This window comes from Triturus cristatus, chromosome 7, assembly GCF_964204655.1.
Source record: "Triturus cristatus chromosome 7, aTriCri1.1, whole genome shotgun sequence".
Classification (NCBI taxonomy): Eukaryota; Metazoa; Chordata; class Amphibia; order Caudata; family Salamandridae; genus Triturus; species Triturus cristatus.
In genome coordinates this window covers 78253270-78397448 of record NC_140590.1, presented here as the reverse complement: position 1 = coordinate 78397448, position 144179 = coordinate 78253270, and the positions used below count along the sequence as shown (strand labels likewise).

The following is a 144179-nucleotide window of genomic DNA, read 5'->3' as shown; positions in this document are numbered from 1 at the left end:
CATTCACTTCGCACCGTGACCCAGATCTCACGACTCCGCCATCTGATGCTGTCATGAGCTACTGCTCGCACCGCGACCTGAGGGCACTGCACGCCGCACCAATGCACTTCACACCACAGCACCAGACGCCTGCCGATGCCACCGCTACTGACTTCAACAGAGAGGAGTTCGATCTGCAACGAGTGTGACTTCGAGGGCCCCAACGACTCCTACAATGACCTCCGGAACCAACACCTGCAGAAGCCATGCTTTCGGAAGCTCAACAAGAGGTCGCTAACGACCTGCATTTCTAAAAGGGACTGTTTGCGGGTCTTTCCGACACCGTAGCTGGCCGGCGACCCTGCTGTCAGCCAGAACTGTTTGGATTTGTTTTCTCACGACGCTGTAATAGCCCCGGACGGAGCTATCGACATCAAGGAACTATTGTTCAAGCAAATTCTGCTAATTGAATATTTTTAAGTACATTATTGTGGATTTTTATCATTTTTAGTCTTGTCTTAAATATATATAAATATTGGATATTTTTCCAAACTGGTGTGGTATCCTTTTGTAGTGCTTACACTGTATTACTGTTAGTTATGTGCAAATGCTTTACACACTGCCTCTGAGATAAGTCTGACTGCTCATGCCAAGCTACCAAGGGGGTGAGCAGGGGTTATTTTTAGGAGTGTATCACATGCTGAATCGAGTGGTGGTTTCTGCCTGACTTTGGCACATGCCCTAGCCGACCAAATATCCCATTTCTAACAGCCCTCAACAATAGTCCATCCTGGGAGGAGAAGAAGGCAAAGAGGTGATCACTTCTTGGGACTGGCCACACTCGCAGTTCCCTCCAGAGGCTCAGTCCCAGCCTCAACCATGTGCCACTATCCTTACTATTGTTCTCACTGCAGTCTACTGATACAAGGAGGGTGAGGCTGCCCGGTGACTCTGAAGCCAGTGGCCGTAGCCAGGTGCAGCCAGCAGAGGAGAGGGAGCAACGCTTCAGAATGAACAGGTGTGCCACGATGATCCGGTGTCTCCCAGGCTAGCTCCCAAACCTCGGAGCTTGCCTTTGCCTGTGCTTCAGGTTGGGCCCCTGCAGTCTCCAGCACTGGTACATCCCAGGAAGAGAAGGCAAAGGAGCGATCAGTTCTTGGCCCAGCCATGTTCGTAGTCCCCTCCAGAGGGCCCAGTCCCAGCCTTACCTATGCGCCTCAATCCCTGCTGTTGATCTTGCTGTGATCTGCTGGTCTGATGAGGGTGAGGCTGCCTGGTGATGCCGAAGCCGCTGGCTGTACCCGGGTGCCTCTGGCAGGAGAAGGGGAGGAGCACTCTTGAAGGAACAGGTGTGCTGCAATGATGCAGGGTCTCCCAGGCTCGCTCCTATACCTCAGAGGTCTGGGTTGCCTTCTTGCAAGGGTGCTGCTCTAATTCTTGAGGACCGGCTCAATGTATTCTGGTCAGACTAGGACCCAGATCCTTGCCCCATCAATGCCCAAGGGAGCACCAGGTTAGGGTGAAGGGCTCAGACCCTGACGAAACAGCTCAAGGCAGTAAGGTCCTGCGGTGAGGGATGGAGAGACTGGAGAACACATCTCAACTATACACCATCTTGGCCACGCCCAAGAGAAACATTTACATTGGGGAAGCCCCACTGGGAATTATGGGGCACTCCAGCCAGGAGCATTGAATATCATAATAGTGGAGCACCCACTGTACTGGGAGCATGTGTGTATTTTCTTTTTGTTGTTATTTTTATCCTGGTGGTGCCTGTTCCCACCGAGCACCCTCAGCGGCCTTCTTAGTTGAGGCTAGCTCAGGGATCCCACCCCTTGCTGCACTGCTGGCTCACGAGCGGCCCACACCTTTGTTTGCGATCGCAGGAGCCGACAGTTTCTCTCACCCTGCCAGCTCCTGTGGGCAGGATCTCCTTTCTTGCAGTGGCTGCCTGCTCCCCCAGACAGAGGTGGGTGGGTTGGGAAATAGCATTTACATTGAATGCGATTACAACACAGTTGTTACAAGGACCGCGTTGTTACAACTTGAACCATAACATCGCAAGTTGTTTCAACACCTTGCTGTAGGGGGCGCGAAAAACTTAAGGAATAGTATAATTTACTATTCCAACACCTTTGCTACTGTTGCACACACTGGAGTTGAAATGACTTGCGATATAATGGTTTGCGTTGTAACAACACAATTGTTTTAAAAACCGTGTGGTAATCGCATGCGATGTATTGCATGCGATGTAACGTCATATATTCTGGACTATTGGGGCAGGTCCATCACTACTGGGGGATGGGACGCCCTCCTTCACGATTTGGCCTTTAGGGGCTGGGTATGGGGTCCTGGCCCCCTCTGTGAGAAATACACCTGGGGAATGGGGTCCCCAGGCAATAGATAGAGTCTGGAGAGGGGGCCCCTACGCATGACCACTCCTTGGGTAAAAGTTAAGTATTAAATCCTGCTCTGTTCCCAGGCCCTGGCCACCAGGGGGGTAAGTTATGAAACAACGGTTGAGCCCCATGCATTTCACTGGCCAAAAGTTTGCCAAACTTGAAACTGTCGATTTTGATTATTGTGGCCTCATTTTACTCCTGGTGGTGAGCCCTAGCCAACAAGGGCAAATGCAGCAGACCTCCTCACCTGCACAGAAGTGCAGTGCTCAGGGAGCTGGTTCTCCTGGCTCCCTGCACAAGCCTTCTTCCTGGTCTTGGTTCCTGGACACAGAAGTCGAGGGCTTTCCCCTAACTGGTCCTTAGGAGATGTAAGAGGGGTAGCCTCACTGGACCTCTGGAAGACCCACTGGCTGTGGGGTAAAAGGAACAGAGCCCTCTGTGTGCATCAGGGGTTCTTCCTTCCAGTTCTCCATTGTGGTCACACGGTCCAGCTGTGACATGTTGAACAATCATCTGGCAAGAGAAAGTCTCCCTCAAGTGCAAGAGTTTTTAAAAGGGAGTGGAAGGTTCCAAAAGTCAGTCCCCGCTGCCCAATCCCAGGGTACCATTTCTCCTCTCCACACCTGTCCCAACCTTCCTGCACAGCATGCTGGGACAGTTCAAAATTGCATAATCCAGGAGTCACTAATCACATTTCCTCTGGAGACCTCAACTTTGCCCTTCACTAACATCACTTCCAGGGCCTTTCTCACAAGAATTTCAAAGGGAAGCACCTTTCTGTGTTGACTCCAGAGGACTGGGCTCCCTCCTTTGTTCAGTGGGCTTGGGCAGGCCCATCCGTGGTACAGTGTGAAAGCTGATTGACTGATGCAGATTATTCTGCCTTATCCCTCTCCTCCTCAGGAGCCTGGAGAAGCATTGTTAATTGTTCCCTTTGTGTGGGGAAGCCTTTGTTTCTGCTCCTGGAGAGAAACATAATTAAATTGGCGCAGCAGGCTGACAAAGGTCTGGGTTCTGAACTTGAGCTGAGACAGAGAAATATGACTATTCTGAATGACCCATAAGTTGTACTGATATCATTGTGAAACTTTTGATTTCTTGCACAGGTTAGACCCCAATTCGATACCTCACTGTCTCAGTAGCCCAAAGGAAAGCGAAAGTGTACTCTAAGGCAGTTCTTTCCCTATATGAGCAATAAAGTATCACTACAGACAAAACAGTAAATCACACTGACTTTTCCTATTAGTGAACACCAACATTATAAAGCCTACCCCAGGTCAATATCTAATCCTGCAGTTCCCTCTTCACCAAGCAATCGGGCTGCGCATGACAGGAATCTCACACCTGCAGTCCTCCCATGAGTGCACAGGTTGGTGCACACATGTTCACGTGTAACCAGCCAAGTGCCCCTTACCCTTGCTATGTCATAGCGGTCCTATTTTAAAGGGCAGACAATGGTGGTAAATATGTGCAGTCCATTTTCCATACATGTAGTGAGACTCACCCACAGTAAAAAGTCCAAAACCGGGTGGTCCGTAAAGCTAACAAATCCAGGTGTACTGAATGGGCGTGACCCAATTGCAACAGACAGCTACATCTACACTTATATCTATATGTGCACAGATATTTACTTTGAGAATGAAACAATTATTAATTTCCAAAATAGTTTATCATGAAAGCAAATTTAAATGAATGAGAGTACAAGAGTCATTGCTGAAGAGCATTGTGTCTTTATGACAAGGTGTGAGAAATACCAACAGAGCAACCTTCCTAAAAAAGCCTAATGTACTAAACTATATCAAATAACATACATTGGCTCTCAATTACGAGTTACATCATGCCATATCTGCAGTTTAGCAAAATGTCTACTTTATGCCCCATCACCAAAACATAATGGAAACAGAAATGGGCTATTGTAACCAGCCACAAAAAGCTATGGGGCATATTATCAAGAACGGCGTTAAAATTATCGCCGGTTTAGCGGCAGAAAACTGACGCTAAAGCAGCAATAATGGGCTTGATAATATGCCCTGGAGCGGTCTCGGTACTATAGTTAGCACGGAACCCTGATTGAGACGGGTCCAGGTAACCAGTTGTCTCGATATGGTTAGAAAGATGTTTATTCACGTGTTTCTCTAAGACCTTGCTCAGATAAGGGAGGAGGGAGATAGGGCGCAGATTGGAGAGGTCGTCCATGGGGAGTTTATTATTTTTTCGCAAAGGGATGACCTGTGCTGCTTTCCAAGCAAGGGGAACCTGCCCCTTACTTAAGGAGGCGTTAAGAAGTGAGCTGACGGAGTCTGCAAGTACGAGTGCGACAGATGCCGTGATTTTTGCGGGCATAGCATCTAGAGGGGAGCCGGATTTAACATTGCACAGTAGTGCGATGGTCTCGTCCCGTGAGAGGGGTGGAAAGGCAAACAGAGTTGTATATTTGGCAGCGGGGGAATCGCCAGTGTCATCAGGCCGTATAGTGAGGGGGGTTTTGGAAAATGTATCATAAATATTGTTGATTTTTTGAATAAAAAAGGAACTGATTTTATTGCAAAGAGGCTGGGAGTAGTTATTATCCAAATCACAAGCTTTAGGGCAAATAAAATCTTGCAGAATTTGGTGAAGAATTTTTGGGGCATTGCCTGCCTGACTTAGCTGAGAGGCTATATATGATTTGCGGGCTTGTTTTATTTCATTATGGTAACGGGTGCGGGCAGCTCTATAGTTCAGTTTATCAGTGTCAAGATGCGTGCGACGCCACCTTCTTTCCAAGTTCTTGCAGCGGCTTTTAGTTGTACGTAATTCGGGAGTAAACCAGGCAGCCAAATAGCTCCTAGGAGCTTTAGTACAAATCTTAACTGGGGCAATAGAATTAATGGTCGCTAAAACAGAAGTGTTAAAAAGGGTAAGGTTGTCTTCCATATTATTTGCCTGGGGGTACCTCGGGGGCATGAAAGCAGTTGAGAAGGATTCAGGATGTATTTTGTACCATTGTCTATAGGAAAGCTGGGTGTGTGCTACCGATAAGGTGGACTTGGGCGGGCATTGCACATAAAAGTCAATAAATGCATGATCTGTCCAACACATAGGGCGGGGAGCCTTACAGATAAGCCGATCAGTGTTGGAAAAAATTATGTCAATGGTATGTCCTGCCGAGTGTGTAGGGCCATCATTCTTTTTAGTAAGGTGCAATGTAGATAGATCAGAGATAAAGGCTGATATTTCTGGGAGTGAAGGGTTTTCGCTATGTATGTTAAAATCTCCCAGTAAAAGGAAATTCTTGGAGGCAATCGCGTGAGGGGCTATTATTTCCATTAGTTGTAAGGAAAAGTCCTTTACAGGGCCAGGGGGACGATAGACCAATGCCCCTTTCCATGAGTCAAGAGTGGCCATTTCCATTTTAAAAATCAAAATTTCAATTTGGGCGTTAGCCCGTTGGTCTAAGATGGTAATTTTGGCACGCTCATTATGGATTATGGCAACTCCCCCACCTGTTTTCAACTGTCTATCAAGTCGCAGGATCTTATAACCATTAGGAATAGCGATCTTGATATCAGGGCCGCTAGAGGGCTTCAACCAGGTCTCAGTTAAAAAACCCACATCAGGTAAGTCAGTATTTAGTAGGTCCCAAATCTCCAAGGCATGTTTAGGGAGAGATCTCACGTTACCTAAAAAACCCTTCCAGGAATTACACTGGGTAGTCTTAGTTTTAGAAGTTGGGCTATGACTGATGGTTTTAGTATCTGAAGAGATGGAGCGCACAGTATCAGAATTTTGTGAGTTTTCAGCTTCCAAGAGACTATGAAATCTACATAGTATACAGGATATAGGCCATTCCAAGGAGTGTAGACCCACAATGGGGCATAACAGGCTAGCCAAGGGGCTTTTAGTTCGTATAAGCCTGAGAGCAGCCTCACTGTAAGAGAGTTTAGACTTACAAGAAGAGGGACTGAAGCCTGCATAGTCCCTGGCGCCTGGCGGTGTCCTGGCGCGGACGGGCGCAGACGGGCTTGCCTTTGGCGTGCCCGCTGCGCGTGCGCGCTGCGCGCTTGCGCCATGGCCCTCTAAGTAGCGTGTGGGAGGCAGACGCTAGACTGCTCCCCACGTTACCTCCAAGATGGCGGGCAAGGATCGTAGAACACAGTGCAGGAAGCGCAAGCAGCAAAGTCAGCCTTCGTAAGTCAAAAGATTTATTTTAAAAAGATATCAGAATGTCGGGATTGTTAAAACCAATCAGGGGGAAAGCAGTTTTAAAAATACACAGTAAAAACGAAGGTAAAAGCCACAGATAAAAGTGACAGCACTCAGCAACCTCGCACAGCGCCGCAGCCTCGATCTCCCGGCTCAAGCCTCAGGAGATGTCGGCCTGGATATATCTGGATGCAAACACAGAAACAGCAAAATACCAGTCGGGCAGCACACTATGCTAAGCACAGATTTTTAGCTTACGTGTTTTTAAGCCACGCCCTTAATTACATTGGCCACGTCCCCTTGAGAGACCCCCCAGTTTTTTCATCCCACTTTAAGCCCTGGGCACTTGAAAGAGTGTGAGGATCTGGGGTGAAAGGAGAAAAAATAGAGAACATGTTGAAAGTGAGAAGGAAGGATAGTGAACATGGTAAGAGTAAAGATGGCAGCAGATAAACAGAGGGCAGAGGTTTTATCAAAATACCTTCAGAGTGTGGAATCAGAGAGAGTGATATGGTGGGGTGAGGAAAGGTAGGTTTAATATTAAGGGTTCACCATCTCCTAAGTACCCCCATAGTGAGGCAGGGCCTTGAAGGAGCGTGCAGGCCTGGCAGAGCCACCTTAAGACAGAAACCGGCAGTATATTCAACCTATTACTGCTGGTGTGTGCAGGCACCCCCTTACTTCGTCTTCTCCCCATCCATCCTTTTCCTGCAGGGAGGACTGGCGGGCCAAGGAAGAGGAGGGAGAGGGTCTCCTCCACGCCCTCAGTTCCCGAAGTGTCCTGGCTTGTGGCAGGGTGGCATCCTCAGGGTTCCATGAAGCATGCCAAGGGGCAGGCCCTGGCACTATCCAAGCCAGAGGGGGCCCGGCCTGTCCCTGGAGGTCTTCATCCTGACCTGGTTGTGTTTTTTTGTGTGGCTGCTCAGGGGCCCCGGAACTCTGTGTCAGAGCTGTGGCCCATCTCAGGCGCCTTGCAGTACCCATGCAATAGAAGTGTGCCCATTTCAGTGCAGGTTTGGGAGGGCACGGTTGGCAGCGGCAACAAGTTGCCAACTGACAAAGCCTGGACCCGGAATGAAAGTGGGTGGCAGCAAAGACAGTTGCGGAGACACGGGTTCAAGAATTCATATGTGTGCAGGCAAACGCACTTTCGCTGACTAGACACGTAGGGCACCCTTCCCTATAAATATATTTTAAAAAACGAGGCCATGCCCCCAGGGATGGGGTCCTCTGGGCCGAAATCGGCCTCGGGAGGGGGGCTCGCGCCCCCTTCCCATTTTTTATCTTTTTTTTTACTAAGTGTCAGGCCCTGGGGGATGGGGTCCCAAGGGCCCCAAAAATACTAAAAGAAGGGGGGGCACACAGCCCCCCTTCTAAAAGTATATAAACAAAAAAAATGCATCTCGCCGGGGGCCCCGCCCCCTCCCTTCCGCACTCTGCAAACGCGCCTCCTGGTGCTTTCTAAGTTGGGGAATTAATTCCCCTTGAATACTAAGGGCCCCCAGGTACCCTCAGGAGGAAAGGGGACTTCATTCCCCAACCAAGAGCTCGCCAGGAGCACGTTGGCAGAGTGGTGGAGAAAGGGGGGCATGTCCTGTGTCCACCTCTCAGCAATCCCACTGTGTGGGGCTTACTGGAGGTAAGAAGTAGACTAGTTGGCCCCTAAAGGACCCCCAGCAGCAAATGGGACTTCAATCCCCATCCAAGAGCGTGCCAGGGAGCGCACTTGCAGAGTGGTGGGCAATGAGAATTTAGCTATCCTGCTGTGTGGGACTTACTGGAGGAAATAGGAGGGGTGGTTGGCCCCCAAAGATGTCCTTTGGGGCCAACTATTCCTCTTGTTAACTCCAGTAGTCCCACACAGTGTGATTGCTAAAACGTCTTCGGAGGCCATTCCCCCCTTTCTCCACCACTCTGCAAACGCACCTCCTGGCAGTCTACGGGATGGGGAATGAAGTCCAATTTACTCCTGGGGGACTTTGGGGGCCAAGAAGCCCTCCTGGTACCTCCTGTAAGCCCTACGCAGGAGAATTCCTGAGCGCTGGTCGGAGGCCCAGCACCCTTTCTCCACCACTCTGCAAATGTGACTACTAGTTAAAGAAGTGTTTGCAATGTCATAGGTTTTGCAATTGGGAGAATTAGAGCTTTTGGTGTTGTACATGTAAACTTTTTAACTAATGTTTTTTGGAGTGGAGTGGATGTACGTTATGTGTAGTGAAATTATGTGGTATGTTGTGCAGTGAAATTATGTAGATAGAAAGTATGTGGTATGTAGTGTATAGGAATTATGTAGAGTGGGATTATGTGTTATGGAGAGTAATTATGTGGTATTGTAGTCTGTATTGTGGAGTGGTAACCTCAGGTTTAGTCTTCCTCGTTTCCATAGAAATTCAACTATGAACTCAGTGAGACAAAAAAAGAAGGAATCACTGAGGAGCACTTTTGGACCTAGTCAGAGGTATGAGCAGGGCCACTGGAATTATGCGACTGTTTGACTGCACCGACTTTAGCACAATTATAGATTTTCTGCATTAGCCACATAATTCACCATCTGCTCCCTAATCTTCCGATTTGAACGAAAAAAAAGCCTTGTTCCTTGCTCAAACCTTACCAAAAATGCAGCGACAAGTGTTACAGAGTGGTGGAAGGCCCTTTGAAAACCTAGAATGGTCACCTGTTACTTATTGCTAAGTGAGGGTGTTAAATTGATACTAATGGTGTGCAAGCCACTCTTGCTTCCTTCTGCGCCCTTCTTGCCTCTTTCTGCATTTCTGTTGCTTCTTTCTGCACATTTCTTTCTTTTTCTATACTTCTCTTGCCTCTTTCTGCAAATCTCTTCTACTTTCTGCACCTCTCTTCTCTCTTTCTGCATGCCTGTTTCCTCTTTCTGCACCTCATTTGCTTCTTTCTGTAACCCTCTTGCCTTTTTCTGCACCCTTCTTCCCTATTTCTGCACTTCTCTTGCCTTTTTTTGTACCCCCTTACATCTTTATGCACACTTTTTGCCTCTCTCTCCATCCCCCTTCCCTCTTTCTGCACTTCTGTTGCTTCTTTCTGCACTAGTCCTGCTTCTTTCTGCACCACACTTGCCTCTTTCTTCACCTCTCTTGCCTCTTTCTGCACCTCACTTGCTTCTTTCTGCACTCCTTTTGCCTGTTTCTGCACCCTTCTTCCCTCTTTGTGCAACTCTCTTGCCTCTTTCTACACCTCTCTCCAGTCTTTCTGCACCCCTCCTGCCTCTTTCTGTACCCCTCTTGCCTCTTTGTGCACCTCTCCTACCCCTTACTGCACCCCTCTTGTCACTTTTTCCACCCCTGTTGGTTCTTTCTGCACTGCTCAGGCTTCTTCCTGCACCTCTGTTCCAAATTTCTGCATCCCTCTTGCCTTTTTCTGCACCCCTCTTCCCTCTTTCTACACCTCTTTTGCCTCAGTCTGCTCACCTGTTCCCTCTTTCTGCACCCCTTTTGCCTGTTTCTGTAACTCTCTTTCCTCTTTCTGCAGTTCTCTTGCCTCCTTCTGCACCTCACTTGCCTCTTTTTGCACCTCTGTTGGTTCTTATGTACTGCTCTTGCTTCTTTCTGCACCTCTCTTGTAAATTTCTGTACCACTCTTGCCTCTTTCTGCACTTCTTTTACCTGTTTCTGCACATCTCTTGCCTCTGTCTGCACCTCTGTTCCCTCTTTCTGCACTTCTCTTGCCTGTTTCTGCACCTCTCTTGCTTCTTTCTGCACTTCTCTTGCCTCTTTCTGCACATCTGTTGCTTCATTCTGTACTTTCCATGCTTCTTTCTTCACCTGTCTTGCTTCTTTCTGCACTCCTCTTGTCTCTTTATGTACCTATTTTTCCTGTTTCTGAAACTCTCTTGCCTCTTTCTGCAGTTCTCTTGCCACCTTCTACACCTCTGCTGCTTCTTTCTGCACTTCTCTTGCCTCGTTCTACACCCCTGTTGCTTCATTCTGCACCTGTCTTGCTTCTTTCTGCACCTCTGTTGTCTCTTTCTGCACTTGTATTCCCTCTTTCTGCACCTTTCTTGCCTGTTTCTGCATCTCACTTGCCATTTTTCTGCACTTTTCTTGCTTCTTTCTACACCTCTGTTGCTTCTTTCAGGAATTCGCTTGCCTCTTTCTGCACTTCTCTTGCCTTTTTCTGCACTCCTCTTGCCTCTTTCTGCACCCATCATCCCTCTTTGTGCAACTCTCTTGCCTCTTTATACACCTCTTGTAGTGTAGTTCCTATATCCCTGATAGGCTCTGCACATTGGAATACTATACACTATAGTTTTGACATAGGACTGAGGTCAGTATGTCTCTATCGAGAGCACATTAAACTTAATTACTTATGTGTGCCAGCTAACTCAGAGGTCACTAGAAACCTCTTGAATATACAAGAAGGGATTAGTTTCTGACAACCGCATAAACATGACATCTTTGTTTCCCTTAGAGTCGGAACAATCTCAGAACCGTGGAAACAATAGATAACAGTTTAACTCAGTCAATCGTGCATGCTTCATTTCTACAGAGTTGCAGAGAAATAGAGAGATGGGCGTTTCAATAAAAAGGGGTTTATTGAACAGTCTTATTTCTCATGCAAGAGATATGAACTGCTACAATCGACAGGATGCGAAGCACAATACGTACAAAGTTAGCAGTAGGATAAAATAATACTGCAATAGCATGGTTTGTAGCTATGACATATATTCATAAAATACATACATAAATAGCACAGGCTAAAATGTGGATACTCATCTGATGCTTCTACATAGTTCTACCCCAGTGTACCTAACCTAAGTGTAGTTCGAGGTAAGAAGTAGATGCTGTTTTCTAAAGTATAGCTAGTTATAGTTTTAGTTTTGCCAAGAGTTGCCAAAAGTTTCTTTAAGTTCTAGTCTGCTCCATACCTTAGAATGTGTGAGGTTGGAATCTCTTTCCAGGACTCGATGTCTAACACCCCGCAACAGGAATCAGAAACACTAGAGCTGGATTCTCTGTGAGGAGGATGACAGCGTCTGGTCAGTGCATCAGGTGGGAACTCGATCTCCTTCCAAACTTGCTGTGGCGAACCGCAAGTAGTCAGTCGAACTGGACCGTACCAGAACCGTGGTTTGCCAAGGCAAGTGCAGGTATATTTATACCTTGAAGGTGTTTAGGAATGCCTGTATTGATGTAAAGTCAGGCATCGGAACGTCATGAATGAACCCCTAAGGAACAGATGTTCATGCATACTAAATGAGTTCTTGGAGAAATCAATATCCAAGCAAGGGAAATTCCTAAAGGCTTAAGAGTCTGGTTTACTAAGTACTCGTTGTGACGTGGATTGACAGATGTAGGAGACAATGTCTGTATTTGGTTAGCATGCCCCAGATACATCCACATCTCCCCAGTGCTCAATGTGGAGGCGCTAGTACACTGAGTTGAATGTTATTGGCTGAATATGTAATTTATCCCCTCTTGTGAGAACGTTCTGGCACCTTTCTCATCCACTATCTCGGCTATCATTGAGCTACATCTATCTGGGTCGGCCAGCCAGGCCAGGAAAGAGCCAGACTTATCTTGCTTGCATGTGTTCTATCAGTGTATTGTTGGTAGTCAAAGCATCTGAGCCATTGTAACTGTACCGCTACAGCCTACGCAGCCACTAAAAGTTCAGTTTACAGCTCAAGATGGCCCGGTTGTCAAATCTCCACCTCCCTTAAGTGCTCCACAGTAGATATATTATCGTCCACCAGTGTTTGTCTAATACCTTCTGACTCGGATAAACAATGCCCTTGCATCACTGCCTTGAAGGCATCCCATTCTACCTGGACGGAAGAAGCTGTATCTGCATTATCAGCAAAATAGTGAAGTATCTTGGTCCTAATCGTTTCGCAAAAACCTGGTTCTCCAAGGACTCTGATGTAGTCTTGGGGCTTCAAGGCACCATGTGTCATTCCCCGTGAGAATATAAGGATCACTGTGGTGTGTTTGAGGGCAATATGTTTCACTGTTTGGTTCAATCTTGTCACTGTCTACCAATTCTAAACCCGTACGTGGGACAGAATAAATGTCAGATGCTTCGGTGCAATTTCACTCGAAGCTTATTTGCGTAGAAAGTGAAGCCCATAAATCAAAATGCCACGTAGAAATCCGGGCCATAGCGGGCCATCTCCGTATCAAGCGGGTGCTGATATCTTGTCTTCTGTGCAGGCTTTCACCTCCTGCGTCACATCCGCAATATCATTGCAGCTGTCTTGGGGCAACTCACACCAATGCCCTTGTATTAGGGCAATGTGTACTGTATAAGTGGGGTTCTAAAAATGGCCTTAGGGCATTTATTTATTTATTTTATTTATTTGAAAGGTTTTATATAGCGCTGGCTAGACCCGGAGGTATCAGAGCGCTTTACATGAGTATCAGACCATAGGTGCAGGTTACATCGTTACAAGGTTAAACAGTATCAGAGCATAGCTACAGAGTTACATGATAGGTCAAGAAAAACAATAAGTACACATTCGTAAGGGAAAAAGCAGGCAAGGGGAGAGATTCAGGGGAGAGGGGGTAGGATCAGGGCAAGTGGACAAAGAATGAAGAAGGGAAAGAGGAGGGGGAGGGTGAGAGACAAAGCATGATAGAGGAGGGGGAGGGTGACGGGGGCACATACTGGTAGACGAGTGAAAACTGCGTCCAAAGTCCTGCAAGCTGTGATCCCAGGGGAAGTAGTATCATTCCCAAATCTCCATTGCGAGAGGCTCCCTTTACGCAGTGGACTCTCTCAGAGGGGTTTCTGAGACTCCATGGGCTACCTACTGGATCCTTCCCCAACAAGGGGAAGGATCCACCAAGGGAGCCACTCACACCATACCTCAACTGTGAGTGGCTCCCTTGGTGCTGTGGACTCTCTCAGAGGGGTCACTGAGACTCCAGAGTATAGATATTGGGCCTCTCCCCAACAAGAGGAGAAGGAGTGCTTATTCAAAGGGCACAAGGGACGGGGGACTAGGCGGCGTAGTTATATGTTATGTCGAGAAAATTTTTTTAAAAAAGACATATACGTAAGGGAAAAAAAAAGCAGGCAAGGTGAGAGATTCAGGGGAGAGGGGATAGGAGCAGGGGAAGTAGACAAAGAATGAAAGAGGGAAAGAGGTGGCGGAGGGTAAGAGACAAAGCATGAAAGAGGAGGGGGAGTGTGAAGGGGGCACAAACCGGTAGATGAGTAAAAGCCGCATCCAGTGTCCGGAAGCTGTGATCCCAGGGCAAGTGGTATCATTCCCACATCTTCATTGTGTGAGGCTCCCTTTATGCAGTTGACTCTCTCAGAGGGGTCTCTGAGACTCCAAGGCCTACCTGCTGGATCCTTCCCCAACAAGGGGAGAGAGAGTGCTTTGGCAAGGGGCGCCATATCATACCTGAACTGTGAGTGGCTCACTTAGCGCTGTGGACTCTCTCAGCAGGGTCACTGAGACTCCAGGGAATAATTATTGGATCTTTCCCAAACAAGGGGGGAAGGAGTGCTTAGTCAAAGGGCACAAGGGACACGGGGCTAGGAGATGGGTAGGAACTGGCAAGTAACAGAGGGGGAATATATGACAAAAAAGATCACATTAATTACAGAAAGATTACACACTCAATACCAGAGTAAGTTAGCGATCCAGTCAAAAACAGGATCCACAAAAGGGAGAATAGGGAGACCAAGGCAAGGAGTCAGCGAGTTGTAGAGTCCCACAAGGAAGAGATACAGATAGAAGAAAAGGAACTGTATAAGTTGTAGAGTCAATCAGGGGAGAGATGCAAACTGGTAAGCTCAAAATCACAAAATAGTGATAGACAGTACAAAGAACTAATACATATACTAGTGGTTAGAGTTGTATCAAGGCAAATAGTAAAATTCACTCAGGATTCCATATTCACAACGATTAGGCTAATAACGATTATATATTTTTTATCTACAGAGTGAACGGAGAAATAAGACCTCCAAGGGGGTAGAGAGGGGGGTAGATTAGATAGGTGATTATTATTATTATTATTATTATTATTTATTTTTATAAAGCGCATAGTCACCCGGAGGTATCCCAGCGCTGAAGAACCCTAAAACAGTAAAACTGAGGACCGAGGCTGAATGAAAACGGGGGCCTGTGGGGGGGGAAGAGATCAGGCAGTCCAGCCGAGGAGCAATGTCTGAGAGTCAAAGGACTGCCATGATAGGAAAATCGAACGAGCATCAAGCTCTTCGCATGTAGAGCAATCCCATTAGCACAAGGTCTGGTCATGCTTGAGATTCAGTACTCGACTCTTCCAACAGAAATAGCCGATTTTCGATGTCCTTGCATGGCCGCCATACCAAGGTCAGGCACTGAACAACTTTTTTTTTATATGTTTCACAGCTGCTAGGAAAGTCATACAAAGATAAAGAAACTGGGTTGATTTGAAGCGTTCTTTTTGAAGAATGCTATTCCTCTCTCTTTACACTAAAGAAAGCATGATCATGTTACCAGAGCCAGACAGAAGCTATTCTGGCTGTTGGGTTAAAGTAAGAAGTCATTAAGTGGCTTGGAAACGAATCTTGGTTTTTTTAACATATTTTTGTTACAGGTGTTGCTCGACCGCATACATTTTGTGATCGGCCACTTAACATCAGGATGGCATTGGATTCCGGGCAGAAGCAAGGAGCTCTTAGGAACGCTGCTCACTTCTTCGGCATCATGTCATGCCCCCTTCCACTGCTAAGGGCATCATGACCTACAGGTGCTGTTCCTGAGGACATGGAACTTTTGGCTGTGTTTAACTGCATTTTTCCAACCAACCTTGAAAAACTGGACCTCCTGGGGAACTGGAAAAACAATCCCAGCCTATCTGAGCAAGGTGCAATGACACAAGGCTAAGAAAGCAGGTTTCTTCTGCTCAGCGCATTGTGGAACTCAGCATTGGATGACACATTAGCCTTTCCCTACTGAAGGATTCCAAGATCCAAAATAGAGTCTAAGGGCCAGAATTAGATCTTGGCGGACGGGTTACACCATCACAACAGTGACGGAAATCCAGCCCATCGAAATATAAATCCCATTATATCCTACGGAATTTATATTTCAGTGGATGGGATATCTGTCACTGTTGTAACAAAGTAGCCCATCTCTCAAGATCTAATTCAGGCGCTAAGTCATATGGTAAAATCTTAATTGGGACGAGGTGCCCAAAGTATATGAGTGGTAAGAAGACTGCCCTGGGTGCGAAATTCTAAATTCTCACACTCTTATCTTTTCCCGGCAAAAGAAACAGCCTATCCTACTTCATGAAGATTTTTTGGATACAGCCTGCAGCCTTGCCCTACTAAATTTTTTTGACTATTAGAAGAAAAAGACTAAGTCCCTAGGTAAAACCTATGACTCGGCCAAAACTGGTTGTTTCATCCAAACAGGGCTTAATTGCAGTCGGCTTAGAATTGCACATTCCTCCCTTACTACTATGATGATCGACTGTCATTGAAGCTTTTCACTTTTTGGTGCAATTTTTACTTATCATTTTAAACATTCATATCTTACTATTATGTACTTTCTGTATTTCATCTAGATGGACTTTCCAGGTGCACTTACAACTTAATGATCAATTTTGTACCCATCTAATACTTAGTTTTAAAGAGAGTTATCAAAATGTATCATCTTGAGTTTCAAAAATATCACATCACATAAAGCTTCAGTTTGTACATAGTATGTAGTGGAAGAACTATATTTTGAGAGGTTCAAAAAAGGAGAAAACACAGGAAATAGGGATACCCCTGTGAAATTCAAAATTATTTTAGCAAGGGTACCCCTTATACAAAGTACTAAGGACCCTCATGAGCTGGGTTGGAAAACCAAATGCTTCAAAATTGTAATTAGATTTTTCACTCGTACGATATGAATTAGTATTCTCAGTGTAACCCAGTTTTAAAAAAACTGACAACTTATCACCTACTTTAATGTGGTTTGCTAGTTTGGTCAAATGATTGTTTAAAATCTTTTTGAAAGTTTTATGAATTCTTTGAGGCATCAATCAATACCATTCACTTTTACATTGGCCATACCCTGAAATACCTCCAACACGCCATGTTTAAAACGAGTACTAAATCGAGATGCTACCTGAGGAGGGAATCTTGAAATAGATCAAGATTCATGAGATAAGACTCTAGTGGGTCCAAATCAACAAACTGGTAGGTATTAGAATTTTGTTTTTGTAAAAAAGTTGGAAAGTGGATTATTAGTATTTATAAGTATTGACCGAGCATTAGTAATAAGGCCACAAAAACAACACAAGGGCCAGTCAAGGTCTCAATAAATTATTCCCTTACTCAACCCTTGGTAGCTGGCAATGAGCAGGCAGGCGTAACTTAGGTGTCAGATGAGTAATGCATCTAAAAACAGCACTACATTAAATTAGTAAGACACAGCACAAAATAAAAATCCAACTCCAATTTATACAAATAGCTTAGATTTTTATGAACAAATAGACAACAAAACAACAAGAATTTCATGCAGAGAACCAGAGATATGAATTTATCAAGAATAAACACTTTTTAGTGCTTAAAAATATATAGCACCATTTTGGGACATCTGCTCGTGCTTGTCCGGCACAAAGTCAAAGTTTGAGGCCAACTGCGATGGAACCTTGGATGGACACACTAAATGGGATACCTCAGTCCAAATGTTACCTTTGCACTTAGTCATTTTACTGGATCTTTTTCTCTCGACGTTGAGCAGGGCTCCTCTTCAGGACGAATTTGCATCAACATTGTTGGCTTCGTTTTATGTGAGAGCCCGGTCAAATCCTGGAAGTCTGGAGCTTCTGAGCTTGCAGTAGGACAAACCTTAAATCCAGGTGGGTGTTGTGGTTGAAGATAGCCGGCTTGACTTTTGACGTTGAATAGATCACCTTATTGAGCTTTTTCCAAAACGTTCGATAAACTTCTCCAAACTTCTAGATCTTCTTTCAGAAGGTCTCCATGATGGTTCAAAATGTCCATAACACCAATTTAGTGGTATGGAATCTCTGAGATTGCCCTGGGGATGTTGGGACTGCAATTCTCACAATACACCTGTCCAAATCATTAAAAGTCCACTGGACACATTCCAGGGTGGTGACTTCTTGAGGGAGATGATGCAGGTGGGCTCTGTTAACCTGCATGCTGGGTGTCCACTACCTAATCCTGCTTCAAGGAATGAAATGTCCTTAGGGCTGTAGATACCAGTGTGCAGCAGGTACAGTAATTCAGAGTGTAATGCTTTGGGGTGAAGGCCAGGGCTCTAGCAGGCCAGTCCTTCTTCTCCTTCAAGTTTTAGGAAGCAGAAGTGAGGAACTATGGAGCTCTCTCATATTTATTGACATTTTCTGGTTGTCAAGCAGGGGGCTGCCCTGAAAATGTGTTTCAGGGTGCCACTCAGGTGTATGACCACTTCCTTCAAAGGTTTGCATATTCTTGGCCCAGAAAGCACCATTCTCTCAAAGTCAAACATGGAGAAAATCTCTCCTTTGGGGTTAGATGTTGCTAAGCCAACACGCTGACATTGCTAAGTTTCACTAACACACCCCTTTCAACCCCCTGACTAATCTAAATTCTGAGGCTCCTATGTGGCTGGGGGTGCAGGATGTGGTGATCAGCATGTGCTGGTCCCACACTATCATTCTCTCTTCGAAGACCAGTTTGGCTCCCCCACCCTCTCCCTACGTTTTGCTCTGCAGCTTAAGTTCGCCATTACAGGAGAGGACAGCTGGACGCTGGGTTTTGGCTCACAGAAAAGAAAGTTTAATAACTTATTTCTAACAATAGCAAGTTGTTGAATTTATCTTAACTGTAAATTTGATATCTTGAAGTGTATTTTTAGGTGGTTCCTGTCAATATTTATACTTAAATAAAATATCTCAATGTTAGCCTGAAGAGCCATTCACTACAAAAGGGAAAACTGGAATTTGCAGTTTTTCCTTCACCAGGGCTTATGAAATATATTTTATAATGTCCCTGCATATAGTTACAAGGCACCCTACCACTAGGCCACCTAGGGGAGACCTTAGAGGTGACTTATATGTAACAATAGGATAGTTTGATAATTTATAAGAACCTTTAAATCCAAAGTCGAATTTGCATCTAAATATAAGGTAAAGGCACCCCGAAAGACAGTGTTGCCTTTAAAATGACAGCAGGTACCAAAGTAGTGCACATTTAAGTCTACTGGACCTCTACACGTATATGCCTTATTATATACTAGGGACTTACAGCTAGGCTGTCAGTAGTAAATTGTAATAATTCTAATAAAATTAGGACTCTGTGAGGGTTCTTTGGGATGTTAACATCTACCAGGAAGGTAACCTCCCTCTTCTTCTCTAGGATTGGATAGCACACAGTCCACTTGTCTTGGAGGGCCCTAAGAGCTACAGGCTCCAACACCCATACCAACTGTCCTGAAGTATACTTAGGCATAGCAGCCTTCTGATTAAGCCTGGGCAAAGCACTATGCTACACTCGCATAGTGCGCGAAGTTTGCGCTACTTCGCACTACGCGAATTGCACGTAGCACAGTGCAAACAAGCATAGCGTTGCGTAGTGCAGCAGTAATTTTTTGCTTGCTCGGGGTCCTCAACGTCAAGTTGGCGACCGCGAGCAAGCAAAATGACATCCCGGCGAGACCTTTTCCTCGTTCGCGATCAGCAACATCAAGTAGGCGATCGCGAGTGTGGAAAATAAACCTCCTGGCGAGATTCTCAACACGGGGAGGTCAGGTTTCTCATTGCGAGTGGTCGCGTATGCTCGCGACTGCTCGCGATGAGAAACTACCAGTTCGCATTGAGAAAGCTGCCGGTCGAGTAAAAATCCACTCGAGCGTCAGAAAACTACAGCTCGCACTGTGAAAGATGCCGTTTTCAATGATTGCACAGTGCCGGATGCTTGTCCGCACTGTGCAATCATTGAAAACGGCATCTGGCACAGTGCGAACAGGGTACTACGCAGTTCGCGAAGTGCTACGCGTAGCTCGCGTAGTGCGAAGGGCACTTTGCGTAGCTACGCGTAGCGCTACTTCGTGAACTACGCCCAGGGTTACTTCTGATCATATCAGTGCCTCATGAGCTCCTTGCTAGCCTCCAGTTTCCTGCTTGTATTGTACAGGTACTCTCTCATGCATGATTTCAGGCCTAGTAAATTGTCAAGCACATTGTCCTTAGCTTCCTTGAAAGGCTTTTCTCAACACTCTCTCACCAAGTGTGATGGCCCTCTCACTGGATGCACAAACAGCAACTCACAGAGGCTAAAGCCAACCTCTTTTTGTGGTACCTCCCTGTAGGCAAACAGTAGGCATGGGAGGAGAACATTCCATCTCCTCCTTAGTTTGTCAAACAAGTCATTGATCATGCCATTCAGGGTCTTATTGAACCTCTCCACCAGACAAATAATCTGGGGATGATATGGGGTGTTGAACCTGTAGGTAACACTAAATTCATCTCATATTGCCTTCAGATAGCTGGACGTAAAATGTGTGCCTCTATCTGAAACCACCTTCTTTTGGAAACCCACTCTGGTGAACACACCACGTAGGGCCTTAGGCACTGAAGGAGCAGTGACTGTCCTGGGGGGTATTGTTTCTGGGTATTTTGTGGCATGGTCTACTACTACAAAGATATACTAGTTCCCTGATGCAGTTGGTGGTTTTAGGGGACCAACAATATCTATCCTCGCCCTCTCAAAGGGAGTCACAACCACTGGCTGTGGTGTCAAGGGAGCCTTTGGCTTGCCCCCTGTCTTGCCACTGGCCTGACATGTGGGATATGAGCTTCAGACCTACTTTACCTTTTCAGACATATGGGGCCAGTAGAAATGATTCACCAACTGTTTTCAAGTCTTATTCTACCCCCAAATTACCTGCTAAGAGGATATTATGACTTAATGTAAGGAGGAATTCTCTGTGCATCAGGGGAACCACCAGCCATCTGGTGGCCCCTTCCTTGAGGTTTCTGGCCTCAGTATAGAGAAATCCATCCTCTCAGTAGACTCTCTGGAATCCACTGTGATTCCCTTACTGTTGCTTTGAGGCAGTCTGCCTCAAGCTCTCAAGGGAGGGACACTCTCTCTTTCCCTGACAAAACTCCTCACTGGAGGGTCTACCGGTTCATGTCAATTCTGTCAGATCAGACAGACCTTGCAGGGATGGAACCCCTTACTTAGAGGTCAACTGTGTTTAATTAGTAAAAAAATAATGTACAGGGCTCTAGTAGCAGGCCAGTTCTGCTTGTCCTGGCAATTGCTGTCAATTACAGTAACACTATAACTTATAAGTCATACTCCTAAAACTGTTACAATTCAGAAATTTTCAGGACCCCAAAGATTAAAGAACAGCTTTGGCAGCAAGTATTATTTATTCTTAATGTACATTGAATTAATAAACAACAGCTGTTGTGCTATATTTCTGAATTAAAAAAATTTCATCACTATGTTGCAGGCTGTCATAGGTACCAGTACTGACAATTAAGTATGGGTGCCAACCACCGGAAATCACCAGCCCAAATTAAGCACAGGAGATCCAATCCTCCCCCTCATGGTCAGATTCCTGCGGAATCTTTGGAGTTATCTGGGATAGCTCACCAGACCCATTGCCCTTCCCTTGCCATTGAATGCTTGGCCCATTGTTCCAAGGTCCAGCATTTCCCTTCTGGATAGTCTGTGACCTGGTCTTAGCACATACCCACTCAAGGAGGTCAAGCATCCTTGCATGGACCATTCTCTTCTCCCCGGACCAGTCAGACGATTCAAGATCATTTCCCAATAGACACTCTACTGGGAGTGTAGGAGATCTTCTTAGGATCTGTCACACCTCCCCATTCCAAACTTGCCATTGCCATGGGATGGAGTTTGGCTCTGCTGTCTGCATAGATTACCTGGTGATATATACCAGGTATGATCTGCCCTAGAGAAACCAGCTTTTCTGTGACTATAGTCACACTGGCTCTATCGCTCAGAGCCACTACCTCAGTTTAATTTATTTTGTGCCTCTGCCTGTACCTTTTCATGCTGGGAGGCATGACAGCCATGTTTGCAATATACACCCCATCCAATGGCCCTTCCCCATCTCTGGGACAATCTCCACCCCCACACCTACACTAGTAATCCCCTGCGACTGCCCACCAGTGGGGGACTTCTTTGTGCAGACAGCTTCTTCTCTCTTGTGCCCTGGCTGATTACAGTCAAAGCACTTCCCCACCTTTGAGGGATCAAAAAACCTAATAGGTTTTCCCTGATCCCCCGCCCCCCACCTTGAAGTTGGATTGGCTCAGGCTCCCCTCCTTGCACAGACTTTTGTGGGTCTTTTGAGGACTCTTTCTGTTTTTGACCTTCTTTCCCCTGGGGGGGACCTGTTCTCCCTTCTTGGTGCTGATTGGAAACACAGGTTCTCAACTACTCATCAGCTAACTCCTTCAGCTCTCTGTGGCTAGTCAGCTTGGAGTCTACTAGGTACTAGCTTAACTTCTCTAGTATAAAATGGATGAGGATGTGCTATTTGAGAATTACATTTTACAACCCCTCATAAGTGCTCACTTTGTTATCTTCCCTCCAGCACTCTAGTGACTTCACTGAGATGTCTGCAAAGTCCACCGAGGACTGTGTGTTAACTTTCTAGGTGTCCCTGAACTTCTACCTTTCCTGCTCTGGAGTCAGACCAAATTTCTTGACTAATCATTTCCTCATGTGGGAGTAAGATTTTGCCCCATCCACCTGTAGGGTCAAGAGTCTATCCCTCTCAGCTACTGGGATCATATCCAGTAAGAGTGAACCCCAATACTTGAAGTGAACCCCTCTGATCTCAAGGGCGCATTCAAATGCAGTCAGCCATTTGTAAATGTCATCCCCCTCTTTGTACATGGGAACTATTCCATTGGGAAGCCTGGAGATAAGGCCCCAGCCCCTGGGCATCTCAGTACCTTCTTCTTCATTGTTGCTGCCAGAATTTCTTCTTGCTTTTGCATCCTCCCACTTCTCTCTGACTAGTTCTTACTTCTTCTCTTCCAGCGCTATGGAGTCTAACTGAGCCTCAGGGACTTGCCTTCTGTGGGCTCTATCGGGGTGCACTGTGGAGACGCCCCCCTCCATTAGCTGGAAATATGAACCCGGTAGAAGATGAATGAATGAGGTGTCATCATCCACCTCCCTGAGGTGGTTGGAGGGGCCATCTTCACCCTCCTCGTGATCCCTTGGAGTTGCCTGTGACAAGGCCTTAAGGGTCCTAATCAAATCCACTTTCCCGATTTTATTATTATTAGGTAGCCACCTGAGCTTGCACTGTACCCTGAGCTCAGCCACGGTGAGTTTAGACAGGTTAGCCAGATACAGCTCCATGGTATTCCTAGTTGTGTGTCACAAACACTTCACAAATCATAAATAGAAGAGATTTAGAAAAATAAAAAATATGGATTAAAAATCAGTTTATACCAAATTTCAATTTTTTAAAATCAAATGTTTTGTTATAAGTGAATTTAGAGTACCCAGAGCCAAGGGCGCAGTCAGAGTCAGTTACCACCAGTAGTAAGCAAAAAAAGGGGGTGATCATGGTAAAAGGATGCCTTTCTCATACGTATATAATAATATTTTGTTTATTTCATTAATATTCGTACTTCTTGTCTTGGAATGAGAGCATCATTGCTTTCATTTCGTCTCGCTTGACTTTCTCACAAATAATTTGCCAGAAGATTCATCCTCTTCACACCATTTTTGCAAGATATGCTTCATCATTTAAATATAATTCATTATAATAATATTCATATACAGCTGTCTTTTCTTTTCTCAAACCGCCATATTTTATTGAATATTATGGGAAACAAATGGCAACAAAGAGAGAGTAAGGAATGTGGGGTACGTCCGTCTCCCTGAAAATGGTCAATATACAACAACGTGGACGAATCCAGTTAGGGATCCAAAGTAGAAAAATGACACTGTGAGTCGCAGGAATCTTAAGAAACCATTTATTTATTTAAAGAATCCTCACCCACCAACCTAGTTGGTTGCATGGTTCATCATAGGGTTCCCAGCTGGGCTGCCAAGTGCAACCAAGCTGTGCTGCACCTGCGACGCCTGAACTACAGCGGAGAGGGTTTCTTGTGGGTGAGTATGTGAGAGGGACAAGTGCAAATTAAAAGTACCTCCACACTTTAAGGTGTGCTGTGATACAGTGAAAATACTGTACTTACGGTTACCACAGTGCAGTAAGTTAATCTGAAACAATAAAACACAACATAAAATAAAACAAACGGTTCTCATATACAGATTTAGATACTGACAATGGGTGTGCTGGTGTGACTGCAGGCACCCACAATGAAGGGTGAGGTTGAAATTATGGTTTAACGTTCATGTGAGGTCATGTAAAATAAGTGACAGAATCCACATTACACCCATACACACGAGCATCCAATTGTACACAGTGTATGCTATATTACGCAAGAAGTCGTGTACTGAGACATGCCAGCGAGTGGAGTGAGGTGTACACGTGAAGTGAGCTGGGGCCTGGAATAGGCCTATCTAATTCATAAATGCGAGATGGTTGAGTCCTGCAGATAGCGTAGTTTTGTTTCAATTGGTAGGGAACGTTATGCCAAGATATTTAAAGCAAATTACGTTGTGCCAAAATACTATCAAGTGCCGGTTTGTAGCAAACGTGAAACAAATGGCAGATAAGAAGAGAGGTAAGGCTTACAAGAACTGCATTATTTTAAGTAGCTTAAATGATCCCAGAGGGGGACGGACTCCTGTGCTTACACGACGGGACAAAAAAATGGAAGTCGGTCAGCCCTCAGGACAATAGCAGAAAGGAGCAAAGATGGGAAGTCGGAGGCAAGACTCACTTTGTCAAGGATGTCCACCCTGATACCTACAGGGGTCCTCAATGGGATCCCGGTGATATCCAGGCTGGCGACACTTGCCTGTTTGTAATGAGAGTGCAGGAAGCCGGAAGGGGTAGCCACCCCATCTCGTATGGTCACGTCAGCAGCATGACGGCAAAAAGCGCTTGCTAGAGCTGGAACGCTGAACTAATTCTCTAAGTGGCCAGCAGAAGTGAGGGAGTATTGCCTTGCTTTGTGGTAATTTAAAATATGACTATGTTGCACAATCAAAGATCATTTACCACAGAGAGGCTTAATGTGGAATTAGCGAAAATTGCATGAACAAAATCTTTTGCTGAAGCGGAAGAAGAAAATAAATCAAAATTTGAGGAAGCAATAGTAGGCTATTATTGGAGAGAACCCGTGCTGGCACAGATATTATTCTAAAACACAGGGTCAGAAATACAAGTGGTGATGTTTTGTGTAAATACGGTTGAGCCGTTGACTTACATACTAGACCAGAGGAATGGTTTAGAAGGTATGGGGCAATATCAATATTTATGAGGTCACGGCATAGTGGGGTTTGCGACGGTTGGCTTATGGGCACTAGAAGGTCAACTAGTTCATGCCCACGGGTGATGAAGATGGGAATGCGCTATGAGCATAGGACGGTGTAGGAATGTACAGTTGTCATAAGGGTTTTATTAAGTCCTGTTTAGAGATTATTAATTGCATCCCAGGGTATACTGTCATTGAAGCCTAACCTGTTAGTGGCCAGGAAATATACCCAACATTGTTCCTTTTCGAACAGGCAAATTGGAAGATTCGGGGTGTTGGTATCCAGTTGTTCAATGATCATCCACCTGAGATTGTTGGGGGTGTGTCCAGTTTCAAGGAAATGGTCTGTCATCCTGGTGGTACTCCACTTACATCTGATGTTACTGCGATGTTCTCAAATGCAAGTTTTGATCTTACGTGTCTTCATGCTGACATATCGGAGACCACAGGGGCAGGTTATCAAGTAGATCATGTTACGGCAATTACAATTGGTATGTTTGGTTATCTGCCACGTATTTCCAGGTTCCAAGTTTAGAGTTCTGACTGTATGAGTGAGGTGACACACGTTGCAGTTCCTGCAGAGAAAATGGCCCGTCACATTGGGAAGTCCTCTCATATTCAGAACTGTGAGAGTGGGAGGTGCCTGTATATGAGGAAGGGTTGACACTAAGCTGTCCCTGAGGATGTGTGCTTTCTTGTATGAAAACAAAGGCTTTTCCCAATTGAGTTTCCCTGTTCCTAGGATCCGCCAATGTCTTTGTATGATTTTCGACACCTGGTTGGAGATGATATAGTACGTCATTACACATGTGAGGGGTGTAGGTGTGGGAGCCTGTGCTATTTTTTCCAGCAGACCTTCTCTGTTCTGATTTCTGGCACTTTTTTTGCCGTGCGGAAAGAGAATTGGCTAGTTGTTTGTAATCCATGATGTCACTGCAGTTCCTGTGGATCATTTAAGCTACTTAATATATGCAGCTCCCGTAAGTCTTACCTCTCTTCTTTTTTGCCATTTGTTTCACGTTTTCTACAAACCGCTGCTAGCATAACGTATTAAACCGGCACTTGGTAGTATTTTGACACAACGTAATTTGCTTTCAATATATTCAATATCTTGGCATAACGTTCCCTACCATTTAAAAACAAAACTACACTATCTGCAGGACTCAACCATCTCGCATTTACAAATTAGCTAGGCCTACTCCAGGCTCCAGCTCACTTCAAGTGTACGCCCCACTCCACTCACCTGCATGTCTCAGTACACTACTTCTTGCGTAATATAGCATTCACTGTGTACAATTGCCTGCCCGTGTGTATGGGTGTAATGTGGATCCTGTCACTTGTTTTACATGACCTCACACAAACATTAAACCATAAGCACACCCTCACCCTTGATAGTGGGTGCCTGCATTCCCACCAGCACACCCCTTCCCATTTTCAGTATCTAAATCTGTATATGAGAACTGTTTGTTTTATTTTATGTTGTGTTTTATTTTTTCAGATTAACCCACTCCACAGTGTTAACCGTAATTACGGTATTGTCACTGTATCACAGCACACCTTAAAGTGTGTGCTCACTTTTGTATCTTGCACTTTGATTCGGTCCTGACGAAAGCCTCAGTACTTTTTTGTTGAGGCTGAAACATGTAGACCATTTAATTGAGATAAGGAAGACCAATTTTATCTTCATACATATCCCGACTTTATTTTTATACATGCCCCAAAGATTCAGGAATAAAAATCAACGATTAGATATTCTGAAGGTACTTTTAATTTGCACTTGTCCCTCTCACATACTCATCCACAATAAACCCGCTCTGCTGTAGTTCAGGCATCGCAGCACAGCTGGGTTGCTCTCGGCAGCCCAGCTTCGAACCCTATGATGAAGCATGCCAACAACCAGGTTGGTGAGTGAGGGTTATTTAAGAAAAACAAATGGTTTCAAAACATTCCTGTGAATCACAATATGTCATTTTTCAGCTTTGGATCCCTTACTGGGTTTGTCCACGCTGTTGTAAATTATGGGAAACATACATGGCATACTAATGGTGAACATTTTTGCAATCTCAAATTTTTTTCTGACCTGCCTTATCAGTTTCTTCACTTCTGAAAAAATACTCTTTGATGAAACTAATTGTCTTTTGAGGCAGTTTTTGTCTTCCAACAAAAACAAATTAAAGATCTACCTTTTAAGCAGTCAAGGTTTCTTTGTAATGCTATGGCAGAATGGTACGAAAGCCATGGAAATTAAACTTTTATTGTTGAAGGTCTGGAGAGGTTTTAACCTTACATGTGACTAACTCATGACATCCCAGTTCTTCTGTTGGAAACCCAAGTCCAAGACCTACTGCCTCTTAGAAGGAAAGGGCAGACGTATGTCTGATTAATTTTAAACTCTATCAATCTATGTGAAGTACATGCCAAAAATGTACCTTTCTCGTATTATTCCCACCTGGCCTTTCAAAAATTGTACAAGTGACATTAGGGACATAATTTAAAAACATGTTTTATAGGTCTCAAACACTCAGATTTGGTCAAGCAGAGGGTTTGTGACATCTAAAACGTGTATTATAATTTACAAAATCCAATTAAAAATTCAGAAAAGGTTTTCCAAATCCTTGAGTGGGTCAAGTAAACATTAACAAATCATTGATTGGAAGGGGCGTGTTAAGATTTTTCCTCCCAAATACGGATTCCTGATGTGATATATTAAGATTTTGCAACCGAAATTCATTTGCATAACATTAGTATTTTTACCACCAAATCCAAATTGGCGGTGACTCATTTGCAAACATGTAAGGGTACCCAGGGAACGTCCTGGGGCTCCTGGGAACTCCTTTCACATTGGGAATGGGACACAAAAGATTAGGAGTAGGCACTGGTCCCTGGAAACACTTACTTTGCCTAAAAAAGGTGTGTTTAACTTTTTTATTTTTTACAAGTATTCCGCTTGCATTAAAAAAGGTTGCTTTATTTAAAAGCATTCACAGGCGTGGTGGTCAGCTGACCACCAAGCCTGTGACTCTTTCATAGTGGGTTGCAATTTTCCACCTGCCAATTTTCCACCTGCCTAATGCATAATAAAGAGGTTGGCTAAATTGCAACTCACTATGAATCAGAATTGTGTGACCTGACCTATTAGTACATAGGTGAGTTTGCAAAATTCCTTCCCATTTTCAAAAATAAATTTTTTTTATGATAGAAAATTTGTATCTCAGGCGATTGAATCAAAGCCTGGCAAGTAACTGATCCAGCGCTTTACCTGGCTCTGCATCAGTATTTCTAGAATGTTAACCGTCGAATGTCACAACTTGATATAAGATTGACTCATTAACAGTACCTATTACATTTTCGGAGTGTTGACTCATATAACACCCTTATGCCTATCCCAAACACCTGTTCAGCATCTGATGGATGATAGGTGATGGATTCTGCTATAGAGTACCGGTTTTCCGAGGCTTTATGAGAAGATGTGACATACTCTGGTGTAGCTCATCTGGACCTTCAGAGACACAACACTGACATACAACTCACCCAATCCCACACCTACAACTATTGTAGGGCTCAACCAAAGTCTATCATGTGATCAATTTGACCCCAGCCTTCCTGGCCTTACAGACACATAATCCTCACACATCTGGTCCTCAAAGAGAAGTGTTTGTTACTTCCTCCCATAATATGGTTAACATCCTTGATTTGTATATAATTACTTACTAATGAGGTGTTTTTGTAAATTTCTTGGTGTCTTGTTGCAATAACTTCAGAGCTAAGAGGAACAAATGAAAACATGGGGGCTAGAGTAGAGTAGAATGAGGTGAGAACACCTATCCCACATTCTACTATGACTGGCCAAGGGGACCTTCTTCAGTCAAATGATTTCCTGACTAGTTCAGTTTTAGGAAGTTTAGCAAAACATACATTATTTGGTTCTTTTCTGCAGCTGCGATCCTGGCCATGTAGACATTAAGGCTCATACAAATCACACAGAATGGCTGCCATTTTTCTTCACAATGAAGGTGCTTTGAATATACAATGAGTACATGACAGTAAATGAACATAAGACCTTTACTTCCAGTAGCTATTGTGCCTTGAAATTGTTATTGTTTCAATTAGTATGCACTAAATCTGCAATTGTGGATTCATTCAATGCAATATATATCTTGTTCAATAGCTTGTTTGGATGAGGTGAACATATTGCCCCATAGCATGAACCTCTCTCTTCAAGAAGCAGATATCACACTAGTTTTACCATAGAAACACAGTGCACATGTCTCACAGTTTAGTAGAGTGTCTTTTTCTCACCTCTCAAAGTGCAGCACAGGGCACAACCACCCTCCCAAGCACCACACTGTGAATGTCTCATTGCCCATTGCAAAGCTGATAACAATCACCTATAAGAGTGAAAGGGCCAGGGGGCGTGGCTAGGCGCCCGTAGGAGATGGCGGCGTTCGGGTGACGGCTCCGTCCGAACCGGAGGATACCGGCGGTTCGCGCACCTGTTTCCAGTAACGGAGGGAAGCCCCTTACATCGGAAGATGCCAGGCTCACTTTCATTCCCCTTTCGTTCCTAAGGCACAGCTATTTTGGACTTTACAGCCCATTTTACCTCCGGTCGCGGCTTGTCATCGGCCGCGACCGCCATTTTGTTTACTTTTGCCCGCGAACGCCTCAGCAGCGCGTCCTAGCGCGCATGGGATTCCTGGATGCCTCGTTCGCACTCAAATGACCCCAGCATCCTCTGAGGCACAAATGTGGCGGATCAATATTCTAAGGTGACTTTTCTTTATTTTTCTTCTGTAAGGGTGGCCTTTTTCATGGTTCTGACTGGAATTTTTGGTTCTCCTCATGCACGGCGGCCATTTTATGACTTTAGTCTTTGATACTTACGTCTACAGTTTTTTGTCTGGCACGCCTCTACATTAATTTGTCCTTTGGAGCTTTTTTAGTCGAACGTTGAGATCATCTTGCATGTTTTGACTGGAATTTTCACCTCTCCTCATGAAGGGCGGCCATCTTTAGGACTCCACTCTCCAACACCTATGAGTCCAATCTTTCGGCCTGGCATGTTTCTGTATTAATCTGCTTTCTGATCCTTTTTGAGTCGGGCAATAGGATATCTTAAGTCCTCACGCTCCATAGGCGTGCTGATGGCGGATTGCTCCAGCAGAGTTCAAAAGCGTAATTTCATTAAAAATTCCAAGTTATTCACGGCACTAGCCCATTTGGAAGCTTCAACTGAGATGGCGTCGACTCCGGACACCCCCTCACAACCGTCAGCAAAAGCGAACTCTAAGAGGTTAAAAAAGGACCCCCCTTCGCCTCCTAAGTCCTCTTCGCCCATCTCTATGGAGTTACTTCTCGAAGAGATACGGGCCTTGCGCCCTTACATGGAAGAGACTAATGCTAAGTTGCAGATTCTCACTGACAATTGGGCTTCGATGGATGAAAGAGTATCGTCGGTGGAGCGTGATGTCTCCTCTCTTCAGGACTCTGCGACCAAGGTCTCCCACATGCACACGCAGATTTCCTCTCTTCAGAAGCAGGTGGAGGACCTTGAAAATCGCAACAGGTGCAACAATCTCCGTATTTACGGCTTGGTGGAGGGTTGTGAGGGAAATGATCCCATCAGCTTTTTCAAGTCCTTTCTCCCGAAGCTTCTTCACCTACCTGAAGACACCTCACTAAATATCCAACGTGCCCACAGGCTTGGTCGAGCTTCCTCCTCTCCTTCCACGTCAACGAAGCCTAGAGGTGTAATAATGTACTTTCTAGAGTACACAGACTTGTTGAAAGTCCTCTTAGCCGCCAAAGCCTCCCCTCGCCTCACATGGTCAGGCTCCACTTTGTTTTTTGCGCAGGATTATGCCAGGACCACTGCAAATCGCCGTAAGGCCTTCCTTGATATGAGACCTGACCTTCGCTCCATTGGTGCCAGATATGGGCTTTTTCATCCTTGTCTATTTAAGGTCACTCACAATAACAAGACTACGACATATGAGGATCCAGCGCGCCTTCGAAGCTTCCTGAACTCTTGTGGTCAACATGACATGGAGACAGCCGGTCCCTCTTCCCACCCACCATGACTTGTTTTTGTAGTTGCAATTTGATCCTTTAATTTGTTCTGCTTTAATGCCTTCATTTTTGCAGGTTCTTCAGATTGTATGACTTCTAGTTAAGATTATATTTCTCATTTTATCGTCTGATAATGTTGTTTTAGTTCCTCAGTTGGTCACATGTTTCTTTCTTATCTTCGTTGTGTTCGAGTTTCTAACCATGTTCTTTTTCTTCCTCCACAGATCATTGTTTTGCGTTCCGTTGTGTTATCTCTGGTTGGACGTCTCCCTCATCCCGATTGCCCTGCCTCTCCCAGTTGGCCCTACCTCCCTCCCCTCATCTCCACATGTGTTTCCGTTTGTTCCCAGTTCCTGATTGTATTTTTCCCATGCTACCCCTCGTAAGTACTCTTCATTCCTTATTTATCATGTTTTTTTACGTTCTATGTTTTCTTATCTCACCTTTCCCCTCATTGTTTTCAGATTTATTGGTGTCATTACCTCTTCCATGGTTCTTCTCCACTTCTCTTTCGCCATTCTTTCTTCTTCCCATTGCATATTGGCTCTCTTGCTTGTATTCATCTCCCTTTACCTATTTGATTCTCCCTCGGACCTTACTCATCATTATCTTTAAGAATTACTGTATCTTCTTATCATTCTTTCTATTTTCTTGGCTCTTTCCTATCTCTATGGCTTCCCCGGTTCCTCTCTCACTTTTTTTTTCTACCCCTGTTCCATCACGTTAGTTCTCACCTTACTCTCTTTTTCTCTTGTGCCCTTACTCGCTGCGAGACATTTCCTTGCTGTCCTACCTTCCAATTGATCCACTTTTTGATTAATCCTTAATGTCAGTTCGAATTGTTTCCTGGAATGTTAAAGGTCTGCATTCTCCTATCAAGAGACAAAAAATCCTCTCTCATTTAGCCAAATTGAATGTAGACATTGCCTTTTTACAAGAAACCCATTTGTCTGACGTTGAGGCTGCTAAACTTAAGAGAGGCTGGGTGGGTGCTGTATTCTCATCTCCGGGTGATGGTAAGAGAAACGGTGTGGCTGTATTAGTTCGTAAATCTTTTGCTCATTTGCTCCTGACTTCTGAATCAGATCCTGAAGGTAGATGGTTGTACGTCAAACTCTCCTCAAAGGACGCCCCTCTCTCCCTTCTTAATATCTACGCCCCTACTGGTGGTGATCAGATTTTTTGGCGTGCAATAGCCTCCCGTATCACTGAATATATTGATGATAATTTTATTTTAGCTGGTGATTGTAACCTTCCCTTTGACCCTTTTTTAGACAGAAACTCCAAGGTACCTTTTGTCCCTAATAAATCTCACAAGCTTTTCGCTCAAGCGATATCCCAACATAAACTCATTGATGCTTGGCGTCTCTGCAATCCTACCTCTAAAGAATTCACCTTCTACTCCCCGACTCACCATTCCCAGTCGCGTATTGACTATATTTTCCTTTCCCACCATATGTCCCAATCCCTAACCCACGCTGATATAGGCCCCATCTTATTTTCTGACCATGCCCCCGTTTTGATAAACATTGACATCTTACCCAAATCCACTGGACCAAAGAGATGGCGCTTTAACAACACTTTACTCCTCGACCCCAAATTCTCCGCCTCCTTTGCAGATTTCACCACAGAATTTTTCACCATTAATGACACACCCACTGTGCCTAACCACGTTGTTTGGGACGCCTATAAAGCAGCAGCTAGAGGTTTTATTATCAGCTTTGTGGCTACCAAACGCAAGATTGCTCGTAAACGCACCAGTGACCTCCTTTGTACGATTAAAAAGTTAGAGCATTCTTTCTACACATCCCATTCGCAAGAAAATCTGACCGCCCTCATTGCTGCTAAGATGCAGTTTAACAAACAATCCACTGAGGATGCTTCATTGTATTTGTTGAAATCCAGTTCAAAATTCTATGGTGGTAAAAATAAGGCGGGGAAGATCTTAGCCAACTATTTAAAAGTTAAACAAAACAAACTGAATATTGAATCTATCTATGATGCTAATTCTGTTTTAAAGCATACAGATGTTGACATTTTAGAGCAATTCTCCCAGTTTTATTCCAAACTCTATTCTTCTGAGACGCACCCCACTGCTCATTCTCTTGCTACTTTCTTTGCCACCATCCAACCACCTTCCAATTTCCCTGTTGATTTATCTGCCCTTGAATCACCAATATCCGGTGATGAATTACTCAAAGCACTTCAGTCACTCAAGAAGGATAAGGCCCCTGGGCCAGACGGATTCACAGTTGAATTTTATCTGCATTTCTCCAAATTGTTGTTACCCAGACTCCACTCCCTTATTGATTCCTTCATATTAAATGGTTCTTCCTCAGGTACATTCTCAGACGCCCACATTTGTATTATACCCAAAGAAGGCAAAGACACCCAGCATTGTAAAAATTACAGACCAATTTCTTTGGTCAACATTGATTATAAACTGTATGCCAAATCTCTCGCCATTCGATTAGACCCTTATCTTCCTGAACTGCTAGGCCCTGAACAATCTGGCTTCGTTAAAGGTCGCTTCATCACAGATAACACCAGACTTTTGTTTAATGTCCTCTCCAAATCCCCACAGTTCCAACACCCACTAGCAGCCATTGCCCTAGACGCAGAAAAAGCGTTCGATAGAGTGGAGTGGACTTTCCTATTCTCCGCCCTTAAATGGTTTGGATTTGGCCCACATTTCATCTCCTTTATCTCCTTCCTTTATTCCAGTCCTAGAGCGGCGGTTTGCGCCAATGGTCTAGTTTCCTCTTTTTTCAATCTAGGTAGGGGTGTTCGTCAGGGATGCCCTCTTTCCCCTTTTCTTTTTAATTTGGCCCTGGAACCTTTTCTTTCAAAGCTTCGTCAGAATCCCAACTTACATGGTTTCCAAATCTCCCACACTAATATTAAACTTGCTGCCTACGCAGACGATATTCTATTATTCATGTCTAACCCCGCAACTTCTATTCCCGCATTCCTAGCTGAAGTTCATGACTATTCCCAGATTTCAGGTTATAAGCTAAACAATGACAAGTGTGAGATTTTACCCCTTACTAAATTCACTTTTAAACCGGACTTTATGGCATCCAATTTTACTTGGAGCCCCTCACACATCAAATATCTAGGTCTACACATTACTCCCTCCCTCTCCGACACTGTCTCGCTGTGCCTCAATAAAAGTACCCAGAAATTATCCGACCTCACTTCCAGATGGCACCCATTATACCTTTCCTGGTGGGGTCGTCTTGATACGATTAAAATGATGCTCTCCCCGTTAGTCCTTTACACCATCTCCAACATCCCAATTCCTATCCCTGCTAAGTTCTTTAAGAAAATCAACACTATTCTCTCTTCCTTTCTTTGGTCAGGCAAAAAAGCACGTATGTCCCTGCTTAGATTGCAACTCCCCAAATCCGAAGGTGGAGTTAATTTCCCGAATTTTCCCGCTTACCACAAAGCATTCCTTCTGCGGCAAGCTTCCCATTGGCTGCAAGACCCTGCTGAGCCGTCCCCCTTATGGGTTGCCATTGAGCGACTTTCTTTATCCCCTTTCACTTTTGCTGAATACCTCTCATTCTCTCGTAAGCCTCACTTTTCCTCCATTCCTATCCACAAGTTTACCGCCAAGTTGCTTCTTTCCACCTCTCCAAGCCCCCCTTCCTCTACAGCAGAGTTTCTCAATTCCACTATCTGGCACAACAATAGTATAACCATCAATCGCAAGTCCTTTTATTGGAAAACTTGGAGACAGAGAGGTTTAATCTGGGTATCTCAACTCTTCTCTAATTCTGATTTCTTATCCTTCTCCGTTCTCAGCCAACACTTTCATCTCCCCCGTTCTTTTGCCTGCAAATATCTTATGCTTAAAAATGCAGTCATGTCCACTTATGCTCTTCTCTCTAACCCCCTCATGCATACCCATCCTCCAAATCATACCTCACAGCTTCATTCCTTCTTGCGCACTCACCCTACAGCCTCTTCAATATACCACTCATTTCATACGACTCTCACACCTAGGCCGAAGTCCAAAGTTGAGGAACAGTGGGAATCTGACCTTGCCATTTCTTGGCCCACCTCCCTTTGGGATAAATTATGGACCAAACTTCGCAAGACATCTAGAGCTGCTTCTCTTACACAAACTCTCTTTTTCGCATACAACAGGCTTCTCTTTTCTCCCCAGGTGTTGAATAAGAGATTCTCTTCTACACCGGATCTTTGTTGGTCCTGTTCTGCTCCTAAGGCCACTCTCTTCCACATGCTTTTCTCTTGCACTTTCACGCAAAATTTCTGGACACTAGTTTGGGCCCAAATCAATGCCATATTCCGCACTACATCTCCCTTCTCTTTTGTCAATATTTTTTTAGGTAGCCTTTCTCCTTGTTGGGATGACACTGATCTTAATACGCAAATTGTTGACTTGTTGTTAGCTGTTGCTTTCCAGCAAATCACCGTCAACTGGAAAAACTTTACGAATATTTCTTTTAAAGCATGGTGGTACAATGTTTGTTACAATCACAGGCTAGATACTGCTTTTGTGCACCCCCTCAGTTTGGCTGCTAAAAGACATGATTTATGGCTTCCTGTAACCTTGTATCTAGATACCTGTGCTAAACGTTCCTCTCATGTTTCACCCATTCAGCAAGAGGTCTCTAAGCCTCCCTGAGTGACATTGCTTTTCATTTGTACTGCTCTTTTCATATAAGCTACTTTATCGTGCATTATTACCAGCGTTGCTTTTTGTTACTTAGCCTTAAACTTCTGTTATCCTCTGATTAATTGTATATTTGCATTGCCATGTTTTACTTTTCTCCTCTAATTGAAGATATGTTTGTATTCTTTCTCATGTATTGACACCTTTACTTATCCAATAAAAACCTTTTGAACTTAAAAAAGAGTGAAAGGGCCAGGTAACTGACACATCTAACAAATTGATGTATAGCGGATAGCTTCCACTGCTCACTGACCAAAGATCACCCAATCTGCACCAGTGTTAATGCACAGATGACTCGCACTTTCATAGTCCAAAACATACATTGTACATTTTATATATCAATGTACAGTCTCTAAACTCCATCACTCACAGCACTCCCACTAGGCACTGTCTAAAGAGCATACAACCTGCATCTACTAGACCAATGCCTGGATAACTCCCACAGCCCAAACATACTCTGATGTCTGATAAATCAACACACAACTGATGACCTTCATCATTCACAGCTCAAATACCTGATAATCAACACTTCTAAGAGATCAATTTATAGCAGTAGTCCTACCTTCCACTCATCATAGTCCAAAGATCAGGTACCCCATACCTCTAACAAATGAATTCATAGCAGATATCCGCCTGCCTGTTAGAGTCTAATTAACAGCAGATATATCCTCCCACATGTGCTACAGGTCATCATTAACCAGTTACAACTAACAACTCCAATCCTACCTAATAGAATTTGGTTGCCTATAGTATGACATAGAGTATATAACCTCTTCTCTCAAAATCAGATACATCCCCTCTTAGACCAATTAACTTTGAACAGATGATAACATCATGCCAGGACCATGAACAGGCCTCAGCGATGCCATCACTGACTTCATCACCCCACTGGCCACCGAATCTGAATTTCCTGAGGGACCTTAACTTAAGGCTGGACAACATCAGACTCAAGCATCTACTCATGGACCCCACGCACAAAGCAGGACACATGCTGGACCCAATATTCATGACCGGGAACAGAATCAAATTCCACCACTACTCGAAATTCACCTGGTCAGACCACTCCATCGTGCACTTCACCATCACCGGACCTGCCCTCACACTCCTGAAAGGACAGAGTGCCCACTTTTGCAAGTGACCAAGGGTTGCCCAGCAGCAATGGATCAACATTCTCAGCACCACACAGGCCAAATACACGATCAACATTACAGAACTTCAACAACTGGATCACCTGCGCCGCCAACCAACTCACCCCCACCAGACCAGTCAAAACACACAGACCCTCCAAACAGGCCAGATGGTACACCCCAGATCTCCACACGTCAAATCTCAGGTGCAAAGAACTTGAAAAAAGATTTTTTTTTTTTTTTTATTAGCATTTTCCAAAATAGACAATTTCAATCATAACCTTAACAATTCAGCCTCAGTACAACAACATCCTTCGTCCATTTCCATATCTATGCAGTGTCACCCAATACCCCCCGTTCTCCAGTGCAATTATGACAGACAATCAATCCACTTGATGGATTTGTAAATATTGAGTCAGGTATTTCCAATAGTCTCTTGGTTTTGACCTAGTTGGAAGTTCTTCTTCATATGTTTGCAGATTATCTTTACAATACTCTAAGTCACAGATCCATTGTTTGATCTTGGGAGCCTGTCTACTATTCCAGCACAGTGATATTCTCCGTTTGGCCAAGAGCAGCGAAATCACACAGAACGTGCGCTTCTGAGCCTGCACCCCCGGAATCAGACCCAGCAGACATGTGCATACATTACATTCAACATTATTGCCCACCATTGCACCCAATATCTGCGTTACTTTTAACCAGTATTCTGCAACCGCACCACAAGTCCATGCCAGATGCACAAAATCTGCCCCTTCTGCATTACAGCGGCAGCATCTAGAATCGGTACGTAGCCCATAGCTATTCAGCCGGGCAGGCGTATAGTAAGTCTGGTGAAGGTACTTGTAGTGCAGTATGCGCAAATTGCTATTGGGTGTTAACATACCAGTCAGTGAGCAAGCCACATCCCATTCTTCCCCCGTCAAGGGATCATCCAGGGAGCTATTCCACTTCTCCATCGCTTTATGTGTAGTTGCCGCTATGTCTTTTTGCAATTTAGTATAGAGCATGGATTCCAAATGCTTAGCCGTAGGATTGGTTATGAACCACTGAAAAGGCGGACAATACTGGTGGCTCCGCCGGGTAAGTTGGATAGAGCTTTTTTATGGCACCTTGCAGTCCGTGGTAGTTAAATTGAAACAATAATGTCTGATTACTAATGAATGACAGTTCATCTAGTGTTCGAAAAACCCCATTTGTGTATAGGTCCCCCAGAGTATCTAGGCCCACTTGCCTTAGCAATCCCATTCCTACTTCTTCTTGAGTGACAGAAATCTCTGGATGCCAGTGTAGCCGCAGCACAGGGGCATATAGCGGCAATTTGTTTGCCTTTCTACCCATGATGTGCCATGCCTTATTTGTCGTGTCTATCGTGTTTATATCGCGCTTATGCAGCGGTGGCCTATGATGGGTTATGACAGCGTCCAGTGGAACTGGCTGGGCATCTCCTTCCTCAATTGCAACATGTGTGAGGTAAGGGACCTTGTGATACCAGAAATGTGCATATTGTGCTTGCGCACAAAGGTAATAAAGCATAAAATCAGGGACGCCGAACCCTCCCCGGCAGTAGGGCAATGTAAGTGCCCTTAGTTCAATCCTGGCCTGTTTACCCACCCAGATTAGCTGGAGGACCATGGAGGTGATCCAACGAAAAACCTCGGTTGGGGGCTGTATTGGTATGTTATTAAAAAGATACAATAACTTAGGTAAAACTACCATTTTCACAATAGCTATGCGGTCAGCCAATGATAACGGCAGCTGAATACAGCGCCTTATTTTCCCTTCCAGTGCGTCTATTGCCCTCCCATAATTAGTACGAATGACGACTTCGGGGTCTCGATGGTACCAATTGCCCAGATATTTTACCGGTTCAGACTTCCACTCCAATGGGTAATCCATGAGGTGCGGTTGGGTGCTGTCCGTTAAGGGTATAATCAATGATTTGGACTAGTTTATATTGATACCTGAGTGTTGCGCAAACTTAATATATTCCCTCAGTAGAGGATTCAAATTGTCCCCAGGGTCCCGCACATATAGCAACATATCATCCGCATACAGCGATATGTGTAGCGGTCTCTGTGGAAATTGTATCACAAACAACAGCGGGGATAGGGGACATCCCTGTCTAGTTCCCCTTTGAATATCAATAGGCTCCGAAATATATTCATTCACTCTTATACGCGCCACTGGTGCAGCATATAACAATTGTATCCACTGGAGGAACACAGGAGGAAATCCCATTCTCCTTAATACTGTGTTAAGATATGACCATTCAAGAGAGTCAAATGCTTTAGCTGCATCTAGGAATACCGCCGCTGCTTTGGTCGTAGGTGTCAAATAATGTGATAGTGCAAACAGTGTCTGTGTGTTGTGAGCCGTAGATCGTGAGGGGATGAATCCGGACTGATCTGGCAAAATCAATTTGGTCATTAATGGTTGCAGCCGAGCGGTGAGCAGTTTGGCCAGTATCCTATTATCCACATTTATTAGGGACAAAGGTCGGTAGGACTCGCAGCATTCAGGTTCTTTATTTTTGAGTAGTGCCAGTAAGAGCGCTTCTCGTAGTGTTGGAGGTAGTATCTGCTGTTCATGGGCATACATCTCAACCAAATGGGGCGCTAATTGGTCAATAAAAGTTTTGTAAAATTCGCACATGCTTTCCCATTTGGTAGTGACTTAACAGCTTCCGTTACCTCTTCCACCGTGATGGGCGATGACAGATATTCCCGGTGCGTGTCCAATAGCCATGCTATTGCCACGTCATCCAGATACTCCATTATGTCAGCCGAAGATGCCGTGGGCTGCGAAGCATATAGTGCTCCATATGTAGTCATGATCTTGTGTAGAATTTCTTGCACCCCGTATTGCAGATCTCCGTTGCCATTTCGGATCGCCTGGATAGTCTGTGGTGCATGGCCTTCGCAGATTTTAGCCGCTAAATGTCTACCAGATCTACCACCCTCTCCATAGGCCCTCGCCACCTGTCTCTTTGCTATATATTTAAGTTCATCATTGGCATAAGTTTGATATTCAGATAAAGTATCTCTAATTTCACCCAATATTTTGGCGTTTTGTGTTCGCTCGTATTCACCCTCCAGAGTTCGCAATTTATCTTCACGCATTGTCAGTTGCTGCCGTATGTCCCTAAGAATGCCAGCGTTCGTACTTGTGCAGATGCCACGAATCATAGCCTTAAAAGCTTCCCAAAGCATGCCAGGGTCTTCCATTGTATGCCTGTTTTGATCAAAATACTCCTGGATCGCCTGACCTATAGCAGTTACATATATGGGATCTAGCAAGGCTTTTGCGTTAAACCTCCAACTGAAAGGGGGCGGTACATAAAGTGGCATTTCCAGGGAGAGGAGCACCGGATTGTGATCAGACAACATTCTGGGCAAGTGCCTCACAGCTCGTGTCCATAGTGCTATGTCCTCAGAGACTAACCAATAATCTATGCGGGACCAACCACTATGTGCAACTGATGCATGCGTGGCCTCTCTTCCCTCTGGGTTCCTTATTCTCCAAATGTCAGTAAGTCTCCTATCCACCATTATGTCTTTCAATTTACTCAACGCCCGCCTGTGTGTCTCAACCGTTACCCCAGACCTGTCAGGATCGCCACATAGTGCGATGTTAAAATCTCCTCCCCATATCAAATGAGTGTCCTGTTGGTCCCTTAGTGTACCCCATAAAGTATGATAAAATTGTGGATCGTCAACATTTGGACCATATGTGTTCAGAATAGCCAGTCTCTGTTCCCGCAGCCTACCTGTGATAAGAAAAAAGCGCCCCAGGTCATCCGCAATAGTAGTATCAATGGCAAACTGTAGTCCCTTTTTAACCAGTATGAGAACCCCTCTGGAATATAATGAATATGAGGATTGATGTATTGTCTCAGCCCATCTACGCCCGACACTATTGTGAGCTGTCGGTGCACAATGCGTCTCCTGCAGGAGAGCAATGTCTATGTGCAATCTATCCAGATAAGCAAGAGTTTGCCTGATTTTTTGGGGGTTATTAAGCCCCCGTACGTTCCACGTTAGCAAGTTTAGATGCCTAGCACTTAATTGCACATCTGTCATCCCCAATTTGTGATATCAATGTAAACAGCTGAAAAAGGTATACCTTCTGCATTCCAAAGTTCCAAGTATAAAGTGACCTCAATAGGCGTCTTAACATAGATGTGGAGTTCAGCGATGTTTCTCATGTACCGTGGCCAACAAAACGATTCCCCATCCCAACTCGTCCCCCCGCCTCCCACTTCAGCATCCCAACCATTCCAAAGACATATCCCACAGAAAAAAAATAACATAAACTAACTGAGTTTGGAGAGTACCCGCGTCGGGGGTCCACCAAGAACACACATCTTCATCCAACTAAATGGATGTGGACAGATATACTTTAAGATTTTGAGCTGAAGAATTCCTGCAACATTACTTTTGGCCTGCTAGCTTACAGCTTATCCCTACTTATCTACATATTCCATTATATCAATCAGCCCTGTGTTACCCCATAACTGCCTGCCAGCGTGCAGTGACTCCCACTCCTAGGCAACGATCCAGCATTTAATTCCTGTGATGCTACATCAGGGTGTAAATCTCAGTTTAAGCGCAGCCCCCTGCCCCACTACCCCATCCGCCCCCGTCATTCTGTATACAAATCAGCTCATTACTGCCAGGCAGAGTTCGGCAGTGGTAGTCCATAAAGTGGCCTTGTAGTTCAATGCATCACTGCCCCTGCCATGAATCATCAGCGTTCCCGGCCCCACCCGGCCCGTCCGCAGTGTGAATTGAGACGCATCCACCAGTCTGTGCGCAGTGACATCACAGTTCATATCTCTTATACTTACAATCTCCGCCAGTCCTGCCTAGCCCCCAGCCAGTGTGGATTACTGGGGTTCACCCCCATAGCCAAAGGAGCTAGTTCGCTGTCTTTACCGCAGCATGTTCAACAGCCACATCAATCCCTCACGCCCAGTACTCAAGGTGATGGTCACTCTTCATCTTCTCTTAATCCGAGTCTCGGTTCTGCTCCATTTGTTTTTGTTCCTTGTGTTTGGTGCCAAACCTTTTAATGAATTCCAGTGCCACTTTGGGCATCTGAAGAATTGTTGCACGACCCTCATGTGTCACTCGTAGCCGTGCAGGATATAGCATGGCATAGTCAATGCCAAGTTCTCGCAACTTCTTTTTCGCCGGATTAAATTCTTTCCGTGCCAGCTGGGCTGTTACTGTGAAATCTGGGTAAAATTCCAACGTATTACCCTGGTGGGTTATCAGCCGCTTTTCTCGCGCCAGTCGCAATATAGCGTCCCGATCCCTATAGTTAAGGACTCTGGCAACTATAGGTCGGGGGGCGCGCCTGGTTTTGGCCGCGGAGCCAGAGATCTATGCGCACGCTCAATCAACTACATCGAGGAAAGATGTTCAGTGCCGAATATACTTCGGATCAGTTCCTCCACATACGTTTCCATCTGCCCCGTATTAGTGGATTCCGGAACTCCCGTGATTCTGACGTTATTGCTCCGAGATCTCGCTTCCAAATCGTCCGCCTTATTTTTAATTACTTCCAATAGCTTTTCCACTTCCGCACATTTTTGGGCCGTGACCTGCGACACATCCTCCACCGCTGCAATACGATTTTCCGCCTCCACCAATCTTTCCCTGTGTCCATCCAACATGGCTGCCATATTGTCGACACGCAGCGTGATAGTATCCAATTTACCGTTTATGTCCTACAGACTCTGTTGTATAGCCTGCAGCACCCCTTCCATTCCCGTGGATACCATCTCTTCTGTGTCAGGAGCAGCGTCCGAGGTGGACGCAGCGCCTTTTGCTTGCCGCTTAGCTTCAAATGGGAGCTTTGATTGGTGTTTGTCTGGTTTCCCCCTTTTTCGCCCTCCGACTCCTAGGTGCCAATAGAGCCGGGACCGTGGAGCACCCCAGTTCAGATGACCCAGCCCGCTGCTTGTAAGTCCAGTAGTCTCAGGCGGCCCAGCGCACGAGCTTCCCCACCCGTCTAGCACTTCAGGCATCGATTATCTCACCTCCGCTTCGTCTGCATTTCTCTGTTTTTGGTCCCCCTCCACCATATGATATGCGAGGCGGTCAGCAGATCCCAGCACACGATCTTTGTTGATGTGGCTTATGAGTCCTCCCACCAGACTCGCAGTGAAGCCCGCACCAGCCTTTATTCCAGTCAGTCTCCAGCCGCCATCTGCCACATACTTCAGGGAGCCAGCAACAGGCATGAGAGTCAACCCGATCAGCCTATATCTTATTGCATTGTTGAGTGGGGTCGAGGTACTCTGGATCGCCGCCCGCCACCTCCTCCTTTACATCAGCGCTATCGGGGGCCACACTTCGAAATGCCACCCTCTCAGTATCCGGCTCGCCCTGCAACTACGTTAATTATATGCCAGTCTCCACCAAGCCAGGCGGTCAATTTCTCCCTCCGGGGCAGTCAGGCACTGGTCTTATCCACATGGAGCCTGCACACTCTTCTCGCATACCTGGGCAATGCGTGGGGTCAATTCATACTTCGGCGCCACTATATCAGGTGCGCACCATGCCGCCCTCGTCACCGCGCGCTCTCCGGCAACGGTTCCCTTCGCTGATAACAGCTGCCATTTCGAGCCATACCGTCCGACCCAGCTGCTTCACGCACACAGCCTCCCAGGATTTATGCGCGTTTACAGCGCAAAGGGTCTCAGCTGGCACTTTCGACTCCTGGGCAGCACAGCGTCTCGCTTAGATGGCACACTTCTCCGCTCGCCACTTCCCGCTGTCTCCGAGGTCCCTGGTCCTCAGGGCAGCGCCATCTTGTCCCCAGCCGGCCGCGTCTTCTCCGGATCGTCTGGGCGCGAGTTGAGGCTTCTAGAGACACATTACATGTCCCTCTCCGCTATCTGGGCGTGGGCGCTGGGTTCCGATCTCTAAATCAGCCATTCTCCGCTGCTTTTCAGCCCGCAGCACAGTGTTTATTGCCACATACTGAACCTGCCCGGCGGAGCTCTCTTAGAAGGCAGCCATTCCGCTGTGCGATCTCTAGCGCCCCCCACCAGGAACTTGAAAAAAGATGGCACACCAGCAGAAATCTCACAGAAAAAGCCACCTTCAAATCAGCCCTCAACGACTACCACCAACAGATCAAAGTTGTGAGTCTACCTTAGTCATAGAGTTCACCTGCCCATCAGCCACTGAAAACATTTTCCCCATATCATAGGAGCTCTGTGACACCCTCGCTGACCACTTCCACAACAAGATAGCAGCCATCTATAAAAACTTTGACCCACAACATTCTAGCCTCCTCAGTCACTGATCAACCACCACCACTGACCACCCACTCACCACATTGAAACAGCTCACCACATCAAACACTACCACTCTGATAAACACCATCCACTCGGGAACACCCACTGACCATTGCACCTACTGACTCTTCAACTTCAGAAAAGATTAAATCAGCCGCCAATTCACCACCATCCTCAATGCCTCGATAACACCGGGACCTTCCCCAATGAGTCAAAACATGAAGCGGTCAGACGACTCCTCAAGAACCCTTAGCAGACCCCAATGAGCTCTTGAACTACCACCACATCTCGCTACTTTTGTTCCCCGTCAAAGTCATGGAGAAGGCCATCAAACTCCAACTCACCTTACACCTGGAGAAGTACAACCTACCGGACCCCTCGTAAACAGGCTTCAGAACCAACCACAGCACCAATACAACTCTGATCGCCGCAACAGATGACATCCACACCCTACTGGACAGAGGGGAATCAGCCGTCTTGATTCTACTTGACCTCTCTGTAGCTTTTGACACTGTCTCCCTCCACACACTCATTGAACAATTTCACCAGGATGGTATCACAGGTGACACGCTCAGATGGATGGCATCCTTCCTTGCGGATGCACCCAGAAAGTCTGACTACCTACCTTGTCATCGCAAGCCAAGCACAACATTGCAACATTCCCCAATGCTCATTCCAAGGCTCATTCCTCAGCCCAACAGCCCAACACTCTTTAATATCTACAAGGCACCACTCACAGACATCGTCAGATTGCACAACATCAACATCATCTCCTACGCTGACAGCACCCAGTTCATCTTATCGCGTTCAGCTAACCCCACCACGATGAAGACTAACTTCCACACCTGTAGGAAAAGAGTATCAGCCTGGATGAGGGAAAACTGCCTCAAACTCAACACAGACAAGACAGAAGTCCTCATCTTTGGAGACACACTGCCCTCTGGGATGAATTCTGGTGGCCTTCGGAACTCAGACCTACTCCGACGCCAAAAGACCATGTCCGTATCCTCGGCATCATCCTCGACAGGGAACTATCTATGAAACACCAAGTCATCTCCGACTCCTCAGCCTGTTTCCAAATGATCCACAAGATTTTCAACGGATACCCATCAGCACCAGGACGACGTTAACACTGGCCCTCATCACCAGCTGACTAGACTACAGCAATACACTCTATGCAGGCATCGACTCCAACCTCATGCATAGACTTCAATCGATCCAGAAAACAGCAGCCAGACTGATCCTCAACCTAACCTGCCCAAGAGAACCCATATCACCCAGGACCTGAAGGACGTCCACTGGCTTCCCGTTCAGAAGAGATGCCACTTCAAGCTACTAACCCATGCCTACGAATCTCTCCACGACCAAAGACCCACCTACATAAGCGACCGTTTGCACTTCCACTGACCACCCAGGAATCTCCATTTTGCACACCTCAACCTGGCACCATTGCTCATTGATTCCAGAAAGGAGCTCAAGACCTGACTTTTTGAAAGAGCCTTGCAGCAAGCTCCTGGATACCCTGTGGGTGACAAGCAGCGCTATACAAATACTACTTGATTGATTGAACTTTCTGTTACTCTTACAATCCAGTACAGAGGAAACCACTCCTATTTGTCACTTCACAGCATATAGTAGGAGACATACTGCCTGTCGCATTCGAAAACCGCCTGCGCCATTCAGTGGAGGAGCATGACATCTCCACAAATACGGTTTTTACCACTAGTCAGCAACTTTACTGCTATTATTGTGATCGCTCAAGTCTTGGAACTCATGGTCCCACCCACTCACACATTGCAGATTATCTCAGATGTAGAGGCCAGGGTGCCTGACTCTGGACTACGGAGTCCACGGTTCGATCCCCGGCGGCAGGTTAGCCCAGCACCATGTGACTCTGGGCAATAGCTCGCCTAATCTTCCTGATGGTCATCAGTGCCGGGACACCACTTTGGAGGTAGCTGTGTGCTTTAAAAATACTGGTATTTCATTTCATTTTAAATAAGAGAAAACCTAACTGTCCCAAATTGTAATGAACTGTGAGTTCGAATCACATCCTCATAATTACCCCTGGGTGGAGCTGAATGCTTGTCCGCACTGTGTGATCATAGCGAACGGCACCATGCACAGCGCAGGCTTTCCTGTTCTGCCGCTCCAGTAGATTTTTGCTCGAGCGGCAGCTTTCTTAACCCAAACGGGCAGTTTCTCAACGCGAGCGGTCGCGAGTATACGCGACCACTCGCAATGAGAAACCTTACCACCCGACGTTGAGAAATCTCACCAGGAGGTTTAATTTCCACGCTCGCCAACTTCATGTTGATGATTTTCCTCACTCGAGCGTTGGTGAACGTGAGTGTGGACAAAAAAAACTCTGCTCCGCTGAACGGAGTTTTTGGGAACTCCGCGATCTCGGTGTAACGCTGAGTGCAGAAAATTCCGCAACCTCCGCGAGCGGAGTTCAGTTTACCACCCAGGCCTACTCTTAATAAATCACCCTTCCTTTGTTTTCTTATTTTTCACTCTTCTGATGAGTGGGAGAATGGGAGGCATTCATCCACCTTGCACACCCTAGGGGTGATTACAATGTAGGGCAGACTTACATTTGCCTAACACAGAAACAGGACTGACCGGCCTTAGGTTTTTGGTCCTGGCCACCTAATCACGATGCGACTGAACACTGTTCGGCCGCATACTCCCATTCTCCTATGGGAGCTAGTGTTACGGCCATAAACAGGCCATGACACAACCTCCCATAAAGGCATGGGAGTCTGTGTTCATCCCTGCACCATGTGAAAGGCACTTCAGCCCCAGTCAAGAGATCTGGGTTAAATCCATTGTTCTTTTGCTCACCATGCCACCCCAGTTTAGACCAAGCCATATGCAAATCAGTCTTCACCCTGTGCCTCATGAGAACAATCCAAGCCAAACTGCCAAGCCAGGTCCACCCAGGACCAGAAACAAGCATCCTGGGACCAGCTTTGGTGCATCACTCCTCATCAGCCAGGCTAGCTTGAGTTCAGTGGCACATTGAGCCCGGGACCCGTATCTGGGCATTCCCGGCGCACTTAGTGCGTGAAAGCAAAAGACACACAGATGATGGACAGACTATAGAGCAAATCAAACAATCACCCCCAGCCAAGAGATCTGGGTTAAATCCATTGTTCATTTGCTCACCATGCCACCCCAGTTTAGACCAAGCCATATGCAAATCAGTCTTGACCCTGTGCCTCATGGGAACAGTTCAGCCTGAACTGTCAAGCCAGGTCCTCCTAGGATCAGAAACAAGCATCCTGGGACCGGTTTTGGGGCATCACTGCTCATCCCCCGGGCTTGCTGATATCCAGGGGCACAGTGAGCCTGGGAAACATGTCTGGGCATACCAGGCGCAATACCGCAATTAGGGTGAGAAAGCAAAAGACACACAAATAATGGATGGAATGCAGAGCAAATCAAACACTCTCCCCCATTCAAGAGATCTGGGTTAAATTCATCATTGTTTTGATCACCATGCCACCCCAGTTGAACAGGGAAGGCACAATAGGTGCCCCCTCGGTCTCCAACCGGAGTCCCCAGAGGCAAGGGGCCACCAACTTGCTCTCCGACAAGCTTTCCATGTCAGAAAGCCCGACATGGAAATCCTGCCGGAGACCGAGTATCGTAAATCCAAGGGCGGAAAGGCAGCCCTTTGGGATTATACGCAGGCCTCCGACTGGCCAACGGTCTCCTTGAGCCGGTCAGAAGCCAGCTGTAATGACCGGCCAGTTTAATTTCCGAACCCCAGCATTGGAATGCGGCAGTAGGAAATTAAATGGAGATGCGGTCGGAGCCTTTCCGGGCCTCATCATAATAAAGCCCTCTATGTATTGCTGTAACTCTATCTGCTAATGAGGACAACTAGAAGCAATCAAATGTAGATTGGGACTTTTAAAGAAGATTTATTTATTTTTTCCTCAAGAATACCTCTAGGACTCTTCCTGTGGCATCTTCTAAACGTGACCATCTTCTAAATGACTGTTGCCACTGAATGGCTTACAAAAGTTTCAGAAATGTTGATTTTTCATACACAAAGTCTCTACCAAAATAATTAATGCAGATAACCCAACCTTTCATGATAAGACATACAGCAAATAAATAGAAGTTTCACAAACAAATATAGAGTGAATACATTTACTTTATATTTTGGGATGGATAAACAGATAAACAATGATTGTGGGACAGTTAGACAAGATAAGATGAAGATAAACTATTTGGTTCCCATGGGTCAAATGTTGTTAATAATCATTCTGTAGAGAAGCTGTTTCCTGATTTAAACATGGATGGGTGCAGTGAGCTTTGCCAGGATTCGGTGCAAAAGGGATCCTTGCTTCAGAGTCTTGTTTCCAAAATGTCTTTAAACGCCTTTGCTGATTTCCAGGGTCTCAAGGCTTTGCAGCCTGTATGAAGCGTCCTGCGGGTAGTCGCTCATGGACTTTGCACTGGTGCAGCCACGGTAGGCAGCTGGCTCGGTAGGAGGGGGCTCTGTGGAGAACAGACACAGAGTAAATATTGCAATTATATAGTACTTACTACCCCAGACGAGGCGCTGAAGCATGTGCCGAGTTTGAGCACTGAGTTGGACATGAGACACCCTTAAACAGACTCCACGGGTCCTCGTTTCCCAAATGTTACTGCAGTGATGGCTGGCATTGCAGGAAGGTGGGATAGCTTTTGGAATTCTGATCCACAGCAATTAGTGGGTAATGCAGACAAGATGACCACTAGAACTAACAGGGAGAAGGAAACAACAGAACCATAGGCAGTGGCACCGCCTTCTCCACACCCAACACACAGCCACTTACAGAGACATATCCTTCCCTTCAGGGAGTTATATGCTTACCATCTCCAGCTGGGAGGGAAGAGCTGCCTCTGACCTGTTGGGGGGAAGGGGGGTTGTATCTTGATGATGCAGGACCTCAGATTCTCTCTATGGCAATGTATGTATGTGAGGGAGAGTTGTGTATCACTAAAGTCACCAAAGTGTCTGTTGTTCACCTCCTCACATGGCTTTAGCATTGGTAATCCTATTTATTGGTATCCTTGTCCACTCCTGTAGTCAGTCACACTCTCTGTATTAGGGAGATGTATTATTAAGGGCAGTAAGTGTTGGAAATTACCATCTTCTGCATGTTGTACTCCCAGATGTTTGCCTGAGCTGTTTTTCTTGACCATAGAACTCTAGTCAATTTACTCCTGCTACTAGTTGCAAACTGCTTATGCTCCCCCTCTTCACATGGTGACATTAGTATATACCGGATTCACATATTTATCTTATCTATAAGTCCCTAGCATATGGTACAGAGTGTACCTCAGGCCTGTGAGTTCAATGCAACCAGTGGTCCTGCAGCAGCAATTGTGCCAAGACCTAGCAACCCCGTCTCCTGGCCTTCCATTGTAGCCTGGCTGTGCAGGTTTAAACTGCAAATTCTGCCGCGAACAATAAAACCTTTTGACAACTCAAACATGTCCTTTTCATATATAAATAGGTCACTCCTAAGTAGGCCTTAATGCCCATAACACAGGGTGCATTTTATTTAAGGTAGGACATGTAACTGTTGAATGTGCCACGCGCCCTTACGGCAAAATAAGGCCTAAAAGCTATTTTCACTCTATCATGTTTGGCTGCTCCATTGGAAAATAGTGTGGTTTTTTTTGTTACAGATATACTAAATCTAATATAGGTTGAAAGCAGCTAAGAAATAAATTCAAGAATTATTTTTAAAAGTCTGTTTTATCATGTGTTTAACTTGTTTACTATTTACGTGTGCACAGACTAAACATTGTGAAACAAACATTTACCAAGTAATCACCCTTATTTCCACCAGATTTCTCGTTTTTTGAGCCAAGAGATCATTTTAGGTCGAACAGAGAGCTCGGCAAAAGATAACTGAAACGTGTGCTTTACGTAACAAATTAAGGGGCATATCAACAACAACCGGCGATAATTATCGCTAAGCGCTCTTAGCGTGAGGATAATTATCGCCGGCTAGCGTTGATTTTTATCGCTGAGATAGCGTGCTATTAGCAACACTTATCTCAATAGCGATAAAAATCCTCACGCTAAGTGGCTAACGTGAGATTATCGCTGGAAACCCAGCGATAATCTCACGTTACCTTGTTGATAGGGACAGATAAACTTAGCCATGATACCCTCCTTCCATAGGATATCATGGCTAAGTCAGAAAAATACCAGACGTAAAAAGGCAGCGTTAACCGTGGTTAGCGCTGCTTTTTTTGTCTCTAACAGGGTTAGCGATATTCTTGATAATAGAAATATCGCTTAGCGACATTTCTCCTATTATTTTACTCTGGAACGCCCCCTTTGCATCTCATTAGAGATGCAAGGGGAAGCGAAGAGTAAAAGGGTGCTAACATGCGAATTTGCATGTTAGCACCCTGTTGTTGATAGGGCGCTAGTTTTATCTCTGTTTTTTGGGGTTTTAAAGCCAAAAAAGCAGAGATAAAGCCCTTGTTGATATGTCCCTAAGAGTGGTAAGAGTTAGAGGAAAAGAGGGTGACATCATCAATATCAGAGGGTTCGAACAGACGTCCTTGTAATATCGCGTTAGATGCCTGCCAGATGCCAGCCAGTGATGCCCATCTCAGTATGGTCATTGATTTGCGTGTATTCCCCTAACACTTGGGAACCGCTTGTAGTGCAGATGCGATGCGCCGGGAACCACAGGGCCCTGCCGGCCCGCCCTGAACTCAAAACCAACTTTTAAAGGGAAGTGAATGCGACCTCTCCACATTGGAAATCCATGGCAGGCTCTTTCAATTCTCGTAAAAACACGCGAGGTTTAAGATGGAAAGCGCTGCCCCTCTTTAATGCCAGATGGATATTTTTGTCTGGTTAGATGTCAGTGCCAAATATAGCTTAAACTGGTCGTTCAGTTTGCACGATGGCGACAAGCAGCGTTTAATAATCGTAATAAAATTAATTAATTTAAAAAAACCACTGTTAAAAACTATTTAGGAGGAGTCCGTGTGTTCAGCTATTTCTTCCGGTAAAGGATATCTACAGAGCAAAGCATCCAATCAGTTCTGGCGTCGCAAGTAGTTGTTTTATTCATAATTAAAAAAAAACATTTTACTCCAGCGCGAAGACTCCCCCGGGGGCCCGGGCATTCGAGCGCTCCAGAAGTGTATTTTTTTTAACATAATATGACATACTGCTTTAGGGATAATGGCTTCGGGGCAGGGCACAGACAAGGGATCGTGCCAGCTGCTTGATCTCTGGTGCAGGCGGGACTCACCTTCTGCAATGTCTGCTGCAGCACATTCTGCTCCACGGTCATGGCCCGGCCCTGCGGCGGCCACGGCGGGCAGGTGGTGCAAAGGAGGTGTGAGGCCCGTGTGCTGCAGCGGCGCAGAAGGAGACCGGGCCAATGGGCGAGAGAGCGCGGGATTACCGGAGAGCGGCTGGGCCAATGAGAGCCAACGTCTGACCGCGCATGCTTTTGCACAGACACTCTACATGTGTCAGCTCCCTACTCCTCCTCAGTGCGGCCGGACGATAGGAACTACTTTAAAAACAAGCATTGAAAATGCAATAGGACTCGTATTTACGCAAGACCTATTGCATTTTCAACAGAATTGCGAGCGTGAAAGAAGGCATGGACGGTAGGGGGTGGTGTGGGTGGTGATGATCCAAGAAGTCACTGACTATGGGAGGGAACGGGGAGAGACAGGGGATCAAAACTGTTTTGGAAGTAAAGGGGCCGATAGCCTCGGAAGGAGGAAAATGACGACATGGCCATCAGGAGGTGGGATTCAATTCCCGAAAACCAATCAAAATGCAGCATTTAGAATTGCGGCCAATCAAAATGATAGGTGAAAAGTGGGCGGAGCAATACTTTATACAGCATCTCTCGACGAGACAGCGCATGCGCTACCTAGCCAAGACCTAAAAACTATTTCGTGGTGAAATCGACTTTTGTATAATTATTAAGGAAAATGTACTTAAAGAAAAGTTCCTTTTTCCCTGTCTACAGTCAATGGAAGGGAATCTAGATTTTGCTCTTCCACGCTTGCCAGCCAGTAATAAGCATTACTTAGGTGGGAGCTTGCTCTCAGGGCAGGGATAGAAGGCCTTGGGTGTGGACGTGTGTTGTTGTGCCTTTGACAAGATGGTTTGTGGGCTGCATCCAGGAACTTGATAAACTTCAAAGAGGCCTACCCTGTCACAAGCAGATATAGCTAACTCCTAGGCCTTCACCCTTCTTTTGTCCCCCAGCCAGGTCGGTTCCAATCACATTGGGCTTCTAGTTGACATCACGGTGTCAAATCCTGCTGGAGTGTCAAGACCTGCTTGAGAGGTTTTCTGGGGTTTTTTAAATCACTCTCGGGGGTGCACTTAAAAGGGCTAGAGCCCGATGAGAAAATACTTCTTGTGTATTCACTGCCTGGCTGATGTTGAGCCCTGCTTTGTTCTACTTGACTTCTGTCTTTTGGTTTCATGAGGGTACATGGACTGTCTAAAATTGCTTTTGGTGTTAGATGTGGGAGGAAATTAGAATTACCATGGTACACTCCACACACATTCCATCCCTCAGAACCCAAATTAAGTTTGCTGCCATCTTGCAAATGTTTAAGGTTAAAAAGCATAGTTCTAGGCACCTTTACCCCATTGGTTAGAGATGCCCCAGGGTCATTTGTACCCACTAGCTCATGCCAGGCATACATTTAGCATCTCCAAGCAGCCTCTTCAGAACACTCCTGGACCTGAGGAAGATCACAAGATGACTGAATCTGCTGTCTGCATACAGAGAGGAACCTGGAAGACTGGAGGACCTCTTATCTCTCTCTTACCCAGGACAAAGTGGACTCCAAGGTGCCGATCACGATCCGGTAAAAAATTCCCCCGTGCGACTCGTATCGGGTCTTTTTACCGTACGAATCGTACAAGTGCCGTACGAACTGGCAATCACGATTCGCATGGTAAAAAGTCCATACGACCCGCACCGGGAATCATTCCCCACACGTCCTCGGGTCGGAAAATGTGTCCGACACGTCCTCGGACGATTTACCTTACAAACGTAAAAATCCAAGTCCGACCGAGGAATCACGATCCATCCCGTGCGTCCGAGCCTACAACCGTATGGAAAAAACACCGTCCGCACCGAACACCAATAGCAACCATGGAGACATGTGCCCGCATACGCGCCCAACACTCCCCCCAGCCCCCGTACGTCCGACACGTACCCCCCGTATATGTATACCCCCACCCGTCTATGTACACCCCACTACGTTCCAGTCGTACCCCCACCCCAGTACGTGTCGTACCACCGTCAATGTACACCCCCCCACCCCTGTACGTGTCGTACCACCATCTATGTACACCCCCCCACCCCTGTACGTGTCGTACCACCGTCTATGTACACCCCAGTACGTTCCAGTCGTACCCCCACCCCAGTACGTGTCGTACCACCGTCAATGTACACCCCCCCACCCCTGTACGTGTCGTACCACCGTCAATGTACACCCCCCCACCCCTGTACGTGTCGTACCACCGTCAATGTACACCCCCCCACCCCTGTACGTGTCGTACCACCGTCTATGTACACCCCAGTACGTTCCAGTCGTACCCCCACCCCAGTACGTGTCGTACCACCGTCAATGTACACCCCCCCACCCCTGTACGTGTCGTACCACCGTCAATGTACACCCCCCACCCCTGTACGTGTCGTACCACCGTCAATGTACACCCCCCCACCCCTGTACGTGTCGTACCACCGTCTATGTACACCCCAGTACGTTCCAGTCGTACCCCCACCCCAGTACGTGTCGTACCACCGTCAATGTACACCCCCCCACCCCTGTACGTGTCGTACCACCGTCAATGTACACCCCCCACCCCTGTACGTGTCGTACCACCGTCTATGTACACCCCCCCACCCCTGTACGTGTCGTACCACCGTCTATGTACACCCCAGTACGTTCCAGTCGTACCCCCACCCCAGTACGTGTCGTACCACCGTCAATGTACACCCCCCCACCCCTGTACGTGTCGTACCACCGTCAATGTACACCCCCCACCCCTGTACGTGTCGTACCACCGTCTATGTACACCCCCCCACCCCTGTACGTGTCGTACCCCCCGTGTACCTACACCCCAGTACGTTCGAGCCACACCCCCACCCCAGTACGTGTCACAGCCCCGTCTACCTACACCCCAGTACGTTCCAGTCGTACCCCCACCCCAGTACGTGTCGTACCACCGTCAATGTACACCCCCCCACCCCTGTACGTGTCGTACCACCGTCAATGTACACCCCCCCACCCCAGTACGTGTCGTACCACCGTCAATGTACACCCCCCCACCCCTGTACGTGTCGTACCACCGTCTATGTACACCCCAGTACGTTCCAGTCGTACCCCCACCCCAGTACGTGTCGTACCACCGTCAATGTACACCCCCCCACCCCTGTACGTGTCGTACCACCGTCAATGTACACCCCCCCACCCCAGTACGTGTCGTACCACCGTCAATGTACACCCCCCCACCCCTGTACGTGTCGTACCACCGTCAATGTACACCCCCCCACCCCTGTACGTGTCGTACCACCGTCTATGTACACCCCAGTACGTTCCAGTCGTACCCCCACCCCAGTACGTGTCGTACCACCGTCAATGTACACCCCCCCACCCCTGTACGTGTCGTACCACCGTCAATGTACACCCCCCACCCCTGTACGTGTCGTACCACCGTCTATGTACACCCCAGTACGTTCCAGTCGTACCCCCACCCCAGTACGTTCCTGGCGCACCCCCAACACAACCTCCTAAGTACGGAGCGCACTCCATGCCCCAACATCACAACCGCATGTACGAGTCGTACAAAGCCACACACAAGGACCAAATCGTACAACCAAATGGCCCATGTACACACCGTACACACGCTCAAAACGCACGTACACAACAAGGACAAAACAAAACAACTCAACAATACACCATTCGAAAGGCACACAGCCACTAAACATGGCCAACAACCACTAAAATAACACAATCACTGACCTGCAACTGTCAAAAACAAACAGAGGCCCAATACACCACCACTCCTTATAACACACCCACCCAAAATTCAAACACTGCCACACCCACCCATGGACCAATAAAAAGGGCCCACACACACAAACCATGAGCCTTTGCAACAGACCCACTGCTGCCAGACACCACAGAACCAGACTACAAGCGACACCACATCTAACACTTGCACACCTTCACACGACCACCCTCACAAACACCCTCTCATCACATTCACACACACACACAACCATCCACACCCCCCCCCAACATCCACACACCCCCCACACCCACACCATCCCCACCCACACCCCTCACCATGCCCACTACCAAGAATCCAAAGTTCAGTCACCGAGAGTTGGAGGTCCTTGTTGATCAAATCCTCAGAGTCGAGCCACAGATCTTTGGAACATTGGTCAGAAGCACCAGCCAGGCAGCCAAAACAGCCATGTGGCAGACCATCGTCGATGCTGTGAATGCTGTTGCGGACACCAGGAGGACCAAGCAGGATTGCCAGAACAGGTGGTACGATCTGCGGAGGAGGGTCAGAGCCAAGAGACAGGAGGAACACGACCAGACCAACGCCACCGGAGGAGGGCCCTCCCGCAGACCCGTACAGTACCATCCCTGGGAGGAGAGGGTGATGGCCATACTGCCGGTGGAGGCAGTTGAAGGAGTAGAAGGACTCCGAGACCCGGGTGAGTACACAAACAACGCACCTCACATGGGGGGAACTGCAACCACAACCAAAATTAATAACAGGCACGCAAACACCACAAGCCATCGCATTACTCAACCACACTCCATGAGCAGGCACATGCCACTGCTGCCACCATGCCCCATGCACCCAGCTGGACAATGTCAAGTCACAGGCCACAGAAGACAACAACACATAACACGGTAACCCGGATGGCGGGAGGGTGGGCACCAAGAATCACATAGTGCGACTCCAAAGCAGACAACAATGCCCTCTGCCCATATGGCCTAGGTCACAGCCAGACAAACACTGTGTCCCAACACAGGAATGACTTGCCAGCAAATGGCGGATGCCTTGCATCAACACATGGGGGTGAAGGCACTGTTTTGCACATGCCAGCAGCTAATGAACAGCCAACAGTGTGAAAGAGTGGCAGCACACACCACCACAGCAGCAGCGCACAGACACACAGCAGACAAAATGGGTGCCTGGAGATCAGAAACAAACTCACATCAACAGGCCAAGGGCCACTCAAAGATCTGCTAACAGTGTGTGCCCAGGAAGCTGGGCCAAGGTGACAGAGGGTGACACACGGAGAAAGGGAGAGGGGGACACAGAGGGAGGGAGAGGGGGACTGAGAGGGAGGGAGACACAGGAAGATGGACAGAGGGAGGAGGCTGACACACAGAGGGAGGGAGAGGGGGACAGAGAGGGAGGGAGAGGGGGACAGAGAGGGAGGGAGACACAGGAAGATGGACAGAGGGAGGAGGCTGACACACAGAGGGAGGGAGAGGGGGACACAGAGGGAGGGAGACACAGGAAGATGGACAGAGGGAGGAGGCTGACACACAGAGGGAGGGAGAGGGGGACACAGAGGGAGGGAGAGGGGGACAGAGAGGGAGGGAGACACAGGAAGATGGACAGAGGGAGGAGGCTGACACACAGAGGGAGGGAGAGGGGGACACAGAGGGAGGGAGACACAGGAAGATGGACAGAGGGAGGAGGCTGACACACAGAGGGAGGGAGAGGGGGACAGAGAGGGAGGGAGAGGGGGACAGAGAGGGAGGGAGACACAGGAAGATGGACAGAGGGAGGAGGCTGACACACAGAGGGAGGGAGAGGGGGACAGAGAGGGAGGGAGACACAGGAAGATGGACAGAGGGAGGAGGCTGACACACAGAGGGAGGGAGAGGGGGACACAGAGGGAGGGAGACACAGGAAGATGGACAGAGGGAGGAGGCTGACACACAGAGGGAGGGAGAGGGGGACAGAGAGGGAGGGAGAGGGGGACAGAGAGGGAGGGAGACACAGGAAGATGGACAGAGGGAGGAGGCTGACACACAGAGGGAGGGAGAGGGGGACACAGAGGGAGGGAGAGGGGGACAGAGAGGGAGGGAGAGGGGGACAGAGAAGGAGGGAGACACAGGGAGAGCAAATCAGTCCTTTGGTGTGTGGGAATGTCTGCTCGTCAGCAGGTGGACTGCGTGCATGTAGACAAGGGTGCCCAGTGCCAGAACCCCCCCTCTTCATCATGGCAAAACGCAGGGCCATGTTACAACCTGTACACGAGCACAAGGACAGCCACCTGCATCATATGAGTGTGTGGATCCACTCCATGTGCACATGTACAGTGCTACAAGGAAGGCGCAAACGCATAGCTCGGCACACATGCACACTCCACTGCTGACTGCAGTCACACTTGACGCAGCAAGTAAGACTGTGCCACACATAGTTAAAGGGGCCAAATTGGTGCCCAAGGGACACACACATGCACAAGTGCACTGTGAGTGGAATGCAAGACAGATCCTAATTCCAAGAGGAAATGTGCCAACTTTGTAACGGATGAAACATGGATGTTGCATGGATCAAAAGTAACATTGTCTCTCTCACACACAGGTCAACGTCGTGCTGCACCCCCCAACACTGGGGGGGAACACTCACAGGACCCGGATCTGCAGGAGACCGATCCCACCGGCAGCGACCACTCTCACCACTCTGCGGACGACCCCGACCGACCTGGCCCCTCTGGTGTCCAACCACCTGCAGCACCTGCGTCAGGTACAACCGTGCCAACCACCACCCCCACTCCTGCCACATCCCAGGAGACACCCAGGATCCCTGCCCCAACACCACAATGCAGCCAGGCTCGCCAGGAGGGACACGGTGTCCCGGGCACCCAGGAGGAGGCAGGCGACAACGCCAATGCCACCCCTCAGGGGTCCCGGAGACCCCATGTGCCCACAAGTGCAGGCCAGACGCAAGTGGGCAGGGGTGGTGGGAGTGGAGAGCGGCGGAGGCGCGAGCCTGACCAGTTGGCTGGGGATCCGGTATTTTCCCATGTCCGTAACATCCTGGACTCATACCGGCAGGACACCACGGGCATGGCCCAGGTTGTGTCCGTCCTCGAGGGGATCAAGGTCCAGCAGGCCCAGCAACATGCGGAGCTAATAGCCTGTCTACAGCTACACCAACGGAGGATGGAGGACAGACAGGCTGAGCAAGTGACGGCGTCCCAGGGGATTCACGCTGAACTCCGTCGGATGGCCGACACCATGGCCGACCCTCCCTGTGCCAGAAGGCGGAGAACATCACCACCCACAGGGAGGGATCATGAGGAGGAGGAGGAAACATCCGACGGAGCATCCCAGACGTCGTCACGGCCTGCTGCTGAGGTTCCCCGCAGGAAGCCGGGTCGTCCACGGAAAGGACCGTGAGGGTGGCTGCTACATCACCATCTCCCAGGACACCTGGCCTGGCACCTGGCCCACTGGAGCAACAGCATCACAGCATCAAGAGACATTCTCTGCCACATGGCCCTGCTGGTCACTGGCTGACCAATGTTGACAAAGACTGTGGCATGGACTCTGAGGATTTCCAATGGCAAGGACACCAACTCCCCTACTGAACTTTGGATTCCCTAATCCCGGAAAGCCCCTCACTTGGCCCCCCCCCCCCAATAATAAATCACACTATTAAGAGTAGATGCCTGCTGGTAGCATTATTACCTAACATGTGTCTTGTACAGTCTAAACATGCCTGAGTCATCTGTTCACTTCAACCATCCACACCCTGGGGCCTGAGTCTGGCACAGGACACATGGGTCACAGTTTTCTAGGCAAGACAGACATGGAGCACCATACACACCCGTGATGGTCAGAACCAGCTGAGGGGGTGGCCGAACAACCGTGCTGACAGACACATTGAGTACAGCAACAGTCATGCGCAGAGGTCAGGGATCCTGGCCCGTGTCCTGGGGGGCACCCAGGTACGTGTAGACAGGTGGCAGAACCATGTCCTGCAAGCTTGAGTCAGGTGGATGCAGAGAATGGGGTCATGGACAACGTTGGATGCATGGGGATGGCACATGTCACAATACCCACACAGTCATGGACATCATGCCCATTACACAGTCTCAGCACACACACACAGCTTGCATCTTGCCACTCGACACATTGACACATAGCCACAATCAGGGAATACCATGCCAGACATGCAGGATGCACCGTGCCAACACACCAGCATTGACTGAGAAGAGGCACCTTGGAGGCATAGGGACACCTTTAATAGTCATGTGTTTGGGATTGCAGAGGCAACTTGAAGTACACATGAACACATCATGTGGAGTAACATGTGGCTCCAACACTGGCACCCCCCTTCTGCAGCACAAATGCGTGATAGCCATGGAACTGGCACACAAGTGTCGGATAATAGCTAAATACCCACAGCTGCTCACGGAGAGCCTGCCATACACCATACATCCGCTGATGTGGAAGTCCCACGCAATGTCAAGACAATGTTAACCGTATGTGTCCGAGGGCAGTGTCACACACATTGATGCCTTCATCACAATCCACCATCCCATCACTGATGACTGACAACCAGGCAGCCCATCTATTCAGGTGTACCCAGCTGCATGTCGTGTCCCATGGGGATGCCACATGTCTGCAGAGGACCCAAACCCCGACCGGGGCAGTGTGCACACATCGTGAACAACTGCCACACCCAATACACCCCAGATGCATCCCTTACCCCATGGAGACTTCCAAACGTGTCCGTGCCTGTAACGCTGAGTCAGCCCACGATGCCATGTCCATGAGGAATAGCAGTGCCACAACAATGCAACCAGCAAACGGCATGCGCAGGTACCTGGGGAAGAGAGACACACAAGAAGTCAGCCACAAGAAGCACAGCCACTTGCATGTGCATGTACTCGACACATGTATGTATGACAACATGCTAGGTCACAATTATGTCTGGGGAAATACTACCATCACTGCCACCATCACTCCAGTGACACACCCACACACACCTCTGACCCACGTGCCATACATGCAGGTGGAGACACACATCACAACGCATGCCACACGGGGACCAATGCGTGCACACTCAGACCCTGGTACTCACCACTAAGCAAAGAAGTCGCGTATGAGCCGAGTCCGGATGTCCTCTTGCGGCCGGAATCGGCTCTTCAGCATGCCAAACGTCCTCTCTATCACTCGCCTTGTCCGGCCATGGGCGGTGTTGTAGCGGAGCTGGGCCGGCGTGATGGGGTTGCGGAGAGGTGTCAGCAGCCAAGGCATGTTGGGATAGCCAGCGTCCCCTAAATGGAAAGCACATGGATATCGTTAGAACAGGCGAAGCGGTAGTGCTGCTCGGCCAAACAGAATACAGGACAGACAGACTGTACCCACCAACAACACATGCACGTTCGTTGCGCAGCTGCATCATCATATCAGGCATCCCGCTACGCCTCATGATGTAGGCATCGTGTGCTGATCCTGGAAAACGAGCACAGACATGTGAAATCACCATGTTGGACAGACACACCACAAGGGCATTGATGGAGTGGTAGTGCTTCCGATTGCGGTACGCCACCTCCCGTGCGTGTGGTGGTACCAAACCTACATGTGTCCCATCTATGGACCCAATGACATGGGGCATCCCTCCCAGGGCATAGAAACCACGTTTGACCTCAGTCATCTGTTCAGGGGTTGGGAACTTGATGAAGTCATCCAGGTGAATCAACATGGCCTCCAAGAAATCATGCAGCACACCGCTGAACATGCTCTGGGACATGCCACCAACATGAGCTATGGTATATTGGAAGGTACCCGTGGCAAGGAAATGTAGGGCAGCCATTACCTTCAGCTGGGGTGTCAGTGCCGTAGGATACCTGTGCTGCGGTTGCAGGTGTGGTGCCAGTCTCGCCGTCAGCTCCAGAATCAACGGTTGGGTGAAGCGGTAGAGCCGGATCCTGTCATTCTCCTGCATGGTGGCCAAGTCTGGAATTCTTCGGGCAACAGGAGGCGCTCTGCAGTAATTTGGAAGTGACAAGGAAGAGTGAGTGCACTACGAGAACAACTCATGTCTACTGAGCACATGTAAATCTGCCAATACACACATGCCACATAGGGAGTCAGGCATGTGCTACATGCCCAGGACACGTATGGATGCAAGGTGACACTCCTTCCAAGACCCAGCTACACACGGTGATTGAGAACCTCCCCATGCCACGCCATGGGAATAGCTGTGTCCCAGTGCAAGTGAACAGCCCGACGCAAGACAGAAGTGACATACACCCACACATCAGCAGAAGTAGGATGCCGATTGTAGAGACTGGTAGCGGAACACCGGAGCCACAGGTCACATGACATTACACTAGGCCTGCCCACACACCTTGCCATGAAGGTGCACATGTCATGACTCACCACACATTCCTTGTGAGGATGCTGACATGGCCTTGTCACGCTACTCCGTGTCCCATGCATACATGTGCACCTCACATCAGATACCACATGTGGCATGGTGTGCGGAACAGTGTGCAATGACAATCTACACACAGACACATGTTGGTTGCTGCAACGGCTGCAGCTTTTGAGGGTGCTACAACATCAACCTGATGTAAATCCCGGACACATAAATGACATAGTCACATTGTGCACTGTGGGTAGTGACAAGTCAGGTGTCATGACCCCTGTACCGGGCATCATGGGACACTTCCGTGTGTTGGTGTCCGTGCCATGCCAGTGACGCTCACCCCAAGTGCGCAGTACGACATGCACACATGTCAAAGGAGTCAAGGGCATGCCTGGCACACATTGCACCCTCACACAGTACACCTGTACACATCTCATCATACATCTGGTGCCTCCTCCACTCAGGAGGCATGTTCCACATCACAGCCTGTCACACCTGTGCCCCACATGTAGTAATGCACAGACGATGCCTTGATGTCCATTCCTGGACAAGTATGTCCATCCATGGACAAGTATGTCCGCCCTATTCCTACCTGTGTGTCGACTATCACCACAGTGATGTGTACAAACCGGCGTACTGCTGCTAAGAGGGCCTGTGTATGTTCCCCAATCACTGTGGGAGTGCTGCCGTATGTGTACCCATCGTGATGGCGAGCGTACAGGCATTTGTACGGTCCGTACCACAACGAGTACGCATACGCGTGCAGACCCATAGTGAGAGGGCCGTACACTCGCATGTACGCTCACTATCACTATGGGTCTGCACGCGTATGCGTACACGTAGTGGTACGGACCGTACACTCGCATCTACGCTCACTATCACTATGGTTCTGCACGCGTATGCGTACACGTAGTGGTACGGACCGTACACTCGCATGTACGCTCACTATCACTACGGGTACACAGACCCATAGTGATAGTGAGCGTACAGGCATTTGTACGGTCCGTACCACTACGTGTACGCATACGCGTGCAGACCCATAGTGATAGTGAGCGTACATGCGAGTGTACGGCCCTCTCACTATGGGTCTGCACGCGTATGCGTACTCGTTGTGGTACGGACCGTACAAATGCCTGTACGCTCACTATCACTATGGTTCTGCACGCGTATGCGTACTCGTTGTGGTACGGACCGTACAAATGCCTGTACGCTCACTATCACTATGGTTCTGCACGCGTATGCGTACACGTAGTGGTACGGACCGTACACTCGCATCTACGCTCACTATCACTATGGTTCTGCACGCGTATGCGTACACGTAGTGGTACGGACCGTACACTCGCATGTACGCTCACTATCACTACGGGTACACAGACCCATAGTGATAGTGAGCGTACAGGCATTTGTACGGTCCGTACCACTACGTGTACGCATACGCGTGCAGACCCATAGTGATAGTGAGCGTACATGCGAGTGTACGGCCCTCTCACTATGGGTCTGCACGCGTATGCGTACTCGTTGTGGTACGGACCGTACAAATGCCTGTACGCTCACTATCACTATGGTTCTGCACGCGTATGCGTACACGTAGTGGTACGGACCGTACACTCGCATCTACGCTCACTATCACTATGGTTCTGCACGCGTATGCGTACACGTAGTGGTACGGACCGTACACTCGCATCTACGCTCACTATCACTATGGTTCTGCACGCGTATGCGTACACGTAGTGGTACGGACCGTACACTCGCATGTACGCTCACTATCACTACGGGTACACAGACCCATAGTGATAGTGAGCGTACAGGCATTTGTACGGTCCGTACCACTACGTGTACGCATACGCGTGCAGACCCATAGTGATAGTGAGCGTACATGCGTGTGTACGGTCCGTACCACTACGTGTACGCATACGCGTGCAGACCCATATTGATTTTGAACGTAGGCATGCATGTACGGGCCGTTGCCATGCATTTGGGGTGCCCTAGGGCCCGGAAACGCACCGTACCTGTGTGTGATTCTCCTAATTACATAGGGGACAAGTATTAAGGCCTACATGCATGCTGGTTGTCATGGCGACCAGGTTCAAATTTCGATTTTGTTCTGGAAGGTGCACAGCAGAAGTCAGTTGGAATTCTTCTACTTTGTTGCAATGTGTTTGTGGGGCTGACATCATGCAGGAGAATGAAACCGATAGAGAACCCACAGACTGCTAGGTTTGAAGGGATTGGTGGAAACATAGGATGCAAATGTGAGTGACCAATCACTCTGTACTCCTGTGCATGAGACTGGGCAGAAGGCCACATATAAGGCAGCCAGGTCCCATGAGGGATTACTTGCCTGCACATCTTTGCATTTGTCGACCAAGCTGCTGCTACTGATTCCCTGGAACCATGTCAAGGGCTGTGGAGAGGACACAGCCATTCACCCTGGAGGAGAACATGGCTCTGCTGGATGTGATCCTCCCACAGTACCCCATGCTGTATGGGCGACCAGGGTATCAGGTGAGTGCATAGGCCACTGCCACAGACTGTCCCTATGTTGTGACTGTGTCTTCAGGCATTGTGACCCGGTGTGACACACATGCCATGTACTGTCGGGGGGGTACCAGGGGGGGGGTGCCTGATGTCTCCCAGCAGTGCCCTGAGACAGGAGGGGTGTGTGCAGAGTCCTCCCAGCAGTGCCCTGAGACAGGAGGTGTGTGTGCAGAGTCCTCCCAGCAGTGCCCTGAGACAGGAGGTGTGGGTGTGATGCACAGTGTGAGCCTTGATCATTGATTGTGACATTGCCATCATTCCACCTGAGTACCCACTATGGCACGTGCTGCCTTTTCCCTCACCAGAGGATGATGTCCCTATGACAGAGGTGCAATGCGTTGGCTGCATTACATGCCATGTTGTAACCAGCTATTATGTTCACATATGTCTCTCTGTGACATGTGGCTTGTGTATTGATGTGGTGTCACTTGTACTTCCTCACAGGTAGGCGCCACTGCCAAGGAGCAGATCTGGCTGACCGCCGTCAGTGCCGTGAGGCGTGTGGATGGTCGGAGGCGGAGCCTGTCCCAGGTGAGGAAACGCTGGCAGGATATCCGGTGCTGGACGCGGAGGATTGCACGGCTCCTGCTGGGGGACTCACCTGAGAGCCACAAGAACCGCGGCCGCCGCCGTCTGACCCACCTCCACAGGCGTGTGCTGCCGGTGGTCTTTCCAGACCTGGAGAGGCGCTTACAGGCGATGCAGCAGGCGGAAGGGGGTAGGTACATGTGCGTTTGTTGTGTGTCACCGGCATTTGTAAGGGCACAGTGGCATTGATTCACTGGCAGGGTTTAAAGGTGCTGTGCCCATCCAGTTTGCCCAAGTGTAGCGCTGCGCCCCTGCCACCCTTCCCCTCCTTGCAATGTGTTCCCTGGTCTGTGTGTAGTCACTCCTTCACAAGGTAATGTAGGCTGGCGCTTTGTCCACGAGAACAATGACTGTAGCATCATGGGTGGTGGTGGTGGGTAACAGGTTGTGGGACCTTGCCTGTGAACTGTCAAGTTCACTGCATGTGGGTTCCATGTCAGTTGGCACTGATGCTGGCTCCAGACATGGGAGTTGGTCTCTCATGTGTCATGCCTTACAGCGCGCATGTCCTATGTAGTGGCCTGTGACATGATGTGCATGAGTGTGCGCTACGCATAGTGCAGGGATGGTGACGTGTGTAGCAGTCATTCCCATTCAGTAGCATGTAGTTGCGTGCCCAATACTGTCCCCTGGGGCACCTTATCCTCAGTGTTGTTTGTGTCATCATCAACGTGGACACTCTCACTGTCTACAGCGTAGGTTGTGCTCTGTGCCATTGTCCCCTGTCACCATGTATATAGACGTGCTATTATGTACAGGTGTCCACTGTGCAGCCTGACCTGATTGTCCCTCTTCATACTCACAGTTGCCAGTGCCTGTGTGTCTTGTTATACTCATCTGAGGATGGGCACTGGTACCTCATTATTTGTACAGGCGCACCTTTGCTGTTTTGCGTCCAATCTTGCCTTTTGCCTGCCACTGTGTTTATCACCCAGACTATGAGATGTTGGTGCCACCTGTGTCTCAGCAATTAGCATCGTGTGGGGGTTGCTTGGGGCGGGCAATGCCTATGTGTCAAATCCTGATTCCTAATTGCTGGGTCTGGACAGTGTGTGATGTTACTGGACACACACGCAAGGTGCAGTGACCGAGTTATGTTGGGCATGTTTGCAGCATTACCTATGCAGCATGTGTCTCAAGTTCATGGATATTGTCCCTGGTCATAGGTATTTTCACAAACGCTGTGTGGTGCAGAGGCAGTGCAGGATTGTCCCCAGGGCCTGGGTGCTATGTCAGACTCCGTTTCCTGTCATCAGCTATTGTCTCATGCTCTCCATGGTATTTCAGTGGCATGGTGGCTCAACCAACTGTGTTTCATGCCCTACATCGGTACCTTGTTTTGCAGATGTTAGGGATCTGCCTCTTCAGGCTATGCAATGTTGACTATGTAGATTGGACTCATGTGACAGATGTGTACAGGTGTCTGATTAATTTCTGTCTCTCCACCCTGCCCACAGCATCGTCGGGGGACACAGAGGGAGACATGGACACGGACCAGGCGGAGGGACCGAGCACCAGTGGCAGCCGTGACATCGGGGCTGGCACATCGAGTGGGACAGAGGCGGAGGATAGTGTGGCCGAGGACCTGTCGACTGGCACATCAGACTACGAAGCTGACAGGTCCGAGGAGGATGTCTCAGAGTTGGCGGAGGCTGCACCAGCAGCTGACAGTGGAACAACACCTGCCACCGCCCCCTCAGTTCCCACCAACCGCCTCCCACTTGCTCGTGTCCCTTCCCAGCGTGCCCGGTCACCGCATGTCTCCTTCCTGCCAGGCACCGCACCCCCTGCCCCTGTCTCCACTGCTGCCGCCAATGCTGAGTCTATGGACATCCAGCGGCAAATGCAGGTTGGTCAGGCTGCGATCCTGAATGTCCTCCATTCCCACGGGAAAACCCTCACCAACATCGAGGCATTCTTGGAGGGCATTCATTCTTTGCAGGCTGACCAACGCAACTTGCTGAGGTCCCTAGACTCCACACTGACTGCAGCAGTGGGTCTCCTGCAGCGCGACCTCCCCCCACCTACCCCTGCCCCATCCACACTTCCCACTTCCATGCCTGTCCCACGTACACCCAGACGTCGGCATGCACCCACCACAACAGACACAGGCACCACACCAGCAGGGAAGGTCCACCGCACTCCTCCTGACACGCACACACAGGGTGAGATAGGCACACCCACTGGGTCGGGGGGCAAACGTGTGACACGCAGCCAGAGTGGGAGTCCGCATTCCACACAATCCACTCCCTCCAAATCCCCTCCCCTCAGCTCTCCTGGCCACATCTCCCCCAAGGACTCCTTCATGGCCGCTCTGTCCCTGAGCCCCACAGTTACGCCACCACGCAAGCGGTCAAGGAAGTCCTCGGTCAGGGTGGTTGAGTCTCCCCCCCTGTCTCCACCCTCCCCCGGTGGCGCTGCAACCCATCCCTCTGAACCCCCCCCCTCCTTGGGGCCTGAGGTCACTTCGGGTGCAGGGGACTCCCTGGAGGACCTTGCTAAGGTGTGTAGTGCCATCCTGGCCTCCGCCTTTGGCCATGACACACCCCCTGTGGTTGAGTCCTCCATCCCTGCACCCACAACGCCGCCCCTTTGCCCTGATGTCCCTGCGGTGCCTGTTGCTTCCCCCCCCCCTGATGCCCTCACCAGTATGGAAGACGATGTCATTTGACTGTGCAGGCAAGGTAGGGGACACACATCCCACTGTGTCCCCCATGCAGCTGGGAATCATTGACTGCCCTATGGCCTTTGTTGACTTTGAACTGCCTTTGATCCACGGACATTGTGCTCATGCTGAATAAAGCTTATTTTTTTTTTCATTATCACACTCCTGCTATGGTGGTATTGGTGTTGGTGGGGCTGCTACATTGTTTTGGGTGGTGTTTAAGGCTTTGGGTGTGTGGGATTTGTAGTAGTGTTCTGCTCTTTGGGGCCACCCTAGGATCTGTGTGCCATCACAAGGTGTTGGCTAACTTCCTTAGGTCATGTCAGCAGTTACTGCATGGTTCAATTGTCCCAGGGTGTAATCCTTCCTCTGTGTACCCAGTTTCTTCCCTGCAGGGTGTTCCCAATGTTTAGCGCAGAGCTGTGTGTACATGAGCTGTGTGTGTGACGGAGCCCTTCTACTTTGGCCATGCATGCATGGCCATGTCTCCACCTGCAACAATCGTGGCATCCTTGGTGATCACTGTACTTGTGTGTGGAGTCAGTTGACATGAGTTCATGGGGACATGTTCCCTTGTAGGCAGTATGGATGTGGGTAATTGTGGCATCACACACATGTGTTACACCCCTCCTGGGTGTGGACACTGCTGGGAGGACTCTGCACACACCCCTCCTGTCTCAGGGCACTGCTGGGAGGTCTCTGCACCCACCCCTCCTGTCTCTGGGCACTGCTGGGAGGACTCACCACCCACCCCTCCTGTCTCAGGGCACTGCTGGGAGGTCTCTGCACCCACCCCTCCTGTCTCTGGGCACTGCTGGGAGGACTCTGCACACACCCCTCCTGTCTCTGGGCACTGCTGGGAGGACTCACCACCCACCCCTCCTGGGTCTGGACACTGCTGGGAGGACTCTGCACCCACCCCTCCTGTCTCTGGGCACTGCTGGGAGGACTCACCACCCACCCCTCCTGTCTCAGAGCACTGCTGGGAGTGATGGGCACCCACCCCTCCTGTCTCAGGGCACTGCTGGGAGTGATGGGCACCCACCCCTCCTGTCTCAGGGCACTGCTGGGAGGACTCCACACCCACCCCTCCTGTCTCAGGGCACTGCTGGGTGGACTCTGCACACACACCTCCGATTTCTGGATATGTGCGCTTGGCACATACACGGTGGGGTTACGCACACTGCATTAGAGGTGAGGGTACGAGTCTACTGACACTGGTGTGGTGGGGGTACGCTCCGTACGTCCGCGGGTGGGGGTATGGGTCGTACTTACACTGTTGGGCTGGGGGTACGCTCCGTACGTCCGCGGGTGGGGGTACGGGTCGTACTTACACTGTTGGGCAGGGGGGTACGCTCCTTGCATTCGCGGGTGGGGGTACGGGTCGTACTTACACTGTTGGGCTGGGGGTACGCTCCGTACGTCCGCGGGTGGGGGTACGGGTCGTACTTACACTGTTGGGCAGGGGGGTACGCTCCTTGCATTCGTGGGTGGGGGTTCGAGTCGTACTTACACTGTTGGGCTGGGGGTACGCTCCGTACGTCCGCGGGTGGGGGTACGGGTCGTACTTACACTGTTGGGCTGGGGGTACGCTCCGTGCGTCCGCGGGTGGGGGTACGGGTCGTACTTACACTGTTGGCATGGGGGGTACGCTCCATGCATACGCGGGTGGGGGTACGGGTCGTACTTACACTGTTGGGCAGGGGGGTACGCTCCTTGCATTCGCGGGTGGGGGTACGGGTCGTACTTACACTGTTGGGCTGGGGGTACGCTCCGTACGTCCGCGGGTGGGGGTACGGGTCGTACTTACACTGTTGGGCTGGGGGTACGCTCCGTACGTCCGCGGGTGGGGGTACGGGTCGTACTTACACTGTTGGGCTGGGGGTACGCTCCGTGCGTCCGCGGGTGGGGGTACGGGTCGTACTTACACTGTTGGGCTGGGGGTACGCTCCGTACGTCCGCGGGTGGGGGTACGGGTCGTACTTACACTGTTGGGCTGGGGGTACGCTCCGTACGTCCGCGGGTGGGGGTACGGGTCGGACTTACACTGTTGGGCTGGGGGTACGCTCCGTACGTCCGCGGGTGGGGGTACGGGTCGTACTTGCACTGTTGGGCTGGGGGTTACGCTCCTTGCATACGGGGTGGGGGTAGGGTCCGTACATATCCGTCCCCACGCTATGTGATGTTTGTGCGGCCCGTACCCAGGCCTTTGCCACGTGGGTGCGATCCGTCCCGCCATTGTTGGGGTGACGTGTGTGGGCGTGGTCCGACTCGTACCCACGCTCTTCAGGCGTGGGTACGGGACGTACCTGTCTGGTTGTGTTGCCGGTTCGCGTGGTGACGGACTTCCGTTGTGGCGGTCGCTGGATTATCAGGACACGCCCCCACCCCCTCGTGGTGACCAGGGCATGGGAGTCAGGTATGTCCAGGCCATGTGTAGTGTGTCACTCATGTGGTTGTTTTGTGGCCTGCCCTGGTCGTGCCACCCCCACCCCACCCCACTTTCCCCCCTCCCTTAGTTATTCTGACCTTCTGCGGCGTCTGCGTCGTAACCTGTAGAGGAGGTGTACTGCTATGAGGGCAGGGATGACTCGTAGGTTCGGGTCCATGTCTGTCCGTCGCGTACTGGTACTCCTTGCTCGCGTCGTCCTGTCGCGTACGGGTCCTCCTTGATCGCGTCGTCCTGTCGCGTACGGGTCCTCCTTGGTGGCGTCGTCCTGTGTGTCCGTCACGTACTGGTCCTCCTTGTTCGCGTCGCCGTCTGTCCGTCGCGTACTGGTGGTCCTTGTTCGCGTCGTCCTGATTTCCCGGCAGTTTTTGGCTGCCGCAAAATATTCACCGTGCGGGGTGACGTCGGTGCGAATCGTGATTCCTGGGTCGTGAATGGCTGGCTGCGTGCGTCCCGACGTCAGGTCGGCGCTTTCCCGGATCGCATTGGTAGGTGTTTTTTGTTCGGTCGGTCTTTTTTACGATTCGTACGGTAATGGTGTACCCGTGCGAATCGTAATTCCATGTTTGTATATTTTGACGACCGGGTACGCGTCGGACGGAGAATATGCTCCGTCCGACGGTTCGTACCCGGTTTTTACCGGATTGTGATCGGCACCCAAGTGTCCAAAGGGCAGACAGTGGACCTCCAGCTCCAGGATTCAACAAACTACAAGTGGCCTTGTTTATGCTTCCCAGCTGATAAATGGCAACTGGATCTGGACTGGCTTGAAACCCAGTGAGTCTCTAAGTGCCATCCCTGAGGTCACTTGAGGCTTTAGAAATGTACTCCTGTTTGGCTTGGGACTTCAAGGACCAAAGTTAAAAGGAATATTCTTTGATCAGGGAGAACCTGGTTAGTGTATCTGACCTGTGTTCCATTGCGTTGAACATCAAAGTTTCCCTAGGATCTGTTCCACATTAACTATTGACCATCATTGGCACTTTTATTTACTTTAGTTTGGGATTTTTATTGTTTAGCATTTTGAGTTTATTACTGTTTTTAAAACTGCATGAATACATTGGTTCCAGAGGGTTGAGCACAAGTTTATTTAGTGTGTTTAGTGGTTTGTCCTGACAAGGGATGCGATTATTACTTGAGGTGGTACTTACCCTCCCAAACTAAGCTTTATGACACAGCCACCAGTGTATATGACTTTATATTGGATTAAGTTGGGCTGAATGGCAGATACTTCATAAAGAGTCACATATTCTTGCTAGTGTTTTGGGTTAGAGGTTGGAACCAACATTGAGCCAAATCCACTTTCCTGATACACATATGTTCAGTCACTCCATATGCATAGAATCGGTGTCCCCACTTATTTACAGGCAGATGTCAACACCTGATATAATACATGTACCACCATAACTCAAAGTAAAGTAATTAGGCAAGTTGTACATTATTTTAAACCAGCAAACTTGAAACATAAGTTCCCTGTTTCATAGGATCAATAAAGCACAGCATCCTTTTTTACGTCTCGTGACCTGCATTGCACTGCGCAGCAGTGCTCGCGCAGGCGAGAGTCCTTTTGTCCGGGGTTCAGAAATGGACCCTGGAATCGCATGCGCTCGTGCGTGTGTTTTCTGTTTTGGGGTCTGTAATTGGGCTTTGAGTGCGTGTTTTGTTTCAACAGAGCACGCAATAGGCCAAAGGCGGGTGCATTGCTCCGTCCACGGCCTATTGGTGTCTGTTACGCGCGCCAAAGCCCATATGTTTTCAATTATCGTGCCCAGACAGGGGCGCGCACATTTTTTTTTTCTTCAGTGCCGCTTGTATTTTCTTGCTCGCGGCTTATGTGTTTTTCATTTTTACAAAATATTGGCATGTACCGTCTTCAGCGGTAGCGTTATATTGCAGAGTGCCGTCTCGCTCTTCTGAGCGTCCACACCGAGAAGCTGTTCTGAAAACTGCCATATTACTGCTCTCGGAGCAGTGGGCGCGAGAGCAGAGCACTGACTAGGAGCGAGCCTAACTCTGTTTTAATGTGCGGCCCATGGTTGCTTGGATACCATCCGTGACCTGGAAACTGCAAGGTCTACTTTCGAACACGTTTTGTTGATGTTGCATCAGAATTGGTGAACAAGGAACCGGGATAGAATCTTCTGGACAGCAAAGTGAGTGTCGAGCGCGTTTGAAAATGGGGATGGGGGCTTTGGAGTGCTTGGATGGTGTGAATTCAGTGTCACCGGCTGCGAATACCGGGGTCTTTGACGTCTCTGGTACACATAGTATGTAGTGCCACCTGGAATTTACAGGACATCAGGGCACTCTCCTGGTCCCCCCTGGCCCCCCACCACCTTTTAGAGTCAGACGGAGATCGAAGTATGTGTAGTTGGTGAGTTTATAATACCTAAACTGAGGTGCACCAGCACTTTTGAAGGTGCTCTTGGCCCGCTATTTTTTGTAGATCCCAAGATGGAAACCTGAGAACAAGGGAGGCTCTCACTCTGTTGCTTAATAGTTGATCAGGATGCTTTAGATCGTTATGTTTCTATTTTTTGTTCCATTTATATACTGGCTGTGATTTTCTCACATTCGTGGAAGATGTGGGACTTTTATTTCCCTTAAAGGATCAATGAGATTTTTCCAAGTGTGACGCAGTTTCAGAGTTATCACAGAAAGTGCAGCAGGATCCCTGTCTGGAATCGCCTCACTGTCCTTTAAATTTAAGACCCCTTTCCCACCAATCCTTTTTGCAGGGACACTGACTATTTGATGTTAAATAGTTTTTCCCTGAAATTCTTAGGACCAGAGCAATTCCTTGTGTTTTTGTATGAGAACCATATATTAACAGTGATGCCAGCCCGCATGCTCAGTTGCTATCTTTACTGAGTGATTTACCCAGCATCTACTTGAATGGGTTCACACACTAGGCATCTTTCCTTCGGCCTAGACAGGCTTTAGGCAGGGAATAGAATCACTGGACAATGTAGCATACGATGGAGAGACAGGATGCTTATTGCCCAAGATGGCAAGGCCTTCCTGGTTGACTGGCATTCCCAGTGCATTGTAGGAGAATCTTTTTGGCCTAGATACTTGAGCAGGCACTATAGTCAAAAGCCTAGCAAGGCAGCAGGGGAGTGAGTCGAGATTGTGTCATTGCACTGCTCCTCTTTGTGATTTATGCAGGTGACCAATCAGTCTAAGTTGATTCCTCGCTTCTGAAGTTGAGCTGACCTAGAACCTATGGTTTTGGCTCTTCAAGGAAGTCTGTACCGACTCTAAACACATAATCCCAAGGGAATTACCTTTCTGTAAATCACATGAAGGCCAGGCTGCTTTTGGCGTTTGGGGAGCCAAAAACTAGTAGTAGTCAGCCAGTGCAATTTTTTTAATTTTACATTTTATATAGTGTCACTCTACCTGTGAAATGGGGTTAATGTACTTTACAATGAACAAACAACAATTTTCTTTACATTTAGGGAATAAAATAAGGGAAGGGAGAATTAATTAAACGATCGTCAAGTACATTATTTGAGTGCAACATCTTCTTCCAAAAAGGTAGGAATGGATAATGAGACGTGTGTGGTTGCGTGTGTAGTTGTGTGTGTGGTTGTGTGTGTGGTTTTGTGTGTGGTTGTGTGTGTAGTTGTGTGTGTGTGTGGTTGTGTGGGTGGCTGTGTGTGTGTAGTTGTGTGTGGTTGTGGTTGTGGTTGTGTGTGTGGTTGTGTGTGTGTGCTTTTGGTTGTGTGTGTGGTTGTGTGTGAGTGTGGTTGGGTGGTTGGGTGTGGTTGTGTATGTGGTTGTGTGTGCGCTGTGTTTGTGGTTGTGTGTGTGGTTGTGTGTGTGTGTGTGGTTGTATATGTGGGTGTGTGTTTGTGTGTGGTTATGTATGTGGCTGTGTGTGTGTGTGGTTGTGTGTGTGGTTGTGTGTGTGTTTGCGTGTGTGGTTGTGTGTGTTTGTGTGGTTGTGTGGTTGTGTGTGTGGTTGTATGTGTGGTTGTGTGTGTGGTTGTGTGTGTGGTTGTGTGTGTGGTTGTGTGTGTGGTTGTGTGTGTGTGGTGTGTATGGTTTGTGTGGTTGTGTGTGGTTGCGTGTGCGTGGTTGGGTGTGTGTTGTGTTTGTGGTTGTGTGTGGTTGTGTGTGTGATTGTGTGTGTGTGGTTTGTGTGGTTGTGTCTTTGTGTGTGAGGTTGTGTGTGTGTGTGTGTGGTTGTGTGTGTGGTTGAGTGTGTGTGTGGTTGTATGTGTGGTTGTGTGTGGTGCTGGTTGTGTGTGTGGTTGTGGTTGTGTCTGTGGTTGTGTGTGCAGTTGTGTGAGTGGTTGTGGTTGTGTGTATGGTTGTGGTGTTTATGTGTGTGGTTGTGGTGGTTGTGTGTGGTTGTGGGTTGTGTGTGTGTAGTTGTGTGTGTGGTTGTGGTTGTATGTATGGTTTTGGTTGTGTATGTGGTTGTGGGTGTGTGTGTGTTGTGTTTGTGGTTGTGTGTGTGGTTGTGTGTGTGTGGTTGTGTGTGTGGTTGTGCTATATAAAAAAACAATTGCAATGCAATAGGTTTCACATTACTGAATCTTTGAGCTGCTATTGGTGTTGCATTATTATTAGCAATGCCAACAGCTCAAACTTTAATAATGCGAGACCTATTGCTTTGAAAATGCTTGTTTTTTAATGTTGTTTTTCACCACATTGGATGGAATGAACCTTAGCTCACCCGGCAATTTTATTTTGTGTAAGTTTCCATCAAAATGTCCTTGATTTTAGCAGCACTGAGTATTTATATGTTTCTATGGAGTCTTCTGGAGCCTCTGGGATCATTCAATGCCATTACTGAGTAAGCATGTGTTCAGACATATTTGAGGGAATATATTTTAAGCACGTGCTCTAGCCTGTGTCTTAGACTCTGTGATCAGCTGTGCTGTAGAGTGCAGCATTTATTAATGTATTTATTTTTATTTTTAAAGATTTATAAAGCTCAAACATGACCCAGACGGGTATCAGAACACTGTACAAAGTGGCGTAAGTATGAGTACAACAACAAAATGGAACAAAAGAGATAACTTAACAACCAAAAGGTCAAAGGGGAAAACACACAAGGTCAAAGGCGGGCATGTGGAGTTAGCCAATCTAGTGGGACTCGTAAGGTTTTAGCAGATCAAAAGGACAAGTAAGAGAAACATAAATCCAATTGAAACCACACGTTAAAAAGAGTATCCAGATTCCAGACAGGAGAAAGAAGTAAATTGAGGTGATATCTGGGTTAATGCTGTTGAAGGTCTTTCAGGAGTATCCATTGGACATGTTTATTGAAAGAGGCAGTAGATAGATGGGTTCTGATCTTGGGGGGTAGAGTGTTTCATATTCTTGCAGCAGGTCCAGAGAAAGTCCAATTGTAAGTTCTTTTCTCATTGAATTTGGGAGGTTTCAATAGTTTGTTAGAGCTTCTTAAGTTACAACTTGAGCCAGATAGCTCAAGATTTTTTGCCAGGTAAATGAGGGTGTTGTAATAAATAGCTTTGTGCGTCAGGCAAGTTATCTTGAACTGGATCCTGGCTTCAAAGGATAGTGAGTTTAGTTGGATTAGGTCTGGTGTGATGTGGTCATGTTTTCTGGAGTCAGCAATGAGTCTAGCCAAAGCGTTCAGAGTGGCTCTAAGCAGAATCAAACTAGTTTTAGGTAGCCCATCAAGGGTCACAAACCATAGTAAAAGCGAAAGATAACTAGGCATTGAATAGCTGGCTGGATGTCCTCAGGTAGAAGGAAAGGCTGGATTTTATTGAGGGTGTTGAGCTGAAGATTGTCTCCCCTAATAGTTGCACTGATGTGATCTTGCATATTTAGGTATTTGTCCAAGGTTATACCTAAAGATTTTGCCGAGTCAAAAACATGAGGAGTGCAGTTAAGCGCAGTAAGATGTTTGAGCCAGTCCAGGGTGGGTGCAGAGTGGTTGCGGGGGGCAATCAGAAGGAATTCAGTTTTGAGTATATTCAACAATAGATGGTTATGAGTGAACCATTGTTGAGTTTTTAAGAGTGTATCATTTAGAGTTTTTAATTAACCTGGAGAGGAGATCTTCATATATAGTTAAGTGTCATCAGCATACATATGGTAATGGATGTTAGAGTGGTTCAGAATATCGGAGAGCGGTTCCATAAAAAGGTTGAAATGAGTGGAAGAAAGTGCAGAGCCTTGAGGTACTCTAATGGTGACAGGGCTACTGGTTGCAAGGGATTGGCTAACTTTGATTTTGTGGGTGCGGTTCTGTAAGAAAGAGGCAAACCAGTTTAAGACAGGGCCCAAAATTCCCATCCTATATTTAAGAAGAGCAATTAGGTTTTCTTATTTGATGGTGTCAAATACTGAGGACAGGTCAAGAAGGATCAGAAGTGAAGGGACAATTTGACCAAGGGATCTCAAGGCGTAATCAACAATGTGAGTTAGTGCTGTTTCAGTACTGTGCCCCGCTCTGAAACCCGATTGGTAGAGGCCAAGGAGCTGAATTTTCTCAATATTGTTCCAGAGCTGCATGTGGATGCATTTATCAAGCAGTTTAGCTAGAGTCATGACGCTGGTGATCGGACAGAAGTTGTTAGGATCAGCTAAATCGGTATTGGGCTTCTTTGGGATGGTACTGACTTGACCCAACTTGAGGCAATCTGGAATCCTCCCATGTAAGAGGCATTCTTGGATGATCCAGGACCACAGTGGGAGGATGGCCAAATTGAGATCTTTAAAAAATGTTTCCGGTAGTGGATCGCTGAAGTGATTGGCAGGTTTTAAGGACGCCATAGATTGGCGCAGCTCCATGTCATCTGGAAGAAGAGAAGTATTCTATGATGCGTTGTTTTTAGTGGTGCATGTTATGTGGTAGAAAGGTGCACTTGCTGCAGAAGGTTACGTAGGTTCCATTGATGAAGCAAGGGAGTTCAAACGGTGCAAATTTGGAGTAGTTGGTTGCAGCTCAAGTTCAATTTTCCTTGCCTTTTCAGAGAAGTGTGCTAAGAAGTCCTCCCCACTAGGAAAAGAGGTTCTGTGTGCCACGCTATGGTTGGTAGAGTATTTAGCTTGCTGTTTGATGATTTCAAAGAGTTTCCTGGGTCTGAGTTTAGCACTGTCAAGCTGAGCCCTGAAATAGTTGGTTTTAGCATTGCGAATATGGTTGTTGTATGTGCTGCCCATCTGCCTTAACAGGCAGAGTTTCTCTAAAGTCTCTCTGAAAGCCTAAATTTGTGACGTTCATCATTTAAATCATGGTTAGGATTATTTGATCAGAATCCTCTTGAGTTGCTTTGGAGCAATAGAGTCGAAAATACTAGTCATAGAGTTAATGTAGTGATCACTCAGGTTGTCCAGTTTGGTCATGTTAGGGGGTGGCTGAAGACTCTTCTTGCTAATGGATGTTAGATCACTAATGTTGATGTCACTAAGGTTACAAGATAGTTGTTTGGTTTCATGTGGTTGGCCCGGTCTATGAATGACCTTTTCTAGTATGCGGAAGGATATTTGGTGATGATCCAACCAGTCACAGGGTAAAATGTTGTCAAGTTGAATGATGTTGTCTTTCACTTTAATAAGGTCAAGGGTGGGGCCGTTGTTGTGGATAGGTCCTTTCTAGACCTGGGTGAAATAGAGGTCAGAGAGGAAGGCTTTAAATGAGCATATTAAAGGATCTTCAGTGTTGTTCCAATGAAGATTAAAGTCTATGAGGAAGATATGGCTGTGTTGGTCCGAGCATGAGGTGATGGACTCCATCATTTGCTCAATGAAGAGAAGATTATCCCCTGGGGGTTCATAAATAGTGTGGAGCACACAGACAATCTTGTCGTTGTTCCACATTTTGGTGACTATTTGCTCACAGGAAGACATCAGAGCATTTTGAGTTTGTTTCAACATTAGACTGGAGCGATGTATGCAAGCAATGCCCCCCCCCCCAAATTTTAACAGTTCGATTGCACCTGATAATGTTCTAATCAGGAGGGATTAAGATGTAAAGAATTGGAGAGGAGGCGTCATTGAGCAAAGTTTCAAAAAGGATCAGGAGGTCAAAGTTTTGAGAAATGATGAGGTCTGAAATATCTGCTGCATGTTTCACAGCAGATCTGCAGTTGAGAAGCAATGATTTGATGTGTGAGTTGGTCATGACTGCTTCACTGTGAGACGTATTGATCTGAAGTTGGTTTTTCCTATTTACAGATCTTAGGTTCACACTAGGTTCTCTACCGGGGTCAGAGGAGATAATTGGGATGTTGGTTGTAGTGGAGTCCGAGGGGTTAAATCCAGAGCCATTGTACGAAAGGGGAAGAGCAAGAGTGTTGTCATCCTACAACTGATGAGGTCAGCCATCTTCTCTTCAATGTAAGGGAAGCTATTGCAGTCAGTGGCCGGCCTAGATTACAATAATGGGTAAGTCCCCTTGGGAAGAGCGGTCTTGGATGGCAGAATAAATCCATTCTATTTCAAAAAGAGGTGACAGAGTGCACTCCTTGTTATCACAAGTATTCATTGTCTTTAGTTAATCCAATTTTCTCTTTTTTGCGTGCAGCCCGGGGTTGTGGTAAGCCCCTCCACCACATATGCTAATAATTTGTCAAAGAACTGGAGCGGAGTTCCGCTTATTATTTCGTGGTATTCCAAACTTTCTTCGTACTTTCATCTTTTATCCTGTCACATGAGAGGCATCTGTTGCATTAGAAATATTTGAAGACATGATGCCTCTCATGTGACAGGATAAAAAACAAAAGTACGAAGAAAGTTTGGAATACCACGAAATAAATGGATTTAAACAATAGGAAAAAAGTGCGTGATCTTTGTAATGCTGCAGGGATTAAGTGTGTGTCCGGGATTGGAGCGGAACTCCGCTCTAGTTCTTTGACAAATTATTAGACTAAATCCCTTACAACCGTCTCTGGGGGAGATAGTGTCCCTCCTGAGATTTAATTTAATGTCCACTAAGGAGTGAGGACTGGCATAGAGGGAAGTAGGACTGGATGTGGGAGGATGTAGAGATAATTCTCGATTAGGATTGGTGGTGAACAAGGTGATTTTATCCAAAGAGATGGGGGACCCACTCGGGGAGGAGATAGTAAGGTGTGGGTAAATCGGAGAAGTACTAGGGGAAAGAAGCTGGGAGCAGGGACATCAAGTTGGTAGTACAGGAGCCAGGGTTTGAATTATATGGGTTGTCAGGGTTAGGTATGTGAGTATTAAGCTCACCCTCTGTGAAGAGGGAAAGGACAGACTGGTTCATAGGGAATGAGGGGGAAGCAGAGCTTCAGGAAAGGGGGCAGAAGGAACCAAAGGTTCAGCATTAGTGGGAAGACCGATATGATGATGACTTACAGGATTTGAGTTATTAAGTGTATTTTTAATCTTCATAAATATTCTGCCAAAGCTCTTAGATTCAGGTCGGAGGCTTAAATGAGGATTTTACTATTATTGTATAGGGAGATGTTCAGATCAGTATGAAGGACAGGAGAGAGTAGTATAATTATACAGAAACTGTGGGGGGTTTTGCTCAGCGGTTTGGAACAAAGTGAAGAGGTTAGAGCTTTTCTTCATTGAGCTCTTCTTGTAGTGTAGAAAATGAGGTCAGCAACCACTGTACCGTTAGCAGTGGAAACATAAGTGTCGGAGATTAGCGTTTCTGGACATCTTTTAAGCAGATTGTGCTTGAAGAACTTTGCCACTTTCTTCGAGAGGTGGGGGTAGACAATCTTAAAAGCATTCAGTCCTACCTGAACGAGGAGGTCAGAGGAGCTATTAGTAGGTTGATCCATGGCGAGGATAACGTGCAGAATAAAGGTGATAATGGAGGTGAGGTAGTCTGATTTTAGGGGAGCAATAATCCAATCAAAGGTTCCAGGTACGGCTGACCAGTACTCCTGTCAGCAAAAGCTAGTCGTTGAGCTGACATTCCAGGGTAGTGCAAAATTGCACCTTCATAAGAGATCAACAGCACTAAGGAAGATGACACCAGAGGGAAGTGAAATGTATCAACTTAAGCTACAGAACAGAGAAAGGTTATTATAAAGGCATTACAAATAGAAGGAGGTCTAGAGTGGAGAATTTCCATGAATTCTGTAGTCAAGTTGGGATAGCACCCACAGCTGGAAGAAGGGTTCAACATCAAGTGTGCAATCAACAAGTGAATTGACGGTAGTGAAAATAAAATGATTTGCTTACCTGTGCCACATTTTATGGTGAAGGATTCTCCTAGATAGTTGTGTTTCCACTATAGTTGTTACCAGCATTAGCACTGATCAGTTTAATTGCTTTTTAAGAGCTCCTCTCATGGATATATTATTAGGTCCAAAAATCTTTGCTGTAAGCTGCTCCGTTCCTGAGAGATGATCTCTGACATTTGGCCAGGAAAACTTGGAATGCAGCTGATGAAGCACCATGCTTTTACTGGCAGCACTTACCTCTTAGGCCAACATCTTTTTTTATAAGGAAACATTGTTTGAGCATTTGAAAATGGATAACACATTTAGATGCAACATATCAGTCATATTGGATCAATACAAGGATGATTCGTTATGCACAATAACATACCACGTTGTTCACCCAGTTTGATGTTTACAGAGCAGCCTTACTACAGTGGCAGTTTGTGTATTATGTTATTGTTTTACAATTCCAAGGTGGCCAACCCATTGCTTCTAAATGTGGCATCCATCTTCGCTCCTTAAGTAATCTTACATTACGCACAATCCCTTCCTGTATGACTGCTCACTGTAATCTTTAAATTGTTACTAATTTCTTATTGCAGACATTTGCAGAATGCCTATAGGGTTTTTTCTACTTTTATTCTCTTAATGTATTTGTATATGCTTGTCAAGTGTGTGTGTGTTTGTGCGTGTTTTATTGCAGTTGGTTGAGGGGATGTATTATGAGTTACTGTTTGCCTAAATTCACCAATGATTAAATAGGCAATTTAAGGTTGCCAAAATGGTAGCAACTCATTGCATGATGGAATCACCCATGCATTTACCATGCATGCCTTTACAACGCAGTCACTACTTTGATTGCAATGTTACCAAATGTTCCATTACCACACAATTCATTATGACTTGCTTTAGGGGAGCACTGGACTTTTGAACAAATTACTATTCCACCTCAGTGGGTGTTTGAGTAGCGAAGGTGTTGGGCTTAAAATCTGCTTTCCAAAAAGCATGTCATTGTAATGGCTTGTGTGGAAAAGGAACGCATGGTGGTGGTGACTGCATTGTTGGTCGTGTTCTGCCTGATATTTTCACCTCACCAGCCTCAGATATTAATTAAGCTACTTCAGAGTTGAGTGACTGTAAAATATATCCCATTTAATCTTCAAAGCGTTGCTTGATCAGGTCTTTGATGGTGATTACAAGAACTCTTGGCTCATGTTTTATATAGTCCTTATTGGCAAGTGCTGCTCCTGAAGTTTGGTCTTGCAGGGAACAGAGATGGTTTCCTGCTACCAGCAAAATGTATCACATCTGTCCAACTTTTTATTTTCTGTTGAATTCAGGGTTTGTCAATTTAAGAGCTACTTAGAAGAAGTATTTCTAGATTATATTTTCTGAGCCTTAAGAAGTCAATTCTTTTGAACCAGAAATGTGTCTTTTTTTAAGCTAAATGTCCTATTTCCAAAGATCTGGTCTTACCTCTAAGACCATTTCAGTTAGGCATCTATGGATTTTCATTAGATAGCTGAGATGTATATTGTTCATTCTTTGTGGAGAAATGTTGCAGACTTTGCCATGTATCCTTGTGTCAACAAAAACAAACAATAAACAATAATTGAGAGAGTCACCGTCCTGCCATAATGAAGGGTTTTTACCCTGTGGGCTTTTTGAATGATAAGGGTGACAAAAATAACACATCAAATAAGGGTAAGAAGTTTCCTAGGTTTTGAAAGGATATTGGCTCTCTCCATAAACACTATTCAATATTGCTTTACCAATGTATCTAATCATGTAAGTCAGCCTCAGTTCCATTATGAAAGGCCGATGCCTTTGATGACCACACATTTTCATCTGCAGGAACATTAACAAATGTAGAGTTGAGGGTCCTGCAGACCTGCTGTTGGTTTCCATTCTTAAGGCATTATGATATAAATATGTCACGTGCACATCAGCACCTTCACAGACCAAACTCCTCAAGCCTACATTTCAGACAAAATATGTATAAGGCTGCCCCTGTGGTAGAGAAACCTTCACAGTTTAAGTGATAAACATAAACTAGCTATAGCTGGTACTTCGCACTCTTTTAAGTGGCATTTAATATTATCTTGGAGGGTTACAGTTAAGGGTCCTCACCCTAAAGACCAAAGCATTAGGTACCACTTTGTACAAAAGGTGATGACTATGTGAAGATTGATGGTGTGGATTTGTACATATATCACTACTGTACAGTCAATTATTCTCGGCACATTGAGATCAAGAGGAAGGAATATAAAAATCACCTCTATTCAGAGGCACCTACCAGAGCGATGATATGTTGCCGCCATGTAGATACAGTTGGTCATCTCCCCAGCACATTCAACAAATCCATTGGCCTCACAGGTCAGGGCACCAACCACATTACAGGTGGGGCACTTCACTCCATTCAGAGTGTTGTTTTTGGGTGGAACTGTACAATGCATAAAGGGAAAGCAGATCTCTGTTGATTCTTAGGTTTTCCATACACATGTCTCAATATGCAACATATATTCCATAGAGCAGCATTTCCCACACTGTTGTTATGTGGTGAGTCACAAAAGATCCGGTACATATCACATTGAAAACTTGTGCTTGATTTGTACCTCACTCCTCCGTAGTCCTAATGGTAAAAATACTGTGTATACAAAGTAAATGCAACATGACACTAGCTGATAGGAGTGTTCATTTTCCCAGTGTGTGTTCACAGCATCGTCCAATTTAAATCATGTTATAGCAGATTATTCGCTGACATAGCTCAAAGTGTTCATATTGCCCCATCTTCCACGAGATCAGAAATGGTCAAGTATTTTTACCATTAGGACTGGGGGGAGTGAGTTGCAAATTTTTACATAAGCTTTCAGTGTGAGTGACTCTGACTCATTCCTACTGTCCTTCCAGCAGGACTGGCCTGCAAGTAATTAAATTAAATTGCCTGCATAGCTAGGTTCTGATCTGGCCCTGAGTAGAGGTGTGTGTGGTTGACAAGACAAATACATTGCAGGCTGCAGCCCTGAACTGAGGCCGAGGCAAATGATCTGCAAAAACAACAGAAAAGCAGATTCTGCAAATTAGTCAAGGTTAAGAGTACTGTGCATCATCTATCAAAGGAGCTCGATTTTAGCTTCTGTACCAACAGGAATCAGAAGCAAACTATACCCACATTTTATTGTCTTTAATACAAGCTGAAGAAAGTCCATAAGGCTCAAAAGCCTGATTATGTTCTACCAGATTGTGCATGATCATGCCATAGCTCAACTCTTTGACAATGCCCATAGCATACCCATACACCAGCCAGCTGGGGACATTATTGCAGGCAGCAGATTCATTCCTTTTCTCTAAAAATCACCCTGCTTCAAGTCAGTTAGAGCTATGTATGTCACAAATGTCCTTTGTTCTAAAAATATGGTTGTGATTATAAATTGTTTAGGAAGCACTGCCGTAGATGAATGATAGCGAGTTCTAAAGGAGCTGTGCAAAGACTTGAATATAATATTAACACAAACAGACATCACAATACTGCCAGATCAAGGATATGCTGACTACATCACCTCTACCTTTTAGACAATGGAAGTATTGGTGTTGGAGCTCGGTTGGGGCAGGTAGTGATACTAAAAAAATCTAGGACCATCTGCAACACACAATCAAGAACAAGATACACTAATGAAGGGAGGCTAAAAATACATCCCCTCACTTTTTAATGCCAATTTATACCAATAACTCACCCAGGTTCTCTACCAGAGTCAGTATCTACAAGAAAACTATTGAAGAAAATCAGAACTGCTATTAAATAGGGGAATTCCGCAGAGTGACGTGAATACTCATTCAGCATAGTTCTGCGATCAGCTGGAAATCAGAATGTCACGCTGCTCGGGCTGATTTATAGGACTGGGAACTTGTTCCTCGCTGAAAAATCAGTGGGTACAGCACCATGTGGTGTGCCAGAGAGCACTGCACCTCGAGTTTGTTTTGCTGTCTAATTTACAATTGATGGTTGGGAAATATACATAAGCCAACGGGGGATCCCTGCATATAGCATTTATAGACCTAACTTTGGCATTTGACTGCGTCAAGAGACCCAAGTTGTGGTCTATCCTCTTAGATCTGGGCATGGATGAATATTTGGTGGCTTTTTGACACTCCACCTATGCTAACACTACTGCTGAGGTGAGATATAATAAGGATGGCAGTGTGTCAGCCTCTCGAGAAGTCAAGAGAGGGGTCAGGCATGGGTGTATTTTGGCCCCCCTGCTGTTTACGCTTTACATCAATAGGATAGGGGCCGCCCTTTTGGCAACAAGTAAAGCTATCCCAGGGACGGCTCCAAATGTATTTCTGCACTTCTCTCCACCGACAACACAGTGTTGTTTGGCAGAACTGCCGTTGGTCCTTAAAAACATTAAAATCCTTTTTTCTAAATCTCATTCCATGATGATCGCTACTCAAAAGGCTGTTAGGTGAAAGTTTTTCTATAGGGGCAGAACTATCAAATGTTTCAACTTTACCCTACTTGGGTGTGCAGTTTGAAGACAGAGGGTCGTGGGTTGCACAAAGAGCACACAAAAGAACGCTTGGCAAGGGCAGTGGGGGCAACCATGGACTTCGCAAAGAGATTAGGGAATAAGCCTGTACCTGCCCTGTTAAAGGTGTTTAGAGATAAATATATCCTAATGGCCATGTATGGATGCGATGTGTGGCGGTACAAGGATGTGAGAGTCTTGCAGGTAGTGGAAAACAAATTTATGCTTAGACTCCTTGCTGTCCCCCCCTGCACCCCTGACATCATGATGCATGAGGAGCTTGGCCTGGGATATATTTCAGATCTTATCGCAGTCACGCCCTTAATGCGTTGGATGAGAATCTTGTCAAGTCTAGCTCCTTCTTTGAATTAGCCCGTAATAGCTAACTTTATTGCACTTGAGGGGGCTCTGCGTTAAGTTACATCATGGAGTAGAGGAAGCAGCTATGTGTCCCTGATTTGTTTATGAACCCCAGGCCTTTACACCCTAGTGACATTAGGAACATTAACCATCTGTTTATGGCTAGGCAGCAGAGAGAAAGGGAGGGTATGGAACCTGCTAAACCCTCAGTGAGAAAATATATTACACTGAGCTTAAGCTCGCAGGTGCGGCCCTATTTGTCTCTTGTTAACAATGTTCACCATTGCTTCTTGCTAACCAGATTTTGATTTAATTTTATACACTGGTTATTAGCCTTTCCAAAGGGCTTCTTGAAGCCAGGTGCCTTAAAGCCAGGTCCATGTACAATTTCTCTGAGCAGGACACCTTGCATTTTATATTTTTTTGCGAATTTTATGGCAGTTTGCGGAAAAACATTATCCTTCCGCTGCTTAGATCTAGCCATTTTGTTCAAGTAAGGCCTGCATTATTGTATGCACAAATGCTTTCTTCTCCCTTGGTTTGCCTCGGAATTGCAACTTTATTTTCAGGAGCAGTAAGACTCAGGAGGAAGATACTCTTGGTCCAGTAAGTCTGAATCCGATTTGAGTCCCATAGGAATTATTAGTGTTTATTTCATGAAGGAATAGTGTAGGGCTTGAACTTGCTGCTTCTTGATCATGCCAACGCGCTGCCACACTTACTCTTTATCTGCTGATTTTTACATCCTGGGCCGTATTCTATATTCCCTTTTTTCTTAATAGTGAGTTTTATTTTCTTGTGTAAACGTCTTAGACATTTTTTATTCATGTTAACTGGACCTGCTATGTATTTACAGCCTTTTTTAAAGCGTTTTGTATCTTCTATGTGTCTTTGGTACAATTGTTTTAACGTGTGTGCTTTTATGGCCTTCTTTGGCTGAATAAAGAATCTTTGAATTGAATTAAATTGCCTCTCAAATAGATGTTCCGCTTGATCAGCTGCTTTCTCAATGTGACTTCCCGCGTTGGTAAACTCTCACCGGATGCCCTCCTAGCGCCCAACACTCATGCTGAGGGATGACAATTCTTGCTTGCCAGTGTACCATTGGGGAGCCACACATGAATAAAACTCTGTCAGTTGGCGGTTGGTAGAATTTGGCCTGAACTCATTATTGCATAGTGGCCAAAACTCCATTTACTCCTCCGGCGTGGCAGAAATGATCCTGCCCCTACAATTAAGCTAATAGACACCAAACTACATAGACAGAATAATGGATTCCAAGAAAAGAACTAAATAACTCATCCAAGAAGGCCACTAAACACACAGACGACAACACCAAGATGCAAAGTGTAGGGACTAAGGAGAATACCACACACTCACACACATATAGACGAGGATATAATAAGAGGGATGTAAGAAAACTAGCTATAAAATAGCTGCAAACTGCACTATCTAAGGACATGCCTATCAGTCTATCATCACAAAAAGAAAACAGATGATCTAAACTACAACTCAAAACCCAACGGAGCACGAACAAAAGTGTGCAGATTGTCCCAATCCTTTGGAGTCAACTGGCAGTCATCCTATAGCTAAAGCAAGTGGCAAAGGGGCATATTATCAAGGACGGCATTAAACATTATTGCCGCTTTGGGCTTCTATGGGAATTCTCCAGGGCATATTGTCAAGCCGATTATCGCCGCTTTAGCAGCAGTTTTCTGCGGCTGAACCAGCGATAATTTTAACGCCGTACTTGATAATATGCCCCAAAGTTAGTTAACCCTTCCTTGAATGTGTTAACTGCTATTCCAAAAGAGCATCTGTGAAAGGAGTAAAGCAGGTTAGAATGGCATTGCTTGCTGTCACTAGTTGTGAAAAAACGAAACTCACAAGGATTGTAAATGTTCATCTTCATGAACAAAATACATAAAAGGTTTTGGGGAACCTATAGGTGTGCACAACCTCATTAATCATTCCCTCTCAACAAACACTAGAGCAGAAGTGGACTCCTTCTTTTAAAACTCGCAAACTGGCCCCAGAAGGACAATCAGAGGCACCAACAATGGTAATACAAATTGACTAACTGCAAACATAACACCATCAAAAAGAGACCAAATTCATGGATGCATAAACTTTTCTAAGCTGTTACAACCACAAGAACCAGACATTTATCTGTGAACGTTTACATCCCACTAGACTCCCCCTTTAATATCAAGGAGAGCTTTCCAACAGTGTTCACATATTCACATATTCATCTGTTAAGTTGTATTTAGTGCTGCATCATGTTCCAAGTCATGGGCATATTAGAGGTCAAAGTGAATGGGAGATCTGGCATCCAAATATACTACATCCCAAGAGAGATGAACTAACACATCATAAAGAAAACACCAAAGTAGGTTTACCACCAACAAACTAACCCTGGGCGTAGTTCGCGAAGAAGCGCTTCGCGTAGCTATGCAAAGTGCGCTTCGCACTACGCGAGCTGTGCGTAGCACTTCGCGAACTGCGTAGTACCCTGTTCGCACTGTGCAAGATGTCGTTTTCAATGATTGCACAGTGCGTACAAGCAACCGGCACTGTTTAATCATTGAAAACGGCATCTTGCACAGTGCGAGCTGTAGTTTTCTGCTGCTCGAGTAGATTTTTACTCGAGCGGCAGCTTTCTCAACATGAACTGGTAGTACGCGACCACTCGCAATGAGAAACCTGACCTCCTCGCGTTGGTAATCTCGCCGGTAGGTTTATTTTCCATGATCGCGATCGCCAACTTGATGCTGCTGATCGCGAACGAGGAAAAAGTCTCGACGGGATGTCATTTGGCTTGCTCACGGTCGCCAACTTGACATTGAGGACCGCGAGCAAGCAAAAAATGACCGCTGCACTACGCAACACTATGCTACGCGTATTTGCACTGTGTTACGTGCAATTCACGTAGTGCGAAGTAGCGCTAACTTCGCAAACTACGCGAGCATAGCGTAGTGCTTTGCCCAGGCTTACAACAAACAAGCAGTCAGCCCTTAGCCCCAAACATTCATACATAGAGCATACACAAAATAACACTATTGTATTTATGTAAATGACAGAAACTCCTGCAAAACTAGATAAATGTCCCTGGAACAATTCACCTATTCCCCTAACACTTGCAGCTGATGCAGTATGCGACCATCAACAAGGTAATTTGCTTCAAACCATAGACTGTCTTATATAAACACAACTAATAGATGCTCGATCCGTTATAAAAATGAAATATCCCAAAATAATACTCAGAACAACCGCCCACCAAAATACAGCTGAAAACAAAACCAATCCACCAGAGCGTCGACCTACTATAGAAAAGAAATATTCAAAAACACTCAGCACAACTGCCCACAGAAGTACAGCTGGAAATCCAATAGCAGGAACCTATAATATCCACCCCTCAGCAACAAAATGAAAGGAAGACAAATAGAGTTTTACAGCTAAACAAGTCGGATCAGCTGGAACAGGAAATACATGCTCCTCTACTGACACCACAGACATCTACAAGAAAGCAACAACACATGATTCAACCAGAACCATTGTGACCTTCATCAAAGTGTATTGTAAGATAATTTTATTTTCTTCCTTCCCTTGGGCAGATCAGGAGAATAAAGGGGCTATGATCTGGTCTGGAAGAATTCTGTACTCCATGCAGTATCTCAAAAACGTGTTCATTTTTGTTAAAGATCAAAAAAAAGTAATGAAGATGCTGTGACATCGTGAGACTATATGTGCTAGGACCCTTTCAATTCTGGGTGGACTCAATAGAGGAATTACGTGACTTTCTGGGAGTGGAACATGTGATCGTGTGCTGAAGAATGAAGACGTCTGTTACAGAGCTCTGTGTGTGGCATACTTGTTTGAATGCGTCCGAGCTGGGAAAGACGCTACAACAGGTAGATGAGTAGGGGATGCGTAACCCAAATGAAACAAGGTTGCTTTCCCTCAGCCTTTTCAATGATACAGCAAACTACTTGTGCATGCCACCTGCACCCAAATAGATGAGAAGCTGTTCAAAGGTGGCGTGTGAGGAGTAGCACATTTCGAAAGCCGACCAGAAACCCACTGGTAAGGCCAAAAGAAGAGATACTGTTCCACATCATAGCACAGAGCTGTCATCAATAAAAAGTAAAATGCAAAAGGCAATGACAACCAGGTCAATTAAAAACAAAAAAACGCAACAATACCCAAGGGCGAGCAATGGAACAGTTACTCACCGGCAAAAAAGATGACGATCTATAATCTCAGATAAGGCGTGATGACCCAAATGCAAGAATACTGACAGTGTTTGCAGAAGTTACAGGTTCAAATGATAAGCGGCAGTTGTCTGAACAGCATATGCTCTCAAGTGCAGTAGAAAAGAGAACAAGGTATGATTCAGCTCTATTCCTGAAACCACCATTTAACACCACCAAAACCCAGAACATTGGCACAAGGTGGACTGCATGGATTGAAACATTTAGTGACTTCATAGATGTTTTAAAAGAATTAGACGATAAGAAAAACCATTAAGTACTTAAAGAACATTGATGGTGATGAAGTAAAAGAAGTGCTTAACAAGGCAATATTGGACCATCGGATCAAAGAAGTATTGGGTACCAAGTTCAATCCAAAGCCAAATGACAATTATGAAAGGTACATTTTTGATCAAGTGAGACAGCAAACTGGTGAAACAAAGGATGAGTTTGTTGAAATACTTGATATGCCTATCAAACACTGTAAATGTAGGGAATTTACTGAGGAAGAAGCCATACACCTCAAAGCCGAGATGGATGTCTTTCAGACACTATCAGAAGAGACATGTTGAGAAAGATGCTCAGTTTAGAGAAAGTACTAATGACTGCAAGGGCCTATGAAAGAGCAGATGGACAAGCTGCTGATATGGAAGCTGGAACAGTGAAGAATTAATTAGTGTTGGTCATGAAAAGCAAGCACAAGTAGTAGGTAGATACATGCAAGTCAACGTCTCCAAAGAAGAAAAGGTTGTGTTTCCGATGTGGGTTTTCCTTACCTCATGAAGGCAAATGTACAGCCATAGGACAGGCATGCAAAGTTTGTCGGAAAGAAAAACACTTCATAATGGTTTGCAAAATGAAAGAAAAACCAAATACGTCACAGAGAGAAACTAATATGGATGCCAGAATTTTCATGATGCATACTCACCATGCCCACAAGACCAAAAGGCAACATCAGTCAATAAAAGTCAACTGTTGTCTCATACCCTGCATAAGAGACAGTGGTGTGTTGATTAACATCAACCCAGTCAAAAAGTTCAGCAGCCTCTCTTCTATGCTACACCTCAACCCACCAAACATAAAGGTGGACCCGTGGTCTGCTATTATAATAATATTCCACATTTGTAAAGCGCGAACAATCACCCGTAAGGGTCTCTAGGCGCTGGGGGCCGTCGGGAAGATTAAGCAAGCTATTGCCCAGAGTCACATGTTGCTGGGCTAATCTGCTATCAGCGCCAGGGATCGAACCGTGATCCCCAGATTCCGGCATCAGTCACCCTGGCCGCGGCGCCACACCTCTTCCGCTATTAAACTGTTGCAGATTCAAGGGTTATTCTCAACGACAATGTGACATGGAGCAAGCACTGATTCAAGTTCTTCGAGGAAATCGTTCCGTTGCATGTCTACTTAGTTTTGCCATTGCTACTGATATGGGAGTGATATCTCTCAATAACAACCTCCTCACTCAATCTGAAATTGTGATTCAGTTTCTGTTGTTGCGTCATGGACTAGGCATGCTGAAAACAATGAAGGTGCAACTTCACATTAAGGAGAAGATTTGCCCGGCTGCCCAGCAGCAGCGCAGGGTCTCTTTTCACTCGCAAAAAGCCATTGAGAAAGAACTAGAAACAGTGATGAAGCATAACATCATTGAGCAAACCACCAGTCCTACGCCTTTGTTTTCACCCATAGTGGTGGTGCCAAAAAAGGACAGTGGATTTGCAGTGCACAGCTGTGTTGCTATCCAACAAAGCAATTGATAGAAAAAGACATTCTGGTCCACGCATAGCCGGCATGATCATGCAAATCAACAGTGCCAAAGTCTTCTCCTGTCTTGACCTGAACAATGGATACCATTAACTCAAGCTGGTAGAAAACTATAGGTACATCACTACTTTTTCAACTCATGTTGGTTTGTTCAGATACAAAAGGTTTTAGTTTTGGAATGTCGTCAGCTGCAGAAATATTTCAGGATGGTATATGTCAAATAATTCAACCTGTCATGCATGGTTTTAATCACAGTGATGACATGCTGCTATTTGGAGCAGCACAAAATGAGCATGACAAAGATCTTACGCTAGTGTGCCAGTTACTTGCTGATGCAGGTCTCACTCTGAATACAGAAACGTGTAAGTTTCACAAAACCAAACTTAAAATCTTTGAGCACACATTCTCTGATGGAGGAATGACTCCTAACCCAGATAAAGTGCAAGCACTGTCGGCTATTAGCGCCCCATAAGATGTCACCATGCTGCAATACTTGAATGGCCAGTTATTGCTCAAGCTACATTCATTAATTTGTTACTATGAGTGCTCCATTGAGAAACTTGACAACACAAAGTGTCCCTTTCCAGTGCTCTGCTGGATGTGATTAAAGCTTCAAAAGAATAAAACATGCAATTGAGAATGTAACCGAGATTTGCCTATTTTGACCCCAAGTTACAGACTGTGATCACAGTAGATGTGAGCCTGGTGGGGCTGGTGGCAATCCTTGCTCAACCTAATGGTTATTTGACTGCTCAGAAACATATTGTGGCCGATGCCAATCAAAGCCAGTCTGACACAGAATGTGACCATTCTCAGCCAGAGGAGAGTCTGGCTGCAGTGTGGGCCTGCAAACATTTTAATGTGTTTCTATTTGGGAAACGTTTCACTATCATTACAGACCACCAAGCACTGCTCACTATTTTTGGATACCCTACAGCCAAGATGCCCCCTCGCATTCAGAGGTGGAGGTTGTGACTGCAAGAGTATGACTATGCAATTGTACACAAGACGGGTAATGATCAGAACCCTGCTGATTACTTTTCACGAGTACCGCTACATCGACACAGTTACACATCCAAAACTGCTGAAGAGTACATTAATTTCATTGTGAGGTCTAGCACACCTGAAGCCCTATCCATAATTTCAACTCAATTGTGGAAAAACAATGCTTGACATTTTGCTGGCAATGTTGAATTTCAAAAATGTTTAAATGTACAGGATGAATGTGCGTAGATAAGGACGGTAAGAGAGGCTCAAGAATAGTCATACCTCAGAGCTAGGCCTGGGCGGTAAACTCCGTTCCGCTCGCGGAATTTGCGGAATTTGCGTAATTTCGCGTTCCGTAGAGGACGCGAAATTGCTCAAAAGTCTGCTTTCCGCGATTTCGCGAAATTTTTGCTTGTTCGCGTTCTCAAAAGGCGTGTTCGCGAGATATTTCTCCCCGAGCACGCAAACAGCAATTGTGAACAGGAAAAAAGCATCGCGAAAACAAGCAATTCCGCGTGTTCGCGGAATTTCTGCGTGTTCGCGGAGATTTTTTACCGTTTCGCGGAGATTTGCGGAACGCAATTACGCAAATTCCGCCCACCCCTACTCAGAGCCTAATACAGTACGTCATTGAACTTGTTCATGAAGGACATTGTGGCATGTAGCCATCAAAAGAGTCCTAAGAGACCGAGTGTGGTTCCCACGTCTAGATGAGCAAGTTGTGAGGGAACGTAAAGAGTATCATATTCGCAACAGTCTTTCCCCAAAATCTACGCAGCATCCTTTGACAATGTCTGGCCTTCCTGCACAGTTTTGGGACAGAGTTGCATTTGATTTCTTTGGACCCCTAGGAAACAGACATGTCATGGAAGTCATTGATGAGTATTCATGCATTCCTTTAGTAGAGGAGATATCATCAATAACTCATGACAAGCTAATTTGAGTGGCTCGATGAGCTCTTTGCTGCATGAGGTATCCCCGTCTTTCTCAGATCTAACAATGGTCTGTCTTTCAATAGCAAAGAATTCAAGGAGTTTCTAGCCGGACTAAATGTCAAGCATCAAAACAGTACACCTCTGTGGCCCCAAAGCAATGGTGTTGTGGAATTATTTATGGGTAAATTGCTGAGCATCGATGGAGGGGATTGAGTTAAACCAAGCCCTGTGTTAAGCTCACTGTGGGTATTGTTCAACTCCTTACTCCACAACTGGTCCGAGTCTTGCCACCTGGCTATTTGGGAGAGCCATCGGAAACAAACTGCCATCAGGGACAATAGACTGATCCTTGAATGCTGATAAGATTTGGGTCACAGACACTTCTTGAAATTGCTAAATGAAAATATAGACCGATCGGTGTCGATTAGCAAAGAAAACAGTTTTCGATGAAGATGTCTGGGTCCTGGTCTAGCAGAAATAAAAGCAGAAAACAGACACTCCATTTGCTGTCGATCCCCTAAAGATTGTCACGTGCAAAGTACACATGGCGATGGCACATCGTCTTGGAATGTCCATCATACAGGACTCATCACACTGTAAGCACCAACCTTGACAATTGTCAGCTCTTACAAATAAGAATGAGGCAATCCCGCCTAACAGTCCAGATCAAGCATCAGAACATGTTCCATCAATGCATGGTCAGAGTACCTCTTAACCATCCCATACCAGTTGACCTGTCCGACTAGTGCGAGCACCTCAATGACTTATTGAAGAAAATATAATGTGACTGTTGTTTATACTTTTTATTCCACAAAGTGGAAGATGTAGTGTCATGAGACTATGTGCTATAGGACCCTTGCTGTTCTGGTTGTACTCAACAGAGGAATTACGTAACTTGTGGGGAGGCTATTAACGGTTATAATGTAATCCAATTGCAGTGTGTGATCGCATGCTGAAGAATAAAGACATCTGTTACAGAGCTCTGTGTGTGTCACCCCGATCCCGCTCTCCTACGTGACATTTGAGCCTCATTGAGCCTCTTCCGGGACAACAGACTCCATCTGATCGGTGCCCCTGATTCCCACGCCAACCCAGCTACCTGCACAGAGCAACCAGTTGCTAGGCAACCGGCTGGCCACCATTCCTCTCAGCCTATGACACTAGCGCATTGCAGGCCTCTACCCCAGACCAGCCCACCACCCTGTCCACCTCTGCAGGCTACTTAAGACAAGCTGCTGCATGGCAGCACCAAAGGCAAGCCCATCTGCGCCTGTCTGTGCCACCACCATGCCCAGTAGGAGAAACTCTGGCCCACCCATCATCCACCGCTACTCCAGTGCACTCCCCGAGGAATGGACCCAGGATGCTGCAGCGCCCTCTGCTTCACCTGCTCACCCAAAAAAAACAAAGGAGCTTTCAACTGCCTCCACTGCAACTTCACCTGCGAATCCACACTACCACATACCCCTACAAAGACCACCAACCACCAGCCTAAACTACAATGCATGCTACTCAACGTCCACTCCCTGACCAAGCACCCCAATGAACTCTGGGCCACCACCACCAGCCCCCTCAGTGTTACTCACAGGGACCTGACTCAAGGACTCCTCAGTCCCTGATGCAGCTACTGCCACGCCAACCGGCTGCAAAATGACTCACAGGGACTGGCCAGGCAGGTCTGAAGGAGGAATTGCCGTCATCCACAAGGAAACCATCAGGTACACCGCTTGTTCCGATGACCTTCTCTCACCCGACATGGAACACCTCTACTACTACCTATATACCAACGCCACTTCAACCGTCAGAGGTACCCTCACCTACAGACCACCTCTACCTCAACCTCCCTTCTGCAACACTGTTTCTGAAATCATTGCCCCCTCACCTTGGAATCCAGACATTACCTCCTCCTCAACGAAGTCAATTTCCACCTTGAAGACCCCTAAGACACCAACTCGGCCATCCAACCTTCACAGTCCCTCTGCAACTCACCTGCCGACTTCTTCCACACCAAGATTGCCAACATCTACAAAAACATAGAACACCAACCGCCACAGCCAGAACTCCCTGCTTCTCCTTCCAATCTCCCGCTGACATCCTGACAGACTGGACAACTCACTGCACCAAAAGCACAACATCTATCATATCCTCCAACCATTTTGGAGCTCTGACCAGCCTCCACTCCCCCACACCTTCAACCTCGGACACAAAGAAATCAGACCTCCACTCACCAGCATCAGCAACTCGGCATCCAGCTCTGCCACCTTCCCAGAAACCTGGAAGCACGCTGAAGTAGAATTCCTTCTGAAGAATCCAACAGTGGACCCATCCAAACTCAAGAACTACCGCCCCATATTGCTCATCCCCTTCCCAGCCGGGGTAGTGTAGAAAGCCATCAACATCCAACTCACAGACTACCTGGATTCCAACCACTTGCTTGACCCCTCCCAATCTGGCTTCCGCTTGAACCACAGCACAAAAAGCACCATTATAGCTACCACGGATGACATCAGAGCCATCCATGACCACGGCGAGTAAGCAGCCCTGATCCTCCTTGACCTGTCAGTGGCCTTTGACACCATCTCCCACCACCTCCTCATCCAAAGACTAGACCACATCAGGATCTATGGCAACGCCCTCAAGCTGCTGTCCTCTTTCCTCACAGGACACACTCAGAATATCTGTCTCCCACTGTACACTTCTGACCCAAAGAGAATCATCTGTGGCATACCCCAGGAATCCTCACTCAGCCCCACACTGTTCAATGTCTGCATGACTCCACTGCCATCCATCGCTCGCAACCACAGACTCAACATCATCTCCTATGCTTGGACAATACCAGAGAAAACTTCCAGAAGGCATGACTGAAGTTACCGACTGGATGAGAGCCAACTGTCTCAAATTCAACACCGACAAAACCAAAGTTCTCCTCTTTGGAAAACCTCACCATGATCTGGCTCCAGGTGGCCCTTCACCCTCAGACCAGCACCCACCACCAACACCCACACTGGCAACCTCAGAATCATCTTCAACAGCGATGTCTCCATGACATGACAGGTCAACTTGGTTGCTTCAACCTGCTTCAACACCCTCAGAATTCTCCATAAAGTCTTTCTATGGATCGCAACCAACACCAGAAGAACTATCACTCAAGCCCTCTTCACCAGTTGACTTGACTAGGGGAATGCCATCTACGCTGGATCCATCACTTCCTCCTCAAGCACCTCTAAACAATCCAGAATGTTGCAGCAAGAATTATCCTGGACCTGCCCAAATGATCCAACATCACCAGCACCTCCATAGCCTACACTGGCTTCCCGTCAAGAAGAGAAGCCAATTCAAACTGTTCACGCATGCCTACAAAGCCCACCATAACACAGGAGCAGAATATCTGTACAACCGCCTGACCTTCCAACAGTCCACCAGAAACTTGCAGTCTGCCTCCCTGCCCCTCGCCACCGTCCTCCACATCCATCATACCAGAGGACGCCCTTTCTCCCACCTCGCAGCTAAAGCCTAGAACAAATTCACTTTCCATCTCCAAACCACTACCTCCCTCGCCATATTCAGGAGTGAACTCAAAACCTGGCTGTTCGGGTAGCTCCACTTCACACAGCACCTGAATAACCCTCGGGTTGATAAGCGCATGCTGCAAGTACTGTTTTATTCATTTATTCACTTGCATGCTCTCGGGCTGGGGAGGATGGCACAGATGCAGAGCGGAGCAAAGCCACATTTGTCAGCAAAGAGATTGAGGCCTAAGGAACAAGGAGGAGATTTAACACAAGATATGCTTCCTTCTCTAAAGAAACCTTCTCACAGAAGACAGTAGTAAGTGCAGCTGCATACCTGTCTGCTTTGACAAGCTAAGGTTACCAAAGCCTTCTACAAAAGCAATAAAACAACAAATACGAAACTGCAAAACTTTGGCAATAAGGCAACACAATCATGCATTATTGAATTCAACTGATCTGGTTTCAATTGGAAAAAAGAGAACATGAGGGTTAGAGAGCTGGCAAAGATAGTAGGAACTAGAGTATGTTGGACGATAGCTTGCTGACAGAGACTTTGAGGCCGACCAATAAGTAATATGTAACAAGCGATCATGGCCAGGAGCCAGGAAAAGATTCTGAAATGCTGGCGCAGAGATAAAGGGAAGGGAAATAGAGAGAGGGAAAAGTCAAATGTTAGAGAAGAGAATGTCATAAAGATGAAATACTCACAGTCAAGAGGATTTTTGCTGCAGCCACTTGTTTGGCAGACTTCGACTTTCAGCTGATAAAAGCTTTTTCTTACTGCACTCCTGTACAAGGTGTTCTCGTTTCTCAAAGCTGAGCAATTCTTGAAGGAAGTATAAAATGAGCCAATTCCCTCTGGATATGAAAAGAAGAACACAAATAGCATTTGTATGCAATCCAGACTGACCAAAGCAACCTCAGGGCATCGCCTTCCATGGCCATCACAACAGGCAGACTCTTCCTGATATCGACACACAAACCTCAAGATGAGACCGGAACATGGTAGAAAATGTGTTTCTGGTAAAGAATTTCCTTTTTATTATGTCACATACTCCTTCAGGGTGAAAAGTCCTGTCCAGAGTCCTCCTCATTCAAAAATGCAATTGCTCATTCAAAACACCCAAATGTATAGTTCTTGTGAGGGTGTTTTGGAAGCAGGCGTAATCTGGTGCATTATATTTTATGTGATGCGTAACACCTTTCTTTCTATTCTCATTGGTTACCTTCTTCTACCTTCTTTTCTGCTTTTTAACTATGAGGTTATCCCACATCGGAGTCCCTTTGTGAAAAGTTGAAAGACACCTCAAATGTAATACTGTACACTTAGGACTCAAAGTGACTTTCTTTGTCAACCTGCTCTGTAGTTATTGTCATCAACATTAGTATGTTTTCACAATGTCCCATTATTGAATTGTCTGCTGATAGGTATTGGGCTACATACTGCACAGCCCCATCTCACAAAGATGGTGCATATGATCCCCAGCAGATGTCCCTGATAGGATGGCTGCCACAAATAGCAGACAGGGAACACAGGTGATCAAAAACAAAACAAAACTGCATTTTAAAAACGTTCTGACACACTCATAGATATGATAAAACCCATACACAACTGAAAACACAAATGCACTTCCAATTGTGCAATATAAACTAGATTATAGTGGTTTGTTCTCTAGATTTCTATCCAGCACTTTGGAGAAAGCAGACACAATAAGGATCCAAAATACTGCCCTTGGATCCATTCTTCTTGCTCTCATTGGATAGAGGATAAAAAGACATCATGTTAGATAAAGAGTAACCGTACATCATCCACGTACCATGATGTCCATATGTCACTCTTGAGAAAAAATTGTTTTCATTAAAAAAGTCGTGTATTACAAAGGTTAGTTCAGTTATCAAATCCACTACAAGGCCACATTTTGAAAAGTGCATTAAATGTTGTGCACGACAATTTGTTTTCATTTAGTTTTCAAAAAATCATTGAAATTCAGCTCCAGCCACAGTTTACCTTTGTAGTTGAAGTAAGAACTGATGAGCTTCTGCAACATTACAAGAATATGAGCTGAACATCAGTTTCTGTGATAGTCATGTTGCACAGTGCATTGCAGTAAGTTGCATTACCCATGTTTCTGTCCAGTGAATATTGTTTTTTAGCAGTTGTTTTGAAAATGAGCAGTTGTATTGGTTTAATGCACAAGTTACATTTTAGCGTTACCTTACTACATGAAACATGCTATGAGATTGTGTGCTTTCTTTGTCATCAACATTCTAAAAGATGTGCTATTTTTGGAGGACATTCTGCTGCTGTAAAAGAGAGGTCTAGATGCTGTGTGCCCCTTATGTATTAGAACTTGTCATTGTTCATTTGATTAATTTTAATTGTGCTGTGAAGTCTTAATTTTTAAATACACATTGTAATATTGGATGTATTAAAGAATTTGGATTCTAATTATAACTAAGTTTTTGCTTTTTGCTTTCTGTAACAATAAAGTTGACATTTGAGTTAATACAATTAGAGAGGATTGAAGGTAGAAGTCAGTACCTCAATGATTTTAGGCACAATGCAGCAGCCAACTTGTAATGTGGAGACTAGTGATGGTTCTCAGTACTAAAGGTTTGTGTCAGAAAAGAGGAATCCCTCTTTTCATCTGTGCATCTCAAAAAAAGTCTTGGGGTTCTCAAAGGACCTTTTATGTGATTTGACCTTCAAAAAGCAGAGAGATTACCTGTTTTTGGAGCATCCATGTATGGTGAAGCAGACATCTGCACTGTACACTACCACAGGACACCTCCAGACCATTTAATGATATTTGCTGATGGTTGCAGAAATTCTTTGATGGAACATGCTTTCCACGTGTAAAAGCACTTCATGCACTATAAATTAGAATGCAAGCTTTAAGTAACTATATTGATGGCCACTGTACTGGCAGCTATAATCCACTGTTTATGCAACAGTACTTCTCCGTTCATTGACTTTCTGCAAAACCCTGTTTGACCTGGATTGTGACTCTCCAACACATTGCTGGTCAGCTGGACTATACTTCTCAAGACAACCATCAGCTGGTCAACCTTGTGAGACTCTTTCACCCCATTTTATCTTTTTAGAGATTAGCTAACCCCTTTCCCATAAAACTACTTATAGCTGCTCCTCCCAATCTGCCCCAATTCTGATCTGTTATTCCTTTGACTAGTGTGCTTTTTTGCAAGCTCTGATCTTTCCGTGTCTTTCTCCAAGATCCTTCAACCTGTGTGCTTTTTGACTGCATACACTCTGGATGGGCAGACTGGCCTCTCTAGAGGACATCATAATGAGTCCCAGTTTTAGCTAAGCTAAAATGCAAATCTGAATAGACCTTCCCCAGAGGGAGAAATGAGGAATTTGACATGAACCTATAACAGTAGACCTGTAACCCACTACAAGCCTCAGAGAAGTAGTCGGTCTCAAAACACTTTTTATATCCAGAGGCGGATACTCCCTTTTCTAAATTAAGTGGTTGTGTTAAGAGCAAGACGAAAAGCAGGTCCCTTCTCACTGCACAATTGAAAAAAAATTGAAGATTAGTCCACAATTCACTGATAATGATTGCAATACTCATCTCACAGAGTATGCGGACATTTCAAAAATCTTTGCTTCCTTTTTAGGTCTCGCTGAGCCAAAGGCTCGAAGAGACATTTTGTATGTGGGATTTTCAAAGTGCTGCTGGCTGGCCTAACGCTTGCGTTCATGCGATCGTGCACGCGCGCAGCCGGCCACCAGCAGCACTTTGAAAACTCGTGTGCGTCATCGCGATCACTTTCGCTTTCAGAGCGATCGCGATGACGCACGCGCACATACAACTCCCGCTTCTCCCCCTCCCCCACCACATTTTACGTCCCCGGCCGCTCGCGCGGCCAACGCTTGTTATTGTCTGTCCCGGGGATCTCAAGTTTCCCCACCCCTGCTCTTATGGCTATTTCCTCCCCTGTCCTGCCTCCCTCGCCCGCCTCCTAAGAGATACCCTTCTCCCCTCTTTTCCCAGGACACACACAACCCGCATCCTCCGCTCCACACCCAGGAGTTGCCGTTACCTTCGTTTGCTGCCTGACATGGTTCTGTTCTGTGAGGTAGGGAAACTTGAGCTAGTGTTTCCATGCTGTACTTGCCTGAGAGGAAGTGAAGTCTGCTCCTTGTGTTGTATATGTTCTGTGTAAGTGAGGGAAGCTTGAAGTCCTGCTGTAGGGGGAGGGGAGGCGCAGGGGTGTGTGGTCGCACTGCATGGTGCACGGTTTTCACTGTTACTTATGTAAGGGCACCCAGCACTGCCCCCTGCCCTTTGCCTGTTTATATTAGGTAGCCTTGCACTACTGCTGTCCCAGCTCTACCTTTGTGGTTTGTTAGTGAAGCTTGGTAACAACCTTTCCACTATGCAAAAGCAAACCGTTTGGTTTTGCCAGTGCTTTTTTAATATGCTTTGCTTTCAATAGATTGTACATGTAGCTTTTGGTATCTCACATATGCTTGGGAGTGGTGCTGAGCCCACTTAAATGCTGTCGCTGTGAAAAGTCTCTGACACCTGGCACATATCCTAGTTCGTGAGCTGTGCAATGTAAATCGTTCTTAGGGTGTTTAGGAAGCAGTGTTACAGAAATCAAGAGCAGCTATTTGATTGTCCTTGGAAGGTAAAATGTTTCACTCGACCCTGAACAAGTTCCCGTTCTGTGACCTCAAGAGCTCGATACATCTCCACATTGGCATCTTGATCAGTTTATCAGACTCTGTTGGCAAAGTTCGCGCTGCATTCACATGTATTTTAATGATCCGAGTTTTACCTCTGTGCACTATTTGAATGTTTCGTTCGAATGCGTATATTCTGCATTGCAGTATGGTTTGTGTAAAGCTTGATTTTCACCTACTCGTCTTTCTCGGCCCGTCCCTGCCAACCGTCCTCGAGGCCCCGTGGTATTAGTGACAGGTGTAGGATTTCCGTTTCTAAGAAATGTTTTTCTTTGTTGACTTTCTTTTTTTTTCCCTTAGAAGCATACATTTCACTGCGCGCGGCTCCTAAGCCTCTCTAGTACGTGCAGCTGTAGAAAAACCTTACATAATGTTGGGCATCGCTAAACCCACGAAGGCATTTAAATGAGCTATGTAATCGAAGCCTTGAAGGAACAAGCATTTGCAATGCAATAGGTCTCGCATTTGCGAGATTTTGAGCTCTTGGCATTGTAAATGACACTGCCTTTTATTTGTGTTAAAAAAACCTGCAATAATAAGACATTGTCATTTACGATACCAATAGGTCAAAGTTTCTAATACGTCAGACCTATTGGATTGCAAATGCTTGTTTATGTTGTTGTTAAATTTGCCAGTATTTGCACATTCTGATGCTCTCTACCAGGGTCCGTATGTGATGTGCTGGTCCTCGTCAGGTTTTCTCTTTGACTTCTAGGACTTGTAGTCTTGTTTCTTGTATTATAAAACAGGACTACATATCTCAAAATTCAAAGGAAAACAAACATTTGCAATGCAATAGGTCTTGCATTTACGCAAGTTTAAGCTATTGGCATTGTATATGATGATGTGTTTTATTTATGTTTTAAAACCCAAAACACAAATAAAAGGCATTGTCGTTTACAATGCCAATAGCTCAAACTCGCATAAATGCGAGACCTATTGCATTGCAAATGCTTGTTTGAGTTGCCTCTCTAATTCTGACCTGAGGAGGCTCCTGCAGCTGAAGAGGCTTTCCAACTCAATCCCAAACTACCAACTGGTTAAGTAATGCTTAATTAACTATTATTGAGCCAGCAAAATTATGGTTGAGGAAATTTGGAAGGCATGAATGATATGCTTTCTGGTAATGCCTCTGCAGAAGATGACACCCCAAATTCAATAAAACAACTAAGGCTCAACTCACTCCACTACTGTACAATTTGTTTTAAAGATATGAACAATATGGTTCACTTGAATCTTAGCAGAATTCAGCAAAGCCTTTATGTTCTCTTCATCCCAACTCTAGGAAGGATCCCATGTTCTGCACCAATGTCCATCAAACTCAGCTTATCAAAATGAATGCTAAATCATTAGACAAGACTCTGGTAAACAGGCATAACCAGTGCCTTGTCCATGAATCACGCATAGGTTTTGTACCTGGTGTGTACTTCATGGATCCCTTAATGTACTCTCTCCAGTTGTTTGTGAGACAAGGCGTCTGACCCAGGGATAGGTGTGGCACTGTCACTAAATGCTGAGAAAGTCTTCTACCAGTCGTAAGCGATTACTAATTTAGAAGTCTGGAAAAAGTGTGCATGGGCCAGGAATTTGGCTGAAAACCAAAATGGCTTAGCAATTGTTGGAGAAATATTCTTCTGCAATTTTTTGAGATTTCAAGAGTTGCATGTTGCAAAATATGTGGCAATATTTTAATCAAGAGTATTGGTTACATTACACTAGATACATTATTGAACCAGAACTTGGAGGCAAGTTAACAATGAAAAATGGTGAGCCATTGATTTGAAGTCAGTAAATGTCAAAAGTTTAAGGTGGAAGTGAAGAACCTGAAGGCAAATAAATTGTTAAATAATAATAAGATTTACCATGCAGCTGAGAACAGCCAGGCATTCTAGATAAACACAGGTATCCTCACAGACTAATCCATATTATGCAATAGGTAGAAAAAGATATTTTCACAACAGGCCTGTGCCTCTGAGAGGCTGGGTTTAGTACTGACGTGCTGCAGTTGAGTGATCCCCACCTAGAGCTTACCAATAAGGGAGGCTGACTTGGTGTAGCAATAGCCTGACATGGGACTGACTGTGCCCCAGCCCTACAATCCTTGCAGCTGCCCTGGTATGTAGTACAAATTCCCCATTCCTACTCATTGCCTGTTCACCTCTGATTAGTCACCTGCTCATGTGTCCAAGAGCTAACTGTACGCGTGTAGGCCACATTTCTGAAACGAAACAAGTTCCATCTTGTATTCATCATATGAGCGCATTGCTGCAGAACTAACACACGCATAGGCTTCATCTTGACCAACAACTAAAATGGCCTTTTGAGGAGCTCATCTACTAACAGCATGGAAGGCAAGGGACAGAGATATGGTGCTTTCCTTGGCAGTGTTCCTCAAGGTTGCTCCTGCACTGGGAAGAATACGGGGGCATAGTATCAAGAAATGGCATTAAAATTATTGCCGCTTTGCGGCAGAAAACGGCCGCTAAAGCCGCCATAATGGGCTTGATAATATGCCCTTGAGAATTCCCATAGAAGCCCATGTTCTGGTGTTCACATGGGCTTCTTTTGGAATTCTCTACGGCATACTATCAAGCCCATTATCGCCGCTTTAGAGGCAGTTTTCTGCTGCTAAAGCGGCGATAATTTTAACTCCGTGCTTGATAATATGCCCCATGCTGTTTTCCTGACATTATTGATTGTACCAGGTGGGATTTGTTTTGCATTTAATGAATGCACATCTGTCTTTCTTGCTTGAGAACCAAGATGCTGAGTACGTTTCTGATGCTGGGAAAGGCTGTATCTATCTGTTCATAGAGTGTATGCGTGAGACACTGCATGAGCATCAGCGCGGTGTGCGTCATTTATCTGAATGAACTTCGTTCTCAAAGTACAACCCTGCTAATGAATTTTAGTTAAGAACTGAGCATAGACTTGATACCATGAGGATCCATCCCTATGTGGCACTTACCAATGCTGTACTCACTGATTGCAGACATGCAGCCTTTCGCATTCTCGGCACAGGTCACCAGCTCACCAGAGCATCTCTTATTGGCTAGGTCCACACAGTATTCACACATAATAGCATTTCCTAAAAAATATAATAAGAAATATTATTAATAAGAATAATACCAATACTACTAATCATAGTAATAATATTAATTAGACATGAAATGCTCTTTGATGAAAGGTTTCCATCACTTGTCCCAGGGTTTGAGTCTTATATTTAAAAGGATTGATATCCTCTCAGGACTCTTTTCCAGGTGGATCAGGATTTAAAGGTACAACCTGTGCACAATCCCATCTGGTCTTTCACTTCATCCACCCTCTTCTTTATATTTTGTTTCATGGGGTGGATGAGGATGACACTTTCTCTTGTCCTTGTGGACTGTTATATTTAGTGGCTGAGGTAAGTGAGAGACACAATAGTGTAATAAGACCTGGGCCAGGCAAAATGTGAGATATAGTGAAGGAGGGCAAACACCTCTTTACTCCAAATGAGCTGCCCCCCCCCCAAAAAGCAAAGATGACCAGTGGTGTTAGAAAGTATTGATATGCAAGGCATTTGTCAGGTCTAAGGTGCTTCATGAAGAAAGAAGACTTTTCAGGAGCTTTTTTAAATTTAGCAAATAGGGTTCACCTTAGTGTACAGCCTATGAAATTGAACATGTGATTCACTCCCTGTTCTGTGATAGTGGGAACAAAGAACAGATTGTTCATTTTCTATGGATGTATGTGGTGTTTCTTCTGCTTCTTAGGGGAGAGGAGCAGAACAATGCACATTTCTTGGGACCTGCAGTGGGCATTGCTTTCCCACTTTTGAGTTTACACCACTTCCTAAAGGGGAGATTGGCCACCAGGAGCAAATTTTGACAAACAATGGGCTGCACCAGACACCACTTCACTGGGGTGTGTGAATGCTCAATGGGCATTACCAAGGCCACTACATGGTATGTGTATTTAACTTCTTAGGGCCCAGGGCTTCTCTTCCTCCCTACCTTTTCAGCAAGGGAAATGGAGGCGGGCGGGATGCATGGCACTGTAATGGGCTTAGATAAGATCCTTAGCTGAAAAGAAACACTTTTTAGGACATTATAAAACACAACAGTACAGAATGCCTCTGTTGTTTTGAACAGTCACATAACAGGTGTATTTATAAAGCACATGCCCACCCCTTGGAGTGCTTTGGTGCTGAGTAACACGTGTTTATTGTTTCCCGAATTAATGGTACTCATTTCTCGACCTCAGCAGGATCTATTTGATTCTCTAGTGCTCTCTAATTAATTCTTACCACTTTCCCCACTAATCCTTAGCAAAGGACACAAACAAGAGAACATATTATTATTACGTTTTTCCAAATCTCCCCACGTCTATAGCCCCTGTAACTGTGCAGCACCTTCCAGTCCACCAAGCTCCCCACACCTGCATCAACATGACTCTAGAGCTCATGACACTCTCCACTGCCCTTCAATGCCCACAGCCCCCCAAATTAATACTTGTAAATTTCTGCATCCATCCTGCAAGTGGTGTTTCCACTGGAGATAGTGGAACTCACTAACTTAGAGTATAAATGTGCTGGACCTTGATTACCTAGAAATTTGAGTCCCACTGCTGAGTCGGAAGTCCGTAGTTGCTGCAGAATCAGATCAGAGGCGAGGGGTGGCGCGTGGAGGGATGAGCATGGAGCGTGGGACACAGAGCAGCTCAGGGACCACAGCTTGCTGTCTACGCTGTGGCCCACAACCTACATCGACCATGCTGGGACTAGCTAGACCGGTCTGACTGAGCACTGGCATGGGTACAGGGGTGCAGCTCCATTTTCTACCACACATCTTCAACATACTCCTCTTTCTCATGCACTCTGCATGCCAATTGATGCTGCTGCCTATTCCTTGCATCAACAGGCAGCACAACACCCAATGGCCTGTGTTAGCCAGTGAGGCAGCTGAAGCTGCAACTTCTGCGTCCCCTCCCCCGCAACATCCTGCCCAGCCCCAGTCTTGCTTGCACAACTAACAAGGACAGAGTGAAGCAAAATAGGTACAGGATCCGAGGCATGAGAGGTGATAGGCACACACAGAAGCACCAGCAGCAGGCACCATTTAAGTTGACTTCAGCTCTCACAAGGCCTTCTGGTCCCCGATTAGACCTGCATCCCTCTTTCAATATTTCGTATGAGATTTAAATTTCAGGCGGACGGGATACCCGTCACCGTTGTGACAGAGTAACCCATCCTCTGAGTTCTAAATCAGGCCCTATGTTTCGAAGCACCCGTAAGATGGCCTTGACACAGGTAACGTGTTCCTCTTCGAAATTTGAATAGATTTGGATGCCATCTATATAGATAACTGCACACCGATCAAAAAATTACCAATGGGCCGATTTGATAAAATACTGGAAGGCTTCAGGTGCATTCCAGAGTCCACATGGAAAGGCATGGCAAGGTATTTGTCCAAACCAAATTTGATACAGGAAGCTGTATTCCACTCATCACCCTCTCCGACTCTTACAAGATGGTAAGCACCCTACAGATCTAGCTTGGTGTAAATATGTGCCTTCTTGAACTGATAAATGAATGTGGAGATTAGGGGAAGAGGATACCTGTTCTTAATAATAATTTAACTCAGGGCCTTGTAATCTAAGCAGGCTCTGAGCTTCTAATATTGCTTCACAATTAAAAACAGTGGAGAGGATGACAAACACTTGTAGGGCTGTAAAAAAACTATTGCCAACATTTCTTTAACCCCTTGTGTGTGGGTTTATTTCTCCCGCTGTGCGGGAGAAATAAACGCGTGCTCGATTACGACGGCTCCCGGCCGACGTGCGCACACGCCCACCGTAATGCACGACGGCCGTGAGACGTCGTGCGCCCACAAGGGGTTAAGGTACTGGCACAAATGGGTGTTTTCCTTCTCTGTTAAGGTGGGAATACGGCTATACAGAGTTTTGAGCCAGGCTGTAGTTATACCTTGCAATCCAATGAATGATGCGGTGGAAGAATTGTGGCTTTCTCTTTATCAAACACATCTGCAATGTCCTGGTATTGTTACACGAGTTTGAAATAGCTTAAAAAAACAGAAGACAAGAGGTGTTTGGCAGTTTATGTAGTTGAACATTACAGCCAGGAGAACAGTTACGGACACAAGGTCTGAGGACTGTCTCAATTTACAATTAGTATCTGTCCTTCTTTAATTCAAAACATGATGGGTTCTAAAAGTTTCTGGTATACTATATATGGTAAGGAATGTTGGTTGCTGCCTTTAAAGTTGCAAATTTATTGGCTAATAGTTACCACAGGTGAGTCTAGACCTCGTGTGGACACAATATGGCCAGTTTATCAGATGTCAAGATGTCCCGCATGGTAGGCAATATGATCACTGCTTGTGCTAGGTTCTGATTGACTATGAATTCCTAACTCCTGTGGCATCTGAATTTTTATGGTGTTTTAGGTGCGCGCGTACCCCTCCAGCCATGTGTGCTTTATTGAAGCAATCTTCCTTGACCCTTATAATGGTGCTATGCCTATCTGTGGGATTGATCAAGAGTTTCCCTCCCAAGTGTTTGCCTGTCAGCCACACACTCTCCCACATGTGACTTAATAAACAGCAATCCTGGTCTTGGTCTCGGTTCCTGCTTGACTGCATATATTTTCTAGTCAAGGTTGATGTGGAGTTCACAACTGGCAGTTCTGTTAATAAGGACAAGATTTCATTTTCATCGATGAATGCATCAATTTCCATATTAACATTGCCCCCTCTAGTTGATTCTTCAACTACACTATCTAACTCAAGCATTTTGACAGTTACTAGGGGACGCTGAGTTCTGGGGGATTCTGTTGTTGTTTGGGACTATACCTACCAGACATTCCTGATGCAAGAGGAGGAGAAACCTGCAATCAGCCGCCTCCCACAATTCTTGCTGAGCTATGAAAGTGCTTTAAAATCTCCTGCAGTGCTGGATGTACCCGGGAAAAGCCTGGGCCAAGGGTGCGCCATCCTGCACCAGTAAGTGACAGGAAGATGCATTGGCAGGGCCACCTCCATTGGCTCTAAATTCATGAACCCCCAAGTAGATGAATGGTCCCTTTGTACTTTGCCCATGGTGTTAACAAAATTTTAGGTGTTTGCATGGCTAATGATGTACCCTTAGTGCTGTGATTATGCTTGGCAAATTTGGGAAAGGTGTGCCCGAGGTGGAGCTATCAAGATTGACATATTGCCCTGACTCAGATGCCTTTAACACCACAGCTTGCCTCCTCTCCCACAAACCCTGTTTCCTTTTGACTCTGACTTAGTGAACTTGAGTTGGAGACAAACTTTCCTTTTGAAACAGATTACACTGCCTCGCTTCTGCTGTGATATTTTCTTTTCTTTTTTCTTTTTAGTGTACCTCACTGCAAATGCGGTGACACTACCTGTAATTTTGTTGCCCGGGGGACCGCAACCTCCCTGAGGCGATAGTTATTCAAATGCAGGGGGGGGGTTAGCGGCCACCTCCCCGGGGCTTTATTATTATATTATTTTTTTTAAAGCGTGGTGGGCCCTGACACCCTCACACAACCCTGCGTGGCACCATCTTCCTGGGGCTTTAATTAACAAATGCGGGGGGCTCGAGGCCCCCCGCAGCCCTGGGGACCGCCACCTCCTCGGGGCTCTCTGGAAATAAAGTAGTGCGGGGAGCCTGGAGCCCCCCCACATGCCCCGGGACCACCACTCCCCCAGGGGGACTAATTAAAAGAAGCTGGAGGTCCGTTGAGGACCCCCAATCCCAGAGACCACTCCCTCCCTGGGGGTTTGCTTATGAGGGGAGGGGGGCCATGTGGCACCCCTCCTGGAGCCATCTCTGGCCCTGGGGACCGGCACCCCCCCAGAGCCAGCTCCGTCACCCCCCCCCCAGGGCCAGCTCCAGCAATGTCCCAGGGTGCCCATTCCTGGGTCTTTGCAGTTTGCAATGACAGGGCAGGAGTACAGCTTCCTCACTGTCATTGCAAACTTGTTTGCAGCTCACTTTGCCCAAAAGTGGTGCCAGCTTCTGCAGGAGGCGGGGAGCTGTCAGGGATCGCAGGGGTATTCGGACTCCCCCCGTGGTCCCCAACGTGAGGGCCATCCCCGGGGGATGGGGTCCCCGGGGCAAAAAGTTGGCCAGAGAAAGGGGGCCACGTGGCCCTTTCTGAATATTTTTTTTTTTATTTTGAAAAGCAAGAGGCACTGCCCTGAGGGATGGGATCCCCGGGGCTGATACAGTCCTCAGGAGGGGGCCACGCGGCCCCGGCAATGCACTTGCTCTCATCTGTTTTTTTTGTTTTGTTTATGTTTGGGGAGTAAGGTAGTGTTCTAGGAGCATCTAGGGTGGAAAGAGGAAAACACTAAGTGGACCCCCTGTATCGGACACAGATGGCTGTGTCCGGGATTACATGTACACCATAAATAAAAAAGCAGTATCAGGCTACAGGAGGTAGCCCTTAGACCACAGGGAGACTGGGGCAATAATCTGTAACAAACAACAGTGTCTCAGACAAGGGTATTATTTTGCATGCAAGTAGCACAAGTAATTGCAATGGATTAAATCCAAAGAAGGAGAAAGCCAGGGACAACGAGCCCCCTGCACGACCCCCTACACTGCCCGAACACCACTGCACTGGCCTAAACCCTGAAACACCAGCCCCCTGCACGACCACCTACACTGCCCGAACACCCCTGCACTGCCCTAAACCCTGAAACACCAGCCCCCTGCACGACCCCCTACACTGCCCGAACATCTCTGCACTGCCCTAAACCCTGAAACACCACCCCACTGCATGACCCCCTACACTGCCCGAAAACTACTTCACTGCCCTAAACTCTGAAACACCACCCCGCATGACCCCCTACATTGCCCGAACACCAATGCACTGCCCTAAACCCTGAAACACCACCACCCGCACGGCCCCCAAGACTGCCCGAACACCACTGCCCTAAACCCTGAAACACCACCCCCAGCATGACCCCCTATACTGCCCGAACACCACTGCACTGCCCTAAAACCTTAAACACCACCCCCAGCACAACCCCCTACACTGCCCGAACACCCCTGCACTGCCCTAAACCCTAAAACACCACCCCCAGCACTACCCATAACACTGCCCAAACACTACTGCACTGTCCTAAACCCTGAAAACAGCACCCCCAGCACAACCCCCTATACTGCCCAAACTCCACTGCACTGCCCTAAACCCTGAAACACCACCCCCAGCACAACCCCCTACACAACCCGAACACTACTGCACTTCCCTAAACAATAAAACAACACCCCCAGCACGACCCCCTACACTACCCAAACACCACTGCACTACCCTACACCCTAAAACACTAATCCCCAGCAAGACTCCTACACTAAACAAACACCACTATAATACCATAAACCCGAAAACACTACCCACCGCATGACCCCCTACACTACCCAAAGACCACTGCACTACCCTAAACCCTAATACACGACCCCTTACACTACACAAACACTGCTGAACTACCCTAAACCAGAAAACACTACCCCAGCACAACACCCTACACTACACAAAAACCACTGCACTACCTAAACCCTAAAACACTACCTCTACACTACACAAACACCATTGCGCTACCCTAATCCCTAAAACACTACCCCAGCACGACCCCCTACACTACCCAAACACCACTGCACTACCCTAAACCCTAAAGCACTACCCCCAGAATGACCCCTACACTACACCAACATCACTGCACTACCCTAAACCCTAAAACACTACCTCAGCACGACCCCCTACACTACCCAAACACCACTGCACTACCCTAAACCCTAAAACACTGCCCCCAGCACAACCCCTACACTCCCCGAACACCAGTGCACTAGCCTAAACCCTGAAACACCACCCCCAGCACAACCCCTACACTGCCCGAACACCACTGCACTGCCCTAAACCCTGAAACACCACCCCCAGCACGACCCCTTACACTGCCCGAACACCACTGCACTGCCCTAAACCCTGAAACACCACTCCCAGCACGACCCCCTACACTGCCTAAACACCACTGCTCTGCCCTAAACCCTGAAACACCACCACCCGCATGACCCCCAACACTGCCCGAACATCACGGCACTGCCCTAAACCCTGAAACACTACCACCCGCACGACCGCCTACACTGCCCGAACAAAACGGCACTGCCCTAAACCCTGAGACAACACCCCCGCATGACTCCATACAATGCCGGAACACCACTGCACTGCTCTAAACCCTGAAAAACCACCCCCGCACGACCCCCTACACTGCCCGAACACCACTGCACTGCCCTAAACGCTGAAACACCACCCCCAGCAAGACCCCTACACTGCCCGAACACCACTGCCCTAATCCCTGAAACACCACCCCCAGCATAACCCCCTACACTGCACAAACACCACTGCACTGCCCTACAACCTTAAACACCACCCCCAGCACAACCGCCTACATTGCCTGAACACCACTGCACTGCCCTAAAGTCTAAAACACCACCCCGGGCACTAACCCCTACACTGCCCGAACACCACTGCACTGCCCTAAACCCTAAAACACCACCCCAGCACAACTCCCTACACAACCCGAACACCACTGCACCTAAATAAACAATAAAACATCACCCCCATCATGACCCCCTACACTACCCAAACACGACTGCACTACCCTAAACCCTAAAACACTAACCCCGAGCAAGACCCCTACACTACCCAAAGTCCACTTCACTACCCTATACCCTAAAACACTACCCCCAGCACGACCCTCTACACTACACAAACACCACAATACTACCATAAACCCAAAAACACTACCACCAGCACAACACCCTACACTACACAAAAACCACTGCACTACCTATACCCTAAAACACTACTACCAGCACAACACCCTACACTACACAAAAACCACTGCACTACCTATACCCTAAAACACTACCCCCTACACTACACAAAATATATATATGCATAAAATAAAAAATCCATAGGATTGTGGTACATTAGGCTTGCAAATTTTCATTTAAAAGACCTTGGAAATTCACTGAAAAGCACAGGTTTCAGGCACGTTATAGTTAGAAATTAGCATTTAAAAAACCATAGAAATTCACTGAAAAAATCATAGGTTTCAGGCGCGTTATAGTTAGAAATTAATTTTAAAAAACCATAGAAATTAACTGAAAAAACCATAGGTTTCAGGAACGTTATAGTTAGTTGGACATTTCACTCGTACAAAACCATAGAAATTCTGCTGTTATAGTTAGTTCAGCTAACTATAACTCGCGCCCCCACAATGCACTGCTGATGACGTCACATATTACATCATTCATGACATGGTCAGTGACATCACTGATGACATCTCAAATGACATCACTGATGACATCGTCCACGTGAAAATCTGATGCACCTCCTCACACCTGAATATAACCTTTGATACACCCACTCTAAAATACAGACTACCATTTTCGAAAAAATAGACACATCAATACCAGTTAATAAATACGCACTGACTGATTCCTAGGTCTACACACACATGCAATCATTCACCCATACAGTCACTCATACATGCAGTCACTCATCAATACAACACTGTCATATGCACTCATACACCTATACAGACACTCACACACTGCCACATATCCAGAGTTACTCACACACTTAGTCAGTCATGCAAAGAATCAATCATACTTCCATTTACCCACCTATACAGTTATACAGACACCACCTCACTTATTCATACAGATACTAACACAGAATTACTGTCTTATAGAATCACTGATACAAACACACTCATCCATGCAGCCACTCTCACAATTACTGACTCTAACATATGGTTATTTATATACACCATCACTCACATATACTGCCTTTTACATATGTAGTTACTTGCACATGTACCACTGAGACATCCATTCACTCACCAACACTCCCATACACATACTCACCCACCCATACAGCTGCTTCTACATGCACTCTTGAACCCATACACCCAGTGAATCAACCACTCACACATCTATGCACAGAGTCACACACCTCTCACCCACCCACACACACACTCAGGCAGCCATACAAATACTCAGGCAAGCAATCAATAACCCATATATACACTCATGCAGCTACTCACCAACCCATACAGCAGCTTACAAAACAACAGACAGACTGATACAGACTTTCACACAGTTTAGTCACTAACCCATGAATTCAGTATGACACATTTAATCACTCACTTATACAGTCAGTCACGTCCCTACTAAATCCTCCATACAGACACTTATACACCCACTCATTCTTCAATAAAGCTTGGCATATATATAAAACAAAATTAAACTTTACAGAAACACACAGTCACTGGATGATGTCATCAGTGATGTCATTTGAGATGTCATCAGTGATGTCACTGACCATGTCATGAATGATGTAATATGTGGAGTCATCAGCAGTGCATTGCGGGGACGCGAGTTATATTTAGCTGAACTAACTATAACGCCGGAATTTCTATAGTTTTGTATGAGTGAAATGTCGAACTAAGAATAACGTTCCTGAAACCTATGGTTTTTTCAGTGAATATATATATATATATATGTGGCACCACATGTCAAAAATTCAAATTGCGAGCTCTGTTGCCCGCAGTGTAGACTGTTATTGAGTGTTTGTTTGCACTTGAAGATGAATTTGTTGATTGTACTAAAGCTATAACTGATAAAAAAAAGTTCTTGAAGCAAGGATACTAAAAGGATATTTTGTAGGTTTTAGGCCTGTGATAGTTACTTGCCTAGTGGACTCTGTAATTAATGAATCCAGATTTAATTTTAATTGTGAGCCCTACTGACCGCAGTGTAGGCGTATCATGAAAAGATGAAATATGTATAGAATACACTGTCAAAGTGTATGAGCCTGTGATGCTGCTTGGTGCGGATGGGCCGCATTGGGAGCTGTCTCTTGCCTACTGCGTCATCTGCAATTGTGACTGTATCTGAATTGTGAGTATGCTGACCGCAGTGTAGGCCAGAGGTAGTGGTGAGCAAGGGCCCACAGAAACATGCATAGGTTGGTGGTCACTGCCACGGACTTGGGGTCGCTGCCATTCAGGACTCAGGACACGGTTACACATGTGGGATCGGCTTGTGTTGAACAGGGTTAGTGGTACAACGTGTTGCCGGCCTTAAATATGGAAATATGCCTAACTGATCAAAGGGAGTATGCTGCTGTGGTCACTGCCATGGACTTGGGGTCACTGCCATTCAGGACTCAGGACACGGTTACACATGTAGGATCGGCTTGTGTTGAACAGGGTTAGTGGCACCACATGTCGCCGGCCTTGCATATGGAAATATGCCTAACTAATCAGAGGGAGTCTGGTGCTGTGGTCGCTGCCATGGACTTGGGGTCACTGCCATTCAGGACTCAGGACACAGTTACATATGTGGGATCGTTTGGCTTGTTTTGAACAGGGTAAGTGGCACCACGTGTCGCCGGCTTGTGTTGAACAGGGTTAGTGGCACCATGTGTTGTGGCTTGCATTGAATTCTGCCTGAATAAGTCCACGTGGTGATGACTTGTGGTGCAGTGAGTTAGTGGCACCTGAAGCACTCAGCGTGTGCGCACTCTGCGATGATGCATGGTCCGGGCAGGCCTCACTGGTAGCAATGTCTTTACATGCTTTGAAAGAATCTTCATAGGAGTCAAAATCTCCAAGTAATTCCATTTCAGTCCTCCAAGGTTTGAAGAGTTGGAGAAGAGCTAAATAGAAAAACTCTCTTTTATCTGGAGTATCACAACTTGATTTCCTGTGATTAATCAAATTTCCTTTGGTATGCTTTCAGAAACATCCATCAGATACAATTACAGCATATTTCCCTTAATTTATTTTCTCTGTAACATTTTTTCTAAAACTATAATGTTGCAGTATTTCATATAGACATATGTTTTCCAGGTATGGACTTCTATTTGGAAAGTATGCGAGGAACACTAATTGAGTTATCTGCAACATATTGTATGCCCATATTTGCATTCCACATCTTCAAAATTACTGGATTGTAATCATTAATGTACTTCGATTGTTCTGTTCTTTTTATATTATAAGTATTTTTGGGTGATTTTCGAGTAATAGTATGCCTCACTGCTGACATAAAACTGTTCACTCTTCCTTGCGATGACTTGTGGTGCACAGAATTAGTAGTACCTTTGGCGCTCAGCGTGACGGGTCGATGTCTTGGGGTGCATTGAGTTAGTAGTACCTTTGGCGCTCAGCGTGTACGTACCCTGCGATGATGCATTGTCTGGGACAGCCGGACTCGGACCAATGTTTTTTATCTATAGAATACTGCCTCAGTAAGGCCACGTGGCGATGACTTGTGATGCACTGAGTTAGTGGCATCTGAAGTACTCAGCGTGCGCTCACCCGGCGATGATGCGTGGTCTGAGAGGGCCACACTGGGAGCAATGTATCTTGCGTACTGCACTGCGTCATCTGCAATCACTACTACATCTGAATTGTGAGGCCAGCTGTCTGCAGTGTAGATCAAAGGCAGTAGTCTGTACAGACATAAGTCTGCGGTGCTGTGCCGCTGGGTTCACAGGGGGCCTGTGTCGAGGAGATCTGCGGTCATGGCGGCAGCCTTGTGGCAGGGTGAGGCCTGCCTCTCTGGCACAGTCGTTGGTCTTCACAGTTCACAAGTGAACCACGCCCAGAGCCCCGGCCTATTTATTCACACTCCTACACTGAAGTGGCGTATGTCAGACAAGCCCACTCTGGTTACGCTTATGCTTACAGGGGGGAACGATACAGCTACATGACTGAGATTGTCCCTAGTGTTTGACATAACATGGTTGGGTCCACTGTCCACAACACTACAAGCACCAGTAGTATTTGTGCACATGGAGAGGTGTGTGTTTTGCATACTGAGATGTGTCCAGCACATTACCGCTACACTTTGCATTGTGTGCATTGTTATTCATGGGTGAATTGCTTCCTTCACATATAGTTTGTTCACACCTGTCCCAATATTCAGCTATTGTGTGGCTGAGCGGCCATGCCATTTTCGGAAAGTTCGTTGTATCATTCTGCGCTGCCTCGGTGGTAGATGGGGAGGTCCTGGGGGTGGTGGTGGGTGTTGTGGTGTTCTTGGGTGTCGGAGCTGCTTGTTTAGTAGGTCTATGACATGTGTTGGTCTTCAGATGTGGCTCTGGCCTGGGCTCCCTTTCATACTGCATGTAGTTGTTTAATATTTAAAAAACAAGAAGACATTAAATAATAAATAAAAAAAAGCAAAAACAATTTTTAGGATATTAAAGTTACAAAATATCAATTTTTTTCACAATTACTGAGAAAAACATAGGTTTTATGAAAATTATAATTAGAAATTAGCATTGAAAAAACCTTAGAAATTCACTGAAAAAAACATAGGTTTCTGGGACGTTATAGTTACTTGGACATTTGACTCATATAAAACCAGAGAAATTCACCCGTTATAGTTAGTCGAGCTAACTATAAGTCGCGTGCCCGCAATGCACTGGTAATGACATCACATATTACATCACCCATGACATGGTCAGTGACATCACTCATGACATCACTGATGACATCTCAAATGACATCAGTGATGACATCACTGATGACATCATCCATGTGATAGTCTGACACACCTCCTCACACTCTAATATAACCTTTGAAACACGTACTCTAAAATACAGACTACCATTTTTGAAACCATAGACACACCAATAGCAGATACTAGATACCCACCCACTGATTTCTATCTGTATATTGTGAGCTAGACATACACTCATACAGTCACTCATACATGCTGTCATTGATCATTACATCAGTATAATATCCACTCATACACCTATACATACATTCACACAGTGCTACTGATCCATAGAGTTACTCACACATCTACTCAGTCATGCCAAAAATCAATCACACACCCATGAACTCTCCTATACAGATATACATGCCACCTGACTTATTTAAACACACACCACCTCCCTTATTTATATAGATACTAACACATACTTACTGTCTTATACAATCACTAATACAAGTATACATTCATGTATTACATCACTGTCTCTGACGTATAGTCAATTATACACCCCAACACTCACATATACTGTCTAAAAACATATACAGTTACTCACATATATATACAACTGAGACATCAATTCACTAATCAACACACCTGTACACACAGTCAGCTACCCATACATCCCTTCCGAGATGCACTTTTGAATCTATACAACTAGTAAATCAGCCATTCAGACATATATGCACATAGTCAGACACCTCCCACCCACCCACATAGACACTCAGACACCAATACAGATACTCATACAATCAATCAATAACCCAATAGACACTGATGTAGTTACTCACCAACCCATGCACCTACTTTCACACCAATTGAGACTGATATAGACATTAAAACAGTTTAGTCACTAATCCATGCATTCAGTAACATACGTTCAATCAGTGACTTATACAGTCAGTCATGCATCTAATAACTAATCCATTCAGGCACTTCTACATGCACTCATTCTTCAACAGACCTTGGCATAGATATATATGAAAAATATTTAAACTTTACAGAAACACACATTCACTGGATGATGTCATCAGTGATGTCATCAGTGATGTCATTTGAGATGTCATCCGTGATGTCATGAGTGATGTCACTGACCATGTCATGAGTGATGTAATATGTGACGTAATCACCAGTGCATTGCGGGCCTGCGAGTTACAGTTAGCTCAACTAACTATAACGGGCGCATTTCTATGGTTTTGTACAAGTGAAATGTCCAACTAACTATAACTTTCCCTAAAACCTATGTTTTTTTCAGTGAATTTCAAAAGTTTTTTAAATGCTAGTTTCTAACTACGCCTACAGAGGTAGGATATGTGATGAAAGAAGAAACAACGCACAGAAAGAAAAAAAGAAATGCAGAAAGAAGCAACAGGAGTCCACAAAGACAAAGAAAATTGCAGGAAGAAGCAAGGCGTGCAGAAAGTACCAACAGAGGAGCAGAAAGAGGCCTTTTTGCAAAATCATCCTGTGCCCACAAATTTTTCAGACGGGTACTGGTGGTAACTGACTCTGACTAACCAGGCCTAGAGCCAGTGCTATGTTAAAAGACACTTAGAATACAGTGAAAATACCTACATACACTAGGGAACACTATACGTTGGGGTACCCCTGTGATTAGCATGAACTCCTCTGAAAGACCCTAGTACATAATAGGGCAGGGAGATTAAAACTACCTCTTAAAACACACCACGGGGTGCATTTGCACACTGGTGAAGGGAGGGGGTGCCTGAGGTGAAATGTGTGCAAACACGCCCTGTGGCAGTTTTAAGTTGGGGAATAAACTCCCCTTGAATCCCGAGGGTCGCTGGGGTCCAACTAACCCACCAGGTACCTCCAGTATGCACCACAGAGCTGCGTTGCAGAGCCGTGTAAAAAGGGGCATGGCCAGGACCACCTCTCTACAACGCAGCTCAGTGGCGCTTACTGGAAGCACCTGGTGGGCTAGTTGTCCCCCAGGGGCCCTCAGGATTGAAGGGGAATTAATTCCCCAACTTAAAACGTGCCACAGGGCGTGTTTGCACACGTCATCTCAGGGCCCGTCCCCTCCCTTCCCCACTGTGTAAACACTCCATGTGGCCGTTTTAAGTTGGGAGATTAAGTCCCTTTGAATTCTGAGGGTCCCTGGGGTCCAACTAACCCACTAGGTACCTCCAGTAAGCGCCACAGTGCTGCGTTGCACAGAGGTGTAAAAAGGGGCGTGGCCTGGATCACCTCTCTACAACGCAGGCCTGTGGCGCTTATTGGAGGTACCTGGTGGCCTAGTTGGCCCCCAGGGGCCCTCAGGATTAAAGGGGACTTAATTCCCCAACTTAACACGAACCACAGGGCGTGTTTGAACACGTCACATCTGGCCCCGCCCCCTCCCTTTACCACTGTGCAAATGTACCCTGTGACACATTTTAAGTTGGGGGATTAAATCCCCTTGAATCTTGAGAGTCCCTGGGTCCAACTAACCCACGAGGTACCTCCAGTAAGCGCCAGAGAGCTGCATTGTAGGAGGTGTAAAAAGGGGCGTGGCCTGGACCACCTCTCTGCAATGCAGCCCTGTAGCGCTTACTGGAGGCACCTGGTGGGCTAGTTGGCCCCCAGGAGCACTCAGGATTCATAAGAAATTAATTCCCCAACTTAAACACACCACAGGGCGTGTTTACACACATGTCAACTGAGGCCCCGCCCTCTCCCTTCACCACTGTGCAAACGTGCCCCGTGGTGCGTTTTAAGTTGGCAGATAAAGTCCCCTGTAATCCTGAGGGTCCCTTGGGTCCAACTAGCCCACCAGGTACCTCCAGTAAGCGCCACAGAGCTGCGTTGCAGAGAGGTGTAAAAAGGGGCGTGACCTGGACCACCTCTTTGCAACGTAGGCCTGTGGCACTTACTGGAGGTACCTGGCGGGCTAGTTGGCACCCAGGGGCCTCCAGGATTGAAGGGGAATTAATTCCCCAACTTAAAACGCGCCACAGGGTGTGTTTGCACACATGTCACCTTAGGCCCCGCCCTCTCCCTTCACCACTGTGCAAACGCGCCCTGTGGCACGTTTTAAGTTGGGGGGTAAAGTCCCCTTGAATCCTGACAGTCCCTGGGGTCCAACTAGCCCACGAGGTACCTCCAGTAAACACCACAGGGCTGCGTTGCAGAGAGGTGTATAAAGGGGCGTGGCCTGGACCACCTCTCTGCAACGCAGCCCTATGGCACTTACTGGAGGTACCTGGTGGGCTAGTTGGCCCCCAGGGACCCCCAGTATTGAAGGGGAATTAATTCCCCAATTTAAAACGCACCGTAGGGCGCGTTTGCAGAGTGTAGCTTCGGGGGGGCGGCGACTCTGGCACGATTGCAGTCCTTTTTTAAAAATGTTATTTTATTTTTTTAGAAGGGGGGTTGTGTGGCCCCCCTACTTTTCCCTTTTTGTGGGCCCTGGGGACCCCTTCCGCCAGGGCCGGACCACTTTTTAAAAAAACAAATTAAAAAAATAACCGGAAGGTGGTCGCGTGGGCCCCCCTCCCATGGGACCCCATCCCCCGGGGCATAGCCACATTTTATTTATTTTCTTATGTGGAGGGGGCTGCGTTTCCCCCCTCCTGATGCCTCCATTGTCCCCAGGGAACCCCATCCCCCGAGGCCTGGCCACTCGTTGGGGACCATGGGGCGAGACCTAATGCCTCCACCGTCCCTGCCGGCTCCCCGTGTCCTGCATTGCTTTTCCACATGGGGAGCTGCTAACATGCAGCTCCCCGTGTGGAAAAGCAATCTGGTTTGGATTTTGGAAGAGAGAGCAGGTTCCCCGCTCTCTCTTCCAAAATCCAAACCAGTGTTTGCTATGACAGGGCGGGAGCCGAGAGGCTGTCATAGCAAACAGCAGTGTCCCGGGGGTGGGCACCCCGGGACACTGCAGGAGCCGGCCCTGGGGGGTGGCGGTCCCCAGGGCCATCACAGGCTCCAGTAGGGGGGCCGTGTGGCCCCCTCCCAATCTGTACACAGCCCCGGGGAGGTGGTGGTCCCCGGGGCTCGTGGGTCCTTAACGGACTGATTAATTTATATATTAGTGCCCCGGGGAGGTGGCGGTCCCCAGGGCATGTGGGGGGCTCGAGCCCCCCCCACACAGGTATTTAGTTTTTTTTTAAAAGAAACCCCCGGGGGGTGGCGGTCCCTGGGGCTGCAGGGGGAGCAGTGTACCCTCCACAAATAATTAATCAATGCCCCGGGGGGTGGTGGTCCCCGGGGCTTGGGGGGCCTTTAAAGCCCCCCATACATTAAAAAAAGAAGCACCGGGTGGTGGCGGTCCCCAGGGCTGCGGGGGGGGGCTGCGTGCCCCTGCAAATATTTATAGAAAGCCCTGGGGTGGCAGTCCCCGGGGCTGCGGGGTTCCCCCTGTGCCCCCGCAATTCTTTTTCTTGCAGTGCCTCCAGGACTTGGCCCACCCGGGGTATAATTAATAACGAAGCGAGGGAGTCCGCACTTCAGTTTTTTAAAATTTTCGGTCAAATCCGCGGATCCTCCGCGCATCCCGCGATTAAAAAAATTAATATTTTTTTTGGCCCTGGGGGTCCTTGTGGGACCCCCTGAGCAGGCCTAGGGGTCAGGGTGTTTCTACCTTGCCCCCTTTTCCTGTTTTGCGCATTTGTTTTTCTGTTTTCTTGTGCCTCGGTTACAAGATGGCTGCCAACACTTTCTGGTTTGGAGTGTTGACAGCCAATTAGCATGGAGCTCGTGATCGGGAGGGTGCGTGGATCCACTGCGGCCATAGCTATCACTATATTTATTTCTTAATTTCTCAAAAACTACTCAACGGATTTACACCATTTTTAAAAAGGTCGCTTTCTCAGCCAAGCAGTACCTTTTTGCCAAATTTGGTATAATTCCGTTCAGCAGTTTTTGGTATAATCGTGTCTAAACTTTCCTATGGGAAATTGATTTTTTGACCTCTATTTTTTGATTTTCTCAGGAACTACTGAACGGATTTACACCATTTAAAACAAAGGTCTCTTTCTAAGCCAAGGGCTACCTTTTTGCAATATTTGGTGTAATTCCGTTCAGCAGTTTAGGCTGTAGCCTGTTCCAAAATTTCCTATGGGAAATAACATGGAGAAAACATGTTTTGGGACCCCCCTTTTTTTCTCAGCCCTCGCTTGACGAATCACCCCCAAACCTTCAGGATAGGAGCTGACCGGCGCGCCCACCAGTTTTAAAAATTTCGCGAAGATTTGTTATCCGGCGCCAAAGTTATTGGGAAAAGAATGTTACGAATTGCCTGTGGATAATAGGTCCTAACTATAACTACCTACTGGCGACCGCCAGTAGGTAATGTGTGTGTATATACATATTTGTGTATATATCTATATATTCACTGAAAAAAACAAAGGTTACAGAGACGTTATACTTAGGCTCATGCTTCACTCATACCAAACCAGGGAAATTCAGCAGTTATAGTTAGCTGAGCCAACTCCACTGGCTGATATTGTCCCGGGGACCCCATCCCCAGGGGCATGGCCTTTTGTTGGGGTCCGCTGGGGCCCCTCAAGGCCCCCTTCATCCTTGCTGGCTCCCCGCCTCCTGCGGGAGCCATCATTGCTATTGGACAGAGAGAGCTGCAAACATGCAGGTCCCTCTGACCAAAACCAATTCTTCTTCAATTCGTGGAAGTGAGAGCATTTTACATGCTCTGCATCCATGAAGGGGACCATAGTTTGCTAAGGCTACTACTGATCCCACCAAGCCATAGCTAACTGCAATGTCCCGGCGGCGGGCACCCTAGGACACTGCTGGAGCGTGGCGTCCCGAGGGCCATCTACTGCTCCATGATGGCCCCCTCCTACATTAATTAAGACCCGGGGATGTGCTGGTCGCCTGGCAGGTGGGGGGGGCTGGTAGAGATAGCAGATGGAGCGGCAGAGAGCCCCCAAAGCAACTCTGAGTTTGGCCATCTGCCACACTAGCCAAATGGGAGGCAGCCCTGCCGCTGTCCATCAGGAAAGTCTCAAAGCCTCTTGAGCTGGGACAGTTCACTCACTGCAGAGCTAGAGCCACCATGGCAGTGACAGCAGCAGCTGGTGAGGGAATCTTGTAAGAATATGCCACTCCCTACCCCTGAGCACAGTGATTTCTGGGACATTACCTTGCAACTGCTATCACAGATTGCCTGCGTTTGTCGCTCCCGAGACTACACCAATTTTGATGTGCGGGAACAAGTACCTGCAGCAGAATTGGAACAAAGAATTTACTATGAGAGGCACCAGAGAAAGGTAAGGTGTTGCATGGACCTGCAACCTACTATGCTTCTCACAATGTGTAAGTGACTCATTGCATTTGAATGTGATAGCTTGTGCACAACTTACCTCACTGGGTGCAGAGTTTTTGGCAAACTTCGCACTCCAAATGGAGAGCAGAGCAGGCAAAATCCACTAACTGTGCTGGCAGAATTGTGTTTACCACCCCCTTAGTAATAATAAGGTGTTGGTCTTGGGGACAGGGGTCATTGGTATAGGAACATTTTTTAAAGTATAATAAAAGTGGAATTAACTCCACTATGTGTGTGAACCACAAATCAGTAGGAAGTGCGCATTTGCTGACAACATAAACATAGCCTGGTGCCAGACTGATTCCATGCACCCCTGTAGGATATTTTGTCCCTTGGACCAGCTAAATCACAGTGCCACCATTAGCCCTATAAACACAGACTAGGAGCAAACAGTTCTGGCAACCACTGAACATGACAACTCTGTTCCCTCAAGAACCGTGGTAATGGACTTAAAACTTTTCGTTCAGTCACTCATGCTCACTTTTGCTCAGAGAAATATACAAAGAATACACTAAGGGGCATTTTCAATATTTATTGAACCATAGTGATTCTTGCATAAAAAAATATGAGCTGTGATGACTAATAGACAGAAGCAGATAAAAGTTATAATGAGTGTCAACAGAGTGAATAAACCAAAGAGTTCCTCCATCTTGTTGAGACAGCTTATATATGCATACATATAAAACATTATAACAATTGAAATACCCTTACAATGCTAACCCTAACATATGTGTCCAGGGTGTGAATGTATGGTCAACCAAGAAACCCCCTTCTGGATGAGCTAACTCCGTTACCTGTTGGGGAAGAGTGTAGGACCCCTTCTTGGTCTTGAACTGGACACCCCTAAATGAGATGTCAGTCAGCTGGTAGGCGAAAGATTTAGCATGCAGAGACTCCTCGAAGCCAGCAAAAGTGTCCCCTCTGGTTATGTTAGGAAACAAAAAACTATATATAGATAATGGCATCCTTGCCTTGGGCTGAGTTTGTGATCAAGCTACCATTGTTTGTGTTCCACAGATTGCTGCATAGCCATATGGATGTAATAATAAACACATTTGCATCATGCACGTGAGGGCCTCATACCTAATGCCAAGGAAGTGTGATAGTGAAACTCGAAAAGTGTTCCGGATTAGCAAGGGAGGTGCTTCCAAGAAACTAGTCCAAGTGTCACGAATATAAATATGTGTCAAAAGTCAATGTGGCAAAGAGAAGGCACCTTTAGGAAAGGATCATGTACATGTAAGAATGGCACTAATTCCTACTGGGCCTAACTTGGGCCACTCCTCGTACATCTGTTGGTTTAAGAAACTATCATAAATAATCCACTGCTATGTTAGCATATATAAAAGAAATGCTAACAGTTCTGTGAAATCAGGCACTCTTGCAATTAGGAGACTCAAGCATAAAGAAATTCCAATGTATAAAAATATAATAGCACTTAAAGGCAATTTAAAAACAAATTTGAAATTAAAACCAGGCTGAATCAACATTTCCCATCACATGGGAAGTCAGATGTTTAATTGTTCTGTATGGTAATTAAACATTGTTGTTCCGGGCATCCACAGACGATGTTGCCAAAGGAAAACTGCCGCGCAAATAAATAGAGTAGGTATGTTCCCATCCCACCCCACAGCAGCTGCTGAGGAAGAAAATACAGCAACCTGATGTTCCATTGAAACAGAGCTTAGATCCAAACCCCAAGTTGCGTAGGCAACCCAGCAGAGCTCATAAAATTCAGCCAAGAGCAGAGGTATTGGCATGGGACAGCTGTACAGATGGGCCTTCGGCTGGTCGACCGTCACATATGTGTTCCGAGGCTTAACCAATTGCAACCTCAAGCACAAGTCCAGGACACACTTGTAAGTGCACAAGAGGCAGTGGGGCACAGGCTGTTTGCAATGAAGCCATACAGACCAGAAAGAGAGAAAGCAATGCTCATCTGGTTCCTGAAGCAAAGGTATGCAAAATAAATGCACCATGCGTTCACGGCACAAACAGGCAATGAGGCAGTGCCAGCTCATTTGGTCTCGAATTGGGACATGTATTGCAGAGCAAAAATAATAAATCACTATCCCTGCAATTAGGATCAGGACCAGTGGAAGTCCTCCAAAAATGCTTCCAAGAACCGAGCTGATGAATTAAGGTATAAACCCTAAACACCATCTGGAAGGTGCTGAACAACCCAGATCCAATGCTTTAAAAAAAACTCTACAATTCCAGTTGTACTCGAGATGTTAAAAATATGCTGGACCAACTCCCCAAAACGTTGTGGGAAGTTAGTAAGGAGAAGCACCTGTATCTCTGAAGAGGAACTCCCCACCTGAAGTTCAAAGAACTCCATGACCCAAGTTAAGGCCACATCTTTTTTAAACAATAAGGCTATCAGTTTGCTCAGGGCTTCAAAGAGCACATTGGTAAGATTAATGGAAGGCCACAGAGTAATCTCCTTAACTGCACAGGCATGCAGAAACAGGTCTTGTGTGCAACATGTCACAATGGAAATTACGGTCGCTACATAGGCAACCCCTTGCTTCATTCCATAGCAACCCTGATCATTCAACATCACGTAACTCTCATTAGTGAGTAATCTGAAAGTCGGATGCATCACAGCCACCGGAGACCCTTTCAATCAGCCATACAGGTTTGCCGCAGACACATTACATGCCTCATGCAACAAAACCTTCCTGCATACTAGGGACCCACTTAGGGCCTAATTACAAGTTTAGCGGAGATGCACCAGGTGCACCACACCACCAAACCCATGGTGAGGCCGCCCATTAAATTAGGAGTTTACTCCTGTCTGGCAGGTTTTTTTTGGCGTTCCCACAGGCTCTGCAATGGGAACACCAAACGCAGTTCCTGCATTGCATGAACTGAAAAGTCCTGTTGTGCTGCCTGTGAGCATTCACAGGGCTCAGAGGCACTGTGTTTCCTATTTGCAAGGGTATGCATGGAGGAGGACCAGCCATGTAAACCCTGGTGGGGAGGAATCTACTTATGTGCTTGGCTGGACCACAGTAATCCCTCCAAACATATGGATGACTCCTGACTGCCGCAATACTGTTCCTTGGTGGCTCGTGCTGTGGCGGTCCCACTACCCATCTCATAATAAGGTGGTGGGAAGACCACCGCTGCAGAGCCCCTGTGGGTCAGGCAGTTTGTGGACTGACAGACTCGTAATCAGCCCCTTAAGGTTTTCTCCCAGTCTGAGCTGCTGAGGAAAACTTCAGTATGCTTATTCCTATACCAGAATGTGAAAGGGAGCTCCCATTGTTTATGTATGTACCCTTCATCCAACGCTTTATATATGCCCATTTATTGGTCTCTTAGACAGTACTGAAAGTGAAGGGTCAAAATTGGAAGTGTAATGTACCCATGGATTATCCAATCCGAGGATGCTATTTCTGCAACCGTGAAAGGAAATCTCTCTAGCTTCTCAATGTGTAACATAGTATATCTAGCATCTTTCTGTGTCATAGCTGTCTGTTGTTCTGAGATATGATACAGTGAGAACAGATTGGTGATGTTAATGTGCCTCCAGGGCACGTAGCCAGAGTGTAACATTTGTAGCGTAAAGCTCAACAATAGAATTGACCTAAACTGCAACTGCCCATGTTGTAATGCAGGCAAGCCTGGCTGAAACACATCTATTGTGGATGAGACAATGCCACCTAGGGAATACATTCTAGATGATAATGTAGTCATACTGTTGTCTACCACCGGCAGAGCCTGTTTTAAGGTGGCCCTGTCAATCTCACGCAGCATTTCAGCAACTTCTTTTGAGATGTTTTCTATATCTCGTTATAGACAGCATATAGGAAGCATTTCTGATGTGGTTTATGAGGACCTAAGAGCTAGTCTTGTAATTCAAAGTCATCTGATAAAAGGGACAAGTAGTTTTTCACCTGGGACAGTATTGAGGTTTGAAGTCAATCAAGGCACAATTTCCCAACACATTATGTCATTACAAAACACGAGTGTTCACTCTGCACATATCACATGTCAGGTCTGTTTTATGTTTCATAGGAACCTATCCTGATACTTGTTAGTGTCTAGTGGTCACACTGATCATCCCCTCAATTTGGGATCGAATTAGTTATGTCTACTCTTATACAGCAAATTGTCTATAGTGTTTTCATCATATGATGTTATTTGCTGCCAGTTGGCAAATCGTGTAAGAGTGTTAAACTGTGGCATGTACAAGTCTTTTATCTTGGCTAGGCCAAGACACATAGTCTGCTGCACAGTTTTGTTCAGGTTGTGGTATTAAGCAGGCCCTAAATAAATCCTCTGTTCCTTGAACCTGACAATCTTAAGTCCCATATATAGATTTAACATCTACCTTATCCCACCAAAAGTCAAACACTTGTACAGAGAGCTGGAAAAGAAAGGAAGTAGAATATATCAGCTTGGTGTCAGTTAACATATTTTTCTTTGCAGGCTATGGTGTAAGCCTATAATAAAATGAGGCTAAGTCAGATGTGTCATAACCAGAAAAATAATCAAACTTCTGTGCAAATGATTTTGAACTACCCTTTCGCTAGTGTAGGGCAATGCTCCCAATGAATAAAGTTGAAAACTTCACGAGGTGTACTAGCCTTGCTGAAATTTTCACCAAGGAGAAATCTCTTTGTTCACAGTGTGATGATGCACGTGGTTTCAGAACCAAGCTCACTGTGTGTACTGCAGAGCGTTCTGGGACAAAGTGTCCATTCAGGAGAAGGAAGAACACGTCACAAAACCAATCCAGACAATTAGTAAAAGCACTGCAACAGTAAACCCAAGGAAAAACAAAGTATGTTCGTTTCTTACAATTGAAAACATGCACCTTTAGTTTGAACATCAGTGGTCGTGGGGGCTATGGAACGTCTGATGAGTCAAAGGAGAAGTCATCAAAATCAATCAAGTATCGAGACACCATCTGGTCTATCTTGGGCAGCTCAGCAGACTGGTACAAGTGTGACAAAGTTTCGATCTATGGTCTATTACTATAGACCTTGTTTACCGCTGGATTCTGAATTGAAATCTGTGTTTCTGAACTTTTAGATTACACAGTAGTTGTATTTTTGAAACAGATAGAAGGCATACTTCACTGTTGTTCATTGTCGTTTCATGTTGTACAGAACAGGCTTCATTTGCAAGTAAAGCTTCCATCTGAACCTCCTGTGTGGCAGTGAGAGGAGATTGGTAGCTACCAGGAGTCCATGCAGCTTACAGTTGAGAATTGGCCACATAGTATAGTCTGATCAGATTAATCGACACAAACTTTTTGTCTCGCCGTCCAGCAAGAAGCAGCGGAAATATGGTGTGTGCACCTTCAACAGACAAGATGGGCACAGGTGATCTGAAAGATGATCCAAACTCATTTTTGTCCACAATCATTTCTCTGATCAGATCCTAGATCTTCAGAATCCAGTTGATTCTTGTCTGAACAACCTTTATTTCTCAAATTGCAGTGCATTTTACTTGGATGTTGCTTTGTCCGTCCCAAAATTCATTCAATTCTTTTAAAACAGCCAAATGTTCTTTGATGTCAAAGGGTGTTTTAACCACCACTGTGCTGGCACTTTTGACATCTGGGACTCCCATCTTAACCCCAAACAGGATCTCATAAGGAGTCTAACCACCAAGGAACTTTCTTGGCATGTTATTCAAAGCCCTCTGGACCACATATAGGTGATGAATCCAACTGCTGTTAAAGACTGCTTTAAAATCCCAGTTTTTACTCTCCATAACCGCGTTTTCCTTGGGATGGTATGGAGATGGGAAATGTAGAGTCACACCCACATTTTATGGCGTCTTTGTAAACCCGAGAGCTAAATGCCAGACCCACATCGGGATGTAATGTGTCAACTGCATATGTCCTGATAAACATTTGCAGATACTTTATAATATTTTGGGCATCAGCCGATCATTGTGGCCATACCCACGGGAATTGAGAGCATGAATCTACTGCCACCAAGATGTACTTGTCAGCCTCATCCAATGATAGGGGGCTGTAGTGGTCCAAATATACACAAGCCAAAGGCATGTTAGAAATAAAAAGAGGTGTCTGGGGTGGGCGCACTACAATGGAACTTCTCATCTGCTGACAGATGTCACATCTCAGGAAAAAGTCCGTGGTCTGTTTGTAAAGACCCAGCCAACAGCAGTGTTGCTGTAATCGAGAAATCACAGCAGCCCCCCCTGCATGTGACGAAGCCATACCCTCATGTGTTGGCAGTATTAGTCTTAGTCTGCTATTACTATTTGGTATTACTCTGTCCCTCACTCCTGGAATCTGAGCATACATTATGTTTTTTGCATCTAACTTGTAGGAGTACTTCAGTAGAAAACCTTTCGGTAAGTGTGTGTCATTGCACACAGCATTGATGGCCTGCCTCTGTCTAATCTCATGCTGGAAGGAGTTCACAGTAATTGTGGCAGTGCAAGCCATTGCCTTTGCTGCCTCATTGGCCAATGAATTCCCTACAACGTGCACACCAATACATTGGTGACTCAACTTTTGAATGCCATGAGACTGTGGCAAGCATTCTTTCATCTTTGCCACTTGTTCACAAAGCAACACATGCTTCACTGTGCAGCCTTTTGAATCCCTGAATCCATTCTGGATCCAATAATGAAGATACTCATTATATGACTGCACACAGTAATACAAATCACACACACAGGTTGTGGGAAATCTGGCATCTTTATTCTGTTGTGATTGTACTGGAGCCTTAGGTTCTGCACGCTGTGTCATGGATTCACCTAGTGACTACGTTTAGGTTTTCTCAGGACGGAAGGTTCCATCATGCATAATCCCTTTTACGAATCACTGACATAATATCAAGAGTCAAAATATCGACCTACAGAAATATCGACGCAAAATTATCGAATTCAAGAATATTGGCATCCTATCTACATTATGGTAAGTACAAAAATATCGGAAAAAAATATTGATGTCAAAAATATCGTTGTGAAAAATAAAAAAAATTAAGTTACAAAAATAATGTAAAATAGAGTAAATAATACATATAAATAAAATAAACATAGTTAACAATATTTTAAAATGTTTAAAAATTATAAGTAATATATAATGTAAAAATAAATTAAACATATACATACAAAATATAATATACATACATACATAATAATATTTTTTAATGATTATTTTAAAAACTTACAAATTGTTTATAAAATACAAATACATCTATACAAATAAAACAGTAATATACATAAAATTAAATAAATATATATAACAAATTTAAAAAATTACAATAATTGTTAATCTTTTTAAAATTAATGATATATTACATTAACTACAATAATGCAAAAATCATTAGACAGCGGAGGGAATAAAATTACTATTCCAACTCCAAACAGTGCAACAGTAGGGAAAATGTTGAATAGTGTAAGGGTAAAACTTACCATTCCCACTCCAGTGAGTGCAACAGTAGGGAAAGTGTTGGATAGTGTTAGGGTTAAAATTACTATTCGAACTCCAGTGAGTGTAACAGTGTGGAAAACGTAGGATAGTATAGGTATTAAATTAACATACGTATTAATTAAATAGTTTCTGTAAAATAAATAAAATATAAAAAATTAAATAATTAACAAACAAATTAATAATAAATACCAATAAAATTAAATTAATATTTACTTAAGTAACATTAAATTAGTTCCCACCGTATTCCCCGATAAATGCACAACCCGCTATATGTACAAAATAACACAAGTTATTTAATTATCAATTAATCATTTAATAACAATTATTTACCAATGAAAAATGAATGAACAATACATTAATAATCAATACCAATTAATAAAAATTAAAATATACTTAATTATAATAAATTACTTCCCACCCTATTCCCCTATTCCCCTATAAACCCACAACCCACAACACATACAAAATTACACATTTAATGTAATTATCAATTAATCAATTAATAAAAATCAATTATTAATTAACAATAAATGAATTAACGATAACAATACATGAAAAATACATTAATTATAATTAATTTGATTATAAATTAATCAATTAATAAGAATTAATTATCAATTCATAATTGATTAGCAATAAATTAATAATCAATAACAATGAATAAAAACCATTCATTAATTAATTATAATTAAATTACTTCCCACCCTATTCCCCTATAAACCCACAACCTACTCTGAAACTAAAACGCAAAATTACTTAAAAATAAAATTACTAATTTCTAAACATTTAATACATATATTTAAAAATAATTAAAAAACATTAGAAAAAATATTAAACATATACATATAAAATACACACTCAAATACATAACACTAATATGAATATCGATATTATTAACAACAATATTTTTGCTAACGATATTACTTACTTTGATATTTCATACTTCGATATTACTTACTTCGATATTAAAAAACGATATTACTTACCTTAAGGTCGATATTCTGATCACCGATAGTCTTGACATCGATATTCTGTCCCTAAGACATTTAAAACTCGATATTATTGTAGGTCGATAATAAAAACTCGATATTATGTCTGCCTACCCCCTTTTACAACACCGTTTGTAGCTGAATATTGCTGTTTTGTCCCCAGGGCAATTGTACAGAAAAATCAGTGTAAATGATGTAGTCATAGTGATCTAGAGGCATTATTTTGTTAATTAAAGGACATTCTTGCTAGTACTGCAGCAATGTTTGTGTTTGAGTCAAATCTGCAGTCCAATTGTGTTGCAGTCAGGGAGTTTGCCCATTGTAGCCATCTTGGATGCAGAACTTTTGCATTCGGTATGCTAGCTCTTGCAACCCCCTCTAGAGTTGATAACGGTGTCATGACAATAACTTGTTTCCTTTGCACGCTCTCTCACTACAACAGCCTGGACTGCTGCCAGAATTTTTCTGTCGGTGCAAACCGCAATTCAGCATTTGTATACGGATGCAATATATATTAAATCGTTATGTCACCTTCATTGAACGTGACATATATGTAGGCTGATGTCCCCACGATTACATGGATCACCAGGTTTGCTGTGTTTACACATATGTGTAAATGTTTGGAAGCTATCAAATCAGCTTGGATGGAATGCAACATTTCCATTTGTTCTTCTGTCTAAAGTGTCCGTAAAATGTCTGGACAATTTAAGTCATGAAAGGTCTACCTGTTCTGCATAATCAGGAGTGTTTGTCATGTCAAAAGTTAGGAATCCCAATATGGATTGTAAACTTTTTACGTGGTTGGTGGTTGGAGCAATGCACATTTTTTTTTTAAATGAGTTCCCAGGCTCTTGCCTTCACTTGACAGCTCCATCAAGTCATCTTCTGTTAAATATATGTCATCGACATATGACAATGCCTGATCATCAAAGTTCTCAAGCAATTCTGTGACTCTGGCTGAAAACAGCCCAGGCTATTCTTATACCCTTGTAGTAATTGTTTCTGAGAGCCTAGCACCATGAAGGAAGTCAAATACCTTCTTTCAGGGGCTATATTCTGGCTGCAAAATCTATTTAAGTTATCTATTGTTGTTTTATATTTCTTCCACACAATGTTATTCATTTGTTATTCATTTGTGCAGCACTGTGTGCATTTTGCACTGTGAACGTTCGAGTAGCTGTGTCCAAATGTCTGTAATCTCATACTAGTAAGTATGATTGATCTGGTTTTACAACTGGAAACAGGGGATTATTAATTGATGAGGTGCAACTTTCAACTAAACCTTGATATTCAAGTTGTTCTAGGATTTCCCTCACTTGTTGTTTTGGTTCAGTTTTTATTGTGTATTGTCTTTGAGCTTGTGGGGATGTCCTCAATGGTATATCAGGTGAGCCATCAACCCACCCCACATGGTTGCCGTATAACACAGGAACTAGCGCTGAAGCCCTCTCCCTGGCATATGATAGTTTAATTAATTCTGGAACGAGGGCGGAGTAAGCCAGCAAAATTACAGTTTCTCCTTTTGGGCAACCCATTACTAAGTCAGATGGTCAATCTTTCTTGGCCAGTAAGATATCATAACACTGAGTGACCTCCTCCCACAAGAAGACATTCAAACATGGCTGCAATTCTCACAACCGATGATAGACGCCTAACTTATCTGGTGTTTCTACTGTTTCTATTAGGTTTGGGAAACTATTGTGACTTCTGGCGCACTGTCCAACATTGTCAATGCCAATTTCCTATTCAGAAGCAGAGTCCTCAAACTCCGGGGCATGCCTGACTTTTAGTACGGCTACTTTCTTCTTTTCAAATTGAGCTTTTGATATTTTAGGTTTGGTATCCTGTTTCATTATGAATTCAGATGAGTGTTGTGAGTCCTTTCTTTCTTTCATGTGCTCTTCTGGTCTCGTCTCTGACTGTCCTCCTCTCCCCGAGCACCTGTAGAATGAATCCTGAAAGAAACACGAGGAACGTGTATCAGTATCTGATACGTTAGATAGTTTAACATTATCCTGGTTACTTCTGTTGGTACGGTTTTCGATAGATTCATGTGTTGGTGACCCACCTCGTGATTGAGTTTTTTATTTATTTTTCTTATTGTTCCACTTCTTCTTTCTGGTATGTAGTGCCGCAATGCCCAATCTCCTACTAGGGGAAGCAACTATTAGTATCCAATGCTTTTCCTGTCGGCCCGTATAGGGACATACTGCTTCAAGCTAGGATTTTTTGTGCAATCCAAAAATTAATTTTTTCCATTTTGGTGGGTATTTCTCCCATTATTGCATTCAATGTTTGAGGGCTAATGCCTGCTGTAGCTAACTGTGGTGTAACAGCTTGAACAGCCTTCACAGGTGCATTACAAATTGTGTAAGCTTTCTGTATATTTTTACTAGGTTATTGTATAATCCTCGTATCTGGTCTGCGGTCAGATGATCAACATTGGGATGTGGTGTGTAACTGGCTAAGACTGGTCATGTTGCCCCCTCTTTGCTGAGTTAGCCCAGTCTCACGTCTTGTATACTATGGGGGAAGGGCACCTTTAAACCAATTGGTATGTTCAAGGTATGTTAGAGGAATTTCTAGCTTCTCATATGCAGTATATTCTACAGGTATTTCACCTACTTCATATTCGTGAAATAGCTGTGTAGCATCCTCTGCAGCAGGGAATTGGACCCAAGATTAAAATACCTCTGTCCTAAATGCTTTGTGTGCCTCTACCATAAAGGTAATCTCCACACCCTCTAGGGTGAGGGCATGTTGTAGCAGTTTTTGAGTGACTGCGTGCCTGCAGTTTTCAGAAATATTTTGTGCCATGGTATTTTAAGAAATGGATAATAATATTTGACTAACACAATACATAGGGTAATCTCCTCAGCGGAGGAGAATGTTCCCTAATACCAAGGACGTCTCTGGTTTTAAAAGGTTATAGGGATCGTTGAGGAATCATGATTGAACTACTCAGTTGATCCATACAAAATATAAAACCAACCAATTCTGGCGATGCCACGTCATGTAGTTTCCACAAATAGGTAGAAAATGCAAATATGACAAAAACCTAGGAAGGTGCCAGAATGTTTACATGTACCCCCATAGAATATGTTGTCCCTTGGACCAGCTAGCTCACAGTACCACCGTTAGCCCCCCTAAACCTCTACAGTGAGCAAACAGTTCTGGCAACCACTGAACATGACAACTCTGTTTCCTCAGAAACAGTAGTGATGGACTTAGAACTTTTTGATCAATCACTCGTGCTCTGTTTTGCTCAGAGAAATATACAAAGAATTAACAAAGGGATGTTTTCAATATTTATTGAAATATGAGCTGCGATGATGAATAGACAGATGCAGAAAACATTTATAATGAGGGTCAACAAAGTGAATAAAAACAAAGAGTTGCAGTGTCTTGTTGAGACAGCTTTTATATGCATACATAGAAAAGATAATAGAAATCAAACGTAATCCTATGATACTCACTCTAACATACGTGTCTAGGGTGGAAATGTATGGTCTGCCAAGAAAACCCCCTTCTGGAGGATGTAACTAATTTACCTATTGGTTAACAGTATAGGACCCTGTCTTGGTCTCAAACTGGACACCACTCACAGAGATGTCAGTCAGCTGATAGGCGAGAGAATCAGCATGCAGATGCACCTCAAAGTCAGTAGAAGTGCCTCCTCTGATTATGTTAGGAAACAAAAGGCTTTATATAGAAATTGGTATCCTTGACTCAAACTAAGATTGCAAATAGGCTACCATTGTTTGTGTTCTACAGATAACTGCGTCACCATATGGATGTAGTAATGAACAGATTTGTATTGCGCATGTGAGGGCCTTATACCTAATGCCAAGGCAGTGTGATAGTGTTCTCACAAAGTGTTCTGTGTCAGCAAGATCGGTGCTTCCAAATGTGTGTCAAAAGTCGATGTGGCAGAGGGAAGGCAACTTTAAGGAAGGATTGTGTACATTTAAGAGTGCCACTAATTCCTACCGGGCCTAACTTTGGCATATGACACTACCTTTCTAAATAGTTCACATCTGCGAAATGCCATTGGTTGATATCAACAGCTGAAGGCAGTGCCTAAAGCCAGCTGAACCACAGTAGCCACTGTCTAAAAGTGTCTGTCTGAAAGCCCTTTTCTGTCTCTATATGGCTTTACATGTGTGTGTGTACACATGTATTTTGTGTTGTGCGTTGGTTTTGAATGAGTTACACAATATTGTGAGAGCTCAGCTTGGCATTAGTGGATAAATAGGTCATCCTGGGATTATAAAGATGGAGAACTAAAGTTCATGCTAGTAGAGGGTAAAAGGTAGCTGCGTATAATGTGGTGAGAGCTCAGCTTGGTATTCATAGGGGAAACTTTGCCTTAGTCGAGGCTAGCTCAGCTTGGTGTTAGTTGGCAGTGAGAGCAGAGCTTGAGGTTACCAGTGGAAGAGCTCAGTTTTGTGTTAGTTGCAGGAGGGCAGAGCTTGGTGTTAATAGGTAGGAACCTCAGCTTGGTGCTACTAATGTGAGAGCTGGGCTTGGTATTAGATGGAGGACGTTGATAGGGGGAGAGTTCATCTTGTAATTAGATGCAAAATGAAGCATCTTATTTTTAATAGGAGGTTAGTTCAGTTTAGTGTCAATAGGGGCGGAACAGAGCTTAGGGTAAGTGGGGGATAAAACAGCCTGGTGTAGGATGCAGGAGGGAACAGCTTATTGTTAATAGGGGATAGCTGAGATTAGTGTTAGTAAGGGAACAGCTCAGCTTTTTACTAATAGGGGGGTAGCTCAACTTGCTGTTAATAGAAATAGAGCTCACATTGGTGCTAATAGGGGAAAACTCAGCTTGTGTTAGTAGTGATAAAGTACAGGTTGGTTGGAGAAGAGCTCAGACTGATGAAAATGTTCTGCGGCACTCTGGTGCCTTTTTTCTTCGCTCGCACTATAAAAACATTATATTCATACATGCAGACATACCATTTAGTAGGAGAAAAGCGCAGCTTGTTAATACGGGAAGGGTCAGCTTGTTGTTGGTAGTGATGGAATGTTGAGCTTGTTATTATTGTAGGAGAGTAGGCATCTGGATGTTAGCTCTGGAAAAGTTTGCTTTGGTTGAATCAGAGAGGGTTTGATTTTAATAGTCAGGAGTGTACAAATCAGCTCAGCCTTGAGTTAGAGATGGAGACTCAACTTGGAGATACCTCAAGCTAGCTGCAGTAAGTTACAGAAATCACCTTGGTATTAATAGGAATGACTTCAGCTTGGCGTTAGCAGCTCGATTGAGCAAGCTAAGGTTTTTTGTGCCATTCCTGATTTGTTTATGGTCCAAAACCAAAGTTCGGTAGATGAATCATACTGAAAAGGAAACAACAGTTTGATGACCCACCTTTAAGACATATACCTTTTTTTTTTATTCTTTACTAAAAAACACAAAAGGAAAGCTATACATGTAAGACCCAGGGCCAGATGTAGAACCGTTTTTTGCAGCTGCAAAAGGGAGATCGGCCCGTTTGCGGCGGCAAAAAATGTTTCAGGCATGTACAAATGCTATTTTGCAAGTCATTGACTCACAAAATAGCATTTGCGACTATCGCTATTAGGAAGGGGCGTCCGTTCCTAATAGCGAGTCACCATGCCATGTACCGTTGTTTTGCAACAGCATTTGCGGCTGCAAAACACTCGCAGTTCACCACCTACTACATGTAGGTGGTAATCCACTCACAAACAGGAAGGGGCCCATGGGGGACCACTTCCCCTTTGTGAATGGGTGCGTAAATATTTTTTAAGGGCAGGCAGTGGTCCCAGGGACCGCATACAGTGTCTGATACACTGTTGTATATTAAGTTTAGTGAGTCGCAAATTGTGAGTCACAATTTTGCACAATCTGCGACTCGCTAAACTTAATGGTCATACAACTGGCCCCCAGAGTCTGTCGTACACATAGCTCAGTAAACATCACTTCATAAACTCACCTACTGCTATGCAAACCAAGAAGAAGATGGCGCTGGCAGCGAAGAACCTCATGATGACAAAGAGGATGGAGTTGGCTGTGCAGACCTTGTGACTTGAGCTCTTTCTGCTCTAGATTCTCTTCTGCAGGGTTAAATAGGCAGCTCTCCTTTTCTCGGGGTGGGTTTGAGGAGGTCACATGACTCAGTAATGTTGATCTGGTTGGTCACACTTGGCTTTCTTAACTCCCCCTCTTCTTCCTCCACCTCATCCTGCTGCCCTGATGTGTCAAGGAGAAGGACTCAAGTGATGAATGGTCCTGCATTGAAATGCAGATGCCTTAGCTCCTCATAGCCCCTGCATCAATCATTTCTCCCATTAATGTTCAAAATGAAAGTCTCTTCAAACCTGTCTTGAATCTGAGACTATCCTAAACCCTCTTAAAAAGTGAACCGTTCTCCTCCAGGTCCCACGGATGCAGAAGCTCTGATAGGCTGTGCAGCGACGGCCACTGTGTTCTGCTTTCATAAAAGAATTAGTCTCCTTGGAAGGTTTAGCTCATTTGCATAAGTGTCAGGGTCAATAAAATGTTGCCAATTGGCTGTGGCTCCTGTGGGGACAGCTTTGAAGCAATGACACTTCTCATTCGACTCTTTGCCTCTAGGAAGCCTCTCTGGATGATGCATGTTTAATAATGCATTGGGATACATTTACCTTCTGCCAACCAGGAAATGGTGTCATTTAATAGCTCAGTCATGAAAATCCCTTTCGATATGCCTTTGGGACATCTGAACGGTTTGCTCTGGTACGAGCTGCCCTCATACCATGTACACTGTACAGCACAGAGTGTTTATGCCCTGGACAAAAATAGGGACAGGCAAATCTGTAAATAATATTTTTCTTTTGAAACACCATCGATCCATTAACAAAAAACATGTTTTCAGCTGTTTTCTTTAACTGCGTGCCACTTTCTTGTTATCATAAAGTAGCGGCCTAAGACTTTGACCAATGCAAAAACAACTATTGATGGAAAGAATGCAGAACAATGTCATACATTCACCCCAGTACAGAGATCTGGGCCTAAATCCATCGTTTTTTTGCTCACCATGCCATTCCAGTTTGAACCCAGCCATATGCAAATCAGTCTTGACCCTGTGCCCCATGGGAACAGTCCAGCCCGAACTGCCAAGCCAGGTCCTCCCTGGACTGGAAACAAGCATCCTAGGACCGGTTTCGGGCTTTCAGCCCTCGTCAGCCAGGATAGCTTGATTCCAGTGGCATGGAGAGCAAGGGACTCACGTCTGAGCATACCCTTCCCACTCGGGGTGACAAATGCAAAAACAACTATTGATGGACAGAATGCAGAACAATGTCATACATTCACCCCAGTACAGAGATCTGGGCCTAAATCCATCGTTTTTTTGCTCACCATGCCATTCCAGTTTGAACCCAGCCATATGCAAATCAGTCTTGACCCTGTGCCCCATGGGAACAGTCCAGCCCGAACTGCCAAGCCAGGTCCTCCCTGGACTGGAAACAAGCATCCTAGGACCGGTTTCGGGCTTTCAGCCCTCGTCAGCCAGGATAGCTTGATTCCAGTGGCATGGAGAGCAAGGGACTCACGTCTGAGCATACCCTTCCCACTCGGGGTGACAAATGCAAAAACAACTATTGATGGACAGAATGCAGAACAATGTCATACATTCACCCCAGTACAGAGATCTGGGCCTAAATCCATCGTTTTTTTGCTCACCATGCCATTCCAGTTTGAACCCAGCCATATGCAAATCAGTCTTGACCCTGTGCCCCATGGGAACAGTCCAGCCCGAACTGCCAAGCCAGGTCCTCCCTGGACTGGAAACAAGCATCCTAGGACCGGTTTCAGGCTTTCAGCCCTCGTCAGCCAGGATAGCTTGATTCCAGTGGCATGGAGAGCAAGGGACTCACGTCTGAGCATACCCTTCCCACTCGGGGTGACAAATGCAAAAACAACTATTGATGGACAGAATGCAGAACAATGTCATACATTCACCCCAGTACAGAGATCTGGGCCTAAATCCATCGTTTTTTTGCTCACCATGCCATTCCAGTTTGAACCCAGCCATATGCAAATCAGTCTTGACCCTGTGCCCCATGGGAACAGTCCAGCCCGAACTGCCAAGCCAGGTCCTCCCTGGACTGGAAACAAGCATCCTAGGACCGGTTTCGGGCTTTCAGCCATCGTCAGCCAGGATAGCTTGATTCCAGTGGCATGGAGAGCAAGGGACTCACGTCTGAGCATACCCTTCCCACTCGGGGTGACAAATGCATGGCCATGTCTAAACTGGGGTGGTGTAGTGGGCAAAAGAACAATGGATTTAACCCAGATCTCTTGACTGGGGGAGAATGTATGCATTGTCAGCATTCCGTCCATCATTTGTTTGTTGTAAGACTTTGACCAAGCTTTTTAGATCACCAGCAATTCAAACAGTATCCCCTGGTTAACTTACTTTTATCCATCTAACAGATGTCTGCTAGAGTTCTACATCCTTCTTTGTGTCAAGATTAAAAGCATGCATATTTAAAAGAGGTGACATTGTGCTCCTTTATCTGCTTGTCCAGTGACAAGAGAATGAAAACCAGTGCTCAAATCAGCAGCTCTAGAAAAAAATCATTTTAAATACAATAGGTAGAATGTTTACACCAAATAGGCCAATTTTGGATAGAGGGTTCATCAACTTGTGAGGATTGGGACGGGTAACTGGGTATGCCTTGCCAGGATAGTGACACAAACTTTACACAAACTGGAGCCTCTGTAAAGGTATGATGGAAACGCAAACTGGTACGTGGGACTCTCCCCTCCAACATGCTGCTGGGCATTATGTTGGCAGGGTCTGTGACTGACAGGCAAGGGCATCAAGGGGCTCCATTAAGCAACAGGGTCAGTTGCAGGGTGAACTGAGTAAGTTGTCAATCCGCGAAAGGGTGTGGTGGCGCCACAGTGGGCACAATTCATATAATTTCCAAACCAGATCAGGAGTGCATACTCGTGCACAGCAGCACATGCGGTAGTATTATCAGTTGCCCTTGGTAGAAACTTATTTGGGGGCCCCTGTTTGGAACAGCTTTGAATTTGATACAGTCCAGCTCTTTCATGCCCACTTTGGGAAGTTACTGACAGTGCACGGGCATACTCTTCCAATTTCTAAATGTGATTCCATACAATATTCGGGGGTGGTGACATGTTTGCAATACGGTAACACAGCAGCAGCTCACTAATAGTAATAAAAAAAATAGGTGGCTCTACCAACTAGCATATAGGAGGTTCTGCTTTGATCTAAAAGGAACCTTTTAGTGATGCCGTAAGGGTGGAACACATGGCCCAAGCGGCGCATGGTGAAACTTTGCAGGGAGGCATACTGGGCTCGGGAATTGGAGCGCTGTGGGTCGGTAGTGCGACCGTTGGTGTTAGTTTTTCTCTCACAGGTTGAGAAGAATAAAAAGAGACTTGTACTTGGTTGGCGCGAATTTGATAAGGGACTGTGTTCTTCGCAAGCACATGTGCCACCTGTTTTAGTAAAAGACAAAATATCTACTTTCTACTACTCGACTCTTATCTCTGTAGAAAGTCTTGCATTGGCTCTATGGGCCGAGCAAAGCATTTATGTAAGAAATAACCAATGTATGGATGAATAATTGAATAAAGGTTGAATCCCTGATGCCTGTGATTGAACTAAGTCTTCAGCCTGTCCTAGGCATCCTCTTCCGTGTACTGGCAATTACCCCCAGGAACTGGATCCCGTATTAAGGGGTGTAAAAAGGGTCTTCTTGTTCTCGCTGTTACAACATTGAGAATGCGAAGGAAGAGGGTTGTTCTGGGATGCCTCTGCCGCATTCTTTCACTTTCTTCTTATTCCGTCTTAAATAGGAAATGTTTGTGAAATGCAGGCTCGGTTTCCAGGTCCAAGTGAACGGAATGCATGCCTTTCTTCCCCCTCGAAGTCAGCTATATTGTATTTTTGGTTGGTGAGATGTACAATTACAAATCTTACCTGTCTGGGCTCTGCCTCTGGCCACCCCCAGAAAAGGATAGATGTGTGGGAAGAAGCACCTGAGCGATGCAAGGATGCGTGGATGAAGGAAGGTTTGTCTCAAAATGCTCGTTGGGTGGGAGGTCCTCGCCGCACGTGAGACACCTACACATTGAGGCTACATAAAGAAAGAACAATTAGTCAGTCGTACACTGGAGCGCAGGAAAAAGTGATTTTGAATGATACTGCTGCTTTGCATTCGCCTCTTTACAGCTGTTAGTGGCACACGATAGCCGACTTCAGTCGTATCAGCGTCCGATCGCCAAAGCAGATGAAGCAGGCACCATGAGGAATCACTAGCAGGAAACAACGCAAGTAGTCCCTAAAGGAAGACATAACCAGCTACAGCGCCAGTAAACTGTAGTTGGTCGGTGCTGCTCAGCAAAAACCGGAAATGACGTGTCGGCTGCACTAACCATTAAGGAGTCGGGAAAGCTAAGTAATGGAGAACTGTACCAATGGCAAGCTGCAGGTGGGTTTCCACTCATTACAGTGTTTACTTTAGCTCTTGCGGCAGCGCATGCGCGCTGCTTATGCTCGACCTAAAAACAGAGTAGCAGGGCTCTTTTGATACTTTGAACAGTACCATACCACAGCACAAGTACCTCTTATGTGTTCCATTTATCACATAGCTACTGACTGATAAGATGCTATCAGCAGAGATCAGTACACTAAACAAACAGATATACATTCAGATGTGAATGATGTCACCAGAAAAAGTCCATTAAGTGCCGTATCAATTAAACATTCGGGGTCTGATTTTTTATCTTGGGGTATAGGTACTCTCAATGGTGATGGACTACCTCTAACGCCAAGATAATGATCCACTGCAGATTTTCATGCAGGAGAAACATAGGTTTGGCTACAGTGATGACTACTCCATCACTGCCAGAGCCAAGCCTCCCCAAAGGCCAGACGGAGTAGGGTCAGTCGGAGACAAGGCTTTATGTTCCTCCACACAGTTTTTTGAAACATAAAAAAATAAAACTAATTGGTCCAAGGCTGCATGAAGTTGACGCAGCCCTGCGCCAAACAAAAGAATTCATTGCAGGAACCCCCATGACAGCTGTTCTTGTCAATTTATTATAATTGACTGCCTGCTTGGAGGTAATTTTTAAATAAAGTGGGCAGTCAGTCCAACTGGGGGACAAAGAAATATACTCAGTTCTCTTGGGAGAACAATGGGCCATCCGCCGAATTATAATTAGTGTCCTTAGTTCTGTCCAAGCCGGAAACGCAATCCTAGGCAGGTTAAGTCAGATGGACACTTAAAATTAACCTGTGCTTACCATCTGGTAGCTTGGCATAGAGAAGGCAGGCTCAACTTAAGAGGCAATGTGTAAAGTATTTGTGCAACATAACACACAGTAAAACAATGGCAACACCAAAAAAAGAATGCACGCCAGATTAGAATAATAGAAAATATTTCTATGAGTAAAACAAAACAAAAATAATGAAAGTCCAATAACTAAAGGCCCGATTCACAGAACTAACTTAAGACAAAATCCTAAACTTACTACCATTTTGGTATTCACAGAAGACACTTACTCATTTTGGTATTCACAGAAGGCACTTACTCATTTCGGTTTTCACAGAAGTTAGGAGTCCTAACTTTGGGACCTCCCTGTGATAGGATGCCTATTGTTGGCCCTCCTCCACTGCAAGTTTCGGTCAGCAGCAGGAGGGCAGCCCAGTGTCTGTGCTGCTGGCATCCATTTTGTGATGCCAGGGCACTTTCAGAAATCTACCGTTTTTCCACACTGGGTACCCTCTAGAAGAGTGGGATCATACTCCCACACCAGTTACTGGTATGGGGGTATGATTGCAAAGTGTTTGACACCAAACACGACATGTTTAGATGCAGCCATCCCAGAGTTAGCATTTACCGTGAGGTTATAATGCACTTAAGAGTATATGGTTTAACCGCATCCACAAACAGCCACAGAGAATTGACTCTGAGAGCTGCATAGGGGCCTTGCTCAGGCAGAGGCACCCCCTCACATGGAAATCAAGCACCCTGCCCTCAAGATTGATAGGGCCTGCCTTAGGGGTGACTGATAGGTTTATATGTGTGTATGGTGAGATATAGGGAACCTATATCTCTGTGAGGAGTGGTAACACTACCTCACCCAGGCTGCAGTAGCAGGCCTGTGGTGTCAGATTTAGTCTGCTTCCCAGGGGTGGCATAATACATGCTTCAGCCCCTGGTAGGCCTGTGAAGTACCTATGCCCTTGGTACCTAAGGTACCATATACTAGGGGCTCATAAGATACCACAGTATCCAATCAATAGTGCATCTAATATGCACTCAAAGGTGTTTAGAGAGCACAGAGAGGCTGGGGCCCTGATTAGCAGGGACCCAGCCAGACTATAGCTATAAACCAGTTTTATCATCAGATAAAAAGTGGGGGCAACATAAGTGCAGATCCTACTCTCCTACACTGTGCCTCATGGGAACTGTCCATCCTGAACTGCCAAGCCATGTCTTCCCTGAACTGGAAACAAGCATCCTGGGACCGGATTCGGGCTAACACCCCTCATCAGCCAGGCTAGCTTGAATCCAGTGACAAGGTGAGCAAGGGACCCACGTCTGGGGATACCCTGCCAACTTAGGGCGAACAAAGCAAACACAAGGAGATGATGGACGGAGCTCAAAAAACTTTCAGACACTCACCCCCAGTCACAGATCCGGGTTGAATCCATCATCGTTCTTTAGCTCACTTCACCATCCCAGTTCAGACCCAGCTATATGCAAATCAGTCTTGACCCTGTGCCTCATGGGAACTGTCCATCCCAAACTGCCAAGCCATGTCTTCCCTGAACTGGAAACAAGCATCCTGTGACCGGTTTCGGA

General features: G+C 46.0%; 1 protein-coding gene across 1 annotated transcript; it reads right to left on the bottom strand.

The window, feature by feature from the left end:
• Positions 1-48525: 48525 nt before the first annotated feature.
• Positions 48526-137330, bottom strand: LOC146808862 (phospholipase A2 inhibitor and Ly6/PLAUR domain-containing protein-like). The gene is made up of 5 exons (XM_085614793.1): positions 137279-137330; positions 103989-104108; positions 97015-97164; positions 82263-82409; positions 48526-48653 (listed from the first exon to the last, which is right to left on the bottom strand). Exons 1-5 carry the CDS (start codon positions 137328-137330, stop codon positions 48526-48528), a joined length of 597 nt encoding a protein of 198 aa, XP_085470919.1.
• Between the last annotated feature and the right edge of the window lie 6849 nt (positions 137331-144179).

What these genes read in the sequence shown, in the direction of transcription:
- LOC146808862 (XM_085614793.1), bottom strand. Translation starts at nt 137,330, where the DNA reads ATGAGGTTCTTCGCTGCCAGCGCCATCTTCTTCTTGGTTTGCATAGCA. An exon ending in AATCAGTGAGTACAGCATTG is followed by an intron (nt 97,165 to 103,988) that starts GTAAGTGCCACA and finishes TTTCATATCCAG; the next exon opens with AGGGAATTGGCTCATTTTAT. An exon ending in GGCAACATATCATCGCTCTG is followed by an intron (nt 48,654 to 82,262) that starts GTAGGTGCCTCT and finishes TGTTCTCCACAG; the next exon opens with AGCCCCCTCCTACCGAGCCA.